General features: G+C 28.9%; 1 protein-coding gene across 1 annotated transcript; it reads left to right on the forward strand.

Annotated features, from left to right (window-relative positions):
- Nucleotides 1–20,795: 20,795 nt before the first annotated feature.
- Nucleotides 20,796–81,375, forward strand: LOC129984784 (brain-specific homeobox protein homolog). The gene is made up of 3 exons (XM_056094741.1): nt 20,796–21,877; nt 57,694–57,878; nt 80,846–81,375. Exons 1-3 carry the CDS (start codon nt 21,574–21,576, stop codon nt 81,038–81,040), a joined length of 684 nt encoding a protein of 227 aa, XP_055950716.1. The 5' UTR covers nt 20,796–21,573; the 3' UTR covers nt 81,041–81,375.
- The last annotated feature ends 62,804 nt before the right edge of the window (nt 81,376–144,179 follow it).

Consider the following 144,179-nt stretch of genomic DNA (forward strand, 5'->3'; position numbering starts at 1 on the left):
TATGTAGACTTTTTTTACATATTTTTTTTAATAAAAAAGTATTTTCTTCGGGTTATAAAAATTTAAAACTGTTGTTAACTAAATGCAGTATTTATTATTATTATTATTATTTATAAAGTTGTACAATAAATATTTCCGAATTTTTAAAATAAATAATTTTTTATTTTACTTTCTCTTTCCAGCTCTAAAATACATCATCCTGTTGCACTTTGGGACACTTGCAAGGATGCGAAAAAAGATTATTATGCCATTTTTATGTAAGATGTAATTAATTTAAAATTTTTAATATATTTCTTAAATGGTTGGTATGAATAGAATTGATTTGTTCAGCTTTAAATATTAATTTCTAGTTTTAAAAAATAAATTCTTCCAAAGGGCATCATTTTTCCCTATTTTATTAACAAAAATATGCAATTACACAAAATTAAAAAAAAAATTACTTAACCTGTTAACAGAAAACTCGAAAGACAAGTTAAGTGCACACGACCACTTTTTACACTGTGCAAATTTTTGAAAACAGTTATCTGAGAAAAAATATTTCTTATTGTAAAATGAACTAAACGTATGTTAAATCTGCGATTTCGTTGGAAAAAAAATGAAGAAGCAATTAAAAAACTCACATTTTAAAAAATTGTTTATGCAGTGCTTTTTTTAAAAAAAATTAACTATAATGTAAATACAATAAAAATATCGAGCATGTATTTAGAATAAATACGACATTAGCATCTACAATGCATATTCGACACAAAGGTTTAAATTTGTTCCGTTGTTTAGTTAATTAGAGCATCAATTTAGAAACTAGTTATGCAATGCTGAAAATTCAACAACTACCCACATATTATTTCCAGAGACACATACTAAAGATAAATTATCACTCTGGCGGGCTAACTGCAAATGACTTCCCCCAGGTATCTAATAATTCGCCAGGTATCCCTTAGGCGAAGAAAATACTACTGAAAACCAGCGATTGGAGAACGCGCGACTACGGTAAATTTTTCTGCGACATTACTTTTTGTTTTTGATTTCTGAAATTTAATGATTATTCTTAAGTAGCAAAGTTCTTAGTAAACAATTGTTACACAAATAGCATTAAATTAATCCATAACGATTCCCAAGATACTTTAATTTTAATTATTTTGCAGTGATACACAATTCCAACTTCACTCAAGAAGACATTAAAAGTGGAGATCATCGAAATACCGAGACCATATCTTTTGATGGCTTCATTATTTACTTTACATATATGAAACGGCAATAACTGCATATTCAAAATTACATATCATAAAAGACTACATTACTGAAAAATATGTTTCTTTCAAAATTATTTTTTATCAACAAAAAAGTGTGCTTCACTCTTTTTTCGATTATTTAAAAATCACTATTAAGGCTTGGAAACCTAATTTTAACTTCTTTTACATATTTTATTGAAAAATTTAAAACTGAGAATTCTCAAGCTCATATAGGGAAAACACAAAAATCTTTTTAAAAAAATTCATTTTTAGGAAATCTGTGGATGAAATTGGAATAAGAAGTTGTATTTTTCATTAATTATATAAATAAGATTATTATTCTTAAATAAAATATTTATAATATTTCACTTTTATTATCTTAGAATAATTAAAGTTAATATTTATTTTTGTTGGATATTTTTATAAAATTTAAGACGGTACTTAATTTCGGACCCAAAGTACTTAGTGTCCTTGTGGGTTCCCCTCCCCCCTCCCAATTTCCCTGCCATGGTATTAGGGGATTCTACATACATTTCATCATCTGCGATTGGCAACGATTCAAACGAAAGGAAATCCCGTTTTTTTTTGGGGGGGGGGGGGCAGTTGCGGGAAGAGGTGAAACGCATATGAGATAGGGGTTGTTTTTGCATTAGCGAAATATGTTGGAGAAGTACGTTTTTAACTTATTGCTTTTCTTTAATTTTCTTTCAAAGAGTAGTTCGGACTATGTTTTATTTTATGATTAGTAAATTGTTTTAAAGAAAAATCTGATCTCATAGCTTAGCCCCCTTTACCCCAATTCATTCCACATTTACCACTAACTTTGCTAAAAGTTGTCGTAGATAACAATTTTACCATTTAAAAAAAAATATTTTTAAATAACAGCAAATTATGCTTACTCATTTTTAAAATCAATTTAGCTAATTTTGGAGTTTTTCTGAATCTATACAAAAGCTTTATTAAGACAAATGAAAATTTGTCTACGCGTTAGCTTAGTAAACAAAGCCGAATATGCCAACAAAGAGATGAAACACGAATACTAATGCCTGAAAATTTCAAAAAATTATTTTAAAAGCATCGATTCGTGTCATATGTCCCCATATACACACATCCCATTTCCGATGGCTCATTATTGGGTAACGTCATTTGAAAAGAGGACAGATTTACGAAATTAAGCAGTGTTGATCAAAAAGAAAAAAAAAGTGAAGTATTCGGTTTCAAAAGAGGAACACGTGTCTCATTTGTCCTCGAACAAGGCTCATTTCCCCGGGAACCCCAACGCGGGTCGGGAAGACCACTTTGCGTTAATGGGAGTGTGCCCTCCGGTAGCCCTTTAATGACGAGTGCTTTCCTTTCTGTCAGTTATCATAACTAATAAATTTCTGTTGGCGTTCTTTGGCGCAGTTAAGTGATGTTTTAGAAAGCATATGTAATAAATATTGCTTATATGAAACTAAAAGTTGCCGAATCGAAATTGAAGAGTTGTTGCAAAAAAAATTATGTGTTTCAATATATTTTGTATTTTGATGAAATTTTGATATATGATTTTTTTTTTCATTGCAGAGATGATATTTTAAAACAACAAGAGTACATTAACCCTTTAACACACATTTAGTTCGTTGAAATACTGATTCGGCCGGTAGAAGACGACTCCCGCTGAACGGCCAAAGTAATGAGTGGGAATAGTTCCAATACCAGCTGTTTTGGGTGTCAAAACTAATTTAATCCTTATATTATATTATATTTGTATACAACATACAGGTAATATATATATATATATATATATATATATATATATATATATATATATCAAAAAGCCCATAAATAAATAATGAAATAACAATCTAAGACTCATCAATTGAGACGTCGTCAGAAGGAATATAGTAATACGACATCTAATAATAATTACCATATTGTAAACAAGCAGTTTACTAGAATATATTATAACTGATAATGTGTTCTTTCTTTAGATTGCTTATTGCTTCTTTATGTCAACATTTACAAATACAATTAACTCTTTGCCCTCGAATGGTGCCTGAGAGGCACCATTCAAGACGGTACATCATTTTGAAGCTTTATTTATTTATTTTTCAATTTTGATCGTTAAAAATACCAACAGAATGGTAAAAAGATGCAAATTAATGTTTCATAAAAAGTTAAAATTTATATTATATATTGGAGCCATAAACAAGACCTTGTATGAATGAATAATTATGCATCGAATTACTTTTCTGAGGTGTTTTTAGATTTCTGTTTCTTACAATCTCATAAAGCAAAGTAGGACTTTATGATTTTGCAAATAAAGTTGAATTACTATTAAAAATGTTTCTTAAGCTATTTTTTTTATTTTTGTAGTTTTTAGTCTTAATAATCGCTTTTGCTGATCTGCTGACTCGCGGGGATTAAAGGTCGCTAAAATATACAATAAAATATTTTATGTAAATTAATAGTCATTATAGATTCTTCAACAAACTACTTTTAACCTACAAATTTCAATAGATATGTAGTCCAAACTATTTTAGAAGTTATTCCTTCCCCTTCCTTAAAATTCGTAAGAAAGAAAAAAAGGCGACGCTTTACTATTTCTAGCCTTTTAATAAAATAACCTATTTTATAATCTAAAACAATGCAAAAATTTTGCATTGTTCATCGTTTATTTTTAATATTTTAAGTAAAAATTTAAATCTCTTATAGATTTTTTACAAAATTAAATTAAATACATAGCTTATTTTCCCAAAACCTGTTTTGTAAATAATGATTAGTGTTAAAATCGCCGGCGTCCTGGCATAGGGGTAGCGCCTCTTCCCCTTCATCTGGGCGTTCTGGGTTCGAGTCCCGGTTCAGGCATGGTTGTTCTTCATCTGTTCTATCTTTGAATGTGCCCCCCCCCCTTGTAAAAAGGGGTGTGCAAGCGAATGAGTGATGCATGAGTAGCAAAATAGTACTTTGGACCTTAGTTGGTGCTACTAAAAAAAAAAAAAAACAAGAGAGGCTCCCTATCGGCTTAAATCGCTGACTTCGAAACAGCGGGCTTGTCCATGGCAAGTGCCATCAAAAACAACAACAGTGTTAAAATCAGAAATTTATTTCATTATTTTGAAAATTTCGTTAATTTTTGTATTAATACCAAGTGTAAAAGAAAAAATATCTGCAGCTTTAACAGTAATTTTTATCATTAATTTTAGTATTCTTCCAGAATTCTTAGGCTTTTGTATTATCGTTCATGATAGGTTAACTATTTGTTCAGAATTCTTAAGCATCTTTGAATTCTTGTAGCAAAATATTTTTTTAAAAAATTAATAACTTTTAAAATTAATGCCTAAAGTACTTTATGAATATTAATTAAATATAGAAAATTTTACATAGAGAAAATATAATTTATATAAAATATAGAAAAAAATTATACAAAAAGTGATATCATTGGAAAGATAATTTTTGAATTTTAAGATGATATAAAAATTATTTTTTATTGTAATAATTCTAGAAGTTACAGAGAAAAAATTCAAAAATTTTACCTAATTTTTAATTAAAATTCAAGTTAATATGTTAAAAGAAAAAAAAACGCTTTGAAGTGCAGATCTTCACCCTTACAAGCATATATGTTCCAAGTTTAGTACTATCTTATAACAAATCTAGACTGTAGAGCGCCAACGTACATCCAACTTTGTTTTAAATAAAGATAAAGATGATATTGTGGCTGAAAAAAAGACATAAAACACCTAAGCTTTAAACGAAAAATGAATACGATCACGGTAGAGTTATACTGCCATTTTCTATTTATACTACTACCAAAAATCAATTCAGGCATTCTTTAAGTTAAAAGCATATTCTATCAAAATTCAATATGAAGAAAAATACCTTCTACTTTTATCCTAGACTTCTTAGATTAAGTATTCTAATTTGTACATAATCTATTTATTTAATATTCTTATAGAATGGTAAATAAATTAGTTTGCATTAGCAATATTCCTATTCAAACGTGGGTGGAAGATACAAAAATAATCTTTATATTATCTTAAAATTCAAAAATTATATTTCCAATGATATCATTTAATTCTCATATTTTTATAATATTCACATTTCTTATTTTACTTTTTTTTATTAAAAATATGTAGGCAAAATGAAACGATAGAAGCGTAAAATTCTAATAATAACAATCTGAATTAAATTGAAATTTTAATCCCATTTACAGCTTTTAACTTGCTATGTTATCCAGCAATTCATTTCTTACGATTATTTTTTATCTTTAGAATAATGCTGGATCTTCCAAAAAATTATTTTCTGCTTTTTACTGCTTTAATAAAAATTATTTTTAAAAGCTTTTTATTTTTTTATTGATTTCTAATATTGTTTCTTCAAAAATAACTATATCTAATTTGGAAAATAAGATTTTAGAAATTAATAATTTAATTTTTTTCAAATAATTAAGAACTCTTTGCTAGGCAAATGAAGTTTTCAAAGAAAATCAGATCATGTATCTTTTTATAGTTTTGATCATAATTTGAGAATGGTTTTAAAAATATGCATTTCACTAAACATTTTTTTTTTTTTTCAATTTTAATGAAAAAACTCGCTTTTCATAATTCTTTTTTTACAAATATTGCGGAATGTAAAAATTATTATTTCTCGAATTTCTGAATGATGTCACTTCTGTGAAAACAACTTTGATTGAAATAAAATAATAGTTGATAATTAAGAATTATAAAATTAATATTATATTTTGTAGTCACCTAGATCTAATTACAAGATCAAAATTTTAGATCTCTAGTATATTAGCGTGAGTGAAAAAACGAATACAAATATCTATCATGAAAATGAAAAAAATTTTAAAATTTTAATGGAACAAACTAAACTAGCATATTGCGCAACAGATACGATTTCTAAAAAGAAATCAAACCTATTGCGATCGATCTCATCTTCTGTACAATGACTTTATTGATAGACAAATAGCTCGCATTCTCCTCGAAAGACATTAAATAGGCCAAATAAACACATATATATTATTTATAATAGTATAAACCAGCGAGATCGGTAAAATTGTGAGGAGAGGTAGAATTAAAAACATATTCTTAGGTCTGTATCAATATCGGAGTCAGGCAACTCAACGTTTTTTTTTTTTTTTTAAATGTTTATGTCGACTAATTTATATTTGCGCGAATAAACCTAAGCATGAATAAAAATTAATTATGGGATCATGAACTTCACATTTTATTTACATTTTTTATTCTAGATTGTATCAATACTCAATGAGCTGAAATCTGCAATTTTTGTAATTTTTTGTTTATAGTCATTCGCTAGAGGTTATTGCTAATATCTTCTTTTTGAACATTATTTTTATATTATATTTGACATATTTTTTTGTTAGTAAATCATTATTTGTTTCAATCCAATTTTAGACTACAGACACTTAATAGTTTTGATTTAAGTGTCTGTAAATATTATAAATATAGAAGATCCCTCAGTAAGGAAATAAAACTTTTAATGTTACTATATATTTACTTCTAAAATGTATTACAGATAGGACTTTCTTTTTAAAAAAATTTTAACATTCTGCAATGAGCGTGAGATTTTTTACTTCAATTTCCGTTAGTTAATCTCTGACAATCATATCTGAGATATTTTAAAAAGAAAACAGTCCATACATTATTTAAGAATAATAAATATCTACAAAATGATAACAAATCGCTTCGAAATGAATGTGCACATAAATTTTATTGCAACTTTCAAGGTGCTTTTGATTAAATGGGGAAACTCTGAGGTAATCCGCGGAAAGGTAATTTAAGTAAAACAGTATAAGCAACGAGCGATGTAGTTAGAATAATTGGTAATGCAATAGATGTGTCGTGTGCAAAAAGCTGTATATTAGAATGATACTAACTTTGTTCCTTCGGTTCTTGTCACTCGACTTTAATCACTTGTGTGAATATTGCGCTCTTTTTATTTTAATATTATTTTTTGTCTCCGCTACTATGTATTTTGATGAAGATTTTAAAACCATATTACATTTGTACAAATTGATTTAAGATACATATGCATTTAATATCTTATCGAGATCATGAAAAATTAATTAGCGTTCTGCAGTTAGAGATTACCTGAGCTAGACGACTGCAATTTGCTTTTACCTCAAAAATATTATGGATCCGTATCATATTTTGAATCCACTGATTAGGGGAAATTGCACTATTTTATAATTATTTTTAATATATGACGACCCATTTCACTCTACAATTTTTTTCTGTGACAAATTCATATTAAAAATGTGCAGAATTATAGAAGTAAACAATCAAGTTAAATAGAATATCCCTTTTATGCAAGTTCCTCGAATTCCTTTTTCCTCTTCCCATCTTCCCATAATTTAAAAACCCTAAAAATAGTGTAATCAATCTATTACATACAATTTAGTGCGGGTAATACAAGCTCAATTTTTTTTTTTTTTTTTTTTTTTTTTCTTCCTATCGTCACACAGTCGGAGGAAAAAAGTCCTTCTAAAGAAAATATTCCCTTATCTCTTTTTAACATTTTTCTCTTTTCAACTAAATTCTTTACAGAACCAGATTTTTTTTGCATTGAAACACTGCACATTCGAAAATCTATTTTGTCACCTTTCGTTCGAAACTTTTTATCTCGAATCTTTTTTTTTTTCTCAAGTGAATAGCTCTCACTAAATTCTTAAAAGGTGAAAAATGTACATGAAATGTATATGCAATGTCTATTCCTAATTAAATTTGTGCTCTTACATTCAAGAAAATTACTTTAATGGGCTGTTTCATATAAATTTTGAAATTAAATAAGGGTAGTAGTCTTTGGCGATCAGCTGTTCACTCACCGTATAAACACCATTAATTTAGTAACGTCAACCAACTTGGATGAACTACGTATTATCACATTACAACAAATTATTATATGAAATTATACTTGTATTACAAACTTATATAACTTTTATTAGTCTACAGTGCGCAAGAAGAGATAGATTTAATCGGTCGTTAATGCTGAGTGTAGTATCAAGGCTTTATTTATTTATTTTTGATATTTATCGAAATTGAAGAAAGGATGAAGGGCAAGTGACCACTGATAATACATTTAAATGGCATGATCTTTTAAACGAAACGAGTAGTGAGAAATCGATACCATGATTAGGGCTGGGAGGTTCTGTCATGGGTTTTCCTTAATATAGCATGTACAGTGAAATAATGTTATTAGGAATTCTATCGAAAATGGGGATAAGGTAGATTAAAATTGATTATTGATGATCTATCAAGAGTTCATGAACATTCAAATGATAATTGGCGAAATAGCATCAAAGGTTAGGGCTGGGAGACTACTTCTTTAATTTTCCTAATTATTTTAAAAACACAGAATTTAATATATTATTGTAGTATTTGTATAGAACTGAATGGTTCGATTCGGAACCAACGAGCTTTCGGCTCCAATTTAATCTATTTGTTATACTTTTCAGTCAGATTGACAATTACATATATCTATTGAGAATCCAGATTGCTTCTTTAAAATAATTGATATTGTAATTCAAATATCTTTGTGTCGTAATTTAGTTTAAAAAACGTTATATCATGACAGCCATTTCAATAAATGAACCAGAAATCAGTGCCCAATACCAGCCCAACACCAACTGCACCGATGGATTCGTTTCAAGGAAAAACATACATTCCTCTATATTTCTGGTATAATGCAAACTTTGTCCAGGTACTTAAGAAAAATGGGAGAATTTCTTGGCAGACAGTTGTCAAGCATTAATAGCAAGATAGGGCTCTAGCAATAAACGATGAATTTCGTCACTCAGACAAGTAGTAGGCCGCTTCATATTGCAAGTTCCACCGAAATTGAAATCGGACTTCATTCCTAACGTTAGGGTTAGTTTACCCTTTTGGTTTTTGATTAGGATCAAATTTAAGTGCTTTTATTAAAGTTCATTACATCTTATGCATTTAATTTATAATCAAGAATACAATTATAAACTAGATTTCGATTATAACAAAATTTATTATTTATTCATTTGAGATATATTGCATTGACCGAATATAAAAATTTATTTTTTTTTTTTATTATCATAGACAAAATGCATCACGATATTTCTAATAAAAAAATTCAAAATAATAAGACAAAAAATTAATTTCTTGGCCATTAATTTTGTAAATTCGTGCTATTTTAAAATATGAAAGAAAAGAATATAAACCATTTTTCAGACAATTTTTCAATTTGAATAAGGAAACAAACCTTACTTCATCAACTCAAAAAGACTGACATTTCAGATCGTTGGAGGAATATAAACTTCCCAATAAACCCTCATAAACTTTAAATTCCGAAGCACAATACAAAAAGATGTATTCCTTCCATTTTCTACCTCCAAAAAATATCGAAAATGAGATTCCGGAAGAAGAGTTGTCATACAAAATTTGCTGCGCCTGACATTTCAATGAAAAGCAAACCCACCCCAAATCGCATTCGATCGACAAGAAATATTTTCACGCCGGTAATTGAAGAACCTTACTGCGCATGCTCCGAACGATATCGAATATTACCAGTCGTATAATGAGTCGATGACAAGGTAGACCGGAAATTCCGACCCGCTAAACCGATCGAATCGGGCGCGTTCGTCTGCTAACAAGCCCTCTTTACCGAGGCCTACCCTCGTCACATTTCGCCATGACCTCGGGCCATTCCGAATATTTCCGAACGTTATTTGCCTACGTGCGACACGCACATCGATTTCAACTTAAAGAAAGACGGGCCCCGACAAAGAAAAAAAAAAAAAAAGAAATGGATGGCAAAACAGCCAATAAGAAAAGGCCTAGTTATCGACGTCACATCATTACACATCCAATTACGGCTGGGTTTTTTGGCGGCACTCGAGCAAAAACAAAGCTCTTTTACATAATCTACATCCTTTGAGCGGAAAAGATCAAAACGCTGTGTGCATCCACACTGATTGATGCAAGCCGCTCGCAACGGAAACGTTAGGGGACCGACTAAATATTAAAATATTAATAGAATATTTCATGGCCCCTTATAAATTGCTTATATACGAATCTGAAACATCTATTGCGGTTTTGGTACATCTTTGATGCATCTAAAAAATTGTCCCCCAAAATTATCATGCGAATACGAATATTAATTTCAAAAAGATGACAAATCAAGTTGGAATGTCAGGTATTTCTCTTATGAATTATTGGACATCTCACCCCTTAATTTCATTCGTATATATATAATATTATTTAACATGGAAATAAATAGTTATCATTGTATGGGCATTTCATTTTTGATTTAATAAATGATGTTTAAAAATCCGAATAATATAAAATATTTTTCTTTTCTTTTTAAGAATAAAGTAGTCACATTTTAATATTCTTATAGCATAATAAAGTTTTTACCGATTTGCTTATTATTTATAAATTGTGATTTGTTTGAAGGGAAAAAAATTGCTCAAAGAGCTCTACAGAGTTGGCCATTAGAACTAGAGCTATTACATTTGCCATGCTATTATTTCTTGAATCATAAGTGCTAGTGAAAAAAAGAGGACTTTGCAACCCAATTTCGTTTCAACTTTCTGATTCTTAATCAAAAAATTGGAACAATTTAAACATTTAAAAAATAATTTATTGCATCTCAATACCTTTTAAAAAGTCTTTTTCATAATGCTAATTTTATTTTCGTAAAAATATTTAATAAAATTTGAAAATAATATTTTGCTTAAATTCATTGATGGAATTTTCAACAACCCAAGCTGTGCAACATTACATTTGAGTACAAAATTTAATGTTTTAAGAGAATTAGTTGCTACAGAAGTTCCTATTATTATTAAAATTTTCCCCTTTTTTTTTCAAAAAATTTATTATTATAATAGGTTCTAAAATCATAAAACAATACAACAATACTTAGAGAAAAATGTGGGTTTTTCTATTGTCTACAATTGGAAAAAAAGTTCTGTCTACAGTTGAAAAAAAAATTTTTTTTTCTGTCTACAATTGCAAAAAAAAAAAAATCCCCCCAATTAAAAGTAAACGAATAAAAAAACTTATGCGTTTTAAGACTAACATTTTAAAGGAAGGGAAGTCTTTCCCCTTCTTTTTTCTGAATTGTCTACAACCAGATAATTGAAAAGTATATGTTTAAAAAATAATATATATATCAATTTGAAATTTTTTTTCAATACGAAACATTTTGAAAAAATAATTTTAAAAAATCGATAAAATATATATGAAATTTACCTTGAAATATTTATTTTAAACTAATAAAAAATCTCCCTAAAATATCAGAATCTTATTATTAATGTATTGCCCTCTGCATTTAATTTTTAGAGGATTTTTTTTTTTTTTCAAATTGAAAAAAAAGTGCATTAAAAAGAATTTGTTATCACCGAAGAGGTAGAATTTTGGATTTTACGATGGCATTTAAATATTTCTTGTCAAATAATTTATTCCAAACGTATCGCAGAAAATTGTCAGAATTTCGGTTAAATTCTAATTAATTAATCATTTAGTTAATTTTTGCACATTTGAAAAATTGACGGTATGCTTTGTACTTTCCAAATGAATAAGTGTGCAATGTTTCGTTGAAATTGATCCAGACGTTTAAGAGCAGATGTGAAACATTCATACATATTATATATATATATATTTATATCACAGTCACAATAACTTTTATTTACATTAGAAAAATCAAAGAACTCACTCCTCAACCCAAACCATTAATGCATCATCATCAATGGTCGCCTGTTTCTTATCTCTCTGCATTCTCGATAGAAATCTCAAACACGATTAAAATATTAAGATATTTTATGTGGGGAAAAAATAAAACATTACAACACCATCAACTACACCGATTTCGCCATTTTTTGTTTCACTTGAAATCAATTTACGTTTAGATACGTCATCGGTGGTCGCTTTCACTCTCCCCTCCGCCTTCTATTTTCTAAAGATATTGGAAAATAAAGCCTTGGCACAGCCTCCAGGTTTAACAACTGAGTTGATTTCTTTACTTTCATTCTCCAGTGAATTCCGTCACGTTATGTTTCATAGCTAATCTATCAAAATGTTCCATATTTATTGTTTAAGTGCATTTTAAAATAATTCTAACATTTGGTACATTAAGTTGTCATCCTTACTAGAGAAATATTATTAACATGGTAGACGCAACTGGTCATGGAATGTGTCTAATTTTGGGCAAAATCAGTTAAGAAAAATATATTCGAATACGTGATTTCGTTAAAATTTGCTAATCCATTTTGGTTACATCTTTTGTTCGCTATTTATTTTTTGATTTATTTATTATCATGTGAGAATATGATGATGTTTCGGTTTGAGATTTTTCAAGCCGCAAAATGTAAGGCAGAAAATAAAGAATATGGTGCGTCCCAGACTTCCGCTCGAAGAAGAACAAAGAAGAAAACGGGAATCAACGCGAAACAGAGAGGAAAGGTATCAAAAAAGTATATAATACTGAAATTTTCATTTTGAATATTGAAATTTATGAATATGAAACATTGAAATTTTGAATAAGAAATAATAAAATTTTGAATAAAAAATAATAAAATTTTCATTTTCAAATTTTTTAGCTGGCAAAAAAAGTTTGGACCCCGAACGATTTTGCGATGAAGAAAACAAGCGCTTTTCTAAAAGTTGACGATTGCACAATACAATAGTCACGTGATCATTCGAAACCAGTTTAAACCATATTTTCGCAAAAAAATCTGGTTTTGAGAACAAGTTTTGGAGCTCGACCGATTTTGACATGAAAAAAAACATCGTTTTTCTAAATATCGACGCATGCGTAATCCGATAGTCACTTGATTGTTTCACACCGGTTTAAAATGGTTAATGACTTAAAAATAATAATGTTCTTACATAACTTGAAATTTGCGATCGTAGATTTCAGTTTTATTTATTTTTTCATTTTCAGTTAAGTGATGATAAACATTGTCCGGTTGAAATGGCATCATAAAAATAATTTCAGCATTTCGGGTGATCAGTATAAAAGGTTTATGCTATAGAATTGTTTTATCGATATAAGATTCTTCTATCCAACTGCTCGCTAGTATAAAAAGGGATAAGAAAATAATCGACCGATGCAAAAAGAATAAAGAGATTAAATAAAAACAAACTATTGTTATTAGCTGCCAGAAGCAGGTTACGACATCCTAATACTCCCCCGTATCAGTCCAGATAACAAGAGCGAGGCATCTCACGAGGGAAATGCCATTTTTCCGTTCGTCGTTATGATTATTTTTGTCCGATCTCTTTCTTTAACGGCTGCAGGCGAGAAAATGGCCCCGGGGAGGCCCGATTAAGTTTATAATCGCCTTTCTTGCTGTTCGAAAAAGAGCTTATTAAACGCTCATTTCACGTCTTAAGGACGCTAAGCTCCCCCGTTTTCAAATCAGACTGCTGAATATAGGAATAAATTTGGAATTTAGTCTCTGCATGAAATGGAGAAAGATAAGGGTTTAAAGAATAGGATTCTTGTGTGTATTTCTTTAAAAGGATGATAATACAACGTTATTTGGTTTTCGTTGAAGCTTTTGAAGGTATTGTTCGAGTAAATCTGGTTTATTCACTAGGGTTATCAGAGTAGAGATTTCGAGAAGCATTTGTAGATTAAACGAATTATATGTTGGATTTCACAGTAACTCTTTTATTTCCCCCCGTCGTTGTTTGAGTTTTTTATTAGTTTTCATCTGATATTTACGAAGAGTTATAAAAAATAACTGCGTTTAATTTCTTCACAATGCTGAATATAACAGTTTCAATTATATGTACTTTGGGGAATAGGTGTGCATATTTTTTGAAAGATAAAGAAGAGAGATGTTATTTTGTTTCCTTGGATAATGAGTGTTGGGGGCAAGTATAATGTAATTCTAAAGGATCTTCTTCAATTTAAAGTAGTGTCATTTAGTTCTTTACTCTGCAGTGGTGTTTTTTCTTATTTACATTCTCCCCTTTATTAAAAATTAATTTTTAATACTTAAGTTTTTGTTATAATAATAAATGTTGCCTTTCCTTTTCGAAATAGTATATTTATTTTAATGAATATAAACTGGAAATTAATTTTTCAAACCCTTTCCAGAGCAATCTGATGGATTAACTATTCACACGAGGGGGGTTAGAAATTAACTGACGAAATCAGTTTACTTGTTGCTACTGGGGACTCCATCAATATTTCATTTTGCACAGCCTCTTCAAAACGGAATCCTTGAGATATGAAAACTGACGAGATACCTAAACATCTTAATCTTCCATATGAAATAAGAATTCTCACTATAAAATCAGTACAGTGGTTAGAATTTGGGGACCCTGTCATAGTTTTTCCCCTTTAGAGAATGTAAAATGGAATATTATTTTGGAGATGAGATTCTTCTCGAAAATGGGGAAAAGATAATAAGCGATTATTAATGACATAGAGGGAGCTCAAACTTTTATGCGAAATAAAAATAGGCGAAATCAGATTAATATTTTATGTTAAGAGCAGGAAAAATCAATATTTGAATAGGAAAAAAATGCATTTTCCTAAAAAGTAGTTTCCTACAATGAAATGTGAACATACTTTTTTGGAATAAAGGTGAAAAAAAAACGTGTGTGTGTGTGTGTGTGTCGTGCATTATGTTTTTATTGAATTCCAGAACCGATATGGTTTAGTTCAATTCCTCCCCCCACCCCCACCCTCTGTTTGACTTACTTCGGTTTTTAGAAAATCTGTATACGCTGAAGTAGTTTAAGAAGTGGGTATAAGGAAAATGTTTCTCCAATTAAAAATGATACTGCATGTTGGTTTGGGGGTAAATAGCATATGCTATAAAGGATATATGAGACGTTGAGCAACATAATGGATTAATCCAAAATTTTCACTACTATTTTTTTTTTTATATATATATATATTTCTTATTCTCCCAGAAAGTCACAAGGAATGATTTTCTAAGATCTTATCCATGTAGATTTTTTTATCTGAATTTCGTAAAAAAGAAAAAAAAGAAAGAAAGAAAGAAACTAGGTTTTGCATTGGTGTATTCGGAAAGGAGAACAATGAACTCTGCTACAACTTTCAACAATTATTTAAAAAGCAATAAGTATGAAAGAATTTAATATAAGAAATTATTCGATGCTATTATGCAAAATAAAAAGATAAATTTTAAAAGAAGAGCTTGATTATTAAAAATGTATTAATATTTATAAAACGTAATTACTAATAAACTAAATTTTTTATACTGCTTATACTAAGTTTCTATCATAAGCTTATACTGAAGCAATTATGCTAAGTTTAGTAAAAAATAAATGATTAAGCCTGTTTTAAAATATCAAGTAAATTAACCCTTTGTACTCGGATGGCTCCTCTCAGGTACCATTAAAGACGGTGCATCATTTTGATGTTTTATTTATTTATTTACTTTTAATTATTTATTGTTAAAAATACGATATGAAAAAGTAAATTAATTTTCCGGGGAAATCAGCTTAAAACGTTTATATATATTTATTTTTTGGAGCAACAATTCCGTATTAGGAGAATTGTGCATCGAATTACTTTTACAACTGCAAAGGTTTAATATGCCTTTGTAATAATAAGTTGTATAATAAGTTAATTAAATAATTAACTCACGATATTTTTTCAAAAAATATTGGAATAATTCTAAAAAAAAAAATTCCAGTTAAAAAAAAAAAGAAAAAGAAAGAAACAACTATTAGGAAAAAAGTTTATAATATAGGGGTGAATGAAAGCTGTATATTTCATTGAAGTCAAATCAGTGAACATGGTGGGGATATTACGGGAATACTGGTACCCCCTCGTTTAAGAAAGCATTCTGAAGAGAAAATATAGTTTGTTTCATTTTATTTTACAGTACACTCCCGATTATCCGCGGAATTGGGTGGCGCGGCCGCCGCGGATAACTAAAATCGCGGATAATCCAAAAAAAGCTAAAAACGGGTAAAGAAAAAGAGAAAACAGTCATTCCAACTTTGAAAAATCGTTTTATGTACAATAAAACGTAAAATAAATAGCAGGAAATGTTTAACTAACGCTTAATATTTTAGTATATCACTAACTAACCTAAAATGCATTTTGTTAATGAAAACAGAAAAGTGCTTTGTACTTACGAGAGGCGTCAAGGATACACAGAAAAATTAATACATATGTTCTGTTTTAATACTGTAATGTATTATTACAAAAGCATAACTGTAAAACTACACCTTTTTGAAGAAATCAGTCATTTGTGTTTGCTTCTTGCTTTGGAAGCATTTTCTCTTGATCCGAGATTGCATTTCTCGTAGCATAAGTTTCTCGGCCAACTCCGCACTGCAAGGGTGAATAAGAAATCATTTTCTCATCAGAAGGGAAGGTTCCGAGAAGGCCTGGGATATTTTTGCCATAAATAAGCACGATGTTAGCAAATTTAACGTTTCGCTCTGTTTTGTGAACATTTTTATTTTCTTTGCTTTACGCTTGTACAAAAAAAAAAAAAAAAAAAAAAAAACCCCACTTTGTGCGGCAGGCGCGGATAAACCACCCGCGGATAATCGGGAGTCTACTGTATAGTATACTTTCTTATTTACTTATATTTTTCAAATCTGAAAACTGAAATACCTTATTTACCTTTCATTTGGTAATATTTTAGCTCAATAACTGCAAAATTTCCTGTTGTAATGCTTTAATTCCAAGAAATACTTTAAAAATTCGAATTCTTGTCGATTCCTTCTCTTCTTTTACCAGTGGTATATAAATAAACAAAATATATATTTTAAGTATTAGAGTAAAAAATCTTAAAATTTTTCCCACTCTATTCAAATATATAGTATATCTCCCATATAAATTATTACCCCTGACTGTTTTAAAATATGCCATAAAATGCAAGTGTGAGCTATATAATTTTTGGGAACAAAATATTTAGAATTCTCAATAAAATAGCAAAACGATCATAATTCTTGTGAATGGATTGGATAAGTTAGCGCAGTTATTAGATACTTTAACAAAAGACATGAATATACGAGGAGCAAATTTAACTTTGCTTCAAAACATGCTGAATAATTTTATAACCATTATTTTTATGGCACAAAAATTTAAGTATATTTGATCAAGAAAGATTACAAGATCCTAAAATAGATTTTCGAGGTACTTTTTCTGATTTAAATTCACAAGCAATCAACTTTTCTGTACTTCGAAATGATAAAGGATAAAATGAAAGTAAAAAAGCAAAGCTGTAAACGAAAAGTAGGGATATTCAACTCGATATTTATCCTCTTCGATACGGGTTTAAAATATTATTCTAATCCATTTAAAAAAATGGCGAAAAAAGACAGAACTTTCTCACAATGCTGGCCTTTTAACAGAGAAAGATTTTGGCCATATAATGAAAAGTAATCCTCTTATTTTCAGTAGAAAATCAGAGCGCTTTTCATTAATTTGAAAATTTTTAATTTAGATTTAGATTAGATTAATTTGATTTAGAATTTTTGCAGGATTCAGAAATGAATGAACCGAATTTATACTGTTATAAAAAGATATGCAAGCAAATTGAAAAAATTTAGGCAAATTTTGTGATGCTGACTCAGATGGATTAAAACTTCATAAAATACTATAAGAATGTAAAATGTCATAAAAAATATTTGAATAAAACTTTTAATGTATATTCTTAAACTTACCGTTTCATCAATCTAAGTTGTTTTTAATAGTAGAATTAATAGTTTAATAGTAGAATTTCAAACATTTTTTTAGCAATTTTGGAGTCTTTTCCTACGCATAAATTCTCTTTCGGCAAATTGAAATTCATTTCCCCAGTTTTGAGAGCATCAGTCAGTCTAGATCACATAATTAATTTTATTTCCTTAATCACTGAAAAAGAAACAATTTGTGAGGACTGTTGTATCACTACTCACTATGTAATCCGTCCGACAAGAATTTCACATTTCTTTCTCAACTCGAAAGAGCTACTTCTATTTGGTCTGTTAACTTTTCTTGTTTTTACTTTTTTTGTATAAAATAAATCTGTGTTGTTCTTGTTAAAATGCCGTAGCGTTTCTTGAAGATATGAACATTTAATTGGAGGAATCAATTCATACCCTCACAGATTCTGTTGACTAATTTTATATTGAGTAATGTTCTTCTTTAAAGGTAATTAAAATGCATAATTAATAAAAAAAATATGCCAAACATAATTTTGAATTGGTCTTTGTGGATTTTAGCCCTGAAGAGGGGAGTAATGCCTATTTGTTCACTTTCAATTCTGTCCGTTAAAAATTAATTTTAAATAATTAGATGCTAAAAATAACTTGCGTACTGACTTTAAATATGAAGTTTTAACAAAGAAATTTACATTAAATTATTAAAGACAATTCAGTAACCTTAATCTACATAAAACTTAAAAGAAATTTTTTAAATTGATTCTTCCTGCATGTCTTTTACTCCTTTATTTTATTATATTATATTCCTAGCACAAATAATGTTGATAACTTAAAGTTATTCACACATTTGAGATTTAACCCTCTCAATACTAACTCGGCAGTGGAAATTCTTTTACTGATGGCTGGTTTCTAACCAGGAGTATAAGATGAAAGTAAGATATCCTTAGTAATAACTCACTTTGCATCTTGCAAAGAAAGCGGTTTGAAACCGGCCAACCAGTACAAAATTTGCAGGCGGGTTTCGTATTGAGAGGGTTAAAATATTATTACCTTTAGGTAAATCTAAATAAATAAAAAATTATTCAAAAATAAATAAACACCAAAGATAATTATATAAAAACTTTTGTTGCTGTTTCAATTTAACGTAAATTCTTCTATAGATAAATATGATAAAAGCAGAGTTTTCATTGTTCCATCGAATATTGGAAACGAAGACTGACTCTGTTTAATATCAATGTAGTTTACAAGACGAATTAAAAAAATGAAATTAAAATGCTGCGAAAGATAGATTAGAAGATAGTTGATAGATTAAAAGATAGTTGAAGAAAGATTAGAAGAGAGTTGAATCGTACATATACGTTTATGATAGCGCTGTAATTTCAGGGGACAGGTCTTCATTAAAAAGAATTCATATACAGAGTGAACAGATCATATGCAAGACCATTAAAATAACGCAACTTTAATATCTGACAAGATATCACAAAAAGGAAGTTAAACAATTTAACTGAAATAAAATAAACCATTATTTCCGGCGAACCAGATAGCCACCAAAAGCGACTAGTTGTTAATATATGTAAAACCTGTTTAAAGTGCAGAACATAGAATTAAAAACTTTTACCGATTTTAAAAATTCAAATACTCCAAACAACAAACTTCAAATAATACAAAAATGGTTCAAAATTCAAGAGGTTATTTTTTTTCGATATAAAAGATTTTTTTTTAAAAAAAAATTAGACGATGAAAATTTAGAAGAATGGATGGTATACAATATTTTTTCTATTTTAAGAATATTGTGTACATATTCTTTCAGCTTTAAGTTCATGAAATACTAGAAATGTTTATATATTCCCCTATATGTGTATTTGTATAGTTTGACCAATTAAAATTAAATCATTTATTTACCTTAATAATTTTAAATTGCTACAATTCGATACTTTTATAAAAATCTGGAATGATGGTTTAACGGGTTAATCCTCCAGTCATATTTTTTTCAGTAAAAAAAAAATAAAAAAAAATATGAAGAGTTCAAATATTTTTACAACGAAGGCAATTTTGCACAATAGTGCGACAGTACTAAACAGTTCGAAATAAATGAAACTTTTTATTTTGTCTAAAACATGAATCAGAGACAACGGAATGAAGAACATACATATTTTATACATACTCATGTAATGGAATAAATAACATACTTACTCAATATTTTTATAATATTCTTTGAAAAAAATTAAAAGATAATTGTAAAAAATTTTTTTTACCATGATTCGTTATTTGTTTTTTTGCATATCTCTCGCTTTTATTTTAAAGCTCAAATTATAAAACTGTAATAAATAGCGTTTTAAATCAAAATCATCATTTCTCCTCTCTTTCGCACAGCCTTTCTTTTACCACGTTTGCTAAAATTAATTAAGATTTTATCCAACCGTAATTAAAATGCAACGATTACTCCCAAGCTCTGAAACGTTCGAAGATTCGTTTAACAAAAGACCGCGCGAAAAGAACAATTAGAACGAATTCCTAAATGACTTGGGAAATGAAACCAATTTATCCCATCCTATGGAAGACCCGAAAATTCAATAAATTATCCGCCAGAAGGCAAATAAAAAAATGGAATGAGAGAAATCTAGCTTTACTGAGAAAAATCCGAGCATCATTTTCGCTCCTAATCGTTAAGTACAATCCTACTATTAGCCCGAACTCCTCTCCTTAAGCGAAATCCCCACGCTCCTATGAATGGCTGAGGAGAGCACAGAAGCCCCGCCTTATTGCGCTCTCCATTGGCCCATTAATCCACTGACGTAACCGAAAGGAGGAGTTAGTGCTAAACGTCCGGCAAAGCGCTCGTTTGCTTTCATTGAAAGGCACTGACTGCCGTGACGAGCTTTCTAATTGACAGAAAGGCCGGCGAATTCGTTTTGTCATTCGACAACAAATACTGAGACTGCTAAGTTATTAGAACTTCACGTCGTAGCTATTAGAATGAAGTCCTCAAGTTACGTCCTGTTGAGAAAACGATGCTAAATTCAGTTTTTAAACTTTGATTTGGCACAATAGTTATTTATATATGGGATTTCATAGTTTTTAGTATTTACCTTAATTATCGGGGAAAAAAAAAGGTTTTTTTCTTCGCATATTCATTTAACTGAAAAACAAAAGAAGACGAAATTTTCAATTTTCGAAATATCTCTGGACTGAAATTAGAAATCGAATTTTTGTTTCAAATTGCATACAATAATATGGAAAAGATTTAAAAATACGACAAGCGTTCGTAAAACGACAACATCTGAAATATTTTGAAATGAAGAGAAGAAAAATTCATTGAAGAAACTCAGAAGTTTTGTGTGAAGTAAAATTCAAATTTGAGCTTAAAAATCTGAAAAATCTTGAATCTATTGACCAAAGATCCATCTCAAGTGACAAGTATTTCCACTATACCCAAAGTGACTAATAATTGTTCATCTTCCTTTAACTAGATATTGAAAAACATTCACTAATTTACATTATTGGCAGACGATTATTTTTCTCTTTGCTTGTTCATCATTATCAACAAAGTTTGTTAACTCTTAATTCACTTGAATTCAAGTTCATCAAACATCTGTGACAAGGCACGATTTTTTTCCCTTCAATAATCATGGTGAGAACTTTTCATCTATCCTGAACAAGATTTGTTTCCAATCAAAAGTGACGATCTCATAAGTGACGATTTTCTTATTCAACCTCATGCGAAGATGACCGAAAAGCAACACGGCTATCATTCGGAAAGGGGCATCCACCCTTTTGGTATGGACCCTTACTCTGTGGAAAAACTGGGTCGACGATCTTCCTTTATGATTGAAGATATCCTGACTCCCAAATCCAGATTGGAAGGGCTTTGCCTGCCCGCGGGTTCCGCCCCATCTTCAAGGGCTGCCGCACTGGCCGCCACCCCATACTATCAACTATATGGACTCGGGCCTTCATACCTCTGTCAACAGCCTCAGCAACACTTCTTGGGGAAGCCACTGGACGCCAATCCCTTGCTACTATCGGCAGGTAAGATTTCTTCGTTGTTTCTTCAGAAATCAAAACAGGGCTAATATTCTACTATTGAACATAAAATTGCCATCCTAGATTACGCATCAAATAAACTTGATGAACAGAGAAATCTTACTCTTGAAATCATACTAATTTAAAAATTAAATAATTAATTTACCTGTTAACTATACTAGTATTTATTGATTTAACAATTTATCTGTTGGTCATGGCGCAGATTAAGCAATAAAATAAATAATTAAATTACCTGTTAACTAAATTTGTACTTTTCTTATTTAACTATTTAGTCGTTGGACATGGCGCGGATTAAGCAATAATTAATACTGAATTACAATATTGTCATGGCGTAGTAATTAACCAATAAGATGTGAATGTTGTAATTACAGCTAAATCTAAATTAATTAAGAAATTCAATAAACTCTTGTTTGTAGGATGTGCATGTTTTACTAACTGAGAAAATAAAATCAATGCAAGATGACGCTGATAGTACTATATTCGAAAAGGAATTCAACATTACTCAGTAGAAGTAGATAATCAGAGATATTGATTTATTAAAAACACAAACAAATAGAAAGATTGAACCAATAACTCATTTAATGGCGCGTTAATTATTTGCTGATAAAAATCAAATCCAATATATTGCATGCAAGTTGTCAAACGACTTTTCAATGCGAATCAAGATTATCAGTTTCAATTCATTTGTAATTAATAATTTTTTTCATTTCAGTTAATTAATAAATTTAAATTTTTCGATTCATTACTTACTAAAATAGAATTAAAATTGCAAAGAAAAATTGTTTTTAAAAAATGAAACAAATTTTTAAAGTTTGAGGAAGTGTATCGTGAACTAGATTCGATAAAAGCGATATTGATTAACTTTTAATTAAATGACGATTTAAAAATTGTAATTGTAAGCTGTAAGCTTATTAGTTACAACTATAATGTCACTGCAAATCTGTATTTATCAAATTAATTTTAAAGTGTTTTTAAGTAAATTGAAACCTCTATTAAAGAGATGCACTGGATTTGAAACAAAGAAATTACATCCGCTCTGAAAAACAATTTTCAAATGAAAAATTCAGTAATATATTTTACATTGTGTAACTATCATATGAGTATTCATTTATAAACTAGTAAGAATTAAATGCATTTGATCCAAGTATAAAAAATACTGAGAATTATCATAGAAATGTTTCTGAAATGTTTTTGATTCAAACAAACAAAGTATTGTACGTTGTGAGCAATCAATAAAACGCTAAAATGCGCAAGTGAAATAATTATTTTATATTAATTGCAATCAAAGAATTTTATAGGTTATTCATAGTTATAGGCTATAGGTTATTCATTCAAAAGTGCTTTTATTTTAAAAATTTATGGATGAAATTCACGAAATGGAACCAAACATGACCGATTGAGAAAGCATATAGCGAGGAAAAGTATAATAGATAAATTCAAAATAGCATTCATATTTTCAGTATTATATTATTAATGAAATGCTAGTGGATATTTTAAATTTTTCAATCGTCATCTTAATATAAGCTGAAATGAGGATTGGGAATTCAGAATGCTCGCATTCGGTCTTTCTAAAAGCTTGAAACTCTAACCTTAATGTACAATGTAAAAATCATTAATATAAAGTGATAATGTTTGTACTTGCACAAACAAACGCTTTGTTTAAAATAATAACGGTGAAATAAATACACGAAAATGATAAAGAATTCATAATTAATTTTGATTTCAATAGTTTCTTTTAATCATTAATCAAATAATACCCTGAAACAAATTTATTAATTTACACAAAAGGAAGTAATAAATTAATTATCTAACCAGACTATAAAATTAGGAAAAGAAATTTCAAGTTATTATTATCGTAGTGAATAAAAAGAAAAGGTAAAATTTCATGGACGTGTTAAAGTTTGTTTCTTACAGTTCTCAAACTATTCAATTTTAAATAAATTCATTTGACATGCAATTGCAGTATTAAACGAAAATTTTATATTGATAGCAATATTTTATAATTTAAAAAAATTGATATTTGATAATCTATAAATTTAGTTTTTTGGTAACAAGTAATATAAAAACAGTCCGAAAACTTTTTCTTGCACGATCGTTCGGCCCTTTTGTAAAACTTTTGGAGGCACATTTTGTCATCGCTATATCTTCACCACAGCAAAAAAAAAAACATACGATGCACTGAATAGATTATTAAAACTATTTAAACATTTTATATTCGCATGATGAATGATGGGTAAATGTAATTATTCTTTTTAAAAATCTCATTATTTCAAATTATTTCAATCTAAATTTCATTAAGATAAACGAATTTCTACAGAAAAAAAATCACAATAAAATTTGAAAAATGTATGTTAATAACACCTTCTAAAACAGTATTTTATCACTATATAAAGCGAGAAAATTGCTTATATATAAAAAAAATTGACATTCTCGGCACTATGGATCTATCATGGCTAAACACCGTATTTTAGATTTTTATACTGATATAAGTGAAACGGAAAATCTTTTTAAAGAAAAAGATATATGCAGTGGTGATTTCTAAATTAAATTAAGTCTAGAATTTTAGATTTTTTAAAAAATCCCTCTACTTTTTAAATTTTTTTTATTAAGAATTTGATATATTTCTATAAAATTATGTTAAACTGTATTTAAAATTTGACCAATGACCATTATAAGGACAGTTAAAAATACGCGACTGATTTGCCATAACAAAATAAAGGAACCCTATTCACGGACTTTTAAAGGGGAGAAGGGATGCGAAGAAGTATATTATTGGGTCCAATTTACTGATTCGGCATTTTAAGGAGATCCGTGGTAATTTACAAATCAAAATCACTCCCTCAAAATGATTAAAGTAATAATCGCTCATAATTTAAATACTGAAAAGTTTCGTCGAAAAAATGTCCAGTTATATATTTATATTTAATCAGGTAAAATTATGGAACTAGATATGAATTTGCTACAAAACTACTTCATCCAAATTTGGCGACTTCTGTTTTTAACCATAAAATAAAGTGGGGTGGGGTGGGGGGTTAAAAAAACAGGGAATTCGGATTTTATTTAAAGTTATGGAATCTGAGACTCGCCTTTGAAATCTTAATTTTTATCCTTGAAGTGCATTAACCAATACCAGTGAACATTTATTATTGTAGAATTAATTTTTTTTTTCTTATTTCACTTGCTCAGAGACTGAATTAAGCTTTTAACTGAAAACTATGAATCCTCCGATTAAATTTATTGTTATATTTTACTGTATATTAATGATTATAACTTTGTTTCCATTGAAAAATTCGATAAAATATCAGCAAATTTTGAATGAATAATATTCAAAAGAATTTTTAGAGAATGAAAAAGAATTAAAAAAAAACATTATGATTACAATATATTCCGTAAAAGAATAAAAGAACATTACAATCTTGTTCCCGGTATAGCCATATTTTATTTTAAAATTACAGGTAGAGAAAATCTCAAAACATCCTTTTAAAATAGACATTTTGACAAAGAAATATTTAGGGGGGAAAAAAAGGAGTTTTTTTTCTCCCTATATAGAAATCAAAGTGTCCTTTTACTTAGAAACAGTAGTTTGCCCGAAAAATCTAAAAATAAATGGTGTAACCCCCCTTCCTAAAATCTGACAAAAACTATGTCAATGATGTAGAATTAAGTGAAAATTCTTACATGCTAGAATAATTAGCTTTTCATTCAATAATTATTTAAGCAAAGAATCAAAGGAAAGAAATTTGTTTTGTTCAATGGAAAAAAATTAGAAAAATGACTCATATCACTTTCTATAAAAACTGCGCCATCCTTTTTCTTTAAAATAATATCTTTTCATATAAAAAGTTGCTTTTTTTATGCAATGTCTTCCTTTTATTTGAATTCAATGGAAAGTTATTTTTGCTGCGGTTAATCATGTTTCATATAAATGAGAATTGTCTGCATAGGCGGCCTATTATCATTATAATTATCTAATTCAATATTTGTTTATTGAAAACGGTTTTCAAAAAATTATAAAAATGTTTAAATACAAATTTTTGAGGTTGTACGTTTATCAATTTCAGAAGAAAAAAAAATTCTGATAAATTACTTTTGACACTTATACTAAAACTATTAACTAGAATAAAATTTAATTAATCTCTTAATTATCCAACATCAAGCTAATACTTTATCATTTTATCTTACATTACAATATTCTTGATGACTGAATTTCTTTTATTTAAAATTCTTTACATATAAGTGGGTATTAAAATTTTTTTTAAATCTTGGAAAAGAAATTCTCGTATTTTAGAAAAATAATGTCAGTTTCAGATGGATATTGCTCAAATAAAATAAAATATCAATCCTCAAAAACTTGATTCTTATAAATAATAATTGACATTTAAACACTATCTAATTTATCATTATCTTGATATATTCATTATGAACTTTGAAGAGCAATATAAACAATAATGATAGGAGGAAGAACTGAGAACCAATTTAAGCCAATCAAAGTAATTACATTTTTACATGCATAAAATTATGAAAAATCGCTATTTTTGCAGTATTTCTTCCAATTTCTTTTCTTCCTTAAGTACAGAATATAGTTCAGCATTCATTGTTGAAATGAAAGTTATTTAGATGATTTTGGAGAAAACTTTAGAACTTGATGTAATGTCTTCGGATTAAATCATACTGAATCTTCAAAAAAATTTAATTATTTAAATATATTTCTAGGACCAATAAATATGAAGTTCGATTTCAACTATTATATTTTTTTATTCATGTTTCTAAAGAATTCATCAATTTATTTTCAGCAATTGAATTTTTTTTTTATTTTTAGACTTAAATTTAAACTTTTATTTGTAATTTCGAGTTTAATAGTGAATAATGGATTCATTTCTTTCCTAAGTGTAAAGAAATAATTAGAAATGGGAAAATGATAACAAATTTTCGTCGCTTATAACAAAAAGTGGAAGTGAGAGAATTTTTTAAAGAGCATCCCTTATTTTCTTTCCCATATTATTATTCTTAACTTTCTTTAGATATATTATTAATTATTATTAGAAAAAATTTTAAAAAATTACTGTAGCAATTACTTAAATAATAATTAATAATAATTTTTAATAATTTAGTCAATTAAAAGTACGAAAAACTAATAAATTAATTAATATGTGAGCTTATGATACATAGAATTTTCGCTCTAATTCTTGGCTCAATAGCTAATTTCTAAACCTTTAGCGATAGGCATATTTTTTCAATTGAACAAATGCCTTGAAATAATCTGATGTAACGTAAAATTATATTTTATGTTATTTAAATTAATAAATATACTATTTCCCCTCTCACACTGTTCCAAGAAAATGTGATTAAAATTAATCGAGTTTTAAAGCTTTAAATATCACGATTTTGGTCCATTATAACTGCCACTTTGAGGAAGGTGGGCCAAATAATAGGTTTTTCTTAATTGGAGCATCCGAATTGCGTTCACAGCAATATATTCATTGACTCAAAGAATATAAAATATCATCATATATTAAAACATGTTTCCCACTGAAGGATATGCTTATCTATTAAAGGTTTAGAAAATGCTTACTGGGCCACAATTAGAATGGAAACCCTACATGTTATACATCATTCATATGTATTTAGACAATTATTTGTTGTTTTAGATAACTATTAATGAACATGAAAGAGCAATATAAGTGTAAGTGAAACAATATTATTTGTTGAGCATTATAAGTAGATACTCAAAAAGAATAATTTTACTCTTCGTACAATAAAAGCAAAGAATGAATTCGTTTTACTGCATCTCATATTATTGTCTTTGCTGCTTTACAGCATTCTTTTATCTCCTTTTCCTCTATAAAAGAATGTCCTGTTCCTCGAAACTTCATTTTAGATCTATATATTTGATTGAACAACTGATATAAAATGACACAGAAATAGAAAAATATAAAGATAAATTTTCTAATGTAAAAGAGACTACTATTTCAACTCAGGTGTTTCTGATATATTTCCAAAAATGTTACTAATTAGATTTACTTTTAAAACAAGCATCGAAAATGAGAAAATTTTCTATTTTGAAATATTAAGGATGCTGGATGAGTTTCCCCTTGACAGCAAAATTTGGTACTCTAGATTTTCTCTTTATTATTTTATTTTTTTTTGTATTCTTTTCTCTATACAATTTGTTTTCTATTTAGCGCCATGAGAGAGAAGAGAATGTATTTTCCAGATTTTCTCATTGACTAAAAATTCGCCGCGGAATTGTCAATTTAGCGCCAAAAACCATATGTTAAATTTCATTTATTTAGGTTGATCCGCTTTTTAATTATTGCATTTGCACAGATTTGAATAGATAGTGTGACACTCACAGTTCGTTTAAAGATTTTGTCTAAAAGTGCAAGCCCACTGTTCTGACAATCAAGCCAAATACTTTTCTTAATCTATTTACTTGGATATATATAGTTATATCTTTGAGTTATAGCTCTCCCAAGTAAAGGCAGATCTAGCCGTTTTGAGGTCCTATTTAGTGTTACTTATAAAACCCTTCTTTTAATAAACTGGTCAATGGGATTTAATATCTCATTAAAATATTTATTAAGTTAAAATGAGTCTAAGATTATCCTTCGTATTTTCTTAACTTTGTAAAAATGTATATTTTTTCATTGATTTTTCTATGAATACACAAAATTTTTTTTTAATAGACTTCCTATTTGTATAAATATTATAAGTAGCACAATGTAACACGTAAGAGCCTGACTTATTATGATAAAATGTTAGTCTTATCCTAATACAGTAGACGCCGTTTAATGTGATCGTTTCAGTTCATAAGAATTTTGATAAAGTTAACGGACTGATAAAATCCAAATTCGAAAAAATCAATTATATGCTCTTATTGCATCAAAGGAAAAGATAAAAGCTCTTAACTTCACTGTATCCATAAATATTTTTAAAAAAAATCAAAATTTTACAATAATTACACACAATAAGCAAAATTTTACAATTTTTGCTTATTGATAATCATTCTTTAACGTTTCACTAATCTAGCGTTCGTATTTCAGCTATTATCATTATTTTCATAATTTTGTTGAACGATACCAAATGCCAGCTTTCAAAATATAAAATACTTGATTTATTCAGATGTTCGTTGGTAAATTTTCATCATTACTTTCTTCTCCGTCGGAGATTTTAACATTATTACTTAGTCTTCCACACAAGTTCAAGATTTTTCAAAATTTTATTTGGAAAACATTTAGAACATTCAACAACGCCGCAGTGTTGCGTTATCTCATTTTAGGTAAACTTTTATCGCTGTTAAGAACTTCAGTTTTGCCTTTAGAATTTAAATCCAATCTTTTCTTTTCATCCAGTTTGCTACAGTAATTTAATCGTAGGCAATATGGGTTCAAGTACGTTCAACATATTTCAACTGAGAGCTTTAAACCAATCTATAGCACTCTAGTCCAGATAAAAAAATATGAATCCCATCGCATGGGGAAAATAACTTCTATATACAAAGGGGGAAAGATTCCAGAAACTCTGGTTGAAGATGAAAGATAGATTTATTATTTGCTTCAAAAATAATAACATTAAACATGTAGTGATCTTAATAAGCGAATATTTTTTAATGCACTTATATAAGATAAATAAATTAATAACAATAAGAATTGTAATGGATCAACTTACTTATAATTTCAGTTTACATATCTTTATTCCATAGCGTGGTTCTAAAATACCAGGTTGTCACCAATATCAACTGAAAGAAGAAAAAAAAAGTCAATTTTGCTTTATTTTAAGACATCGTAATAAAACCGTTACTGTACACTGTTTCAGAATTTCTTCTGCAATTTTTTCGATGAAAAGATATTCTCTTCTTGGAATTGATTGCTTCAAAATGCTTTTTTTTTCCTTCGGCAATATTAAAAATCTTTATATGGCAGGGAATAAAGTGAGACATGTCAGAATTACATGTTTCGAAACCATTAAGCCTACTCGAAGATTGATACTTTTGACTAATACTTGTATGAAAATTAACATTACCCAAACTGTATATTTTAATTTAAATACTTATAATCAATGACCATTTAGATGTTAATGCCATTGATATGATTCAATTACTTAAATGTAATATTGATGATGAAAATTGGTATTAATATATATTATTGAGATATATTAGCAATTGCTTATAAATCCACTATAATTGATTGACCGAAGATAAAAGAAATATCTTTTTTTTGCAAAGGTTTACACTTTTTCCTTTTTTATATACGAAGATTAAAAAAAGAAAATGCTGCAATAAAGGGGGGGGGGAACCAGACTGGAAATTATGTTGATTTCCCACGTTTCAAGCTGCCCCAAATCCAAAGAGAGAATTTTTAGAAATATGTCTGTCTGCGAATATAATGAATCATAAACAGAATAAACGAGTTAATGAAATTTTGTATGCAACATTTACACCCAGATCATTGCATCAAATTAGCCTTGGGTGACACACACTGCATCAATAGGTATGCACAAATAGAAATTCTACAGAACTGATACAGTATTCGGTGTCGGTATGTCATTCTCGACCTGACTTATTTCCAGTATGGAGATATTATATCAATCTGGTGCAAAGTATTAGGATGATACACCTAGCTCATTATTCAATTTTGGCGCCGCTATGAGCATGTGTGATTTTTTTGTCTATTTCAACTTCAGCCATTACTAAAGTTTATTCCATCTAATGTAACACATAACACTGAAGAAATCCTGTATTTGTCTATACTATCAGCAAAACCTTTCCTTTCCTCCTCTTACCCACCCATCAATCACTATTAAAGTCAAGGCCACATCGTCATCAATAGGCCATGCATAAGAAGCGAACTCCCAACTTGGAATCATATTCGTATCAGAATCAGCAACTAGGTTCGGTGCAAATATAAGACCTATACCCACCGAGTATTCAGTTACGTTCATATATGAAAAGAAGTGGTTACCGGTTGCATCAAGTACAAAAGTATCAGGTAAAAGTATTAAATATAACAGAATGTTAGTATTGATCTGTACTTGATATCAAACCCGAGTATCAAACAACGTGTATGTTCCCATGTAGATATGAACTCGGTAACTCAGAAATGAAAAATACTGGTAAAATCCAGTACTTAGTCTTGAAATTAAGCTTATTGATTTATATTAGAACAAATTTCAGGTTTTATCAATCTAGAGAAAGATATCCAAAATTCATGATTTTTTTATATTCGTAGAATTTTTTTTTTTTTAAATTGAGTGTTCTCTAGATGTATGAAAAAATACCCTCTTACTGCTTACAAAAAGAATATCTGTGAAACAAGAAATTTTTCTCAATGACTAGATTTACCCCCCCCCCCCCCCACACACACACACATACACACACTTGTAGTAACAACATTCATTTCAAAATGATTTTGTTTGTACTTTTGAAAGTAAAAATTCAAAATTATCAATTTAAATATAAAAAAAACTTATTGAAATTTTTAAAGTGTAGATAGCAATTAAGTCACATTTTTCTATTTCTCAAATATTCAAGAAAATTAAAATTCTGTATTCAGATTTATGTTAGATTTTTATGCATGTATATCTCAAGAAGATTACAATTAATATAATTTTATTCTATTGATTCTGCAATAATAATAACTTTTTTAATTATAACAAAATAAATTTATTTTTCAAGGAATGCACCTTTTAAGCTTTATAAGAAAACAATATAATTTACATAGCTGAGGAACACTAAGCAAAAACTCCTGATCAACAACTCAAATCATGCCAGCTTCAAAATCTTTTTAAATATAAGTATATTTTATTTTGTATTTCTTTTTTAATTTTTGATGTTTTGAAAATATTTATTAGCATTCATTTCGCATTGCGGTTGCCCCGAATCATCTCCAAATGCGTTATTATGGCAATGCAGCAGATCAAAGCAGTTAGCATTACGCATATATTCTTTTAAATTTTCTGAACAAAAAAATAAATAAATAATAATTGATGAATTTTAAGTGCCTTCAATTTTATTATTGACAGAAAAGAACTAATTCACTTATCAGAAAAATATTATATCAATAAAAAAATAGCAAATAATTCTACCCTTTAAAATTTTTTATCAGTATTTTGGCAGGCAAAGTTTCAAGAAAAAAAAATTCATTGACTCCCTCCTCGAATTTCTTAGCCATTAGAACAGTTGCCGAGAAAGCAAATTAAAAGAACATTTTAGTGAGGTATCGCATGTGTAATTTAAAAAAAAAATGTCTAAGTTAGAAATTGAAAATAATTTTTCGAGAACATATCTTATAATCAACAGCAATGATCAAAATATTTTCAGTGCAGAAGTAACTTATTGAAATAAAAAAAAAATTCAGCTAAATGAAATCATTGTCTTTCCGTATTTAATTGTAAAAGAGTTATGAGGAAATAAAAATTCCAACCACCCATCCCTTCCCTTCCATTTCCCACCTTCTTTTGGATAAATAGCTCATTTCTGAACTCGTTGGCTATTTTTAATCTTTCTACAGCATATCCCACATTTTTTAAAAATCCTATTAAAATTATTTTAATCATCTAATTCAAAAGACAGCTTGAACAAAATATTAAAACCCTTCCGGATCATGATTTAGCAACAAAAATTTTCCAGTAATTGTATCATGAAAACCATTTCTAATAGGTAATATTAATAAATGTTACCCTTAATTTTGCTTCATTTCAAGCTGTGATCGGAAAGAGAAAAATTATGCTCTATCATATGATTAATAAATGCCTTATAAATTACTGTCATCATTTCTTTTAAACATTTCTGGGAAGTGACATAGTTTCGCGACTTCTGAAGAAATTCATTTTTTCTTTAACGTGTCCATATCAGCGCTGGTAATATAGCATTTTGTAGGAATTAAGATTTTATGATACGGCTATAACGATATTATAATTAAAATTATAAATAAAATGTAACTTTTAAATTCGTTTTACTAAAATTGTTATCCAGAGTAATAAGAAAATGTTTCCAACAATGCCGTACAATTAATAACTAAATGCTACTGATTAAAATTAATAAAATAAAAAGTTGGAAATTAGGATCTATCAAATGATAAGAATGATATATATCTAATGATTAAAGATAAGAAATAAAAAAAGGAGGCTATAAATGTTTTAGGTCAAATGATTTTAAGTATGGACTTTTAAAACAGAATTGGGACGAATTTACATCGAAAGAATTTATTAAGTCAGCTAATCGATTAAAAAATTAACGCAAAACGTGGTGAAAATGCATGTTTTCGTTATTATTGAAATCGAAAACATATGTTAATAATGCTATCCTTTTTCATAAGGATTATCTTAAATTATTTTTAAAAAAATACTGATCTTAAACAAACCTAATGAATCATGAATTGGAAGTTGGATAAAATAAAGTTATTACGATGCTGTTGAGGCTTAACTATGTCTAAATTTCAGAATTCTGAAAATATCTTCAGAAAGCAAAATGGTATTTTATCATTAAGCTGTTGAATTAAATTATCGTTATCCTCTATTCTTATTATCATAAAAATATACAGATTGCCAGAATGCTGACTATACATATGACGCATACATATAAAAATATACATGTCATGGCACATACATATGAAATTAATTTATTAATTAACATGTTTCATTAACTGTTTTTGAGAGTAAATTTTGGAGTCTTATGATATTACTCGGAATTCTCCTGGAAGTGTAAGAAATGATGTTCAAGTACATAAAGGAGTATAAAAACCGTTTAATGTCAGTGTTAATAATATAAAACAAAATAGCATTTTCAAAAAAAAGTATAGTGCTTTTTTTATCAAGTTTCTATGCTAAAGAATATTTTAATTAAAAAAAAACTTTGCTGGATTAAAAATTTCAATTTTTATAAATAAAAAAATTTGTAGAAAAAAAACGAAAACTAAATATGAGACATATATACAAATATTAATAGTGTATTTTAGAAATTGAAATATTCTCAGCCTTTTATCCTTTAGAAAGAAATATCGAATATTGGCTGTCACTCTGAGTAATTTTTTTTATCGTAACCTAAATTATATTAAAAACTTAAACATTCAAACGTGCAACTTATGTAGAAAAAATGTAGTTTGTGGAACCCCATTTTAGAACAAGTACAGCATGGCTGAAGTTAGAGAACATGTGCTTATATTTAAATAGTATCAATTAAATTTTGTAACAATATACTATATCTCTTAAAGAGTTTAGCAAAGTGTTCTATTATATTCGAAGAGAAAAAAACTGGTTAGGAAAAAATTTGTAATATTAATCATATTAAAATAATTTTAAGATATGGTTAGGCGGCATTTTTTTTTCTGGAAGAAATTGTTATATAAAGTTGCTCAGATTGGACCATCAATAATTGGCAAACTTGGATTATTCATATCTTCAGGGGCTTTAATTTGGAATTAGAGGATTAGCCAAGATAGCTATTATGATGACTAGTAGTCCTCATAAATTGGCAGAGGAACAAACCAAAGAAACAAAAAGCAATAAAGAGCTATTGAAGACGTCAGATGTTGTTTAAAGAAAAGAAAATTCAAGTCTATGTGGTGATGCATCATATGAGGGAACAAGGTCAGAAATAGAAACAGCTTAGTCCATGAAATGACATACACGAGATCATAATTAAAAGTGCTGATGTGAAAGTGAGAATCAAAAATATTTTTGCGTTAATTATGATTAAACAAATTGATGATTCAACCTGGAAAGCCAATTTCATAGTTTGTTTTCCAGGATATTTTTCTGGATTGATAACACAGTTTTACTTTACAGCGTTTTCTTTGTGTGTATGTGTGTGTGTGTGTGTGTGTATGTGTTAAAATGCTTTTTTTAAGATAAAAAAGGAATTACAAAAAAATTCCAAGCATTTAATAACTAAAATCACTTTTCTACGATCATGTAACTGAAAAAAAAATTATTTAGATAGATCAAAGTTGGAAGCCTCCCCCCCCTCTATACTATATTATATATATATATATTAAAGGAATATAAGATAATTTCACAAAGAAGAACAGAAATTATTACAAATTATTAAATTTTACTTAAATGGTAAAATTTGTAAGCATATTTTCTAAGGTAAAAATAAAAAAAGTAATACGCTATGTAAAAATTTTAGACAACTTCATACAGTCCAAATATTTGAATGAATCAGTATTATTGCTTTTTAAAAGTTCAAAAAGCAAATATATCTGAAGTATTATGCAAACTGTCCAAGTATTCAAACTTATAAGTTCATTCAATGATTATAAGAATGAATTATTTGCAATGAATAAAAGGTATAATTTATGATTTTCTAACTGTAGAATTATTTTTTCTCAAAACATTTCCGATTGATTTTGATAATTGATAATTGATTTTCTGTTAAAAAATATTGTATTAAGTAAAAACTTTAAAAAGAGTTGATGAAGGGAAGTAAGTTAAAGTGACTGCAAATAAAAAAAATCAATTTATTTTGATAGATGTCTATCCTAATTTTATATGTGAATACATATTTCTCGTTAAGGAATCAAAACTATATAAAATATAATTAAAAATAAATTTACTCTCAAAACTGACTATTTATTTATACTATTTTACCTATTACTTTTACAATAAATTGACACGTTTACAAAAGCATTATAGAACATATAGTTGAAATAGTTCTTTAAAAAATATCATAAAAAGCAACAAACACTTTTTCACAAACTAATATTCTATGCAAAACAGACTTAACTCCAAAAGCCTTAAGAATTTTGCGAATTCCATAGAGCTTTTTTTTATCGTTGGTTATAAAGATATTTTAACTCAACATGCGAATTCTTTTCGTAAATTCTATGTTGTTTAGTGTATGCGTATTCTTTTTCCTTTTTTAATACCATGCATATACTCAAAAATATATATTTGTGCATTCTATCATGTCTGAAAACAGAGAAGCAATACAAACAAAATATTTTCTACCAATCTTTCCGAAGTACCAAGAAAGTGATACAACGAGCATGAATGTAAACACAACAATAATACTCTTTCAACGTCGACTTTATCCTAGAAAAGGATTACCACTCGAACGTTTTCCCGTTCAAGAAAAAAAAAAGAAAGAAAAACAATACCTTTTTTATATTCAAAATTACGTCCACTTCATACCTTCAAACTCATCGTGATTTTCAACAAGTCGAAAAACATTCCCTTTTGTCAACTGGTCTTCGGGCATTTTTTAGCTTTTTTTCCTGCAGAGCAAAGGCGTTATCGCACTGGTCTTAAGCCTGTTAGGGCGCCTTGGTATATCCGGACTTGTTAGAAGACGCGTGCGGGCAAATATCCGTCCAAATCCGGCCGCTGTCGAAGTAATGCAGAAAAGACCGAATAACAGCTCCAAAATGTTTGACTCTATCTTTTCTATCGTTTTGTCGTTTTTATTCGCACCCTTTTACGGTATTATAACTCCTTCTATCACTCCTTCCCCCTGTATATGTGTTTTTTGCACAGTTTTTTTTGCGTTTTTGTTGTTTTCGCATTCGGAATTCATCTTTTCCTGTAAAGTCGGCTTATCCGCCTTTCATCGGAATAAAATTGAAAGGGGTTTAAAGACCTCTCGCGACAGGTGGTGGGGGAGTGTTGGGGGACGGTGCCTCCCAGCTCGTAATTCGACAAATGGAGCAGTTACATCGTCCAAAAGACGTCCCCGTCTTGCTCCGAGGGCACGATTTGATTCTTAGCTCTTGTTAAAAGAAAGAATGTCGGAGCAACCCTCTTTACCAGACTAGAGCCATTTTATGGAAGAAAGTGGATGTAATATATCTTTGAAATTTACGAGGAGGATAGCGTATGAATGTTGGTTTGACATTTTCCTAGTTTTAGTGGAATATTTTCTAAAATTAGAATTCTATAGCATCGATTATTTGAGTTCGGATTTTTCAAAGATTCTGGATCGAGAAAGAAATAAACTTTAGAATTTGTGGAAAAAATAGCTCATGACTGATGGTAATTTTTTTTTTCATTTATTAGAATAATATTTTTAAATTAAAATACATTAAAATCATTCCATTTTCAGTTTTCTGATGTTCTATGTCAATCATTTTTCTTTTATTGAAAAGTAAATTAAAACCCTGTTACCAAGAGCTTAATACTTTTCCCCTTTACAAATAATCAGCGTTTTGAAAAAAACATCACCTCTGAATCACTAAAAGGTAAATAATTGCTTTATTTAAAATCTTTTTGAAAAGAATTTATCATTAGCTAGATCCAGAGAACCTTACATTTGTATTTATTATATTTTGAAAATAATCAATTTTTATCAACATCATGAATGATGGTATCCAGCAAGTGATGACAAGTATTAGGGAAGAAATTTTAATTATACCATACCATTGCACCTTTTCAGCTCTAATTTAAAAATATTTTTCAGTTACATTAGAATTATTATACTATGTTAATCAAATTTTTTTCGTAAAATTCAAACGTCCAGACATATTTTACTTTCCCCGCAATTAAACGTCAATTTTGATATACTTGCTTTAAGAGTAGCTGAAGTTGCTATTTTTTTCCCCTCAAACGATTTTGTTGGATTTCATGATGGATAATTATTCTTTTTCGGTCGTTTGTCAAAATGGCTTTGTATAACTCTATGAATAACTCATTATTATCAGTGTTGTTATCAGTGTTATTATATTCCAATGAGCTCGTAAACGCTGCAAAATAGTATATATTTGGAACTTCATTCAATGAATTACTTACTTTTTGAAACCAAAACAGAATGCTGAGTTAACCAACTATACTTCTATTATAAAAAGAAATATTCGAAATGCTTCATTTAATCTATAGTTCATATGGTCTTCTTTAATACATATACATCTATAATACTTATGGTCATCAAATTTTTTTGACATTTTTACGACATCTATAAACATCTACAACGGGCAAGAATTAGGAATCATCTGAAAATGAATTTATTTTTAATAAGATACGAGTTTTAACTTAGACTTAACTTCAGAATAGGGATTTTAATTTTCCAAAATGGCGAATGTAATTGAAGTAAGAATATGGATTAAAATTTGCACGCGCAAAGTAGTTCTGACAGAAAACACAATTGAAATGGTGCGAAAAGCCTTTGAAGCCAACTGTTTATCAAGACAAGAGTTCAGAGAAATAAAATGTTTAATGACAGAGAATCTGTCATAGATGAATCACGCACTGGGAACTAATTGACTTCATCTTATCATCAACATAGCGATCACTTCAGAGAATGGCATTTAGTGATCGTCATTTAAAGTTTAGAGACATTACTGTATGGAAAACTTCGGAAACAACAAAAACTGGGTAGGAATAAATAATGGACTTTGCAAAACAATAATGAGTCTTTTTACAATACCATTATTATTCGAAAATTTTCGACAAAAAAAAATCAATCATACGGTTTCACATACTCCGTATCCATTCTATTCGGCATGTAGTGATTTTTTTTAACCTTATTCAAAGCTTGAAATCGCCTTTTCTCAACCACTGTTTTTATTTCAATTACTAAATAAAAGAGAATTCTCTAAGAGCTCGGAAAGAATTTTACATAAACGAAGTTAACGCATATTATGATGATTGCAAAAATTTTGGCAAGAGGGCTTTGCAATCGAAGGAGATTTCTTTGAAGAATATGTAATAAATTGAGATCCTTTGTTTTATGCTATCTTTCCAGATATCTTTTGATACAATAGCACTTCAGTTTTAAATTATTCTTTTATTCAGTTTTCCTGTCATATTGAGATTAGTTCTTGCATCAAAAAGTAGAATACTGTAACTAATATTTTAATGTCAACTAATTTAAAAGACAAAAAATCTGAAAACTGCAATGATATCAAATGTCCTTCAAAATCATAAAAATAATAATAAAATCCTTGAATAAAAATTGAAATCCCAAGTAAAAGGAACCTTCTTATTATAGTTGAAAGAAATCAAATCGTCAAGGAGTTAGGTCAAGTACCAATATAATAAGTTAGTATATAATCATGTAGAATGATTTCCTAAAACTTACAGAATCGAAGAAGATGGAGAGTCGAATTCAAATTTCATTGTTCATTCAAAAATTACTAGACGCATAAAAATTAAACGCATTCAGTTCATTGCAACCCACATGTTCATAAATTTAAGAAGTGAAGCATCGATTGAGGATTGGCATCATCATCTTAAGGTACTTAAAATTATCAGCCACATAATACGTGGGAAATTACGTCCTTAAAACTAACAAATAAAAGCGTTTTCCAAATCAAGGAGATTTCATTATATAAAATATTAAAAATTCGGTTAGGTCCTATGTTTTACGGACGTCCGATAATAAGTTGATTATTATGCACCTTGAGATGCAATATAAATATTATTTTAAATTAAAGAGAATTCAAATCAATCATATTTTGTAAACTTATAAAATAGACTTAAATTAATTTCACCCGGTTGCTCACAACTTTAACTTATTAAAAAAATCCCCCCCCCCTCAAATATCCTTAAATAGAACATTTCTTACTTTTTTTTAAAGTTAAAGCTCATCAAATGAAATATTTAATACAAATAGGAACGATCATTAAAACACACAGATAAAAGCAATTCCATTGATTTTGTGATTCTTTTATCAGTATTTCCTTTATCAAACCTGACATAAAAGGCCAGTAGAAAAAAAAAAAAGAAGTGAAATCAGTGCACACCCACACACAAAAGAAAAAAAAAAGTAAGGTGCTCTGTCCTGGCCACTAATTTTCCCCATGGCAGAAGAATTCGGTAGTCATTAGCGGCCATGACCAAAAGCACGTCGACTTTATCTGGTTCCTTGGGACTCGTTTCGTGCCTAATCGCTTCAATCGGCTACAGAATAGAGCGAGTCCCCGTTGCCTATTCTTTGGCGACTCTTTTCTGGAGTGCGTCCGAAATCTGTCGCTGGGTAAGGAGGTGGGGAATGGGTGAAAAACGAGTCCATTTAAAGCTTAAATCCCCTCCATGAAGGGCAGAGGTGTCATTTAGTGTGGTAAAAAGAGATTTTGTTAGGTTTTGTTTGAAATGTTTACGAACAATTGATGAAGGGATTAGTGTTTTGTGGCAACAAAGGGAGTGCAAGCAATCAATGTTAATAACCAGGAAAGAATCAACGAGATTTCCAGAAAGTTTCTGACAAGCATTTATCGATTTTAAAAAGAAACATAATCTAATTCAAAAAAAAAAAAAATTCTTTTTTCTTTATAGCCAATATTTTCTCAGTTTATATAATTCAGCAAACCTTTTTTGCATACAGATAATATTTTAAATGCAATAAAGAAATTGATATATATCGAGAAGAAACGTGATTAAAAAATTTAAAGGAAAGTAATTATGGTATGATATTTTCAATTATTAAACACTTTCATCTAATATGACTTTTTTTCATGTTTGAAAATTAAAATTTCGTAAATAATTTTTTACTCGTTTCTTGATATTTTGGAATTTTGAAATTCTGTGCATTTTGTTTATTCTTATCCCAGAACTTAGTACTCAATCAATTATCAATTGAATTTGCATTCTTTACCAATGGCGCTACTTGATAATAAGACCAAGAATCAATTAATCTTAAGGTAAAAAGAAAAAAAAATAACTATTTAATATGATAAAAATGGTTCCCCCAAAACTGCTTTTAATTAAATTTATTATTATATGATATTCCAAAAACGAAAAGAATCTATACAAACCCATCTTTTTCCTTAAATATAAAAAGATGCTCGTTTATACAAAATATTATTATTAAATATGATTAACAATGAAGATATATAAAATAAATACATAGGAATGTAGTATTTTCGTGATATTTGAAGAGAGTGTGTATCTTTCCATTTCTATGACTATTATATTATTTATGCAATCATTCATATAGTCGTCAAGCATAAGTCAAAAAAATAAAAAAAGGAGAAATTACAAATCTAGAACCCAATACATCAAAATTATTTAATTATATAACAATAATTTCTCAAGAATTTCGTTGGTGATTGAAATAAATGTGGGGTCAAGATACCGCTACCCAATGACAGGACGCACCTTCTAATGGAGCTTCTGTATTGTGAACGGTGAAGGCTCTTATGTTTCTATCTTCATTCGTGCTGTCGAGATAAGCGGTGATTCAGATCAACCCAAATACTTAGGAAGGGCAGGAGTAATTGTGATAAAATTATATCTTCCATTTTTACATCAGGAGCAGTGACTACCCTCATTCAGTAAGTGGTATATTTGCTCTGAAAGATGAATGTGAAAAATCAGATATCGGTGGAAGATCAGCATCAACATGAAACTATTTCAAAAATGGAGTATTATATAGTAGAAAGTAAGTTATAAAAGTAAAACTATATATGAAAGTTATTATATAATTAATTAGCAATTATAAATCATAGATTGATATTTACTGATTAGTTTTTCAATGCCTTCGATATTCAGAACTCGGCAACCGATATTTAATGGCTTCTTAAAATATATATCTCGATTCAAAAGAAAATCAAACATGTGAATTTCACAGATCATTCATATAAAATGCTTTTGCAAACTTTTCTAGCTTTAATATGGAAATAGAGTTGTATTTTATGGATGATTAAACGTTGCACTATTTGACCCCCACCCCCTTCATACAAACTGGTACATCTTAAAAGTATTGGAAATTCATTCTCTATTTCTATCTCCTAGTAATTTATCAAAATATACTCTAATAACGCTGTAGGTAATTTTTCTTCTTGCCCTACTATATCGTCCTTCTGAGTGGACAAGCATACTGCATTCCACTGGGGGTTGTAAGGAACCGCAGATCCTATGCCAAATAACTTGAAAGACACTTTCTCGGCCCATCCCTATTGTCCCCAATTTTAGGAAAATGTTACTAGAATTCATTTATGCCCCCTATGTAGATTATTGAAATTTTGATTGTGTTTTACTAACTACCTCTTTATTTACCAGTTTTGACACATTTCAACTTGTTTTATGTCTGTACAAAGAGAATATTATATTTTCGATTTTCCACTATCATTCTAATGGCCTGGACTTTTCAAACATAAGTCCTTCTCGATGATAATACTCTTTTTTTCAATATTCCATAATTTAATTATTAGTTCGTAATTTAATTCTATAAAAGAGGGGCCAGCTAGCAATGGATTTCGGGAACTTTTGATTACAAAATAAAAATTACAATTATGAATTAAAAATTAAAGGTAAAAATTAATTTAAATAAGGAAAATATTCCCATGATACGTTAATGGATGCGCTTTTAAAAAACTGTATCTATTGAATTTTTCTTTTTTGTTCTTAAAAGTTTTGAATTCTATTGTAAATTTATTCTAATCTGTTTATTAAATATTTATTATGCTAAGGGACTTAGAATAATGAAATATATAAATTCTAGTCAAAAAGTCGTGTGGTGAAAGTTTTTATTTCTTAAAGGAAATATAAGAAAAAGCAGAAATTATCGCCTATACCCTTCCATTATGACAATTTATTAACAAATTGTCATAACCTTAGATTAAAAAGTAGAAGAATTTCGGACTTGAAAATCATTGTTCCAGCTCTAACTTCTAAGCAATTTCAACCATAAAAAAACTTCGAAACCAAATTTTTCTTATAAGAAGGCAATAATTCACCTAATTTGAATAATCTTTCTTTCAATCTTTTCTTTAGAAAGTTTTAAATGAAAATTTCATCATTAATTTCTTTCAAATTTAATGGCCCATCCACGAATTCGATCGAGTTTTCAATCTTCTACAACATATCGCTCGTTCGAATATAGTTAAAATTATACTAGTAATTGTGTATTATGCTCTAGGGATCACGACAAAATCGTCTGTATAGAAATTTTCTCTAAGCTGTGTATTGGGAACTGTTGTAATTGGTAATTCCATTGTAAAGAATTTATATAAAAAGGTTTACATTGATGTTGGAATGAACTTCCCAGTCTTGAGCTCAAGCTTTCATTCTTTTAGGAATTTTCTCAACAATAATTGGCCATAATTAATTAACTTAATAATTAATTATTATTATTTAAAATTAACTTTATACTTAATTGCAAATGATTTTTTTATCTATTGTTGAATTTAAGCGAAGTACAAATAAATTAATATTGTCCGATAATATATCAAAAAAAAAATTTTACTTTAAAGAAATTATTTTTTTAAATAATATAACATTTTCATTAATCAGACAGGCATAAAAGAAAAATATAAATGAGTGAATGAATGAATGAATGATGAAAAAATAAATGAAGTACATAAATGAACAGGGATGAAAATTATAAATCGTGATGGATAAAAAATAATTTTCCCCAATTTACGAGATTGAATCCTGCAATAATAACAGTGAATTTTAATAATTTCTTAGACTGTTTTAATATAATTAACTTTTTTTATTTCGAAGTTTCTGTAAATATGTCATATTAATTACCAGCTTAAAATTATACTTACTTCATTCAGCAAAAAAAAATTATTATATAAATTATTTAAATTAATCTAAAGCAATACATAATAATTAATTTTGCAAATATAGTATATATAAAAATTAATCCCGTCCTGTAAACTAATTTTGTTTTTAGTAAATTTTAATCACGAAGTAAAATAAAAAAATATATAAAATTAAATTGATATCATCTTAATAAATCTAATACATCTTTAAATTTTCCCGCCGTCAAATAAAGGAATCAACTTATGTGACGTCAAAGTCGCCTGACAAACGAATGAAAAGAAACTTGTTCGTAAATAATCGTTTGGTATATTGAGAAAAAACGTTTGACGTTTACGGTATTAATATTACTACGATTTTAGTCAGTGAATTATTTAATCAAAGACATGGAGATTCAAGATTCAACGTTTACAGAATACTTGTTTGGAGGGAATATTTTGTTCTTAAAAATAATTTATTATTTATATAAGTTCTTCTATTTCCCTCGCAATGTTTATAATTATTATTTTCTTATTTTTTCTAAAAAATTCTTTGGATGTAGTCTATTTGGTTTTGAGTTCATATCAAAATTAGGTTAGAATTCCATTTGTACAAAATCGCATGGAGATATAATTTTTAAAAAGCAACTTTACAAGTTATTCTAATTTTTATTTAATTGTATATCTTATGAGAATATACTGACATTTTGTGAGTAGAAGAATTTTTAAAAAAAAATATTTTTCATGTAATTTATATATGAGATTTAAAAAAGGGTTTGGGGAACCGTTTTATCACAATATCAATTTGTTCCTAAAGATTAAAGTTTCTCCCCTGAAATCATACATTAGGTACCATTTTATTGGAATATTAACTTGTAACTAAAATTTAAAAGAAAATGCTCTTATGAAATCACAAATTGTATAATACTTTATTGGCATATCAGTTTATTACTAAAAGTAAAAGAAAATTCTCAAATGAAATTTTTAAAAAAACCGTGCTTATAAAATTACAGATTTTGTTTCACTTTTCTAGGCTATTACTTTTAGTTTAAATGTAAATACTTGAAATAAAATAACTCTAATGAAATCACACATTCACTGTCGTTTTTGTCGATTTATATTGGTAATAATTTCTTAGAATAGGTAGGTACATTGGTTTTATATCTTTGTTATAATTGAGATAGTCATTTCATATTGCAAGTATTATATTGGAATTGTTTCCAGATAAAAAGGCTCTTCGTGTATTTTTAATATAAAATCGATATTTCGGTGAACTCTTTCTCTTTTTGTTTCATAATTTGATTTTAAATCCCTTTATTAATTATACTTTTTTGTTCCGAACTGAATATAATACTTGTGTGTTTACTTGAAATCAATTGTCAAAAATCGGAAAGAACCGCTGCTTTAGTTCTGAATTTTTTTCTCATAAATTAGGTAAAACAAGCTGACAAAAAACTATCTTCATGCCTTTTTACTTTCTTTCTTTTTCTTATTTTTTAATAATGTAATTAGATTATACCTTAAGCAGTCAGAACTTCATTTTAGAATATAATTTCAGAATATAATTGCGGTAGGGAAAATTGCATGGATCACAGAGTTAGTTTATTATATCATAAATACTAGGGTTTGACGGTTTTCAAACCCGGTTTTAAAAAACCGGTTTTTTGAAATAAATTTGTCACATTCGAAAACCGGTTTTTAAATTAAGAAAACCGGGATTAAAAATTAATATTAATATGTAGAAATTAATTTTGAACTTATTTGATTTCCTATTCATTCTATGCAACGGGCAGCAAACATATTTTTTCAATGTTGCAAGTTGCGTTGGCCAGTGCTTGTGCACTGCACAGTTGCGCCTCGAATTCGTCAATTCATGTTTTTCATGAACATGCCTTTTCACTTTTTTTTTCTAGGGGAAACAAAAGTTTGATAAAGTTCATCTTTTGCTTCTCGTCGGATGTTTTGTCTATCGGTATGAAGTCGGTGCTAATAGAAACGTCAGCAATTTGACTGGCTCGTTTCGAAGAACATGTGAAAGGAATAAATAATTCCCCGTTTTCTGCTTCTTGATCACAGTATTTAATGATATCATATAAAATTTCTTCGTACCACTCTTGAAAGCTTTTTTACACCACTTGAACTAGCCATATCAATACGAAATATTCAGTTAAAATAAAATGCTGTCAGAAATGACATAACACTCACATACAAGTGAAAAAAAAAATAGGACTAAAAAAGTATATAATGCGAGAAATCCAAGATCAAATGTGCTCATCGTTCTGCGTCTCACCCCTTAATGAAATGGAATTGTCGATATGTGTTCTCAGAATCCGATCCGTCTCGAGTCACGACAATTTTGCTTAATATTGTGAACGTGAAAACTGGGAACAAAAATATAAAGTCGTTATATTTGGTAAAAATAACGTAAATATTAAGTATGCTTAATTTTTATGTTTATATTTTCTATTTTCCATTTTAAAATTTAAATTTTATTATATAAATTTATTCTATCAAAAATTAGTGTAAAATAAGAAGTTCTGGCTTCTGTTTAATGGAATTTTAAATAAAACACAGGGTGTTAAAATATTCCATATTTTCTTTCGAATTGTTTTAACATAAATTATGTCTTTAGCAAGCATCGTAATTAGATTAAGAAGTGTTTTTTTTAATTCCTAGAAAATGTGTAGATTAGATTATTTTAAATTGCATTAATATTAATAGTTGAAATAATAAAATCGTAAAGTAAACGTCAAAAATATTTATTCAATAACTTTAATTTCATTTTTAGATAAAAATGTGTAAGTTGGAAGTTTGGGATAGTTTCAAAAAGTTTGGGATAGAGAAGGCAATCTGAAATCATTGTAATAAAATGTTGAGCTGCAAAGGATCAACTACGAGCAATCTACATAAACATTTGAAATCAGTTCATAAAATAATTGTCTGAAATAATATAATTGTTTAGTTTCTTGAAGACCCTGAAGAAAAACTTACAAATCCAAAGACACTGAAAGCTGAATTTTCATTATTTGAACAAACGAATAAAAGAACAAAAAAACTTAGATTTGTAATTTGATGCCAAACTCAGTAACTAGTGAACGAGTATTTTCAATTTCAGGCAATCTTGTGTCCAAAATAAGAGCGAGACTTAGCCACCGTTCAATGGATATTTCATGTTTTTAAAAATCCTATTTTCTTCGAAGAAATTAAAATTAGTGAAAATAATATAAATATTATTTGAAATTTTTGTTTGAGTTTTCGTTATTTATGTTAATAATATGTATATGTAATCTTTAATTTTGTTTTTTATATTTTGGCTTTGATATTGATTTCGTTTTTGTTATTTTATATAAATTAAAATAAAATAAAATAAATAGAATAGGAAAAAATATTTTATTTTTCCCTATTCATTTTTTTTTTTTGACAAAAATTCGAAAACCGGCTAAAACCGGTTTTTTTGGAAATGTCGAATTCGAAAACCGGTTTTTCAAAAAGTCGGTTTTTGTATAAACCCTAATAAATACCCCCCCCCCCCCCAATTACATTAATAAATCATGTTTTGAAATTATATATAGATACAGAGGCAACATCCCAGAGTTCTTTGAAGATAGCAATATTTGAAAATTTGTATTGGACTAAAAATCTTCTTTTTCATTTAATTAGCAACTTCCTGCATGTACCCATTTATCGTAGAGCTTGCACAACCTTCACATCAGTGATATATGTTTTCTCTGATATAGTAGCATTTGCTTATCTACTATGCCTGAGAAATATATTTTGCAGATCTGTCTAGTTTGCAGCGATGACATCTGCAATATTTAACTTAGCTCTCTCTCTCTCTTTTACTAAATTCTAAGTAATTTTTATTAAAAATGCTTACTTTTTTCCTCGGGCCTCTTTGTACATTTCTTAATGAAATATTTAAAACTGAAAATGTTAACAATCTACTACTTTCACAAACTAATAAAGAAACAAATGAATTGGATTGCAGTAGTTTGTTTCATTAAGATAAGTTCTTATACTAATTGAGACATATGACATAAAATTGCTAGAGACTATTGTATAACATGATTTTTCACTGCTATTTAAAAAAATAATAAGAGTTGATATTTTAATTTCATTCCAAGTGCCATCAATCAGAGTTATTTTTCTTATCAGACAATAAAATGAACAATTTAAATTAAGACTATTTGGTTACAATATTTGGAATTTTAGAGTCTCAAAATATAAATATCATGATTTAATCAATTTTAAGAAAAGTTTTTGCACTGAAATTTTCACATTTCTATTTCTGATTAGCAAAATCTTATCCTTATTAGAACGCAATAAACTCTCTAAATTTTTTTTATAATATCATATTTAGATAATAATTTTTAGAAGCAATTTATAATGAATGGTTTTTAATGAATCGTTTTTAAGTTCCACTTTGGAAAGTTAAGTGAATTCTATCCTGACATATTTAATATTTAAAATTTAATCTCTTTTTTTCTTGTACGTATACATCCCACTAAGTCATTTAATTGTATTAATTAATTTTTACTTAAGGGGTAAGGGATTATTAATTTACACTTAATGGATTATTTTTAATCAAACGTTCTTTTAAGTTCCTCTTTGGAAAATTAAGTGAATTCTGTCTTGATATATTTAATACTGCAAATTTACTCCTTTTCTCTTGCGCATCCACATTCTACCTAATCATTTAGTTGTATTATTAATTAATTTTTAATTTATGAATTATCCTGCTTTTATGAAAATTTATTAATTTAAACTGGTAATTAAAATTACTACAGAAAATTAGTCTCTCTAATTTACTTTCGATTAACACTGATTATCAAAAGGAAAATATATGATTGGCTATAAAAATTTACTTTAATTTGTAGATTGAAATTGAAATGAATAATTTACTTAATTACAAGAAAATCAATTCCCAAATTCATTTTGATGATTATCTGCTATATAAAATAATATCATCTACTTTAAAAGAGATTTAATGATTTTATCTCAAATAATTCCTTTAATTTGTAGTTAATTAACCTCTTCTATTTCAAATAAAGGCGAAATTCAGACATATTCACTAGATCGTTTAAAAGGTCTGCGTTAAGAACTGGAAGAAAATTCATGAATTAGATAAAATAGGAAGCTTTCTTATCTTTTAAAAATAAATTGTCCTTTAGATATAGATAATATTGTTTTTTTAAAGTTTTTTTCCCCTCAATTTAAAAAAACTGAACAAATTAAAAAAAATTCAGATTCAAATTAAAATTTATAAATATGCATTTCAACACTAGATTTAAGGAGTGAGTCAATTTAACGCACTTAAGATTTTATGGCTGTAGATATTGAAAACTTAAAAATTACTTTTAACAAACATTATGTTGAGTTTTATCGCATAATGAAATATATACAAACATAAATTAATATCTCTGCCAACTTTTCATTTTTGTACTTTCGAATGTGTTATATTTATTATTACTATTATGAATCCAGTTACTTATTAATTAATTTTGTAGTTAGTTGTTTTAAATCGAATGTTTCCAGAATATTTCTACAAAATAAAGGAAAATTTGTGTTAATACAAAGAAATGTTTAAAGAATATTTACTTCAAAAATAATATTTACATTTAAAAATGTTTCAAATAATTTATTATAGAAAAAATTGTTATCTAAATTTTTTTTAAAAATTTATGAGTCAAATTAACTCTTTTCAATAAAAGTAGATAGAAACAGTAGACAGTCTAGAGTTAACTAGGTTCTTATTGCACAGAAACTAAACATTTGGCTTAGTCAGTACAACTAAACTCGGGAGTCTCAAATGCTTCAATGCTTTGATTCGCTAAAGAATCGAATAATAATGTTCCACAACTGAAAAAAAATGATTATTAATATAAAAGAGGAAAACAAGAAGTGAGTAGAAAATAGATCCTACGGCTTTTTTAAAACTTAATTATGTATTCAAATTTATCTGCATTCTTTTGCTTTAAATACTGCAGCTATGATATTCAATTCACTTGTAAATATTTCAAATGAAAAAATATACATTAAAAGCCATTCGAAGTTTGAAATTCCTATCTTAGACATAAAAATAGAAATCCGCAGTTCATTCTAATAGTAATAGGAAATACTTACTATAAAAAAATATTTATCTCGGAAAACACTAAATACCATAATTTGGCTGTAATTAATTATTAATTGAGTTCTTACTGTTCTGACAGTTTTAAATAATAAGTTCAATTATATTAATATTTATTCAAAAAAAATAGGGCCTTCTTTTACTCAGTATCAATTGCTTATGCAGTAAAATACGACTCATTAAAATTTTAATCCACGAGGATTTTGAACAAAATAATATTGAAGAAAGGAAATAAGAAGAATGATGGCAAATAACGTAGAAATTAATTCTTGGGTTTAATCCCCAGTTTCTTGATTCTCATTAAATATAATTATCTACTGAATATTAATAATTTACTGAGTTATCTTGTATATAAAAGAAATGATCGCTCGCCAATATAATTAAACACATACCAAATGAGATGCTCACGGAGCTGATGATGCATAGATTATCTTTTTTTTTTCTAGGTTTCTTATCAAATATAAAAAATATTGTAGGACTATTTTACCTGACGGAGTGATACATTTTGTAGCTTTTCAGTACTGTTAAGTTAATCTATCTTGATATATACTAATAATACGAATACGGATTTATTCTATTTGAAAAAATAAAATGGGCAATTAAAAATATTAATGAAATATAAATCGAAAAATCTTTAATAAATATAAATTAGGTTAACTTTAACCATTCTAAAGAACAAGAATGTAAATGAACGTTTTGTATGATTATTATAAAATAATTATAATAACTATATTAAACAAACTATTTAAAGTATAAAATTTATAAAAACTCAAAATTAATTAATATTAGAATGTTTAATCAAAAACTCGCGACTTGCCCTGAGACGTTCTGATGGGAGACGACTGCAAGTCAGGAAAAAACCTCTAGGCATAAAGACATAATATATACATAAAACTAATATACATTGAGCATAAGCCAACAAGAAATAGCATATATAATTATAAATAGAGTAAGAAATGGATGGAAACCAAGAAATAAATACAGTAAATATATAACTAATATTGATATAATATAGTAAAATAAACAATACAGTATAATAACAGAATATGTTAATATAATACAATAATTACATACAACTAATAAATATTTATATAAACTAAGTAAAAAGCATAAATGCACATGCAGTATAAGATAATAAGTACATTTGAAGAAATAATAAAGCTATTGGAAGAAAATAGAATTAAATAATGAAAAAAATTATTATTATTAATAATTAAAAAAATAATAATTCTTAATAATTATTTTTAATATAAAAATTAAGAATAGACAAAGAAAATTTTTTAAAGTGAAAGAAAATGAGGAGATACAAGAAAAATAAGAGTAGATACAAAATAAGCTCTTATATGTTATATCTTAGTTCAAAATGATATGTAACCAATTGATGAAAAAACTAAAAATAATATTATCAAAAATACATAAAGCAAAACATATATCAAACAACAGAAGAATGGGTCTTAACATTACACACAAGAAAGAAAAAATGCACTACGAATTTCGAATTCAAACTGGCGATGTACACCTAAACTTCAAGTGAGAATGCATTGATCTCATTGCTTCTATGTTCCTAAATCATTCAACTCAAAATTATCAACATTAATTATATCAAATAATACACACATTGAATCGACATAAAATCCCGTGCGTGAAATCAAAATATAAAGGTATAAATTGTCTTCAATGATCCAACCTTCCCAAATCAATCAGCTCAGATCTCAAATTCATCAACATCATTTATATCAACTAACGCACACTCCAAAAAAAAATCCTTTACTCTGTGCAGCCCGTACATAAAAAGCAAAATTGCTCTCGGTTTTTAATTCCCGGAGACGCAAAAGAGCCGAAGCGACAGAAAAAGAAATGGAATTGCAAGGAAGCAAAGAAAAGCAGATCATTCTTGCGGCGGATCCTTAGTCCCCTAATTTGGCGACATTATTTGTACTTAGGGAGATGTTTAACGTCCTTCCCCGCAGGACAGCCCATCATTAAAAGGGTAATGTGCCGCACTGGGGCTCGCCAAATCTGCAACTAATGGTCGAGAAGGCCTTACCAAAATAATGGCCTGCCCTTTTCCTCAAGAACGGGAGGTGTAATCCGCGAAATGTAAATTCATTAGGAAGACCCTTTTCCCCCGTCACTGCTCTTCTTGTTAGGGGCTGTTATTCTACAAGTATTATTCTTCCCGCCCACCTGCCCCCTCCCTCTTTTTTTCTGTCTTTCTTGATGTCCTTATTTTATCCACTGTCGTTTGGACCCTCGAGCGCTTTTGCCTGCTATTCTGCAGGAATTAAAATCGTTCGTTTTGGATGGGAAAAAGACTGGAATATGTTTTGGAAATTCGAATGGCTTTGTTCCATTAGAAGTGGAATGTGTTAATGAGTTAGGAAAGATGTGTCAGGCGTTGGATTGAAATGGAAAGACTTGGATGAAGAATTTAGTTTTAAATGTTTCTGATTTTTATCACAGAGCATAGTTGCTTTTGATTCTTCTAGAGAATTTACTTATGACGTCCCCCTTTCTCCTCATCCCCAAAAAAATAGAATGCTTTTTAGAGTGAAAATCCTTGATTATGAAAGTAGAATAGAATTAGCTGTAAAGTATGCTTCAAATAGATATTGATGCTATTGAAGGAGGAAATTAGGGTATTTGAAGAAGTTGGTATAGAACACTGTTTGAAGTTTTAAAGCTATTTTGTTAAAGTTTTCTTGTTTACGTTTCTAAATGAAATTTAATTTTTCTTCTAATATTTGTTGAGAAAAAAATTGGAATTATGTTTGAAACACAATTAGAATGTAAAATTTTAAATAAATCACGTTGTAAAATTGTAGATTTGGATAAAATAGCGAAAAAAAGTTTTATTTAGATATTTTAGATTGATATATTCTGTCAACTTTTTTGAAAGAAAAAAAGGAAAAAAGAAAGAAGGTTTCAGATGCATTTTTAAAATATGATAATCATTATATTATTATTATGGGTCAACTTATTTTGAAATAACTTCGATTATTGAACTCTGTACCATTTTCATCCTCGAAAAAATGTTCTAAAAAACTATTGTTTACCTTTTCCCATGGCTGTTATACTTTCCAGTTCCTACCAAATAAAGCTAAACTGAATTAATATTTTTCACGTAACTCCGACGTCGCAAAAAAAAAAAAAAAAAAAAAAAAAAAAAAAAAAAAAAAAAATGACATTTTTTTAAATCCCAAATTTACACTGCATTTATGGGGAGGGGGGAGTTTAAACAATTGAAATTTGTTTACTAAATGTTATGTAAAATTTCAATATTTCGTACATAAGTGGCATTTAATATTTTTTGAATAAAATTATTTTTTATTTAGTAGAAATTTATATTTTGTCAAATATTTATTATTTAAAACGGTAAATTTCTGTGTACAAAGAAAAGGCCTATAAAAAATGACTAAACATAATGTTGAGTCTCTTTTATGTTCTGTAAGCTGATAGAAATATTATATAAATATTTAGCCCTCAGCCCCTCCCCCCAATAAATTTTTGAATTTTATATTATTTCAGTCGTTTTGAAATCGAAGGAAGCATAATCATGGCTATTTATCTTAGTTTTATAGTTTATATTTTTCTTTATAGTAAAAATGTAACTTTTCTATTCATAGATACGTCTTGGAAACGTAAAACTGTTGCTGAATATTCAGAAAGAAAAACTACTCTGAAACAAAAACACAGTATTTTTTTTGACAGTAAACTTTGAATAAGTATTTCGGAAAAAAGCCTGAATAAATTTAGCACAATTTTTTCACAAACTGAAAACCTTTGGGACGAATCTTTTTGAGTTTCTAGGTGTAGATAGAAAGGGAGGGGGGAAAAAACATTTCTTTTCGCAATAGTATCTTTGATTTAAAAAAAAATCACTTTATTTCTTTCAAAGCAAGCTAAAGAAAGGAAAGAAAAAAAATTACAAAATTTAATTTAATCTGCAAAAAAAAAAAATCATAATGGAATTTTTTATTTTGTATAATTTTCAGGATTTAGTTATTATTCGTTTCATTTTTTACTATACATGATATAATCTGCAATCCTTTCTTTTACTAACAGTGCAAAAGCTTCCTTGTGTCTCTTTTCCTTCAGTCTGCTTTGATATTTAAGAAATTTATGTTAATTTTTTAATCTATAAATGAAAACTTTAAAAATTATGTCTTGTTTACTCACACATTTTTACTTGTAATTTATACCTGACGGTTGAAGGCGCTTCTAAGAAAATAATTTAGAATGTTTATTTTTAAACAACATTGCATGATAATGTTTGAGGTTTGATTGCATCATACATTGCATCATGTGAGTTATGATTTGTACAAGCAGAAAGAATGCCTCGTTGTTCATTATTCTGGTTCCAATTTTTATAGAAGCAAGAGGCAATTCGTTATAATTCCAATTTCTGTCCTTTTTTACGAACAATAATCATATCATATAATTTATAAATAGTATGCAAGCGTAAAATCATGTTATTAATAAGCAATCATCAGGATATTAAATTTCATTTAAAGAATTTTTATAAAAAAGGAAATGGATGATCCAGTATTAAACCAGAGAGTTCTCCGAAATATTCCTATGTACTCCATAACATTCCAATAAAACCATACCCTTCCCCCAACCATATAAAATTGTGTATCTTGGGTAAAGAAGTGAATACTTTGCATGGTATAACGAACAATAGTTGCGAAATACCTATCTTTAGCATGGATCTCTTTTTCTTTTGGGGTGGACGTTTTACTTTTTAATCTGTCATGAGAATATGTATTTTGGACAGCCTTTTTTTTCCAACTGACGAAAAATATGGCACGGAATTACATTTGCAGTCACGAGGTCACATACAAGAATTTCATTGATTTAGCACTGAGATTATGTTATGACAAATCTCAGACAAAATTGCAAAATGACAGACAATCAATGCTTTGGCAGACTTCGTTCAAAATTGTAAAATCTATTATTTATTTAATATCAAAATGAACCAATCTATAGTTTAGATGAGATACTTATAACTGGGTCTTATCAATTAATTGATTTCGTTTGGTAGTTATCGAACTCCCTTGTTTTTACAGTTATACAGATAATAAACATACTATGCTTGTTATATACAGATAATAACATTAACATATAATAACATTACATGTTTGTTATATACAGACAACAAACAGATTTCTTCTGAATGAATTTATTCATGATTTGGCAGAAATCTATGAATTTTTGTCTAAAATCCATATACTAAATTTTATCCGAATAGCTCAAAGCGTTTTTTCTTTTCTTTTCTTTCTTTCTTTTTGTTTTTTAGTTATCGTGTTTGCAGACCACAGACAGACAGACCAAATGTCAAAACTCAGGGAGATATAAAATGCGAATATTCATCAAAACAGCGAGGTCAAATTTTTTAACGATTGCAATTTTTCTCCATACTTCGTAAATAAGGAATTAAAAGTAGAAATTGATATTCAAGCATTCCCTTACATAAGCATAATGCAATCACTGCCCCATAATAAACATTCAATCATTGGTTTTACGCATGATTAACATGTAGTACGTGGTCCAGAAGGGCATTATTTAAAAACAATAGCCATTAGCATCCAAATATCAGTTTGATTATTGCATGCAAGGAAAAGAAAACTCAAAACTTTAGAGTAAAAAAGATGCTAAAAATTTAGGTTTTCTTAATTTTTTGTTGTTTCCAAAAAGGAGAGAAGAGTGCAAAGCTCTTTTAAAAAAATTGTATACCACTGCGATTATATCAGTTTAAGATGATGACTTTTGTTTTTCTTTTACAGTGTTGTGAACGAACTATTTCAATTTTTATGTTCCTATATTTAAAATATTTAATAAATGCGAGATTTTGGTTATCAGCGTTGATTCAAACTTTAAATAAAAATCTAATTTCAGCTCATGAAACTACATAATGTCCGATTTTTCAAACAAAGTGGAAATGAAATTTTAAGATTTAATAGTAAAGTATGAGGAATAATTCTAATAAGAATTAAAATAATAAGAAAATTCATTAGGAATTTATTTTGACTAACTTTACAATGATCTTGAAATATATGTATTTATATATAAAGGTTTTACTTATTTTGCTAACTCACTAACAAAACAAATATCATAAGTGAACAATGTTGATAATCTATGTCCTTTTCTTATTTTATAAGTTTATAAAAGCGTTTTTTTTGTTGTTGTTGACAAAAAAAAACTGAAATTTTTGTCGTTTGATATTACAAACTCAAATTTAGTAGTGAATATTGTAATCTTTTATAAACAATAAATAAACAAATGGAATCATGCCACATATGTGTGTTTATAATTCATAAACTATATTATTCATTATATTTGATTCCGATATGATTTTTGTACATTAACTTAACTATTTATTAAATATGAGAAATTGCTTTGTAATAACTGAAAAACGACTCTTTTTTTAATAGTCTATTAATCAAACTGCCAACTTATGTCTTTTGACACCTTTTATTACAGAAATTGTTTTGAGTAAGTATGGATTAATAAATAAAAGGATATTTTTTAAAATTAAAAAAAAAATTCAACTAATGGAGATTTAAGTACAAAAAAAAAAATTCTCATAGTGTTTCATAATGTTTTAAATTATTATTTCTGCCTTACACTCTGCAGTAATTTTTGTCATTTACACTTTGTATTTTTAGATTTTTTCAGGATGATAGATATTTTTCATATTTAGTTCACAAAATTCTTTTCTTAGTATATTTCTGAACTTTAAATTTCTTCCTTCCAAATATATATTCTTTAAACAAACAGTTCTAATTTATCTAATTAAAATAATTAAAATATTTTTTCAGATTTTAAATTCATTTATGAAGTTTCATCCTAAAAATAAATAAAAAATTCATCTAAAAAAAATTCACCTAAAAAATAAAAAAATATAAAAATTCATCCTAAAAATAAAAATTTAGCAGAATTAATTTTAAAAAGATTTTTATAAACGAAGTATGGGATTCTAAAAATTATTTTAGCCTTTATTTTAGTCTATAATAGAATGAAGTATATAAAATTGCAGTGTCTTTTCAGGGCTTAAGGAAATACAGATTATTCTTTTATTAGAAGTTTACAGAAATGCAGATTTATTCTTTTATTTATTTAGAAGCAATTCAAGTAAATAAACTTATTCGCCCCATAATGAATATTCGATTTTCGAATTAATTCTTTGCTACTGCTGATTCGCAAAAAAAAAAAAAAAAAAATACACCAAATTTGTTACTAATTATTTTGTATTCTACATTACTAATAACTATAAACAAAATGAATTATTTGTGATAGTTAATTATTTCACAAAATCGTATCAATGATGCCGATGCAAAAACCAAATTGAAGAAAAGTCATAAATTCATTATTTAAAATTTATTTCAAAACAGTGGATATACCTGTCGTTACTCAAGGTTGAAATTCTTTCATGCATAATATTTTTAACAGAAATGCCATCTACTATATCACTATCTTGTCAAAACAAATAAATTGAAATAAAGTTTTTAAAAAATAATTGTAGAATAAATCTTTACGCTACACAGCAAAGGAGTATCGATAAATTTCCTTATTTCAAAATTAGTTGCGTTAAATTTTCTAAAGAATTAACAAAATTGAATGGAAAATTGCACAGAAATGAAACTGGTATCGTTGGTAAATTTTTTAAGATGGCATAAATTTTTTTTAAATAATTTTCGTCGAAGTCTTTGAATAAAAAAGGCAAAATGTTAACTATTTCTCATTGTCTGAAGGTGTTGCTGTTGTCAAACAGCTGTTTTATTAGCATACAAAAGCTTTATTTTTTTTTCCTTCGATTGAGCGATTGACTTATGTTTGCTTTTCGGCATTGTTGAAATACTACTACCACAAAGGAAAACCTATTAAAAGCATATGTATTACAGTAAAACAAATTTTGGAAAGTTGCGGCAGAGTAATACAAAGTTAACTTGAATTTCAATATTTTTAAATTTATTATAATTGAAAGAACTGTTTTGAATTTTACGATGGTTTAAAATATTTCTTATGAAATTCATCGGAAATTACTGTGGAAAACAGGCAAAATTTTAATTAATTTCTAATCAATTGAATATTTAATTAATTTATGAACTTCGAAAAGTCGATAGTATTTTCTTTATTTAAAGAATACGTATGCAAAAATTTGAAATCAACTCAATATTTTAGGAAGAAATATGGAACATATGCACATGCATATATGCATACGTAAGCACAATGCCTTATTTATAATAAGATTAATAATCTCTTAAATTTTATTTTAGGTCTGCCTTTTCCCGGGGCTCTGTTTCCGTCGGAGGGGGGCAAGCCTTGCCGTCGACGCAAGGCTCGAACCGTCTTCAGCGACCAACAGTTGCATGGCCTGGAAAAAAGGTTCGAGGCTCAGAGGTACCTGTCCACACCGGAAAGACTGGAACTGGCCACAGCTCTCAGCCTCTCAGAAACACAAGTGAGTTCCCGTTCATTTTTTACGATGCTTTTTGTACCCTTGAATATTATTTATCTTTATTATATTATTTATTAGATTATTTGTTTACTGTTATTTAAAATAAGTGTAGAATTTTGTGCCCTATTTATTTTTTTTTCTGTACAATAGAATTTAAGACAGAATAATTACAAATAAATTCCGAAGCTTAAATTCACTATGTTTAATAAGTATTAAATAAACATTATCGACTTAAAAATTGCAAGCATTTTAATTGTTTTCCAATATTTGAAAACTGCATTGATCTATTTAGTTTTTGAGATTCATATCTAAATGTTGCTTCATTTTGTCTGCAAAAAACATTAGGACATATAATTGTCACACAATCATTTGTTATAACAATTTTATTCGGTATGGTTTCAAAGGCAATTTGAATGTTTGGTTGTGAAATATCCAGCTTACAACTTGAGAGACAAATTCATTACTGCGACCTATGCTCAAAATAATCTCCGATACTATTCACTATTTCCTGTTAAACATTTCAGGATGCAGACTCTTTATTTTTCATGAACAAGCAATAAACTATTAAAAATAATACAAAATGGTCTAATAGCCAGATTTGTCTGTTCCATGTTCTTTTCAGAATGCTTGTTGCACTGAAACAAACAATGGAAATTTGCAATTTCTAAAACACAAAAAGTTGTTTATTACTTAGACGCCATTTTAAATATACAACATAGAAAATAGAACTTTATTTATTATAACTCTTTTATTACTTAAAATGAGAAGAGTTTGCATGCATGTCATATTTTGGAGATTCCCTTAAAGATTAAAAATATGGAAATGAAAATTAAGCATCTACTTTTTCATCTCCCTTATAATATTGAAGAGTGTAATTTTCAAATTCTTAAAATTATGATTTCAAAATCTAATATTTATTTGATAATAATCTTTATAAATTTTTTTATATTTACCTTCCACTAAATTTAATTTTAAATTTTTGTTCCCACCAGTTTTTGAACCTTCAGAATAAACTAGATTGGAGTGGAAAATAAAATAATAGACGATTCTTTACTGACGTGATCAGCATCAAAATAATCTGTAAAAAAATTCTCTGAGCCATATAAGATCAAGCAAAAGGCTGCAGGTTTCATGGAATGGGTCGTGGATCTTTTGATTGTTATCTCAAGTTAATATTAACCGATCTAAAATAATCTGTAAAAAAGTTTTCTGAGCCATATAAGATCAAGCAAAATAATAATATTTATAAATTTTTTTATGTTTACCTTCCACTAAATTTAATTTTTTTAAATTTTTGTTCCCACCAGTTTTTGAACCTTCAGAATAAACTAGATTGGAGTGGAAAATAAAATAATAGACGATTCTTTACTGACGTGATCAGCATCAAAATAATCTGTAAAAAAATTCTCTGAGCCATATAAGATCAAGCAAAACGCAGCAGGTCTCATGGAATGGGTCGTGGATCTTTTGATTGTTATCTCAAGTTAATATTAACCGATCTAAAATAATCTGTAAAAAAGTTTTCTGAGCCATATAAGATCAAGCAAAATAATAATATTTATAAATTTTTTTATGTTTACCTTCCACTAAATTTAATTTTTTTAAATTTTTGTTCCCACCAGTTTTTGAACCTTCAGAATAAACTAGATTGGAGTGGAAAATAAAATAATAGACGATTCTTTACTGACGTGATCAGCATCAAAATAATCTGTAAAAAAATTCTCTGAGCCATATAAGATCAAGCAAAACGCAGCAGGTCTCATGGAATGGGTCGTGGATCTTTTGATTGTTATCTCAAGTTAATATTAACCGATCTAAAATAATCTGTAAAAAAGTTTTCTGAGCCATATAAGATCAAGCAAAATAATAATATTTATAAATTTTTTTATGTTTACCTTCCACTAAATTTAATTTTTTTAAATTTTTGTTCCCACCAGTTTTTGAACCTTCAGAATAAACTAGATTGGAGTGGAAAATAAAATAATAGACGATTCTTTACTGACGTGATCAGCATCAAAATAATCTGTAAAAAAATTCTCTGAGCCATATAAGATCAAGCAAAAGGCTGCAGGTTTCATGGAATGGGTCGTGGATCTTTTGATTGTTATCTCAAGTTAATATTAACCGATCTAAAATAATCTGTAAAAAAGTTTTCTGAGCCATATAAGATCAAGCAAAATAATAATATTTATAAATTTTTTTATGTTTACCTTCCACTAAATTTAATTTTTTTAAATTTTTGTTCCCACCAGTTTTTGAACCTTCAGAATAAACTAGATTGGAGTGGAAAATAAAATAATAGACGATTCTTTACTGACGTGATCAGCATCAAAATAATCTGTAAAAAAATTCTCTGAGCCATATAAGATCAAGCAAAACGCAGCAGGTCTCATGGAATGGATCGCGGATCTTTTGATTGTTATGTCAAGTTAATATTAACCGATCTTTATTCTATTTAAAAATAAACCAATTCATTACAGAGCATGGGCCCTTTTTAGAAATGTCCTGTGTCATTGCATCTACGAAAGTTAGTTTTCTGCTCATTTGATCGTTACATCTCCACTGACAAAAGTGATCCAAGCACAGACAGTTTCCACAGAGAAAAATCCAGTTTTCACAGAGCATTCAGCTACGGATTGCTCTGAAGAGACTTTACATTTGACCGAGTCCAATTTTAGAAATCTATCAAATTAGTGGGTAAAAATTAGCTAAAACAGAAGATTTTTAACGCTAATTATGAACATTATTAGATTCTACGTAAGCGATGGCATATCATCAATTAGTGAGGCAGCCTCTAGTCGGATGCACTAGTTATTAAGACATTCATTGTACACTACTTCGAAGTCATTTCTTAGAGTAATTCTTTTTTTTTTTTAATTTTTTCACCTTAACTGTGATTCTTATTATTGCTCAAAATGTTTTATTTAGCCATTAATCTTATCATGAGGATTTCTTGCTGGGCTTAGGATAATGATTACCATTAATAGCTAGTCTCATTTGGCGAGTATCCAATTCGCTAAGGATATTGGCTATATCTAATCTTATTTAAATCGTATAGGTATAACTCCATGTCCATAATTCCGTCAAATTATCTGACATTAAAACCATATTTATTTCATTATGCACATGAGCCATTCTAATGGAGCTTAATTTCATGACATCATAGCGTTTTTAAAAACGTAAATGTCAAGTTAATTTATCATTAATTTTTTTGATATATTTTAACATTTTTATTTGTCTTTTGAAGTACGCAGATATTAAACAGAATCTTCCTTTTTCCTTTCAACAAATCAGTATTTGGTGAAAGAATGAAAACGATTTGAATTTCAAGTCAACAATGCTAATTCTGTCTGATTTTCAATTATAATTTACTGCTGAAAATCAGGCAAAAAAAGGTATATTTTTGAAATTACCATTATTTAAGAAAAGTCTGAGCGACTATTAGTTTGTTATCATTAAAGATAATTATTTAAATTTCGAAAGGGTATGAAATTTATTTTTGCGCAGTATTATTTTGGGAGTTATCACGGAAAATCTCAGCTGAATTATTAATTAATTAGAGTTCTAATTTAAATTTAAAAAATCCTTAAAAGTACACATTTTTATGCTCCACTATATGTGTTATTTCCAATTACTATCCGTGATAAATTTGGTAGCTATAAGTCAAATAACCTGGTCCGTAGAGCTCCAATACATGCGCGCGCACACACACACACACACACACACACACACACACACACACACACACACACACACTTAGCTTTATTATTTGTCCTCTTTGGCGACTAGATGGTTGGGAATGTTAATTTCTAATAAATCATTTAAAAATATAATTTAACGCACATGAATCCTTTCAAATTTTCAGACATTAAAGCTGTGTTCTTTTAGTAGCCTTACTTAAGTTACGTTTCTTGTGCTTGTACCTTTCTAATGAAAACAAGTCCTATAACATCATAGCGTTATTAAAAATGTAAATGTTCAGTTCCTCTACCTTCTAAAATTCAAGATATTGAAACTTTCTATTTATTTTGTAAACTACACGATCAAAACATAATCCTTTTTCTTAAGCTTTCAATAGTGGACGCTATTGCTAAAACAATAAAATCAGTTTGAGTTTCAGGGTGATAATGTAATCAATTGTTGGAAATTATAGATAGATATATTTTTAGAAAACTACCATATTTGAGAAAAAAATTACACGACTATTAAATGGTATCCTTAAAGGAACAACATTTTTTAAAATTTTAAAATGGTGTAAAATCAATTTGTGTGCATTAATATTTTTCTAATAAGATTACTGCAACAAAAATGACTCAAAGGCACTTTGCATATTCCCATCCTCCGAGGTATATAAGTGCCAAATTCGGTAACCTTAAATCAAAAGATATGATAAATAGAAAGTCAAAAGTACAGCACGCACGCACACATTGAGCTTTATTATTAGTAAAGATTAGTATAGTCAAGAAATCTCAAAATAAACTTATTACACAGAAAAACTTTAGTAAAATGACAAAATGTAATCCATATTAGGTAGTCTACGAAACATTATGTAAATAATAAGGAAAAAAACCCTATTTAGATAAAATATAATAGGAATGTCTACTTACATTCATAAATCTAAAAAAAAACAAGGTGTCTCTAATTTCTCTATATTTTACGTACGAAAAAATAAATAAAGTATTGTGATCATAAAAAATTCGGACTCAAGATTGTAATGAATATTACTTTTTCACACCTCTCTGAGTTCAAAAAATAAATTCTTGTTATTGTGTCTGTCTTTGATTACAATAATTCAAAAAGTTAGACAGGCTGGTTTTTTGAGTGAGGCAGATGAAATTTAGTATCTGAAAAAAAAAGGACCAAATTTGTATATTCCCGTCAAATTTTGAACCATATTGATTTACTTGATGTTTTTCTGTCTAGCTATTCAATTTATATGAACTCGATAACTCCAAAGCTCAAAGAGCAAGCTAGAAAAAATTTGGTACACAGATTTAGCATTTAAAATATAGTTTCTTATCAAATTTCGAATCAAGTCTGTTAAGGCGTTGACTGTTTGTCGTTTTGTACTTCCCCATACATATAAACGCAATGACTTAAATCAATGAAATTCAGTATGTGATCTTGTGACTACAACTGTATTACAGTTTTGCGTTAAATTTTGATTTCAATCAATCATAAAAAAGATTTCCAAAATACATATTTGTACGATATATTTGGCCAAAAAATACTAGATTCACGCAAAAATTTATATTTCATAACTTTTGTTCTCTAGTGTTATTTATGCCAATTATTTGCGGCCTTATTCACGGCTCACAGTTTTATGTGGGAGAGGAGATAGATTGTTGAAGACCATGCCAGGAAAGTTTCGATGGGACTACTCATGCTCTGGTTTTTCTTTATTAGATTAAATTCACCTTATTTGAATTTGGAGTAATATAATTTTTAGTTTAGAATTAGAGAAAAAAATATTTCAAAGGCATTCATATATTATAAAAATAAAACAACATTTCGACAATAAAGATGAAAATGCAGCTATGATGAATTATGCTTTCTCCAATTACTTATTATTTAATACTTGAATTGCATTCCGAATTTAAATATGGAATCTCGTGTTCCTAAATGCAGCAGATAATTAATATATTATATCGATTATAATAATCCTATTAAAAATTGTTACCACTTTTCAAGCTTAACCTTAATAAATTTAAAAGTTTTTTTTATTAAATAAAGGTTTATTTAATAATTAATTATCAATTAATTATATTATTAATTAAATAAATGTTTATTTATATGTTGTAAAGTTATCATTTGCCATATAAACTTTTTGTAAACAAATTATTACATTTAGAACAAGAAAAGAAAAACGATTGAAGTAGAATATTTGCCATACATTTGTTAAAGTAAATCGATTTAACACATTTATCGATTATTATTAATAAATAGTCACTTTGGTGACAAACTGGTTCGCCGGAAATATTGGTTAGATTCAATAGCATTAAATCGCTAAGATATAACTCCATGTCCATGATTCCGTCAAACATTAAAGTCTTGTTATTTTAATTGCCTTAGATATATTCTGTGGATTGTGTATGTTGATTCATAACGCTGTTTAAAAGGTAAATGGTACGTTTCACCTATATTCTAAATTTCGAGATGGTGCAACTTCACTTTTTCATTCGACTTGTAAACTACACAGGCATTAAACAGAATCTTTCTTAATTAACTTTTAATAATGGGGAAAAATAACTAAATGACATATTTGAAGAAACAACAAAAACTATTTTAATTTCAGGGCAACAATTTAATTCATTGTTGGAAATATAGCAAAAAATATTTTTAAAAATTGCCGACATTCAGGAAAGGTTTGCAAGATAAAAAAAAAATTATTATCATTAAAAAGATTTTTTAAATTTTGAAATGGTGTAAAATTCAGTTTTATGCAATAATTTTTACGTGAAAAAAAGGCGAAATTCAACTTAATTCAATCCCTACTATTAGTTCACACTCTCCCTATATATCTTGTTGAAATTTTCAATCGTTAATAAAATACTTTTTATTTATCCACTCAAGTTCAAATACATTTTTTTAAACTTGTAGTGGATGACAAGAATCGAGCCAATATCAGTGCAATTTCCCGCCAAACGCAGCTACGCTACTGCTGAACGAAGAATGCTACCATCAATACTATCATAGGCCTCAACAGTACATAAGATGCAAGTAGCACTGTAGATTATGAAGTGATATATCTAGGACGAAAACTTTTCGCTCAAGCATATGTTGTCTTGAGTCGTGTGAAATCATTAGATGGGCTATTAATTGAAGAGCTGGACTGCTCGAAATTCATTGCAAAGGTTCCTTGCAATAATGAAGCATTACTAGAGATGGATAGAATGAGAAATTATAGACCACTATCAGCTTCATGAATTAGAAGTGAAATCAAATAGAAAGCGTATAAATAGTAACAAACAAAAATAATAGTCCAACACCACAAGTAGAAAGGAAAATGGTCAATTGCAAGGAAATTCACTTTCGCTTTTGTCACTTAATATTGTGATTCTGTCATATGTATATATATATTTATATTAATTGTAATTATTTAATAAAAAGTAACTAAAATAAAAACTTTCTTTGTTGACCTAAGTAGGAATTGACTTAAAAATTCTTTTTATGTTACTTGTTTTTAAATAAATTTGTAATAATTCTACGGCTTCTAATCTCTTCACTGAAAATGTTGTTACTAATGGCACTTGTACAAGCCCGCTGACAAATTGTCAGCGATTTAAGGGCAGAAATCTGACAGAAATCTGAGGGCAGAAATCTGACTTCTAGCTCATATGAAGATGACACTCACACACTCGCTTGCACAACCCCTTTTTACAGGAGGGGGGGGGGGCTCTTCACACACCTCACAGATAGAACACAGGGTAAAGAACAATCACGCCCGAACCAGGACTCGAACCCGGGACGCCCAGATCACGGGAAAGACGCGCTACCCCTAGGCCAGGACGTCGGCACTGAAAATGTCCCATTGGTAAATCAGTTTTTGAAGGAAGTTTATGAAAGCACTGACAACATTTCGAATTTTTCAATGCGAAAATATATATCTATTACGAAACACAGAAAAAAAAATCATGATGTATAACTCACACATTAGTCAAATATATGGATTTAAAATGCCTATAATTAACAAAATATGGCTTGCCCTTGCCCTGTTTAAAGGATCCGGCTTAAAATGAAGGTTCGACATCGAGACAGTTAAAAGGAAAAGGATAATGAGCCAAATATCAGTACATCATGGACTAAAGAGAAATGTCTTATGACGGGAGTAGAGATAATTCAACCTGCAACCATTATCATCAACAGAAGAGAACTGGCTTGACTGCTAATTTCGCCCACATTTCTCTCTAAAATAAATAACATCTAAGGATATTTATCTGCCCACTGTATTGGTACATTGAGGTATTTCAAAAATTATTCAGTTATAGCAATAATTCAATTAGGCAGATAGGTCCATTATAATTGATTTTCTCAAATAATTCAGTTACACATTTATAACAATTCATTCATCATCATCATAATAATAATAATTTAAAGTAGTCATACATATCGTAGTTTATAGTCATGAAAAAAAATTATGAAAAATGTCCAACTAATATTCCTTTTCTTTTTATAATTAAGTTTTACTACCTTTAATCGGTCGATGAAATTTTTTAAATAAGAAAAAGTTGCTTTTTATTTTGATTAAAAAATTATGACAGTGAATGTGATGGATTTGACATTCGAAACTGGGGATTTAAAAAATATCTTGCATCGAATAAAAACAAAAGTTCGAAAAGGTGTTGAAGCTTGGCAGAAAGAGTTCCTTTGCTATAAAAAGATGCTGTTAGGTGCATTAAAAACTCCCTTTTTTTTTCTCTCATTTTAAAGACCATGCGGCGCTAAAAATAATCCGATACAAATTAATTTTCCTTCACACCATTTTCTGAGAAATATCCAATAAGCTAATTTCCTTTTAATTTAAAAATGAGGAACTTAAGTACGAACCGTTATTCTCCAGCAAATGCCTTATGAAAAACGTAATTTATTGGCTAAGTTCTTTGAGCGTGTAATTATTCTTTAAAATTTTCTTTGAACCAGCATAATTTGTTTTTCCCCACTACGCTGTTATTATTAGAGATTGCTTCGGCAGGGGTATTAATTTTTAGAATGTGCTTTTATTCTGCGTTTGTGTAAAAGCCAGCTCCAAATCTAGGAAGTACAGCTTTCGAAATAGTAGTATTGACTTTATTTTGCAATCTTTCTTGCAGAGCACTCAATGATTCCATCGAATGTTGGAACGTGAAGTTTTTCATTAAAAACTGCAGGGTTTTTTGATGTTACGTTATGAAGAAGAATCTAGTTACTTAATTAAATACAATTCTATGCAAGAAAGAGAAGAAAAAAAACCCACTGTTTTTAATTTCGTGTCTTCTTTTCTATGCGAAGCAGGCGTTGAAATTTCTTACAAATTACTGTCTTCTTTTATGGATGCGCGATCAGAAATATTCGGCAGGTAATGAAAACTACTTTTTTACGTTTTTTTTTACGTACTTAAATGCACTCAATTACCGTATTTTGTGTGCTGTGGCAACAGCCAGGTTCTAATTACTAGCACCGATGGTGGTTTTTTTTTTTTTTTTTTTTTTTTTTTGAAAAATCAACTTGATTGAAGTTAATCGTTGCTTTTTCGCCCAGTGTGTTGTTTTAACAATTTTTTTTTTATAATTATAATATGGCAGTAGAAGATTATTTTCATTTTGTTATTATTCTAGGTATTCTTAATGAAGCGATTAAAAATTTACATAAGGTAGTTTTTTTAATAATAATAATAATAATGAATGTATTAGCATTTTATTTTATATATTTGAGTAAAAAAATCTTTTATCAAGTTTAGGATAATGAAGTCAAGTGTTAATTTCGATTTAATAGGAAATGAGAAAATGTGTAATTAGAATAATTTGTTTTTCGTATTGAAAAAAGTCAGGATTAAAATGAATATTTAACAGTTATCTTGAATCTGACAGTTTCTAATAATAACTTTTATAGCGTCATATTTTACTTCAATTTACTGACTTATAATCTATTTGATAACAATTTTTTCTTTTGAATAAAATTTAAATCTCATAAGAGGTAATTCAAAGATTTTTCTATAGATAATGGTTGACTTTTGCTTTCCTAAAATTTAATATTCAAATAGTTTTGTTTCAAAAATACTAAGGCTTTTTTTAAAGTTTTATGTTAAGCTCAATCAATCGTTTTTACGTCAAAGTATAATACGTCAAATGTATATATAACTAATACGTCAAATTTATTTATAAATAATAATATGGAACAGGAATTAATAGTAACCACAGATACAAAATGCTCCCAAAAATATTTAAAAAAATGATTTAAGCAATAAATAGAAGTTTCGTAATTGATAAGAACAGTAAAATATCTAGCTTTTTGTGAGGGGGAAGGGAATAGGATCCGCATAGAAGAAAAAGCATAAATTGATATTCTGAAAACCTAGAAAATATACTGTTTGCAGCACATTGAAATTTATTTTATATTGTAAATAAAATCGTATAGAAAAAAAGTCCTACGTAGAAAATAGCTCATAAATTTATGATATATCTAGAAATTAGTTTTCCAAACAAAACAAAGATAAACTTTTTTATTTATTTGCTTTACATTAAATATTACATATAGAAAATTACAAAATGTATAGATAAAATTATGCTTTATATATATGTAATAAAACTGTTAATGCCATTTTAATATATTTTTATAACGTTATGATGCGATATTTTTTCAGAAATCTAGTGCTTTCTTTTTAAACTGCTTTCTTTTTTTTTATTCACATTATGCGCTTTGATGGACTTTTTTTTTTAATATGTCATATGAAAATGTCACTGTATGATATTTTAGGCAGCTTTCTTTGAAGAAAAATATGTCCTCATTATGCGACTTCCGAAAAAATATACATACCTTGGAGATAGTTTATACAAATTAAATGGATAATTAATTGCCTCATTATAACAAAAATAACTTTGATGCTTAAAGCCTTTTCATAGCTGCCAACCTTTAAAAGCTGAAAACTGAGAAATTCTCTTTGTAGATAACACCGCCATATAAGTTTAAATCTTGTTTTTAATTTGCAGGTTTTATGGTAACCCCGTAATATTATCATAACCTCAAAAGTAGAATTGTGGATTTGAGATTCTATTCCATACAAGATATCTCAGAATACGATACGACTCCTGAAATATATATTTGTGTCAAGGGTCAAAAGTATTTCAGTTTATGCGAGACGAAGGTTCAGAGAAACAGATGTCGATTCAGGTGACGTTTTCATCACTGGTCGACGGTTCAAAATTGCGAGGTCTGCCTCAAATAAGCCTTGAGATATTTCAAAAATTGGATGTTATATTAATTAAAGTAAAATGAAATCCTCGTCCAAAATACTTCATTACTTAATTAGTTTTGTAAAATAATTAAATGTAATTTTTTAACCTTAATATAGTTTTGCTCTATGAATTGCCGGGAGGAATATTTTCACTTCATAAACAAATAGAATACTTCATAATAAACTAAATGCCATGTTAATTATCAAATTTCTAGTTAATGGATATCTAATAATCCTTGTTTGATAATATAAATCATTGAATTTATCAGGTGTTAACTACGCTGTGTAGTATATGAGCTTGTGGATAAATTGAGTCTTTCTTATTTAATATACAAAATGGATGGTTCAGTTAACCTAGATCATCACAAAAATTGCGTTTATCATATGTCAAGGAATAAGGAATATATTATAACAATTATAAATATATCGAAAAATAAGGAATGCTGTTTTAAAAGGAAGAAGCCCCCTATATATTACTATCAAGACACGTGGGGCTACCGTAATGAAATTCTTGGAAATACATAATTAGAAAAACTAAATAAAATTGGATGCCTAATATTTACGCATAACGGATCACCTCAAATTATTATTTTTTTATTTTATAAGCATTAGAATGAATTATAACTTTATATTATATTTTTATAATAGTATGCATTAAAATTTAATTTATAATTTTTATGCATTATTTATAATTTTTTCAAAATTGAGGATTTGACAAAATGTATTTAAAAATATAAAATATTATTAATACATACATATATTTTGTAAATATATAATAAATGTAGCTTTCAAAGGAATAAAAAAGGAAAGAAAATTCAAACAGTTTTATAAAGAGAACTGTTCAGAAATTTAGAATATTGATTTAAAAAATATTCTGTATTTTCGTCAAAAATTGAATTTGCAAAATAGTTACTTACCTCAAATTTCGTTCTGAAAGTTAGTAAGCTTTTCGTATTGCGTAAACATTTATTATTTAACAATAGTTTTTTGCAAATTTCTAAACATCTTTCAGTTTCAGATATCAAGCTGTTGCATTTTGTCACATACAAAATATATTCAATGCCATATCATCAAAATATTCTAATTACTAAATTACGTTTACATAAATTTCGTTATTTTAATTCTGCCCTAGTCCAGAAAAATGCTTTTTGAAATTATATCCATCTATTCGGCTGTCTATATGGGAATTCGATAATTCATCCACTCAATCAGATTAATAAAATTTGCCGCGTGATCTTTGCATCGAATTTTCGAATCTATACTGAGTTTTGAGACATATTCCTGTGATTTATGGCACTTTACAAGCCCTCTGACAGGTCTGTCAGAGATTTAAGCCAAGTGAACGTCTCTTGTTTTTTCAGTAGCGCCAACTAGGGCCAAGAGTGCGTCACATTCACTTGCACAACCCCACTTTTTAAGGGGAGGGGCATATTCACACACCACACAGATAGAACACGGAAGAAGAATAACCATGCCCAAACCGGGACTCGAACCCGAATGCCCAGATCACAGGGAAGACGCGATACCCCTATGCCAGAACGCTGGCGGCATATTCCTCAAAGGGATATAAAACTTTTACAACAATTTTCCAAATTTGCTTAGGTTTACAAAAAAAAAAAAAAAAAAAAAAAAATGCCGTATTTGCAAAGACTTTTTTAACATCATGTTACTAATTACATTCTTAGAAAATGTGTATTTTTAATGATTTCGCTATTTCACGTGAATTTTTCAATTGCATTTTTTGCTCGTGTGTAAATAATCGTGGCGTGGTTTTATTGGATTTTAAATCCAAAATGAGCCAGCCCGCAATTTTTTCAGAACGGGTTGAACATTATTTTAAAATTAAAGTCTGTTTGTTGTTGTTGTTTCGTAATTTCAAAATGAAGAAAAAATCAATCTCCAAATGTTAGATAGCAGAATTTATCAAATGACTCTTTTGCAATGCTCATAAAATGTCCATCTGTCCATCGAAAATTGTAGAATTGGGCTTCTCTGATTATCATTGTCACAATTAAAAGTGAATTGAACCAGAGAAAGTGTTGTTCTCTTGTCAGCTTACTTGGGGTTTTACAAAATCTAGTGTTTTGTTAATGTTCTTTTATTATCCCTATGCTGCATCCTCTGATTTTAAAAAGAAATGGGGTGGTGTTAGGAAAGAAGCGCCTAACTCTCGAAGATCATGACGGTAAACTTGAACGCTCCATCCTTATGCTGTATGACACTTTCTGTGCTTCGGAACGTTACAAAGAAAAATGAGTATACATTTTAAACATCCTTTTTCTTCTGGTTGGATTCAAAATTTACACATATCTGGAATTTCGGTTACAAGATCATAAACTAAATGTTGCTTATCTCAGTCTGCGTTTTTCAGTTATCTTTCTAACACGCCAGTAAATATATAGACCAGTAAATTGTCCTCCTTTCATTGATGGGATTAAAAATTTCATACACATCCCCAATTTTAATAATTTATATGCAAATCTTTGCCCATATAACTTTTGCATTTTTTGAGTTATCGAGTACATATGCATACGGAGACAAACTTTCTCTCACCATATTTTGTCCTGACTTGGATGAAAAGTACATATTAATTATTACGGCATATTCTTAATACATATTCATAATAATATCGAAAGTACATATTCATAATACATATCGAAAGTACATATTCATAATACATATCGAATTGTGTCGCTCTAGCTCAATGCGTTCTTGAATTAGATATAAATTTTAAAAAAAAGATGTTTTTTTTGGGGGGAGGGGGAGTTTGGAACGTGCAGATTTATCGAAATCTCGATCTCGTTTTCTTTTTTTTTTCTGGTAATTATAAACCATTTATTGAAATTAAAAATAATTTGATAATCGAATTTGTTTTATTAGCTTGAAAAATAGTTGAATTCGAAGATGATATTAAAATGCTTTTTATCGGATTTGTAGGAAGTTCCTATCCTAGAATCCAGTATACCTTACTTTAAGGCTGAACATATAAAATGTACGAATAGTTACCCACAACATTGGATCAAATATAATTTAATTCTTAAAAAAATTAAGTCCAAAATTATTTTGAGAAACATGAATACATAATATCCTAATAAGATATGTATCGGATAAACTTTTATTTTTCGAAATACATGAATATTTTTAAAAAATCAAGAATAATTCTCGAATCAGCATGAAATATTAAAAAAATTACAACTTGGCCAAAAATATCAAATAATACCCTCTCCAACAGTTCATGAATTCCTATTTGCTTCTTGTAAGCCCACACACAAAGTTTTTTTTTCTGTAACTAAATAACTTGCATAAGAAACAATAAAATGTATTACATATCGACAGAAAAACAATATTTTTTCGCACATTTTTTAAAAATTTTCTTAATTTTTAAAATAATCGATAGCAGCTTTATCAGTTTAGAATAATAAAAGAAATAAATCATAAATTACCCCCAAAAAGTCTTTTTACTTTTTCCAAATTCACACCCCTTTCTCTTAATCATTTTCCAAATTACACTTAAGTTTCAAAATTATTAGAATTAAGTTTTTTGATCTTAAGGCGCTTGAAAAAATTAATTAATTAAGGAAAGGGGCGTAAGAAGAATTTTAAGTCTCTTTAAGATATTTTGACGTTATAAGCTCTTTAGTAATTAATGAGTTAATCGTGAAAACATGATTTTTTTTGTGTTCATCGTCTGTTATAGAAAACAAAGAGATTGTGGTTTGTCTTCGTAGTAAAACTTCATATGAATGCTTACCATAAAAACTTCTAATCGGGATTTTGCTAAAAATATATGCATAAAAAGAATTAATTAGATTAATGTTAACCTTTTTACAAAGCCTCTAGTTTTTGTTTCATTCCTAGTAAGGAATAAAAATTTAATTCGTCTGATTTTTGTTTAATAATGATTAAGTAAATTTTTCTTCATTAGATATGATTGTTTTTACTTTATTATTTATTTATTTATTAATCATAACTTGTAGTTATTAATATTTCAAACTTACAGATGAATTTTCTTGAGAAAATCTGCTCTTTTTAGATTGCCATAGATTTAATTTTCTGTATGAATCTATTAGATAAATTTTCCATATTATTTTGCGATATATTTTTTCTAACAAGTATTAAAATAAATTTACTGCCTTCAAAGAATATTTACTTAAAACTTAGATGAATTTTCTTGAGAAAAATCTGCACTCATATAGAAATCTGCACTCATCTGCAGAAAAATCTGCACTCAAAAACGCCACAGATATAATTTTCTGTAAGCATATATATTAGGCAAATTTTCCATATTATTTTGTGATATATTTTTTTTCTAACCGGCATTAAAAGGAATTTCTTGGAACTTTTTACCATGAAAGAACGTTTTCTCATAGATTGTTTGAGATCAGCAGTTATTCCTATCACGTACTATAAACTTGTTCAGTTGATTGCATTGTAATTGCAAATAGAAAATTTAATTTGTCTGCATTTTCATATGCATATAGGGAGAATTTTTCATTTTATATTTTACGGAAATATTTTTTTAATAGAAATAACGATGAACTTGCCTACAACTGTTTTCGATCAGTAATTATCCGTGTCATTCTGAGAAATGTAGACTTTTTAAGTAAAATTATTATCAAGAACTGAAAGGTCTCTATAGCATCATCGTAAATTTAAAAAAAGTACTCATAGGAAAAGTTTTGTTTTGAAAATTGATTGTAGTAATTTATTAAAGGATTCCATATGTTTAAATAATCAAAAACTGACCTGTTTGAAAAACATTTAATCCCATTATTACATTTAGTTACATTTGCAATATGGTTGTATAATGACTCACTGTTTGTTGATAGAAACAAAAACGAAAGAAAAAAAACGTAAGCAATAAGTCTAAATTTTTTAATGATAATTTGAGATCTTAATAAGTAAAATTGCCTTCTATTAATTTCCACAAATAATAAATAAGTATGCGAGTATGTCTATGTTGGCGCTCTAAATATTAGACTGTTTGGCTTATCTAATATTTAGAGTGTCATTTATTTATCAAATTACATAGATATATTTATTTTAGACCTAATTTGATCCGGTATATATATCCATGTATTTTAATCTATCAAATATATTTTGGATGTTAGATATATGGAACTCCAATATATATATATATATATATATATTTTTAAATCTTTATTAGAATTTGAATTACTTAAAAATAAAGCAACACTTTAGAATTCAACAATGTTTGGTGGCATTTTCCAGAAAAGTTAATTCCCACAGAGAATTTTTCTATCATTTTAAAATGAAATGTTTTTTACTGATATTAAAGTCAAAGAAAAAATTATAATTATATATTTTTTTAAATTCTTTGCTTAGTTTATTCAAACCATTTTTATTGTTTAATCAAATAGTTAATCACTTGATTTTCTTCCTTTGTTGAAAGCTAAAGAAAAAAGAATTTGCTTATTATTTCCTGACACGAAAGTTTACATAAGGGAGCAGAAAATAATACGTTAAAAGAAATTAAACAATTATTTAGACGCTAAGGTATTTTTTCTTTTTGGCCTTTATAACGAACTACTATGAACTCATGGGACTTAAATCCATTAGGAAGATTCATATGCATATTAAATAGAATCGGTGAAAAGCTATTAAAGTAGCATTTTTTTACTATCTCTCACAATTTAATAAAAAATATTCTGTTGAGGAAATCATAAACATCAAGTTAAGCAAAAGTAAACTGAAATTAAACATAATCAATATGCTCGGTTAATCAGTTTATTAACTCAGTGATCAGTTAATCAACTGATTAACCGAGCAGATAGTATTATAATAAAACGTCAATACGGAAAAATATTTTTAAAAATAAGTATGCACATAAAATTAAATACAAAAGATTTTGGGGAAATTAATATAAAATCACTGGGCAAAGCAAAATAGACTTCTGTGACATCATGCCATGCCATCTATCATTTTAACACATGATGTCTCGAATTATGTTATTTTATGTCTTGTTTTCTTTTGATGGATGATGTCCAAATTCGAGAATTAAATTAACTCAAAACATGTAATTTATATTGTTTGAATATGATTTGATTTTTAGTTTTAAATATATTAACGTTGCATTTCGATCTAAATTTTATTTTGGAGATATTCAGATTGCAAATTAATGGAATAAATTGTTTTAAGTATTAAAAATAGTTAATAAATACTAACTTTTATTTGTATACTAAAAAAGAAGAATTTTTTATTTTAATTCTTTTTCTTTTTTTATTTATAACTTAATAATATTAAGAAATTTTTAAATAACTTTGCTTTTCTCAATGCAGTCTCAGATGGCGCCACTCATATTGAATCAAAATTTAATTAATTCAATAAAACTTAAAGACAGAGTAATTATTTGTCTTCAACAAGTCGCTAGAAATCAATATTTTTAAAAATCCTTGCATCTCGAGAAATGAGTATTTAAACAATTCAGATTCCAACGTTACAAAGAGGATACATGCCAAATTGTACAGGCACCAGTAACATAACAAATACTGCAATTTTCTAAAACTAATTTTGAAATTACATGCAAAGAATTGGTCTACGTCAATTTTGCATCACACCACAGATATTTAGGAACAGTTTAATGTGGAAGTTACGAAATCCATAAATTGTTGGTTTTCCGAATGCGAGACTGCATTCAATCCAGTGAGCAGGTATTACTCATTGCATAATTTTCACAATCGATAGATTTGAATTAATTAACTACGGACCATTTAAATATTTCTAATGATGAAAACGTACCCTAATAAGCTGTAAGTAAGTTTACGGTATTTATTATACCCTCTACTTTATATATTTAATACTACTATAATCATTTCTATTGTATGAGATATCTGACTTGTATAATATTTTCAGAACAAATGCTGCATTATAATGGGGCACATGCAACAATACTATGCCATATAAAGGAACTATGAGAAAATATCAATAAATAGCACACGCAATTTTGACATCCATAATAAAATGCAATGAATGATAGAATTGAAATGGAATCATTATAAGTTTCTAACTTCTGAACGTAACTGCCTTTCATAATGAGCCATTTGTCCAATCGTTGAATCAGTTTGAAAATTCAGGTCTCATAGAACACCGACCAACATGAGGAGTCAAATCTCTAACAGCCGAAGAACATCTTCATGGGTCCTAACAGATGAAAATTTGAGGCACCAAGTCCGAGCTATATAGTGGGTGGGTGGTGGGACAGATGCTTACGTGTCATAAAAGGACAATAAATCATACGTAGCCCTTTGAAAAAAAAGGAGGAAGGGAGTGATTAGTCTAGGCAAGATCTCAATTAAATCTTTGCAGCCCCTCCCCCTTCGCGTAAAATGAAGAAACCTTGCAGTTTTTTCCCCCTCAGTGAGATCAGAAGTTGGACCCTGGCGTCGACCTCAAACGGACCAATAGCGTTCTATCATACCGGAGTTTTCAAATTGATCTAGTGCAGAGGCAATATCAAAATATGAATGGTAGTTATAACGAAAAGTAATAAATTGGTAATATGAACTTAGTTTACTATTATAATTCATTTCATTTCTTAATAGGGTTAAAATTATATCCATGGCATATTGAAAACCCCCTCATTATATTACTAATCAATATTCAATAATTGAAGGGTTTGCTGCCAAAAGGATGTAGCTCCTATTAGGGGAATTTGGAGTTACATGTACTACCATGTTGTAAAATAAAAACTTGTTTGTTTGGTGCCAGAAAGATATAGCTCCAATCGTTAGTTCTAGCGTTAACTCAAGCGATGGATCTGTTTGTCTCATTAGTTTGTTACAATATAGAGGTAGCTCCTGGTGCTACCGGTTTTCTACAAACTTGAATAATTGGAACCATCTCCTTTTTGCAGCAAACCCTTCAATTTCTTTAAAAAGTCATCATTTTAATTGAAACAAAAATTATTATTACAAGACATCAAAATCTTGCAAATAATCTGGCGATGTAGCTAAATAATTAATTTACTAGGAATCATAATTCACTTAATAAAGAATTTTATTTTGAATATTCGAGACTCCTTTTTTTTTTTTCGTTGCCATTTTTTTTCATTCTTCTCATACTATTTATTCTATTACTTCATGAAATCGGATAAACTCAATTTTTTAAATTATTAAATGAATGATATAATTTTGTGAGCCATTTTAAATATATGAATAATAATTTTCCCCCTTGAATATTCTGCTCAAAATCATAACAAATGGAATAAATTTTTAACTCTTGCTTATTTTTTACTTTATTATATTCTCATTTAAATTCCAAATTAAAGCACAATTAGCTACGCATTTATAAATAATTTCAAGATAATACAGCTAATGACTAAAGAAAAGGCAATTTTGAACATTTCAATTTAAACGATTGTAATGAATTTCGATTTTAATTGAAGATGTCATTTCCCTAAAATATTCTTAATTTATCTTCATAAAATCATTGTATTTTTTAAAGCTTTAATCATCATGATATAAATTGCACTAAAAAGTCACTTTTACTGCCATTAAATTCCAAGAATAAAAATATTTCAGAACAAATGATAATTTAATTGGAAAAAAAGAGAAAATCGATTGGAATAAAATTAATGAATAATTTGAAAGCCATTTTGTTTGAATTATATTCCATTTATCGGGAGTGATTTTTCGAAACTCTCTTTTAATCCATTTAATCTTTCAGGGAATTCAAATTTCATTTGGATAATTTAATATTTTTGATAATCGGAGCTATAATTTCTTTCCTTTTAATCACTTTAAATCAATCCATTTCCTTGGTGAAATTTATCTTTTGTTAATAATACAATGGAATTACATTCTACAGATACTTATATATGTATATATTTGCCAGAAAAAATCTGCGTACAAGCGCACAGTAAACATTCTATAGAGAATAAAAGTATGTTATAGTGACAATATTAATTTAATTTTTATTTAAAGTATTTCTTGGAAAAATTCATTAAATATCAATAACAATTTCAGAAATATAACACACATTGTTTTAAAATAATAATAATTTATAATTACATAAAAAGTTAACAGAAAAAGTGTGCGTAGAAATTAAATGGTCAGAGATTTACAGAGTCAAAAATCAGTTGCATACCCCTCCCCAATCGCCAGACTTATGCCCCATATAACATTTATGGAACTTATTGGAACACAAGATTTGGCAGCTTAACATCGAAAAGTTTGCTGAAAGGAGTGATCATGAGAAAATGTAATAACATTTCATCTGTGGAAACCGCCTGGCTAGTTCAATCTATGCCTAAATGATTCACAGGGATTCTTAGACACAAAGGTTATCCAACCAGATATTAAAGTTTAATTGACAGTCCATGGAAGTTATTTGTTGAAGACTTTTTTCATCTTTAAGCAAACTTTTTCTGGTAACTTTTTGTGTAATTTTAAATTATAATTACTACTACTTTAAAATAATGTGTGTTATATTTTTGAAATTGTTATTGATATTTAGTGAATTGTTCAAGAAATACTTTAAATAAAAATTAAATTAATATTGTCACTATAATATGCTTTTATTCTCTCTAGAATGTTTACTGTGTGTTTGTACGCGGACTTTTTCTGACAAGTGTAGGTTCTTATATAATTTCTGAAACTCTAAGAAGCATAAAATGCGATTTTCATATCTTTTTATTTAATTTGATCTGTCACATGTTTCTAAAGACAGAATTTGCACTCACTTCTTTTTATATTTGTATATTTTTATATTCCTGACTGAAACACATTCTTTTATTATTTTCACAATTTAATTATAATGATTAATTTAACTTAATTTTAATTGTAATAACTGGTAGGGAGTTTAAAAAAGTGATTCCATAATATTTACAATAATAAAATACAAGTAAAGAACTTAAAATTAAAAATAATTAAAATAAATTCTTTTTACTCAAATTTTTCCTTCTGCTTTTAAGACTGTGTTATTAAATTTATTTGGTACTAGCCGCGTTCGGAGAACAGTTCTTCATCCAAAATGTTAATAATATTGAATTAGGCAACAAATTTTGTTTAGGTACATAACGCAACAAAGTTCTGATTTTTAATTATATTTACACAATAAACACAGAGCATTCTGAGTGGTTAGAAGTGCTTCGAAATAAAGTGGAGAATGAATAAAAATGGAAAAATCCAACTGTTCAGACTAAAATCTTTGTTGAACTGACTACTCAATTTTGAGATACTATTTTGAAAATAAAAATCTGGGAAAGGCTACCATCAATGATACACCTATATGTCATGAAATTTCAAACGAAAAATTTTCAAAATCGGCATAATACTTGGGGAAGGAGTATAATGTCATGAGTTTTTTCCCCATAGAGAAATATCTTGAGTCGAATGGCAACAATGCCATTTTTTTCTTGAGATTTTGAGAATATTTTTGAGATTTCTTTCAAATAATGGGATAACAGTAATTGATAATATATATAAGGGATTATGAGTTTAATGTAAAATGGATAACATGCAAAAACTGGCTAGAGGGTGGTTGCAGGTAGGGGACCGGTCCTTTGGTTTCAATAATTCCTAATTATTCGAAATTATATAATTTAGAAATATATACTACTAATAGTAGCTATATATTTAAGAAACATGTACATAGAAGTAGATTAGTAAATAAACTGAATAAATATACATAAAAAATAACAGATCAGACTAATATGTAAAGGAAGTTATAATTCACACACTAAATTTAGGAAATTTGAATTTTCAAACATTTTTGCAGTTTTTAGAAAATATGAAAAATTAGAATTGCCTCATTTTTGTAGCTAACAATTCAATTTTAAAATATATATGTAACAGAATTCCTAAGCTGCCCCTATTAAAGATTTTGTTACTATTGACTGGCAAAAATCTGCATTCTCAGGAAAATGTCAGCATTGGCATTGTTGCCATTCGACATTTAGTGGAAAATGTTCATATTCTCTGATTTTGATCTTTCACGATTACATAAAACACAATTTTCAACATCTTGTACATCAAGCATATAAATCAAATATTTCCTGCTGCCTTTTGAAATTTCTGTAAAAATTTATTTAAATAATGGGCATTCAATAATTTCTCGTATTATTTGTAGGACTTTCAGGAGAATGGTGGCAATTTTCACATACTAACATCTTGCTTCAAGGGCTTAAAACACTTTCTCTTGACTATTAAACTTTATGTATGATTGTATTTATTTTTAATCTTAAAGATTTCAATTGAATAGTTGAATTTCAATACAAACTATTGTATATAATTTTAAAGAAAAACAGGGGAATACTTTTTTGTGAAATTACAATCAATATGTTCAATAAAATAATTCATATTGTATATTTTATACATAAGCAAGAAATTAGTGTCCTTAAAATAATAAAAAGGATATTTTTAAAATAAAAGAGAATGAGAGAAAATAAAACCATCTAATTATTTGCCCCCCCCCCCTCCACCTCCACTTCAAGTTTTATATATTATATAAAATCAGTGTCGACAGGTTATCTATATAATGCGAAACGTAATAGTTTAGCTAACCAAATACCTATTATAATTATAGCATTTCTAATTATAAATAAACTTCTCAAATTTCAGCAAATTACCAATCAATTTTTTTGAAAGAGAAACTAATCGATTTTTAATAGAAACGATATTCCTCAATTATTTAACATTTTGCATTATTTGTTCAACGAAATCCACAAAATTTTGAACAAAAGGAGTAAAGTTTTTTTTTATTTATTTTTTAACACTTGATATTTTGTTATCTGAAGCTAAAATCCCCTGTCTCTTGTGAATACAGCTATTATCGTCTACCCCAATTTTGTCACAAACTTATTTTTGTAAATCCTAGGACACAATAGGGCAGAAAATTATTATTCCATAAGTTGATTAAATACAATAAAGAAAGTGATTCATTAGTATAGCTTCTGCAATGCCCTAGAGGAAAAGACTAACATCAAAATATTAATCGTAAATTGCCCTATAATCCAATAATTTGATTTTGTATTTGAACATTGTTGAATAAGATTTCTCATATTGTTTTTCTCTCACTTTAGGTAAAAACGTGGTTCCAAAACAGGAGAATGAAACACAAAAAGCAGCTGAGGAAAATAAACGAAGATGCCAAACTTGGCGATTCCCAATCGTCGGGCAGCACGCGACTACTTGATGACATGCGCGGATTGGTGTCCAGCAGGGAAGACAGCCTACAGGAGCCCGATGTCGACGTGGTAGGGGAAGAGGACCAATGAAAACGCTCCTTTCGATAGTCGTTGGGAAACGAACATTACAGGCAAAAAAATGCTGAAACTATGAAAGCGAATCATGTTGATGGTTTATCATTGAGGTGAATCTGAAAATAACTCATTTAGTAATTGTACATAAGAACAATGAAACAAGAGCTGATGGATAAATAATAGAACATTTAAAGCTCTTTGTTTCGAAGACTGAATTATTAATCTGCACTTTAAAAATAGTCCTTCGATGATGAATTGGAAATGAATCCAATTGAAGGAACTGAAAAATAATCTTTTCATTGGAAAATTTTAAGTAAAATAAATGCGAATCTTAAAATAGAAAACATAATTAAAGCCGATAAAAAAAAAACCTACAAAAATTGGATACGTTGTCTTTATAATTGTTTTTCATTACAACAAATCATATTTTAAGTACTTGTTTAAAGATGCAGCAAAATTAATTTATTAATGTAATATTAATCCTTTATTTTTGAATTATTTTTTTTCGCTATATGAAAATACAAAAGTAAAAATTAAAAAAAAAATTATTGATGTCTGCTAAGTAACTCTACTTTAGTTCTTTACGCTTTAATTATTAGTTGCCAGTAATAAATGTATTAAGAAATGAAAACTTCATATTAAAACAATTTAAAAATTCTTTTTAAAAATGAATAAAAGTTATAATTCTTCATCCAAAACATCAAAACTAAATTCGCAGTATTATTTATAATTTATTCATCTGTTTGTATTTTCGCATCTTTTTAGGCACTTAAAAATTTTATTGATATATACTGAACTTTATATTTGTTATTTATTTATTGTTTGTTATTTTATGCATATGAAATTTTATTTACAACTATATTTTATTTGTTGTTTTTAAATTTAATGATTCTTCCATTTGGTTCTGTTAGTTATTAATTTATAAAACCGAAGTTTGTATGGGCTTTGTATAAAAAATTAAAGCACATCCGCAGAAAACGAGTAAAGTCTTCTTTATTTGTATTCCAGCTGGAGACGCATTCAAAAATTTCATAATACAAGATTCATATCTACAAATATTTTGTGGAACAACTATATATTTTACAGTTTTACCTGAACACTCATCAATTATTCGTAAAAAATTAAATATTGAAAAAAATAATTTGAAATACTTCATGTTTAAAATTATTCCTTTCATCCAGGTTAGTAGTTATATTCATTTAGATTAATTAAAATTATTCTTTATCTCCAGATTGTAATAATGTGGATTAAAATAATTGTTAATCAATCCTTCATATCGTATTGCCATTCTAGGAATATATAATTGCAAGCGATGATATCTGATTATTGTCAAAAACTCGGTTGATGTTATATATTACTTCTGTTATATATTACTTCTTTCCTTATAGTACCTAGAATTATATTAAAAACTTGCATTGTTTTTTCAAAATTCTAATATATTTTAATGTTTTATTAATCAAGCCTTAACTATACAGCTTATAAATCTGTAGATTATATAATTATAATTGATATAGCTTTTCATTCCGATTTCGCAGAATTTATTTTCCATTTTTATATAAAATGACAATGAAGCTTAACATACAAATTTCAGAGATAAACTAACGAATGCTGTAGAAATGTGTTCATAAGACTTCCAATATTGAAAATTTCAGCATGAAATTCTATTAGACATTTAAGAAAATAATCGAATATTATTTCCATTTTATAAATAGAATTATAGTAACAAAATATAATTGAATCATAGACATTACGGATGAAAATTTCCACAGTAAAAGTTAACTGAAAAACTCGTCAAATGCAAATGAAAGCTTTTTTTTTGGGGGGGGGGGGTGGAGTGATTTATAGTGATTCTTATTTTTTAAAAAATTCTTTAAAATGTATAATAATAAAAAATCAAATTTAAATTAATTTAAATCAAAAGTCAATCAAAATATCTTACTTATTATACTTAAATTATACGTACTTATGGTTTGCTGATTACATTTCAGTATATATTACGAAGTTTTGTAAACATAAAGTAATTTTTAAATTGGCAGATTATATAATTACAATTGATATCAGACCGATTTTGCAAAATTCCTTTTCCACTTTTATATAAAATTCCGACAAAATTTAACATATACATTTCACAGACACACTAACGAATGTTGAATAAATTTGTTCATATGATTTGTAATAATAAAAGTCTCAGCACGAAGTCTTATTAGGCATTTAAGAAAATTATTATATGTTTCTCGAAGATTATTTCTATTTCATCTATAAAATTGCAACAATAAAATATAACCAAATCATATATATTACAGATTAAAATTTCTACATCAAAATATTAGAAAAAGATTCATCGAATGCAAATGAAATGTTTTGGCAATAAAATGAGCTCTTTATAATGAAAAATTTATAGTGGTTCTTAAAAAGAATGTGCAATAATAAAGAATCAAATATCATTGAATTTAAATCAATTGTCAATGAATTAACTAACTTACCCTATAGTATGCATTTAAACATATTAAGAAGTTTTGTAAAAAAATAAAGTAAAAGACAAGCAAAACGAATACATATAAACACATTCCTGAAGAATCGATGAATATAAATTCAATCACCTACTGCGAATCGTCCCCTCAAAAGAGCAATTTAAAAGCTCCTTTAAAAGCAGAAATCCAAAGAAAACTATTCAATCAATTTCTTCCAGATCTATTTGACAGAAAAGGCTTTAACGAAGGCATCTACCATAAAACGATTTTCATCGAAAACCTCTCAACTCATTTAACTTCCAAGAATTAAAAATGTTATCCAAACGGTGAAGTAGTGGAGGCGGTATCATTAAGGAGGCACCCCAGGCGATCGGAGGGAGGCAGCGACGCTTGCGAAGTTAAGCCGCTGCCTCCACGGAGGCTTTTAATCATCGATGAATTTTCTGAATCTTCGTCAGCTTTTAATTTATTTTCTTCCATGTCCTATCACTGTCAGGAGATGGGAAAATTCGTAATTCAAAATGGAAGAGTAGTGAAATATTCAAGGTTTAGACCATAACTGAGAGGTTTATAAAAAAAATTAATTTTTTGTGAAGAATGAAATTTAATGTTATATTATTCAGAAGTTTTCCCTCTATATTCAGTTTTTAATTATTTGTTTCTGTGTCTGGTGATGAGAAAATTTGTAATAAAAAAATATAAAAGTTTAAATCGTCACTGAGAGGTTTAAAAAATGAATTTTTAGACAAAAAAGGAAATTAGATTTTATATTATTCACATTTTTTTTTCTATATTCAGCTTTTATTTCTTCTTTTTTTTTCATCTCCTTCCAACAATCCTTGTAACAATCAGGATCTGAATTTTTTTTTTTTTTTTTCCTTTCCACTTTGAATTACGAATTTTCTCATCTTCTCGATAGTTGTCGGTCAATGATGTCTTAAAATGGGAATTAAGAGAAGAAACAAAGTTACAATGGTTTTACAGATGGTATAAAAAAAGGAAAAGTAACTAATGACTTTTTTTCTAACCTATAAATAAAGATAAGAAGATACCATTCACTGATAAACCAAATTATATCAGAACATGGGAGATTCCCCGCATACTTCCAAAAATTTTGAAGAGTGCCGGGAAATAAATGCATCTGTGGAGGAATTGGAACGGTTAATCATTATTTAAATGAATGCCTACTAATCTCGGAATTAAAAAAGAATATAAAAATAGAAAATGATGACTTAAGTATAATAATGATGGCGCCAGATAATCTTAAAACACTAATGGACACGATGTTAAAGATTTTACCAACTGTTTGAAAGTTTGGATTTTTTTGCTGTGGAACGGGAATTCGGTGGGGATATTGAGAATTTTGAGAAGATTTTCTTAAAGTTGTGGCCTGCTCCTCTTTAAACAGAATGATAGTTGTATAGGAAGATGAGGATGAAGGTCAGAGATTGACCACTTTGAGACTGGGGACCAACCATCACGTTGAGACTGGGGACCAACCACCACTTTGAGACTGGGGACCAACCACCACGAAGAGAATGTCAGTTCGTTGAATTGGTTGGTGTTATGCAAGGGTTATTTTCAAGACAGCATTCGGCCACAACAAATCTGATACTGTTTCGTATAGTGGCGATAGGGTTGTCGGCTATAAACAAGAAGTGATAGGTCATTGAAAAAATTTATTTCACTGATAATTACGTCTGAAGAATAAATAATTCAATGTCTTCTTTTTCAAGATTTAATTTTTGGTTAAGTTTTGCAGTTGTGATATAAACCATAGTTGTAATACAAAAATGGATAAATAATGAGATGCTCAAGGTTTAAATCGAAACTGAAATATTTAAACAAAGACTGAAATTAAATATTATATTCACATATTTTTCTGTATATGCAGTAATAACTTTTTTTAACTAATTGCAGTGATTCATTCGTTTAGTTTTGGTTTATTCATTTTCGGTGCTTTTAAGCATTTCTTTTCAAAAATAGATACACCTTGTTTCTTCTAAATTAGCATTATAAGTCACATCGTAAAAGTTACTCTACTTTCGACACTTTTCAGACAACTATTGCTTTGAACACAAAAGTAGACTCGTATTTGCCCATCAATGACTCAACAGATAGGTATGCAATTAATAAAATTATTTTAATCTTATTCATCCAACTTAAACTTTGATTTCCCAAACCGGTCTATAGGTTCCAATGAACTATTTCATTGTATATAAATAGATTTCAAGGGATATTTAAACATTTATTCGAGTGACTATATCCTAAATGGAATCGATCCAAAAATACTTGTCAACATGTCATCTAAGCTTCCAGGTTTCGGATGCAATTTTGAGTAGACTATATACCGAAACAACATCCCTATAGCGTAATTTCAGTCAAGATACATTGGCATTTTTCGTTTCGGGAATACGTTCTCTAATTCATTCATTAAAGAATTAATAGAATGTTTGAATTATTTTTAGATTATGTGCAAGTCTTGCATCGAATTATAGTGCCTTTGAATCATTCAATTACAGACTGAAAAAATAAACTATAATTCGATGTCTCTTGTGATGAATTTGCCCGACAATTAATTAAGGTGTTAGGGAAACAAGTCAGGGTTCCATCATGTTTTATTTTTATCTTAGTACAAGAGAGCTGTTAAGCAAATATCTACATCTTGCACAAACATATTTATGTTCTGAATTCTGCACCCGCCTCCAAAGTTTTGGAAGGCGTTCTCACACGCATTAGAATGTGCCATATCCAATCATGTTTTGTTCTTATATTTATTTATTTAATTTAAATTATTTGTGAAAAAGTCTCAGTGGAAGCCGTTTAAGTGGAAGCCGAAAGCGGGATCTTATTTGAATCATTATCAATTACCCGCATATAAACTTTGGACTTTGCGAGCTTCTTCCTCGTGTATCTATTGATTGCGATGCCCCCAATCAAACTAGATATTTGAAGTGTTACCTCTTCAAATTTATACATACTATTTTATAGATATTTGATGTGTTACCTCTTCAAATTTATGTTATTTTTACTCTAAATTCCTCCTGATGTTGAAAAGAAGAGATTAAAATAATTACATTAACTAAAAATTTTACCTTTAAAATTTTTTGTAAGGAATAGGAAAATTCTCCAGTCTATTGACTCTCATGAATCAAAATGTAATATGAACATAAGACAACTTCTACTAGTTGGAGATATCTGATTTTAAAACTAATGAAAAGAATGAAACTGAATTTCATATACGGCTTGTAAAAGCCTTGAGGAAATAGACACCACAAAATAAAAAAATAAGTTCCAAAATATCGTCTTGCACAAGGAAAATCAGTACATTGAAAATGATCCGGATGGGCCGGGACCCTAATGATAATCAATGAAAAATTTCCAACAAGTTCAATGCTGTTTATCATTTATTTTTGTATTACATTATGAATTCATCACTAGAACCCCTATAAAATTTGACAAAATCTATTTTTCCATTCATTAATTGTAATTAATGACCCGTGTTTGTTAGGAAAGCGCCAACATTTCACCTATCACTAACATTTTATTTTTGTCAGTTTTTGCTGAATTCGTCCTCCGAAACCATCCACATTTTGTGTCTGAGATTTGTTTTCATTCCGTTCATTAGTTTTATATTCAAATGTCTCCAAAATAGAGAACATTATTTTATAGTCACGCTGTATAGTCACGCAAATGCTCATTCTGTATCAAAGAATCACGTACATGGTGGTTTGTAGCAATAAGTCAGTTTTTCTAAAAGCCATTTATTTTTTAAAAGCGTTTATTTACCATTTAAATTTCATCTTATGATAATGATTCTTTTACGTATTTTACTTTTTACGATAAGATTTTTTTCAGTTGAAGGTTAAATGTTAAATGATTATAGAGCATTCTTAGTATAAGGAAAAGTTATAGGAAATTCATCTTTTAAAACATTGTTTCTAATTTAATATTTATAAGAGGATTATAAATTATTTATTTAATATTTATAACATTATGCCGATACTGTTCCATCATAACAAACTGTTATACATTTATTGAATTAACAAAATTTTCGAAAACAATAGCAATTATAAACTGCTTCAAAATTCATATTCCGTAGTTGTCAATTGGATGTTCTGGAACAGCCCTTTTTCGAAATGTTTAAGTAAAAGTGTACAAAGTTCAAAATCATATAGTCTACAAGCATTTAAGTTATTCATATAATATAAGGAAGGCCTTTCATTGTAGATTAATTTTATTTATTAAAATATGTACTCAAAAAAATCACAAAGCCATTTTTTTTTTCATCTAATCCTCGTAAGAGTAATATTTCAATGGTTGCATATTATTCTGACAGAAGCGGAGATCTTTTAAAACTATTCTGCTTTCATTAAGCATTTACAGTCAAAAGACATTTTTTATTCCGAAATTAGCTAATAAATTTAATCTCCGAGAAGTATGTATCTACTCTTTATAATAATAAACCATAACAAATCTCTACGGATAATTTAAACTGATACGATAAACGTTAATTAAACAGCAATGGTTTGAATTTTGAATCTACCGAGCATCATGAAGCTATTTCTAAATAAATAAAAATGATTGTTGTTCTTTTGAAATACTTATTTTTTAATATTTATATTTTTGGTAACGTCACACTTGTTATTAATTATCCATTTGCTGCTTTTGATGATTTTTATTTTTTCTGAAAAACTGCTTAAATTATTTAATATTCTTTGCATTTTATATTAAAATCATCAACTTTCTCATTCGCGTTCATTCCTATTAAGCGTTATATAAATTGTATTTACCTTCTTAAATTCATTACATATTTAGTCATCTTTACATATCTTATCTGATGGATTAATTTTTATGAGTTACATCTTGGATTCTAAATGTATAACATATGTACCACTGTTGGTACAATATATTAATTTCAGTGGTACGATTTTTATTCAAGCATTCAAATAAATGTTCAAAATGTATTGAATGGTGGGTTTTTTTAATTTTGCTTTTAATGTTTATTAATCAGATTCATGCATAAATTTCCTTTTCTTTCATACCGCCGTTTTATAAATCGGTGGCTAAACTAGCGATCATCTGAGTTAGTTCTGAATTAATATTAACAGCAATTTATTGTGCGGAAATAAAGTTGTACCTTCAAGAAAACAATCTGTCACTGATGGAGCAACTAATTCAATGCATAAAAAAATACTACTTAGGTATTGCTAAGAAATTTCATTTCTACATTACTCAAACTTAGAAAATGAAATTTTCACCAGAGATTAGTTTCCCTTTTTTAATATTAAGTAATGTAATATTTCAGCTCAAAAAGGAAATCAGCTTTTAAGTATTTCAAGTCCAAAATTTTATGAATGATTTCATGTTTGAGAACATTTTTTTTTTTTTAATTTCATGAATGAATTAAAAAACTGCATAAATTGAAAAAGAAATATTTAAGATTAACAATTTTTGGTTAAAAAGGAGAAATAATTATGTTTCTAATAAAGTCCTCCAATACATTATATTTTTGCGACTCTACATTTCTAACCATGCCATTAATTGAAAATAGAATAGAGTTGCAACTTGAAATAGACTTGACTTTGAACATAATGGAGATGAAGCCTGACTTACTGAAATAACTTGCGATTAAACAGCTTTCATCATTGCCTTAATCCTTAATATTTGCTTCTAGACATTACTATCATGTACACTACAGTGTACAAATAATATATTTTTTTTTATGATGCAAAATTTAAATATTAAAAATAACTTAATTTTTTTTCTTTTGGTTATAAACACTCCATTTAAGATGCATTAATTTTTTTAAATCAAAGCATAATTTTAAGATGGTACATTTAGTTTTGATTCTTCGTTCTACAGTATAAAATTTAAAAAGATTGACTAACCCTGAAACAGATAATGAAACCGTACAGCTGTATAATGGAATAATCCTTAGTACCAAAAGAATACAGTGTACGTGTTACTTTTTTTTAATCCGAACTTTAAAAATTGTGAATGCTGACAATTTTTGCTTTCTAAAATTTGAAACTCATAATGACACCTACTTCTTGTTTGGAATCACAGCAGTCAAAATTTGAAAAATTGAAAACAAATTGTATAGAATACATAAACGACAAGGGCAAAACTTCTCTCCATGTTGAACTATCAAAATGTTTAAATAACTTTCAAATTGCTTGTAAAAATTGTGACGAAACACAATTTTTCATTTATATACTTTTATTGAAAAGATTAATGAAAATAATTTATTGGAATTTGATTAAAACTTTACATTTCTCATAAATTTATCAAAATATATTAATTTATAATATATACATCTGAAGCAGGAAAGCATATAATATATGTTGTGTAAGACCTGGAAGAAAACTGCCTACTATCTTAAAATTTTGCAAAATGCGTCGTCATTAAACAAACCCATTAAAGCTTCAAAACTACAAAGAAATACACAAATGAGCGATACCTGCCATTAAATTTTACCATTAAGAAAACAGATCCAACATTGCACAAACATTGTAACTAATTGCCTGGCTTAATTGTCGCAAACAAGGGAAATCCCTTAGGATTTTACTTTTCGCCTTAATAGCCGAAGCATCTAGAAATTTATTCTCCTTTTAAGTAGCAATGCCGTCAATTCCGCCAATTAAATTGGCATCATCTCGAACAATAACAACGTTCCCGAAGGAATAAAACCCACTTAAAACCGTTCCATCTCGCCAAACGATAAAGAACAACGAGAAATGACAGTCGGAAGCGAGACGCTTAAGTGTTCTTTATTGATTTACGACGCAGAAGTGAAGTGATTGTGCAAACGATTCTTTTCGAATTCGGAATCAAGAATTTTTCTCGCAGAATAATAAGAGTTTTACGAAAAGAATCACTTCGTTTGATTTTAAATCTTTCTCGGTGAAAAATTTTTCTAAATGTTAAACAACATAATATGCAGTTCCCGCGCCGCTGTTAACTGTAACCGTAGGAATTTGCATAAGCCGCTCACTGTTTTTAAAAGAGGCTTCCGGGCGTATGCAGCAGCCGGTCAGATCTCAATCAGGGCGAAATGGCAGGGGCTGCTATAATCGGATCAAAGAAGACGCCGCCCCTGTGCAGTTCGTATTTAGAACCAGTAATCTCTATAAAATACTAATTTCTTTCCCTTTTCTTATAACTTGAGTTGGGAGATGTCGTTGTATCAATTGAGCTTTTTTTTTTTTTTTTTTTTTTTTTTTTTGCGTGTTTATTAAGAATAATGAACAGCAATGAAGTCTTAAGCAGACGCAAAGGGATATAAATTTGTTAATAGTTTCTAAATTAAATTTTCTTCTTTATTAATTTAAGAACTAGATATTATTAATTAGAATTCAGATCTTTTAAAGTATGAGTGACATTATAGTGAAATGTAAATGAAGGATTTTTCCTGAAAAAAAAAACACTCAATGCTTAGAAACTGGAAATGATACACATTGGAAATAACAAGATGTGATATTGGTAGATATGTTAATAACCGTAACATATCGGTTACGTCCAATGTGAATAATCGGTCATTATTAATGGTAACCAAACCGGTTAATATTAATAATAACCAATTATTCAGATTGATCGTAACCGATAGACTATAAAGTAAGTATTTTTGATCAAACCTACAAAAATGTTTCTTTAGATTAAATTTTAGCTTATAAAAAATTTGAAATAGACCATTGGAACTAGTTTGAAATTAACATTCGAATAAAAGTGCATGAATAAAATTCAATATTTATTAATTTTTTATATTTGTCGGGTTCGATGCATAACGGTAGCCGGGTATTCTGTAAAGAAATTAAAACTTGTCAGAAAGCAATTTGCTTGGTTGAAATATCTTAGTTATATAGTTAATATCTTAGTTTGCTTGGTTAATTTTAAAATGATTTTTTTCTTCTTAAGAAAGCAAGATTAATAAAAATAATTCAGTCGCCCGAATAAAAAATAGTTCTGAAAAAGGACCAAAGGTGATTTATTAGTCAGTTTATTCTTTACTAATTTTAACCCTTTAACCCCTTAACTGTTTTTTTTTTATTTTCTTTAATATCTAATAAGATGACACCTTCTATTTTGGGAATATTTTCTTATTTTGATTCTAATGAAAATCCACTAATACTCGGCTTATCTATGTATTCGAAGTAATTTTAATATTGAATTATAATCGTTATGAATGGTTTATTTTTGTGCTTACAGTTATCAAAATTAGATAAATCGATGCACGTATGACACTCGGACAAAACAGTTAAGCGATAAATAGTCAGCCTTAGGAACCAACTAGCCATCATACTAATAGTATTCATTTAGCAATTTGAATCAACTTTTATGAATTGCATATTTTCACACAAAACAAAAATTTTAAATTATACAAGCGCAAGAATATTCTGACTTGTTAGCTTGTTAGCTACTTGTTAGCTGACTTGTTAGCATAGTGGGGAAATCAGTCCAGTTCTTTCAGGCTATGGATTATGTAAAGATATTGTTTTGTGATACGGAGAAAGAAAAATAAAAGATGGATAACTAAAGATGGACATTTCATCTTTCCATGAACAAGTGGCTTCCAAATGCCATGAACCTTCAAATTAAAAAAAATGTTGAAATCAATTTTTCCTGATGATATTACTTTAAGCATAAAATCTTGCTCTTGTTTTTTTCAACGTATCGGGTGATTACTTTCTGATTTTTCATAAAGCCATTTTCTGCTTTTCTATACTTTAAAGTAAGTTTTAAAAATAAGAAAGTTGTTCAGAGTTTTTAGTTTATCATCTATGATATATTCGGTGATTTAGTATTACAATTATCAATAAAAAATATTAAAATTCGCGCTCATATGAATATTAAATAATCCAATTAACGCTAATGATATTCGATATATAAGTACAAATGATTAAATTCGCATTTTCTAATTATTAAGCATTCGTATTTTCTAATTATTTCCTAAAAATTAAGAATAAATATTTTAGTTATTTTTTCTAATTTCCAAATTAATCTCTTAATCTAATCGAAAAAATTAATTTCAACTTCAATTTTTTTCTGTCTAATTGTTTATTGCTGTCTATTGGTGAAACACCATTTGAGCAATTCATTTTTTAAAAATTAATATCCTAACTTTATTAAAGAATCTAAATGATAATTATGTTTCAAAGATAATAAGTTATAATTTTGCCACCAAAAATGCATAACTGAATAAAGTATAAGAATTTTAAATGCAAGCTCTAGAAACTAAAGTGCATTTCATTTTACTAAGTAAATTTATTCATCAAAAAACTAGCGAAAAACAGTTTAGAAAATCCCATCTTTATAAGCATGAAACTCGCTAAGTCAAAACTGTTTAACAATAGAAAATGGAAGAAAAATTAGTGACTTTCGTAAATAATTGAAGAATTTCCAGAAAAATTCCGTATTTTTATTAATTTCTAAAAACATGCCTAAGCCATTATTATATCATCTCCTTTCGATTTTAAATAAATCATAACGGATTTGCTATCGAAACATTTCATTCATTTCCATTATAATTATCGAAATTCCAGCAGATAGAAAAACATCATCATAATAGTGATCGCTTTCTAATATATTTTCAGAAAAAATTTTCGGTAAAATTATAGTCTGCTAAGTTTAATTTGACATTTATCTTGTAGCAATATTCAAAATATATTTGATTTTTACATTTGTTTTGCTTATTTGGCATAAAGGTAATTAAAAATTATTATAAAAGATATATTATTATATTTAAAATTATTCAATTTGACGATTTACAGTGCGATAAGCATTTTAAACACGGAAATATATTCAAAAACAGATGGGAAAAGATTCTCCTACAAAGTTTACTCCTTATTATAGGATTCAATATTTGATAAATTTAAGAAAAATTCCTGATTGATAACTAGAAAGATTTGTATGCAATTCAGTGAATAATATGGAATTTCCTCAAACCCGCATGTAACAAATGAATGAATGTTGAAATCGTTTCGACTTTCCTTCTGCCAGAATAGAAAGTTTCTATGAAAGCAAAAAAACAAAGAACAGAAATATCAGATTTTTCTTTACGGAATAAATAATAATTAAACTCATATCTTATTAGAATTAAATTCTTTTCTGCAAATTAAAACAAATTTTAAATTTTAGAGTCCGAAGACAATTTGATAAAAATAATTATGAGCTTAATACAAAGAATTTGAGCAAAGAAGAAAGTCAATGGAAGCCTTTTTCGCAGGTATAAATATCAACATCAAAACTAGGTATTTTGTTGTTTTTTTCAAAGTATAATGGGGAAATACCTTTATTTAAATATTTTTAAATAGAATTCAAAATAATTATTTTCAAATTTTGGTCTTTAAATAACTACATCTTTTAATATAATATATCCTTTATTATGTTTGGTTTAATTTATCCTGTTTCTTTCTAAAGATGAAATAATGCAATTGATGATAGTTTTTTAAGAAAATTAAATTCCAGAAAATTTATAAATTAAAAAGTTGAAAATAATTAAAATAAAAAAATACTCTACTTTTTAATACGCTAGTAAAATCATGTCTTTTTTTTTTCTTTTTTTTGATATTTTAATTTTTATTACGATAATTGTTTAACCCTTTCTAGGGCCGTGGGAAGTATGCTTCCCACCAAATTTATCAATCTTTGTATGAAATTATGTAGGTTGGCATAAGTTCTGGCAATTTTTTTTAGAAAGACAGAAACTTGGATGCTTCAGTTCTTTATCTCACACAAAATGATGCGTCTTGATTTGTTACTTAATTATTAATTAACCAAATTAATTAATGAAATTAAATTTATCTAATAAGCTAAAGGAATTCCTTTTCTTATTCTAATTTCAAGCCTAAAAATATTTTAACATAATATGATTAGAAAAAAATGGCCCTTTAAATTGTTAAATTATGAAACTTTCAATGATTGTCAGTAGTAACTATTTAAACTTCTAAAAATTCTGAAAGCCTCTCTTTGATCACTGAATTTAAATCCTGTTAAATATCCAATGCTGTTCAAATACGATTAACTATTAAAACACGACAGGAAAAAGCACCAATAGCTGTGATGACCAAAGCATGCAGTAACCTTGAGACAAATATTAAAAGAAAACCAGTAAATTCTAAAAAACAGAAGTTTGAAAGCTATTTTAGAATTTCAAATATTCAATGAAGTACTTATCTAATATTTACAATATTTTCTAATTTTTAGTGTGTCTTTTTAAAGTGTTTGATTGATTTTGTAGGGTAACGCTTTTGGATAGTTTCTGATGGCTGAATTTCTTCAATATTCCTTTCCACGTACTCAAAATAATTTTATAGTTTTGTTAAAAATGTAGAATATTGGGGCTATTTAAAAAAACTGGCACAATAAAATTATATTTTTCTAATACATATAAGCACCATTTTAATAAAATTCTCGTGAAGTATCCAAATACTACTTTGAGAATTGTACACCAAATATCTTTTTTAATATGTTTCTTTACTTTCATAATTATTAGATGGAATTTTCAAAATTTTTTCAGCTGGCTGATTTCAGTACAGAAATGTTTGAAAAATGATTTTCTCTTAGATGTTATTGGAAATCCCAAATTTATTTTATCAAAATGCCCGTAAACTAAACATTTAATACCTTTTACGTACAGTCTTTTGTCATATCGTCAATATATAAGCATCGAATTATTGCTTATCCGATTTAAAGCTAAAATTAAAGACACTACAATTCGTTAAAAAAATTAAAAATGATCCACAAACACTTCAAGTGTTCCAAGGATTCTTAATTGAATCAGCAACACTACACATTCCCAAAACGGACAGTATCGTCTAATTGGGTAATTAAAAAATAGAAACAGTTAAGAGTTAAAACTTAATCACGATTTCTTTCATGGAATGAGGCGAATTAAATGGTTGCTCTGATCATAAAGGACTTTTTTGTGGCAACGATTATTTAAATTAAAAGACACTAATGATTTAGATTACACTGAATAAGGAAAAAAAAAATATCTAGGAGGAAAAAAATCATAAATATTTTGAAACAATACTTACTCCAGCACATACTTCTCAAATAAAAACAAATCCTTTCACCTCAAAATCATTACATACTTTTTTTTTCAGCTTCCTTTCCATCAATCAAAAACTATTTAATGATGGCCCGACTCAAAACAACACCTTTACAGCCACAAGTAAAGCAAAACAAACAACAACAAAAAAAACCTCTTTCTCTAAAATGACAAGAATAAGGATTTCTTCATTATCCCCCTCACTGATTTTCTATTACCCTCCCTACCCCTCCAATCATTCTCCAATCAAGAAACGACTTAAAGCGCAACAACGTCTCATGGCCCAAAGAATGTCAAGTCCCTTAATTCCCTGTTCACCCCCCTCCCAGCATTTAATTCAACTTCCCTCCCAACAATCTTAACCCCGTCACTCCTACGATGTGTTTTTTCTGCCACGCCATTGGTCGACAGGGAGGGTGGGGGGCTCAAAGACAGGAGGGCTGCCTTTGATGTGACAGGGGCTCTGTAGGCAATCCTTTAAAGTGGCGCAGCGCCTTTAATGAAAGAGCAGGGAGATCCGGCGATAATTAATTAAGTCCTCCCCTTTAAGAGGCCCGGATTATTGCGCGTAACACATTAATTAATAAACGTCGGACCGACTGGCACGAATGTCCGTTAATTAGATAAAGTCCCTTTTGGGCCGCTTTGCCAGAGCGATCGAAGGTGCTTGCTGGATAGAATAAATCTTTGCCTTTCTGTTAGTTAGTTAGGTGGAAAGTAAATGTGGACAAAGACACGTTTACCAAAAGAGACAAAAAGAACTTAGAAATAAATGGCTGCAGTGTTGCCTTTTTGAATGGAAAGGTTTCAACCTCTTAATTGACTTGTCCATGCTTCGGATTTGTGTTTTCCACCATGATATATGTTACTGAGATTTGTTCAATTGGACTAAAATTTACATGCAATTCATAAACATCGCATCTCGTAGAAGCTTAGATGAATCAAAACAAAATATAATTTAAAAAGGAATTTTGCCATTTTATTAGTCTTTTTTATTGGTGGTGGTGGTACTTAATATTTAAGCTCCATTTGAACATAAACGCAGATAACACCTAAACTAGAATCCCACTTTCTAACGGTATTCTGTCAAAAAACTGAAAAAATTTGACAGAAGATTAAATTCTTCATTGTTCTGAATGTATGCTTTACCTGCATTGAACTGACATCTTTGTGAACTTATATTAGCCGCTTATGGCTATTTGATGTTCATAATTGTCTCATTAAAAGAAGAGTCAGTCTAACGAAATCGAGATCCATGACGTAATAATTTCATTAAAAACTTAATATATTTGGAATTTTAAGCTGTCTTTATGCGGTTCATTCTTTTTCCAAACATTTAATCAAGCGAATTTCGAACATTGTTGTAAACCAAGAAACAAAGATTCTGGTATTTACTCGCGCCATTTGAATGAAGTTTACTGAAATCCACTCAAAATTATATTTATAAAAAGGTCAAAATTCAGGAAAAATTGCAAGGAAATAAAATTGTTATTATTATAAAAATATTTTTTTTTCAGATTTTAAAATGGTGTAAAATCAGTTTTATGTTTCAATATTTCCATAAATTATAAAGGAAAAGTCAATTTGGTTTAATTTTTAATCAATTAAAAATCTAATCGGAATATCAAAAGAAAAATCACTTTCAGGTACAAATTTCCATCCTCCAAAGTATATAAGTTCGAAATTTGATAAGCATCAAACATTACGAGTTTTGTGGCTGTATGTCCTGTAGAGTGTTTAAACACTCACATACGTTCTTCTTTTTATACAAGTAGACATTAACCGAATGAGTTTTTTCTTAGCGAGACTCCACCATTCTTGGCATTTTCAAATTTTGTAACTGTAGATTTAATAGTCTGTGAAAAAAGAAAGAAAATGCTGCACGCACGCGCACGCACATATACACACACATATTACTCTCTTGTAGAGCATAAAGATCTTTTGTAAATATCGAAGCTAAATTAAAGACATTATTATTTGGTATAAGAAATAACATGAATATCTCAAGTTGTTTACGGAATCTTAATTGAATCAATATGATAAAAAATTTTCCAAGCATATGTTGGAGGTAGAAGATGACAAGATAAATACCAGCAAGAAAATAAATAGATGATACTTTTAGTTAAAGAATCTTATTATATCCTCACATAAAATCAGGTAACTAGAAGATTTATTAAATTAAAGATGTGTGGGGCTATGAAATGATTCCTCCACTAAAAATGTCCACAGCTTCAAGAAACGACGCAACGGCATATTTAACAAGGAACAAGAATATATTTATTCATACAACAAAAATAATAAATAAAAAGATTAACAGAAGAAGTTGAAGTTATCTCACTCTCGAGTTAAGAAAGAGATATTAAGTTCTTGCCGGCCAGATTGCATAGTGGGTAGTGATACATTGATACCCACAGATGAGATAAAATTTGAAAGCAAGTATTTATACTAATGAATTGGTTTCTTCTAGTGTGTTTTTACTTGACCCCCAAATAATTTGTATTCCACTTTTTCATGTACAAAATATGCATAACGTTTTGTTTTAAACATAAAATTTGATCGCGAACTTTTCATAGATTTTAAAATTTTGAATCTTCATAAGGACGAAAAATCATATCCATTTGTTTGTTACAAATAAAAGGGCAAAAATGCAACAGTTAAAAGAATAAAGTTTGACATGTAATCCAAAAATTAAAATTGAAACAGTTTATCCATGTATTTTTTGATCAAATTCGTCAGTCGGAAATGGTACTTCAGATGGAATTTTCTTTAGTTCGACATAAGGTATTTTTATATTCAGCAACGGAAATTAGCAAATTTTAGACAATATTGTTTTTTTATATATATTTTCCAAATAGCTTGAAATTAATATTCCTTTAGAATTTGGAACTTATTTAATACTAAATTTATGGTTGTTCATGGTAAGTCTATGTATATAAATTTTTTTCTATCTATTGTTATTGAACTATCTGTCTATTTTTATTGAAATTATCTGAGTCAATCTGACTCCATATAAAGTTTTAACTTAATAAAGTTAGAAAATATACTAGAAATTTTATTCAGTGTCATATTCTCCCACTTATCGAGGTTATCATTGTGAAAAAGAACAATTCTTAATGTTTATTATAATGGTTTAAAACTTTACCTAATACAAATGGTTGTATCTTACAAAATTATTTTGGAAATTGCTTCAGGAAATGTAACAAAAATAATCTGCAAAACATACTTTTATAAGTAGTAGAAAAACGCGTACTAAAATGCAGAAAATGAGTTTTCCCCATCAAAATCCAGCAGATGAAATTAAAAATTGTAAAAATGTGATATATTGAAATAAATAAATTCAGAAACTTGGAATTTTAAACTTATACATAAATTTTCTATTTTCCCGCCTTGATATTCATTGCGGTTTATTTTCATTGTCTTACTTCAGCCCAGTTTTGATTCTTGCATTAACCCTCAAATTTTTCAATTTAAAAAATTAATTTCTTAAAAAAAGCATTTTTAACGTTTATTTTTATTATGTTCTAATTTTTAGTCTTCCATTGTTTTAGGATTTTCTTAGTTAGAGTTGTTATGGAATCTTTGAATAATCATTCTTAAAATCATTTACCAAATGATGCATCTCCTATGAAAGTAAAAAAAAAATTAGACATCAAGCGGTTGATTAAAATTTAAGTTCTAAAGATACTAAATTACTGCATTTTCAACTAAAAAATATCTTTGCATAAAATTTTAGAACTATCATATGAGAAAGAGAGTAAAATATATATATAAACATTCCATGTTAACAAACATGAAATAAGTCATGTTAAATAAAACATGTTAATGTGAGCTTTGCTACACCAAATACAAACAAAAAAATTAAAGCCGCTCATTACACTATACAACTTAATTATATATTATCTTGTACTGTATAGTGATGTCATGATCTTTTACCTTGAATAAGTACAATAATGGATTCCAAAATAGGCTCTGAGCGCTTGTTCCTTTTTTTTTTCATGTAACGAGATGAATATATCTCCCGCATTTACCCTATATTTATTAATAATTTTGACCTCCCAATTACCAATTTCGTCAGTACTAATTTTTACTAATATTTTACCTTAACATTTAATCATTTTAATCTCAGTTACACAAACATGCCTTAAAAAACGTCAATTACATTTTCTTTCCAATATTTTACCTTAACATGTAATCATTTCAATCTCAATTATACAAATATTCCTCATAAAAAATGTAATTCCAAAGGAGGAACATACATTGCTTCACGTCTTAAAACATTTTTGCAAATGTTGCCGTTCTTTTTGTTTCTTTTATCTTGCTGGATAGTTTAAATATTTTACAGGATTCTCTGATATTTAGATAATTTCTATAAAAAGAGAAAATTCCTTTTTTGTTAACGATTTGTTTTCGATCATTTCCTGTTAACTCTCACTGTATTGATTGGAATTCAAAAAGAAAAATTTTGTTTAAAAGCATTCAGAAAGATTATGTAAAGTCTCGTATAAAATTTCTCATTTTTTGAAATTAGGAAATACGTAAGTTCATTACTTAATTCTTCGCATTACGTTTTCTTTTCCATCAAGAACCTTTTAACTTTTTTTCAAAATCAAATAAAATATTCCGATAAATAAATAAATAAGTAATACAATAATACGCGCATCTTAGTGAAAACAAAATGGAAGAGCTGCATGAATTTAAAAAAAGTTCCGTTTAATGACGAGTAAATAATCCGATAGCTCGACAACTTCTTTAAAAGCAAAACTGTCTTGGTACGGAAATCACAAAATGGCTTTTCATCCGAAATCTTTTCTCTGAAAATAAAGCTCATTTGTTGTAACTGAGTAAAAGCATTTTAAGTTTTCGTTCGCTGACGAATTTAAAAAATGCTTCCGTAACAAACAAACAAAAAAACTACAACTTCAACTTCCAGAAAGAATATTTATCGTCTGAAATTATCTTACGAATAAATTCTGTCCACGCTAATGAACAAACCATGTTGTTTTAAATGAATTTTGACTGGATTTTATGCGACTAATTACAATTAAACAGAAACGCATCGCTTTTATTAACTTGGAGACTAGTTTTTTTTTCTTTTTATCTTCGACTGTAAAGCAGGAATCCGAAATGCGGGAACAAAAGATAAAAAGCTTCGATTACAGACGATGTTCTCCGCCTTCAGTAACAAAACAAAACAAAAGAACAAGAAACGGATTAATTTTCGCAGAGAAAAAGGTTCTAAATTCTCGTTCGGAAAAGAGTACAGCGTTCTTCTCTTCTCACTCAAAGAACAAAGAAAAATTTTTCCCCAAGTACAAAAGTCTTAATGCCAATTTAAAAAGGGGGGAAGAGAAAAGGGAGGGTATATTTCTTTGTCAATCCTAAGGTTGTTATTAAACTGGGATGCGCGATTACTGACAGGATAACAAGTAATATCGTCTGCATTTCAGGATGAGATTCTTTTAATAGAACACATTCCAAGTGTTTGATTCATTGATCCTCTTAGAAATAATGAATTGTTTTTCACTATTTTGCGAATTAAATTCACGAGATCTGTTGGCTGGGAGCAGTAATTTGAAACTTTGCTGCTCAAGTCCTATCCTTTAAAAGAGAGAAACATTTGAAATGAAAAGTAATTGGAAATCCGGTAATTTTTTTTAATATTTCAGAGAAATGCCGTTTCATTCGTTAATATTTGCTGTACGTGTCAGCAATATTCAACTTATTCGAAATATTGTTCCAATTTACGCCCCCTTTTTTTTATCGCGTTTCTCCTGCATTGCAGATTACAATCGCAACAACAGAATTACTGAATTGCCTATCGTTAGTTTTAAGATATGGTGTTTTGAATATCAAATGTCACAATAAAGAATTTCTCGAGAAGCTTAAATACATTTAGATTTAAACAGAGAATTAATGCGGATCTCAAATTAGAATAAATTTTGTTTGATCATTATAAATCTGGGCAGGTGTTATGCCGATGTTACGGAAAAGCATTTTTAAAAATAAAACTATTATTATAATCAGTTAGAAAATCATTAATTTTAGAAAGTAACATAAATCATTTACTTTCAATTATTTATTTATTTACTGCCTTTTACCTTCTTATATTCGAAATATTTAACCGTCAAAATATTTGTCATCGAAACTTTGATGAATCCGTTCATCTGACATCTCCAAGTCCAAAAAACGCTTTTTTTACGATTATATGAAACCCAAGAATTCAAAACGTTTTCAGATACATGAATGAAGTTTTATATGTGGTCTTTAATCCATTAAATAGATTTTTTAATCACATTTTGAGTGAAATCATTTTTAAGAAATTTATATGTCTGAGCTCAAGTGAGCTCGACAATTACAAAACACCCAAAGCCAGTTTAATAAAATTTAGTGCACGATTTTAGCATTTAAAATGTAGATGGGTGCTACAAATTTCTAACCAAATCTAACAACAGGTTGACCGCCTGTCGGTCTGCACATACCCACGCATATAAAGCGTTAACTCAAAGATGCAATAATTCAGTAGACTATCTTGTTACAAATTTGTAATTGTGACAAATTTCAATCAGTTAAAAAAAGTTATTCAAAAGGAATGTTCATTTTTCTTTATAATAGGAAAAAATAAAACCCTCGGAAAATTGGAACACTCGTGGCGTTTCCCGATGAAGGGCTTATGTAGGATGGAGGTTATATAAGCCATTTATTAAGGAATATGAAGAAAGTATAGGAAAACACTCCCGCTGTTTTTTTCTCGGAAATTTCAAATTTAATGAACATTTATATTAATATGCTCCCATTTCCTTACTTAATATATTCCTTTATTATTATGAAGTGCAGTGAAAATGTACTATTATGCATTAGAAAATAATGTTGCAGAAAATATTTATCGAATAATTGGAATTTTTTAAAAATCTCTTTACTGGATAAGTAGCCCAAAAATTTTAATTTCAAATCTACATGTGAAATGCGTTTTCATTTCAAATATGTTAAATAACAGCTATATAGCATAAATTGCCTGTAATTTTGTTAGTACAAAATTAATTGAATGTTAAAGTGATAATTCAACCGATAAAAATATCAGAACGTTTCTCCCGACATAAATTCCTGTCTTCGCATAGACAACTTGATAGTATTTGCCCAAAAATGCAAATCATGCAAGATGGATGTGCAAAAAATTATCCGAAACTTTCACCGTTTTTTACATGTAATAATTAAAATAATGGGTCCTTCATAGTAATTTTCATTTAAATAACGTTGGCCATTACTTACCCGTTGAGCTTTTTTAATGAGTAATTTTTAACAAATAAACATGAATATTCAATAAAGCAGATTTGTTTTTATCAATGCAGGCAGAATCGAAACCAAAGTCCATGAATACCCGATGAGAGATAATCAAGAGAAAGAAAAACGAACTTTGGATGAAAGTAAAATAAATAAATAAACAACGCTTCAAGCCGAATAGTTCTGATAATTGTTCCAGTGCTTCTAAATTCAAAGGGGAAAAATAAATATTTAAATCTAAAAAATTCTCTTTAATTACACCAATTTAATTTCTTTGCAGTTTTCCTTGTATTTTAATATATATATTTTTTAATTTTGCATAATTTTCAACAACAGGTTTTTACAATAGAATTAAAACAAATTTCATTTGTCATCAAATATTTAATTGTCTGTTTTTCTTCCATTGTTGAAAAGTAAATGAACGATTGTACTAATTTTCTGAGCAAGTTGTATTAGAATAAAGAAAGCGAAGTTATACTACCACAAAAGACAATGTGCAACTTAAAATATATTACCCACACACTTAAGTTTTTAATATCACGATGCTGTCCGTAATACTCGATTTCATTGGGCGATTTTCTCTATTTTTCAGAGGAATATGAACATCAAATTATGCAGAAGAAATTTAATTTAAACTAAACAAAACCAATATTCTTGGCGAAGCATTTGCAACAAACATAGCTATTAAGTTTTTATAGTTGAAAAAAAGGGTTCAAAAGCAAATAAAGGATTTAATTCTGTGTCTTCAGAAAAACTCCATATGATGGTTATATGAGGTTAAGTCAAAATATTCATACTCTTGTGACATCTTTTCTGACATTGTGCCCTTTAACTTCTGTCCTTGCTTATTTTACAAAGTTGTGATAATGCTATGAAAATTGATCATGATTCCGTTATTTTCATTTACAAACAAATCGTGGTTACTTCGTTAGAAGTTTGCAATAAATAGAAACAATGAGAGACGTTCCGATTCTCTAATGAATAGAAAACAGATTCAAAAATTCAGCTGCGTTTCTGGAAATAGAAAATTTTTTAAGTGAACGAAAAATTGTAACAGAAGAGTATGCAGAACGCCCATCAACCTCCCCTATAGATAACAACATTCAGGAAGTTGAGATGATTCGAGCGAATAAGCTTGACATACGAATACGACCAGCTTACGACGAATTTCTGACGTCTCTTCCAATTAGAGAAATCGGATCCCTATTCGTTTTTCTTCCTTGATGCAACAAAATGAAGAAAAATTGAAGAATTAAGACCAAACTTTTATGGTATTATCGCTGTAACATAGCAAAATAAGCGAAAACAGAAATCAGTACGCACAATGTTTTTGTGGATAGAGAATTTTTTAAATAAAAAATTGTAACACTTGGAGAAAGTACAGAACTCTACAAGTATCAACATTCAGCAGGTTCGAGAGGTTATTCGAATGAATAGGCATGGTACACGAGTGCGACAAGTCCAGAATGAAATTCTGAATTTCTAACGTCCACCGATTAGAGAATCACTATTCATTGCTCGTCTTTGGTACAGTAAAAAAGAAGAAAGATTGCTGAATTAAGACCAAACTTTTATAGTATTATCGCTGCAACATAGAATAATAAACGAAGACAGGAACAGTGAGCACAATACAAGAAAAACTAGGCAATTTTTGACACCCACGTAGCTATATTAAATAAGCCTAAAAACAGCAGCAGTGCAACATTTCAGATCCAAAGTCCAAATCCTGATGCATAAGTTCACGCAGTTTTAACAGCGCATTATATCAAAAGTCATGTTACAGTAAAAACTCGAAATCAGTCAAAACGTGACTTAACTAGGTAAAACACGTTTAAACTAAAAGCGCTATGGAGAACCAGAATTAACTAACGGAAACGCGTTCTAACTTGACAGCAAGAACCCGAATTTACTAGGGAGAACCGGTTTTCTCTAACTATTTCTGGTTTTGTCCAGTTAAAATCGTATGAATCTAAATTTGTTAAATTTCGCTGAGAACAGCACCAAGAAAATGAACTGTAGGAACTGGACAATGGTTGATCCACTGCTCTTGTAAAAAAAAAAGACTGTTCTTCAAGGAAATGCTTCTATAAGAAAAATGGTTCTCTTTGTAATAAGTAATCTCTCCTAGTAATTCAGTAGTTTGCTTTGTCGAAATAAGTAATTTGTAATAACGGTACTGTGTTAGACAATATCCAAATAAAGTATTTTTTTTTTCTTTAATGATAGTAAAACAGTGTTTGAGGACACAACCTAATTATAGTTTAATAATACAATAATCTTGGATAGTTGTAAATAATATTGTTTAACCACTTAACTGTTATTTTCTTTACTATCTAATTAGATGACACCTTCTATTTTCGGAATACTTTCTTATTTTGATTCAAATGGAAATCCATTGAATACTTGACTTATCTATGTATATGAAACAATTTTAATATTGAATTTAAATCGCTATGAATGGTTTATTTGTTGCTTACAACTATTAAAATTCGATAAATCGATGCACATATGGCACACGTGCAAAACAGTTAAGCGGTTAAAAAATCAGTCAAAACATTAAAAAAACGGGTTCTCCCTAGCGCTGTTAGTTAAAACGCTTTTTACCTTGTTAATTCGGGTTTTGATTGATTTCGGATTTTCATTGTAACATATATAATTAGGTTAATTTTGAAAACTATTCTTCTAGGAACCCATCGAAACAAAATCAAACCGAAAAGTTTCACATTCCATTTTGCGTCTAATGAATCCTCGTTTTCTAATCCTCAGGATTCATGCTCGATGGGTGAGGGCTTAACTTTTGCCGAGCCGGCATTTCATTAAACATCATTAGGACCCGCGTTTTAACGGGATTCTTCCGCTTCGAGCTCGTTATACTTTCCTCTCCTTGTTGGACGATTACACTATTTATGTCGGTACAGAACGCTATGATAATTAATCCTGCTTTCGTGCACGGACGACAGTTTAATTACTCAAATCATCTCTCAAATACCAGAAAGAGAAACTAAGCTGGGCTCTCGCCGAATCTGCATTGGGAAATATTTCCATAAGCGTAGTAATTCACTTCTGTAATGATATGAATATCTCTTTTCTGAGAATCCCTGTTACACTGTTAATTAGGTCTCCGAGACGACTTCATTTAGATAGATTTCATAAGCAGGAAGCGAAATATCCGAGTGCATTTTCAGAAGAAGACAATGGTTTAATTTATTGCAGAGGAGCATCGTTTCGTCATGTTTCCCGACTGTTGCAATAGGGTCGCTTATTGGGAAGATTAATGTCAAGATTATTAATTTTTCATATCTGGTAGTTGTTTAAATTTGAAAAGTAGAAGAATTATATGATTATAAGCTGCAAAATTGCTGAATGGAGCTTAAAATTCATGGAAATCGCATTCTTTAATTGTGTTTTCATTAAGATACATTGTAAATCATTATGATCATAGTTGTTTGTTTTAGTTTAGTTGTATTAACAACGTCCCGTTCTAAAGCGACACTAGGGCTATTTTGGGGACGGACCTCGTCATTTTAAACCGCGGTCAGATGACGAGGACGACACCTGAGATGGCACCCCCCCCCCCTCACCACGCCACACGACACCAGTGAGAGGACGTTTGGCATGATGGATTTAACGTGCAATAGGCTCCCTTACACGACGTTTCTTCGGTGGAATCGGGTCTCGAACCTGAAACCCTACGGCTCACAAGCCGAAACCTTACCACCAGGCCACCGCGGCTCTCATTATGATCATAGAAGATGGCATATAAGACTAAGTCATTAAACATTTATTATTTTTATATACAATCTCATTACATTTAAAATATCAATATAATGCTTATTTGCTGAGATATTCTTTTTCTAATTTGAGAAAATAATTTTCATTAGAAGTCATTTTTAATACAGTACACTCCCAAGTATCCAGTTCATGACTATCCGTCTTCCATACTATCCGGCCTAGTTTTCTTACATCATAATTAAATAAGGCGTTGTATTAGCAACATTGTTTATGTTTCCTGTATTTAACCCTTTCTAGGGCCGTGGGAAGTATGCTTCCCACCAAATTTATCAATCTTTGTATGAAATTATGTAGGTTGGCATAAGTTCTGACAATTTTTTTTTGGTAAATCAAAAACTTAGATGCTTCAATTCTTTATCTCACACAAAATGACGTGTCTTGGTTTGTTACTTAATTATTAATCACCCAAATTAATTAATCAAAATAAATTTATCTAATAAATTAAATGAATCCCTTTTCTTATTCTAAATTCAAGCCTAAAAATATGTTAACATAATATGACTAGAAAAAAATGGCTCTTTAAAGAGTTAAGTTAGGCATTATAAAATTTCTTTTAAAATGTGAGCAATTTATACCCTTTAACTTACTTTTTCTCTAATAAATTCGCGAAGCGTGCAGTGCAGTATATAAACATATATAAATTACCAGTACGGAGCCTTCTATTTTAACTGGACACGTTACCGGCAACTGCTTTTATAATTTACCGGGTTGCGGCAGCTTTCACATTATACATGACTTGAGATAAATGGAGGATTTAGTACTCAATAAGAAGTGAGAAAATATTATAACCATTACCTTTGGTATAAAAACTTTGACTTCTGGTATTGGTGGGCAAAGAAACGAGTTCATAGAACTCCGGCCTATCCAACTTTGTTATCCGGCATGCCCTTCTGCCATATTAAGCGGAATATTCAGGTGTCTACTGTATATAAGATGGTATATATTAATAAAAAATGAATTAAAATTGGGCTTTTTGAGACTGTTACTATTGATAGAAAATTATCAACTTATCTTTCCCAAAAATGATTTCATGAATCATGAGGATAATTATTAAACTATATTTAAATATTCAATTTAATTGTTCAGAATAATTTTCATTAATGCGACCGAACATTTGAATTAATGCGAATAAACAAATGATATTGGTAAATAGTAATATTCTTTTTTAAACCTTGTATCCATTTATGTCGGCAGTGGGATTGAAGAGAAAAAAATTAAAACAGCGACTATAGAGGGCGCTGCTAATTATTTTTCGCATCCCCACTGCTGGGGACTTTTTCCGTTCTCCGCCAATATATTTCTCCCATACGACTCGAACTGTATGGTATTATACTTTTTTTCTGGTAAAAAATAATAACCGCTTTAAAAAAAAATTAAAAATCATTATTTATTAAATTTAAAATATATGAAGAGATGATAGCTAATTTCACTTTGCATATTATGCTTACAAATTAAGTATTTTGATAGTATGTTTTTGAATTTTGTCAATTGAAAGATGACAGTCTCTTTCCAAACTGCCTTTCGCCACATGGGATGCATTTTCTATGTCGGTGCGAGTTAAATTTCACATATTTTTAGTTCATCAGAATTTAGTTTCTTAGTTTCACATATTTCTTAATTCACCAACTGTCATGCCAGATTATTCTTTACCAGAGAATACAGATGACGGTTGAAAGTCCAAGATGATTGCTGCCATTTATTTTCAAATTATCTTTTGCCTAATGGGTGTTTTTATGTCATTGTGTGTTAAACCTCCCGTATTTCATTTTGATTCATCAGAACATTCTTTAATTGGCCAATTGATATAGCTGAATGCTGAAGAGAGTCGACTGTTTCTTCCCAAACTGTCTTTTGCCATACGGGATATATTTCCTATGTCAATACGACTTCACATAGTTCTTAGTTCACCAAAATACCTTTTAATTTACAAGATAATACAGATGATTGCAGAAAGGCCAGCTGATTACCGCCCTTTATTTACAAGCTATCTTTTCCCTAACGGGTGTACATTTTATGTCAATGTGAGTTAAACTTCCCATATTACCATCTTAATTAATCAGAACATTTTGAATTGGCCAATTAATACAGCTTTTTGCTGAAAAGAGTCGACTGTTTCTCTCCAAAGTGCCTTTTTGCATATAGGTTATATTTTTTATGCCATTTGAATAAAAATTCACGTATTCCCTTCATCAGAATGCTCTTTATCTACTGAGAAATTAATATTTAAAAGTTATACAAGTAACATTACAAAATGTATCTATAAATAAACTTGTTCAAACCAGTGGCTATAGTCTCTCCAAAACTTTCTCGCATATTCTCTACTAAACTTGTCATGTCAAAGAATGCCTTGTATGACATTAGCTTACAATAGTTACGTAATATTATCTTTTGGCGTGAATTTAGCATTTTTACTGAACTTATTGTGTCATCCTTGGCGAGTGCTTTGGCGATATATCTCTGGTATGTTGTTAATAATATCCAAAATTCGAATTTGTGCTTTGGTTGCGTTTTTTTTTTTTTTTTTTTCAATCGATTGAAACAAAAATTTGACACAAAACGGCACTTGTGGTCATAAAATCCTATACCTAATTTGATATTTTTAAATCAGTTCCTGTTGGAACTATCATGTTTACTTATTTCTGAAAGTACAACCCCACAGATAATCAACCCTTTGTTGGTTTTGTCTCAAACTTTGGCAGGTGTCTACACAATAGATTTTAAATCTGTGTGTCGAATCAAATTTAATTAGCTCACTTCATTTTGAAATTATCGTATTACCTTACATTCAGAGAGTACGACAATGGACTTTCACTGCACAGATTTTACTCAGAATTTGATAGAAATTTGAAAAATCATATACCAAATTTCAACCATCTAGTTCAAAGCCTTTTTGAGTTATTTTTGTCACAGACAGGTGGACATTTTTCCAAAAATGTGTTTATCAAATTCAGGGAGGCCTAAAACGTGGAGATTCATTTAAATCTCGAGTTCGAATTTTTGGATGATTACAATACTTTATACTGCGTATACAAGAAAGTATAAAAGGTGAAAACAAAATCAAATATGGCGTCATTATTTGTCATTTTTTTATTATAAATCCAAGTTGCCTAGATATACGCTAAAAGGTTTATAACCAACAATCTAAACCGAGAATTTTCCAAATTTGGTAAAATTTGACTACTTAAAATTTGAGAGAGATTAATTATTAACGGTAATTACTAATTCTAATAAAAAATTAGATAGAAGTTACTCATTACCTGTTGATTACCAAACATTCTGTCAGAAAAATTTTGGCATGATATACCCTACTTTATTTAATATTAAATTTCTGTCAGTCTTTTTTTAAATCCAGTGATTAAAATTTATTGCAAAAGAATTCAATTTCTTCATATCAATTTTACTGTGAGAAAAATTTCTCTATTTTAATAAATTTTGTTAATGTGTCCAAATTTTGTTCAGAAACTGATTAATTGTCTTGTTATTCGAAACGTGTTTATTATGCCATTTGAATAAAACTTCACATATTCCCGGATGCTCTTAAACTAATCAGAAATTAATGCTCAAAAATTATACAAATAACATTAAAAACTGTCTTACATGTAAATAAACTTGTTCAAAAAAGGAGAAAACAAAATCAAATATGACGACACTATTTAACATTTTTAAAAATCTGATTTGTCCAGATTGAGCTAAAAGGTTTATAACTAGCATTCTAAACCGAGAATTTTCCAAATTTAATAATGTCCTTTTTTTAATGTGGATGAAAAGATCAAATCAGGTTATTTAAGATTTGAGAGAAACTAATTGCTAACACTAATTTTCTTTTAGCAGAGTAATTCCTAAAAAAAATGATTTTAGATAAAAATTACTAATTACCTGCTAATGAGCGTTGATTGCTGAACACTTCGTCAGAAAGATTTTAACATGATATTTTCAACTTTATTATTTAATTTTCAATTTCTTTCAGCTTTTTTTTAACCCTTATAGGCATGATTTTTTTTCTTTTTCTTTTTTTTTTTTTTTTGTGAAAAAAATCAGGGTGATATAATTTATGCTCTAGAATAAAGAAAAAATATTTTAAAAAAATTCCTAGTATAAATATATAAAGTAATTAAAAAACAGTATGATAAAAATATCCATCACGCAAATTTACGTGTTAAGTTCAGTACAAAATCTACAATGTCCCTCTCTCCTGACGTTCTCCTCTCATTATCTTTTTCATTAGTACAAAAAAATCTCAAATTAGTTATAAAAAAAATATTCAAGAAATCACACGTTTCTTCGAACCCCAGCAAACAGCGGAATGATAAATTCAAACCCATTAAAATGATTGTGATATTTCATTTTTTTTATAGCTACGTACCTTATTACGCAATAGTCGTGAAAAAAGTTGCTAGCAACAACCAATTAAGTGCACCTGTTTTGAACACAATCTTTTGTTCACTAAATGTTATGATGTAAATTTCCATCATCATGTAAATAAGGGTTAACTCAGTGATTAATATATATAACAAAATAATCAATTCCATCATATTAATTTTACTGCGAGAAAAAGTTATCTATATTAACAAATGTTAAAATGTTTTCAAATTTTGTTCAAAAACTGATTAATTGTTCTTGTCATCCGAAACTTGTTCATTGTCTATGTATACTGATCGTCAGAAGAGAACAAAAAAAAATTTAAAATATATAATGTGAGCTGGTTAATTAACCTAAATACAGTAAGAAAAAACGGAGCAAAAAATAATTTCCAAGCACTTCAGTGATTGAAAAATAAATAAAAATAATTATACACCCTCCTTTCTTGCTCATTTTTTTTATCTAATATGACGCATACGAGAGCATGTTTATCTAATTAGAACAAATCTCACTACTAATTGAAAAAGAGACTGGACAATTGAACGAAACGGTAATTAAGTTTAAAAAAGGCTTACATTAAAAAAAAAATTAATGAAAGCTTAGTTTTTGCCTAGGAAATTGCCGGGGATTTTTGCCTCTCCCTCCCAGGGCTTGTTTCTTGCTCTATTTTTTATGTTATTAAGTTAATAGGATTATTTAGAAGGTAGCTAAAAGAATGAACTCTTTTTTTTATCTCGTTAAATTACTAATTAATTAATTATTTGAAGAGCCTTCATATAATTTGTATTCCAAAGGGCGAAATTGCAATCTCTAAGTGGGCAATAAATATAAAATGCGAGTGCAATTCCTGTGTCGTTTTCGCTGCTATTTTTTTATACGTGTGTGTTGTTATTTCTTCTTAAATATCGTCTTTATTAATAATGACTTGAAATCAGAGCATTTATCAATTAAGTTCTTTTTTTTTAATTACGAAATAATTTTCTTCATCAAAACGCTTCCATCTATTTTATTTATACATGCAATTTTTTTTTCTTTCATATTTCTACATCGACGAGAGATTGTAAAATATAAATAAGAAACTGGAATTTTTTTATAGCACATTGATTTCAAGAGTAGAAAAGAATTTTTTACAAGTTATGTAACTGAATTTTAACTTATAATAAATAATAACATTGTCTATTTATAAGAAATTATGTAATTTTCATAGAGTTTTGCTTCCTAAACTGAATACAGATACCAGCTTAACTTTCATTATTTTTTATACTCTAGTGGGTAAATGAAATTGCAACACAAAAAAAAAGAGTTCGTAATAATAAAGTGTAGGCAAAACGTTTATGTAGGTGGCATATTTATTTTATTAGCATATTAATAGGTAGCATATTTATTTTATTTAAGTTCCAAGGTCAGAGATTAAAGAAGTTTTGAAAGTCGTTTCATATGTGAAATGATGATGCATTAATTAACGAATTTAATTCTGTTAGAAATTGCTACCTGGAATAGTGAGAGCAAAATAGTCGGTCTCATATCATGGAAGAAAGATCTGGTGATCTAGCAGGCCAAAGAAATATATAGACATTCTTCAGCTCTCACTGAGTGAACTCACTATTGGAAAATGATACCTGGAATAGTGATAACAATATGGCAGAAGAACTGATTTAATCACTAGTCAGCCATGCAAATTTTATCTCAAAGAGCGTAGAATTATTAGAAAAATGTTCCCTATGTCATAGGTAATTGCTCTCCAGGTCAAAACTCTTGGTGTGCCGGCGTCCTGGCATAGGGGTAGCGCGTCTTCCCCGTGATCTGGACGTCCTGGGTTCGAGTCCCGGTTTGGGCAGGGTTGTTCTATCTGTGAGATGTGTGAATGTGCCCTCCTGTAAAAAGGGGTTGTGCAAGCGAATGAGTGATGCGTGAGTAGTTAAGTCGTACTCTTGGCCCTAGCTGGCGCTACTAGAAAAACAAGACATGCTTCCCCTCTGGCTTAAAATCGCTGTCTTCGTAACAGCGGGCTTGCCCGTGGCAAGTGCCATAAGAAACAACAACAACTCTTGATGTTGATGCAATATGTCTACGCCGCAGATTATTTTATTCCAGACACTCAATGTTCTATTTCTAACCAATACAGGGATACTTTGATACTGAGAGAGAAATTGGTCTCATTCAACAATACAATACAATAAATACAACACAATAGATATCCATATTTACCTGTCAGTGAGCATCTGATGATGATGTCATCTTTCAGATGATAAAAAAAAAAACTGCCAAATTTCGTTCAGTCATCATAACTCCTTCTTTTAAGATTTTACATTCCACAAAGGCAGAAATCATCTTTGTCATTACTTTTTAAAGCTTATATAATACTTGATATGCTTTTTTCTTTTTCTTTTCTACAATACGAGCTTTTGGAAGTTATGGGCATAGTTCTTAATAGCAATTAAATAATCTAATTTTGGAGAGCTCAATACAACTTAGAAGTCTTTAAAAATTCAGAAATAATTGATATCTATTTTTTTAGACTTTTATTTAACTTCATTTGCTTCATCCTTTTATGATAGAATTTTGTAATCAGCGCTTTCCTAATGTACTAGAGGTTGAAATTTTGTATATTTGTGCATTGTCCGTGAACGTACTCAATTTTTATACATTCTGACCTCAGTTATTTATTATCTGATTATTATCTTTAATTAAATTTGGTTTCCATATCCTTTACACACTTTGTTAGGATTTTGTGAAAACATTTTGAAATTCCTTTGTAAGTTTTATTTTTTTTAATAATGAATAATAAATAATAGACTAAAAAGTAGAAAATAAAAAGATTCAGATTAGCTCTGCTGAATTAAATAAATGCTCTTGATTATTCAAAAAAATCGCATCAATTACAAAATATTTTAACTTCCTTGTGAACACAGACAGGAAGAAAAATTTTGAAAGCACTAAAAAACTTTTTTACGGGCATAATACTGATGTGATTTCTTGTGGTCATAAAAGTTAATTCAAGCGGTGATCCATTTTTAGTTAGACCCTGTATGATTATGCAATTTACTACTAAGCCAATACATTTCCTGCATGTCAGTAATCAATTATAATAGGGAATCTCATTACTGAAATGTTGCAAGTAGTATTATGAACGCATATTTATTTTAAGTGCGTCCGTTTGCAAATCAATGCATTTATCGTTATATTGTCTCATCGAATCCAATTTTTGGACAGTTGTTTCTATACGAAGTGTATCCCAAAATTAACGCAAGATTTGAATTTGCCACCATTCGTACAGTAAAAAGTTGGTAACACTATTAAAAAACCCATCTGACAGCTGATAATTTAAGTTTGGTAGAAATTGTACAATAGAACAACATGTTTTCATAGTTGAACAATATTTCAAACATAATGAAAGTCTGGCGGCCAAAGTTGAAAAATTTGAGACTTGGCCCGCTAGATCGCATGATTTAATACCATTGGGTGATTGGTTAATATTTTCAAAATCATTTAGGGACTAATCAACATATTTTCAAAATGAAAGATGTCTTCTAGTTAGATAATAGAGAAAATAAACTAGTTAAAGAAAAATTTGATTATCATAAGTATAATACAGGGTGTTCATTAATTATTGTCGGGGTTACCGTACCTCATAACTTTCGAATAAAAAATATTACGCATAAACCAATTACGTATTCGTAAATTACAACTCAAAGAATTTTATTAATGATATTAAAGTGTAAAGCTTGCACAATTTGCACTTTGTCAACATTCGGCTGAAGGCGATTACGTATTCGTAAATTACAACTCAAAGAATTTTATTAATGATATTAAAAAGATTAATGAATTTGCACATGGCTGCCCTTCGTGGCTCGTAACACATCTAGACGAAATTCGATTTCCCTCCAAGTGTCCGAATTTTCCGAAGGAGGATCTTTCTTGTACGTGGTCCTGAAGCGACGTTGAGTAGTTATGACTGATTTAGTTTCGAAAAACCACAATACACACATTGCTTTTGCTTTCACGGTCACCAATTTTATTTCTGACGTCATAATTACCCAGACTGAAATGCGCTAAGATCGTATTGTTGCCACGTAAAATTCTTCGAGTTGTAATTTACGAATACATAATCGCCTTCAGCTGAATGCCTACAAAGTGCAAATTGTGCAAGTTTTACACTTTAATATCATTAATAAAATTCTTTGAGTTGTAATTTACGAATATGTAATCGGTTTTTGCGTAATATTTTTTATTCGAAAGTTATGAGGTACGGAAACCCCGACAATAATTAATGAACACCCTGTATATAAAGCAGTTTGTGCACTGGAATTCGTAATGCATACTATGTCATTTTATACCTAAGTATGAACATTAAAACATCAAAACTATAACCAAAGGAAAACTAAATTGAAAAGTTTCTTATAGCAATCTTATAATACAAGGATTCTTATTAAATAAGACATCAATCATACTTCATGTGCATGCTATGTATGGAATAATCTATTTATATCAAAACTCATTTATCCAAATTGTGATTGGACAGTAGTTATGGATATTGAAATTATTCCTTTTATATGTTTAGTTTATTCTTATTTTAATATTGTTAAGCAAAAAGAAAAATCTCAGAAGCAGAATTTCATGTTCAGTTGTCAATTTTATAGCCAATTTCTGAATAAATTTTATATACAATTACCCAAATCAAAATAAATGCATTGTTTCGAAATGTATGCTTCTTGGATTCAAAGATTCACCCTCTTTAAAAATATCCACTTTAGAATAGGAAAAAATATATTTTACAAAAGGATTTGAGGAACTACAAGGAAAGAAAGAGCATTATTTTTTCTTTTAAGAGTTTAAGTGATTCTGATTTACCAAAAGCATCTCCAGTGCATTCAACAAGTATTAAATGCATTCAATAAAATCCGGAAGAAAGTATCTAAAATATTCCTTTTGCTTTTCTGTATTTCGTTAAAGAAATTCACTTTGTTACAAAGCAAATGCATATCAACTTAATGTTAATATCCAAGATACGATTGTTTACAAATCCTTCCCTTCTTTTTATGCATATATCTTGAAACTAGAAGAATACGATCTTCAGAAGATGTCTGTTTATTGATTGTCTAATCAGTTTGTTTTATTGGAAAATTGTTTTCCGCTATAATGACGTTCTCCATTGCTCAGAATGGGATGCAGAATTTTAGTAAACAATATCTTATTGTTCGATTGAATATATTACAGGCAATAAAGGTTTCTTGTTCCACATAAATTGCTTTCCCTGTCTGAAAACCTTTATTGGGTCTGATTTGTTGTTTTCTCGTAATACTGAATTTAAAGGAGAAGGGTCTAATAATCTTAAGGATGTTTTTGTAGGAAGAAGTTGTTCTCAAAGATAAATATTCCGTATAAAAATGATAAAGAATTGATTCAGATCAAATTAGATCCTTATGTACATTAAATCCTTTGAAATCAAACGTCTTCTTGCTAATACATTATGGAAATTAGAAGAAGGGATATTATACCCCGACACAAAGGTTTAGACACTGTTCTTTTTGTTGTTATTTTAAAGAAATATTGGACGAATTACAACAAGCTTGTACTCATTAATTTTGTTACACTTTATTCATAAAGCATCTAACTGAAAAATTGAATTAAGCAGTTAATATTTTATGGTAACATAAAAAAATTGCAGTGTCTCAAAAGTATACATAATATGACAAAATTTTGAAAAATCCATGCAAAAGTATGCAAATTTTAAATTTGCGACGCCATATGTTCGAGGAATCAAAGTTTCGATAGCAATAGTTAGAGGAGATGCTTATTCCTCAATCGGAGGAAGTGAGTAAAGTATGGATGCTGAAATCAAAAGGTAACTAGCATTTTGAATAGCTCTAAAAATATCAATTTTTATCCACAAGTGAAGAATATAAGGCAAAAATGAGGTATGCCATGGCGTTTGTTTGTGACTCGTGGTCTTCCAGAAGAATTCAGAACTTTGCATCCTCACAGGTAATGAGTTTAAGTGCGATTCAAAGTGATTCTGGTATTAAAATATCGAAAGAAATGATTCGCAAACATATTCAAGAGACGAATACGGTAATTTATCGTAATATGAAACGAAAACCATAGCTCAAAGCACAACATAAAATCTAAAGGATTCAATGCGCTCGAAAATATTTCTCATTTGGCGTGCAGTAATATTCAGAGCTGAAAGAAGTGGAATTTGGCTCGGCATCCAATTGAACCAGGAACTTTCTACAGTCAGGAGCAAGATGGGAGCTCATTGATGGTTTGGACTACATTTTGTTTCAATGGCCGAGAAGCTTTGGGTGTTCTTGCTGGTTGCCAATCATCGAAAAACAACGTAAAGACATTGGAGAACAATCTACTACCATTTAGGAGGCTTTTAAGAAGTCTGCAGTGGGAATTTCAACAAGATAATGCGAGTATACATACAGCTGGTACCACAAATAATTGGTTAGAATTGAAAAATATTAAGGTTATAGAGTGACCATCGCTACGCCCGGGCATAAATCCAACGTTTGGTGCATTATGCATCATGAAATTTATAAAAACAGTAGGTGATCTCCTCTTCTGAAGGGCTTCAGAACTTTGATTGAAAATGTCTAAGTGAAATTTGTACTAATTTCTCGAATATTTCTTTAGAAAATCTATAAAAACAACAATGTCTAAACTTTTATGAAGGGATATATTTCAAGCGCCGTCTACATCATCGATACAAGATCAGAATGTAAAATATTTTTCTGTAGAAACTCTAAAAAATTCAAGGGTTATTTTGAATTTGATGCACGCCAAATCTATCGGAATCACATATATTTTAGCTGAAAAATTTTAAAGAGGGAATATTATCTTAGGTGTCGTCCAAAATTCGTCTGTACATAAGCATATTATTCTGTACGGAATATAAAAAAAATCAGTGCCACATATTGTGTCTGCTTATCTGAGAATATGATCATCTAAGACTACCAAAACACACTGACAGCAATGAGGCATGTTCAAAATAAGATTGAAAGATCATTTGCTGTTCTTTCTCCTAAACAATTCCAGTTCAAGAAATATGATAAGAATCATTGGACGATTTGCCAATAATATTCCCATTACATAATCTTTCATTTGTCACTTGCTTTAATTCTTATTTAACACTAAAATGCAGGATATATATATATATATATTTGGGGGGTGGGGGATTGTGCTTTGAATAACTACATATAATTTGGAAAAAAATTTTAGTTATTTTTTTGAAAAACTAAAATGACTACATCAAGAATTAACCTTTTTCCCTCGAGGCTGTTTTCGCGCCTACGAACAGCAACTCGAGACGTTTTGTAGCGGTTTTAGTGAATTTCTTGCCTCTAACTCTCTCTTAAACACATAATTTAACTTATAAAACTTCTATATTCGCATACTTTATTAATCTTTAAACGTATACGCGATATTTCAAACGTATGCTTCGTCTTTTAAAATAAACAATAGTTACCACCGCGCATCGAATTTCCGCCACCAAAGTGGAGAGCGGTAGTCACCTTTCAAAGGCAAAGGGTCCAGTGACACAAATCACATTACAATAATTCTGAATGAAAAATAAAAATCCCTTTTTACAAATATATTTTGTACAATGCAAAACTCATATATCTTGATAGCATTTTTAATGGTGAAACAATTCATACAACAACCATCTTTGTGTTTTTCCAAGTTTCCAGTTTAAATCTAATTCTAGTACCACTAATGTTCTATATTAGTCTTTTCTATAAATATTCATCAAAAGGCATCTAAAAAATGATTTTCAAATGCTCATTATTGCCCTTTGGAACAGCAATATTAAGCTTATAAATGGAAATAAAAATGTGTAGCCAAATGGCTACAAGATGCAGTGTTGGGTTAAACATAAAAAAGCAAACGCTTTTTTATCGCTTCATATTCATTTAAAAATATTCTATATGGTGACATAGGTTCCATTGACATAGGGTGAAGGAGTGATAAGTGAAATGTGAGCGTTATAATGCTACGTTTCAGCGTTCAACGTTTTCGATGTTAAGTGTCATGAAAGCCGAACTTGAATCAGTCGAATTCGATTGACGTATACAGCCCCCTTCACCAGAAGATTTCCGCTCTAAACGGGTAGTTTGAACAGAAATTTGCTTATCTCTTCTCATCATGTAATGCCTGGCGACGCAATGCCGGGGCGGCTCGAAAGAGTTCTACGCTCATCAGAGCGGTATTTATTCATTTCCTTGGACAACACGCGCATTTGTAACACCGCGCGTAGGCGAGGTGGGGCTTAGGGCGAGATTTTTCGCCCCGGGTATTAAGGGAAGTGGACGTTGCGCCCTAACAAGAGGGCAACTTTTGATCTGTCCGGGGGCTTATTAAGCTGACGGGGCGCCGCTTGTAATCCGATGACACTTTGTCCCACTGATCCTTAACATTCATTAGAGCGATCCTTTTGCAGTGTACGCCTCTCTCTCTTTTTCGGAAGTGTCCGCAATTCGCAGTGTTGGCTCCATGTTCTGATTGGTCGGTGGACGGACCTGGAGAGATTAATCGCTAAGTCGCTATGATCTGATTAAGAGAGAGGAAATATTTCTGCCCGGGCCAGTTGAAACGCGACTCAAGCGATTTCACTTGAGAAAGGTAAAAGTCAGGTTTCGTTTGTTAAAACTAGTGAAACAGTTCGAGTAGATCATAGCTGATTAAAATGGAAGGCAAATACGCGCCCAACAGCTAAAACTGAAGTTAAAGAGGAGTAATACTTTATCAAGACATCTTTCGGGAATAATTTATTACGAATGATTTAAGAAATTCGTTCTACTTTACGCATTTTATAAATAATAAGCGTTGCTTTCGACGTTTTATTAAATAGAAATTATTAAAATATTTCGACATAGATTAGAATTATTCTGTTGCATTAGATACAGGCGTTATTGAAATATATCGATATAACTTGAAGTTAGTCTTTAATAATACATTTCATCGAGTAAAGAATCTCGTTTAAGTAGCTATATTTGTAAATTTTAAAACTATAGAATCTTTTCATGCGATTATGTTTCATTTGAATTACTTTCTTCTGTATTTCAGACTCATAAATTAGTGCTATTTCGTTACAATAAAATAAATGTTAATATTTTATCATCACTTTAAGAATAATAATTGTTATCATTGTTAATGTAGAATGAAGGAATTGCTGTGAATAGTTAAAAGTTTAATATTAATAATTAAAAATGCCTTTAATAATATTATTAAGAATGCCAGTGAATTCTTTTTCATCGAACATAAAAGGAATCAGCAGAAGGGAAACATCAAATCGAAACGCACTTAGTGCAAAAAGCATTCTTCATCTTAGCAGTTAAAAAAGAATAAAAACCCTTAATTTAATTACTGCTGTACAGAATTTCATGGTTAAAAACATAAGAAAATATAAAATTATTAATATTTCACCGAGAAAGTTTTGGATTTGGTCCCTTCTTCAAATCTTTCATTCCAATATTATTTTTAACGAAGGATTAAAGACTTTAAACAATGTCAGCAGTCACTCAAACTTTGCACCAGCTAAACATTTGATTTGTATCAGGGAACTAATTTTTAATTTAAAATTGAAATGATAATATAAAACTAGCATGGTAAATTTTTAATGGCGAAAACTTAACATGCTTAATGAGTAACTTTATTTAGTTGTTAAGACGTAAAAATAAATATAAAATAGAAATATCCAATGATTCAAAAAATGGAACAAACGATTATCATAAAAATCAATCTTTAAAAAATATTTAAATATTTCTTGTGCAAAAGATAGAACAACAAAATAAGAGTGAAGTAGTTTTCTATCAAGAACCCAAGAAAGCAATGAATCATCCTTATATAAAGTCAAAAACCTCGATTCTCTTCCTTTGTAATCCTTTGCAGAATATAGTCTTAATGTAAGTAATGTAATGAATATAGTCTTAATGTAATAGTAAGGCTTAATGGTAATTGTGGAAAACGCACCAGGCGCCAAGCTTGTTGGCTTGTATCAGATTTTGGACTCAAATGGTCAAAAGATAAAGTTTGAAATAGTTTCTCTATATTTCTCTTTAAGCTAAACAGAAAATACTCATATTATGTAAATATAAAAGATAATACAGAAGAGAACTCTTCTTCACGTTTCTGTGTAAATGTAATGCAACACCAGTTTTAATAGCGAGACAAAAACATCTCACTTGGAAATTCTTATGCATACCACTGATTGCTACCGGTGAAGTTTTTTATTTATGCAACTAGTTTACAACGCATGTCTCGTTGATTTAAGTTGTTATTTAGGAGCTTAACCTTTTATATCCCATATTAATTAACTAAGAGTATTTTTATTGCGATTTTGTATCATTAAGTAAGATGATGTTGTTGTTTCTAATGGCACTTGTCATAGACAAGCCCACTGACCTTAGAAGGCGGCGATTTTAAGCCAAGGGTGCGTCGCTTGTTTTTTGCATTAGCGCCATCTAGGGCCAAGAGTGCGACTTAGCTACACACACACGTCACAATCATTTAACGGGGCGGACTTCAATCATGCATTTCATTCATTCATCCACATATCGTAATTTAGACCTGAATCAGAGAACGATCACCCCTGATCCAGTACCCCCAGTGGTATTACTCTCGACATGGAGGACTTTGTGACCACGACAGATTTATACGTGCGGCAGTAATTTTTAATAGCTCTAAAAAAGAGGAAAATGCTTATTAGTATTTTGATAATTAATTAAGCAGTTGGTACTTAGAAGTACCTATAGGAATATGGGTAATATTCGATACAGAAATATTCGAACACAAAATTTTATTTTTATATTCGAAATAATACTTCTAAAAACAATTTTTTAAAATTTAAATTCGACAAAATGAACATTTTAAATATTTTAAGCTATATTTTTATCGCTTTAATTAAAGCACAAAATTATATGCTTGGGCATTTTTTTCACATGCGTATTACACATATTCTTGTCTACGCGTTCTAGTACTAACTGCATAATTTATCTCTGAAACACAGTTTCCTCTTTCGTTGAAATTATTCAGCACAACGTTTCATTTAAGGATACAAAAACACAATAACAACTTTGCTTGTAAATTAATTCAGTATATAAAAAGTTGTATTCTTAAATACTAGTTTAAATTAGCAAGGCATGTCGTAAAAGGTAGTTTCGCAAAATAAAAATTTTCAGTGTATTCCAGTAGCATTCTGAATTATATTGTAAGATTCCCCAGTACAAGATAATATTCGTATTCTTGAATTTTGTAATTCGTATTCTTGTTTTTAAAACTCCATCAAGAATACTTTTACAGAGCACCAAGGAGACTTTCCTCCTCTGAGATATCTCGCATACTTACATAACATATGCACTTTGTATTTAGCTCTGCAATATAGTTAAAAGAATCAAACAAGAATACTGCATCTTTTTTCTATTTATGATTTCTTTTAGTTTTATTTTAGTATAGCAATAAAATGAATATTTAATAAAGGAACAGAATAGAATTTTAATTTCTTGTTCTTGTAAGGAGCCATGTTAAAAAGCGCATCCATTTGACACTGCTTGATTTCCTCAGTCATAAAATACACAGTTATGAAAAGTTCCCTATTATATATTTTGAGGAAAAACTCAACCTTTATAATATTAAATTTAGGTCACAAAACTCTAAAATTTCAGTCCTCATATTTCTGTGAATAATTATGCATTTAATCCCAAGTCTTAATTCTTCTCCGAGTGTAATAAAGTGAGAGATTTATGAATTGCATTTTTCGAATAAAGAATGTCTCGTACTTCTCTCTCTTTTCCCTAAGTCACTGGATTTTGTTCTTAGATATTTAAATCGTATAACAATTGTTCTTTTGGGGCATTTATAATGTACCACTAACCCAGAGCAGCTTCTGTTTTTTACAGGTTTATGTCTTTGTGCTATTGGTTTCTTTATAAAGCTCTTTCAAAAATTCAATTCCGAAGTTTTTCCATATATTTTTACAAAGATACCGATACTGGCAATGCCATTTAAGAGTTGCAAAGGAAAAAAATAAATATGAAAAAATTAGTCTATGGTAGCATGGCATTGCTTTCCAGTACTAGCTTATAATCCTGTCCTAATGATAAAAAATAAAGCAGTTCACTTCAGATAAAACGTTGGCTACTTGCATTGTATAGAGTAAAATATAAAAATAATTGGCAAATTAATATATTAAAGATAATTGGAATTTATAGTTCAAAATCATTGAATGATTCCATTTTGGGCAAGATTCGTTCGTCTTAGCCTTATTTTTATAATTTATTCTCAGTCGTATACCAAAGATAACGTAATACAAAAAATGAATTTAATGACATAGCAACGCGAGTGGCTGATTATAAAAATTACTAAAAATATGAAAAATTTCGATAAATAAAATATTTTTTTTAATTTATTTAAGTTAGAAAAAAATTACACTAAAATAAAATTGATATCACCAGAAACCTTTAATTTTTTTAAATTTTAAGATGATGTAAATGTAACTTTTGTGCTATATTAATTTTTAAAGTTATTGAGTAAGAAGCATTAAAATTTTACTTAATTTTTGATTAAATATACTGATTAAAACTTTCAGATTAAAAATTTGGGGGAAATTTTTCTAATAAATACTTACTACTGGAAAAGAACTACATGTCAAAACTGCTCGCTCTAAGTCGAATGGTCTGTTCTATAGGAGCTTATGAAAGACTTTTTCTTATCCAGAATGCATATCGCCTACTCATACTACATAACGCAATTTATACATATTATGCAAGCATATAAGCATTATCATCTTACATTTATGCTAATTACATTATGCTTGGTAATAACTTCTAATATCAGTATAAAAGTTTGACTTAATGATAAGAAATAAAATGGCAACTCTAGAATTAAATAGAAGGAATATTTAATTACACAATTTAGAGAATAACAAAAAAAAAATAATAATAAAAGTTCAAACAAAATGATAATAAGCTCCCAAATACACTTAAATAAACATGAAATGTTTTAGATCTATTATATATTCTACATGTCAAGCATAAAATTTTTGCATCAATAAAAAAAGGAGTGACGTCTGCAATTAACTCGAATCAATTACCAGTTTTTGAAAGTACATTTTTCCTACCCTTGCGAATACAGCTAGAATAAAATGGGCATATTGCGCGGATGCAAAGTTTGATTAAGGAGATACATTACAGTACCGCAAAAATATTACAAAATCGAAAGCCAACGAAACTAAACGGGAAACGAAGGATCGCTATGATACAACTTATCTGATAGGAAATCACTTAAGAAAATCGAAAGCTACCGAAACCCATGATTGGCTTCAAACTTATTTACACCAAGATAACTTTAAAATGACAGGCAATAGAATCAAAACAACGGGAATGATTTTCCAAAAACCATTTTACTTCCTAATAGAGGAGTTATCTTTCATCTACACAAAATTGTGGACCTTGGATAAGGTTGCAAATATGTATCATGACATTGGAAACAATAGCTACGAAACATTGTCCTTTGGTGTGAATTTAGCATTCTTACTGAATCTATTGCGTGACCCCAGGCAGTTCTGATGGGCAATTAACTTCTAAAAGTACCCCAAAATTGAATTTATATCTTAGACGCGTTTTCTCCAACGATTGGTCAAAATTTGGTATAGAACCGAAACTGTAGGCACAAGATTGCATTACAAACTGCATTTATTTAAGTCATTTTATGTTTAAGTCATCACGTTTATTTGTTTGTGAAAGTATGGATAAACAACTCCTTGACGAATTTCGTTCTAAATTTCGTAAAAATCTACACTTAAGATGAAAAGCATACATAAATATGATTTTTTTGAATGGCTTGTCCTTCGACAATTATTTAAGTTCTATCTTTTTAAATATTAAATATGAGTTCTTTTCTGGAGTAACGCCACTTTTGGTACACACCTAACCATCATTAAAACACACTTTAGATGTTAAATCTGAGAACCGAATTTTATCTTAGCAGTTCTCTTAATTCTGTAGTTATAAGGTTAACTTATATTCGAACAACCAAACAGAGTTCCTCGAAATGGCTTTCGTTTAAAATTTGATAGAAATTTATAAATTTGATATAAAAACATACACAAAATTTCATCCGCCGAGGTCAAAGAGTTTGTGAGTCATCGTGTTCTTAGATAGACAGGCTAATGAACATTCAGACAGATATAATGCCAAAAGTGTGTGTTTTGAACTTGGACGTTTGAAACGTCATGATATTGAGGAATTACAGTACTTTCTCTTCGTTTTCTTTGTACACAAGAAAGTAAAAATCTATGTTTTTTAGTTTAGTTTTAGTTATAATAACGTCCCTATTGTAAAGCAACACTAGAGCTATTTTGGGACGGACCTCATAATTTTGAAACGCGGTCAGATGACGAGGATTACTCCTGAGCTGGCACCCCCCTCTCCACACCACACCACACCAGATAGAGGACGTTTGGCATGACGGATTTAACGTGCAACAGACTCCCTTAAACGACGGTTCTTCGGTGGATTCGGGTCTCGAACCTGAAACCCTACGGCTCACAAGCCGAGACATTACCACCAGGCCACCACGGCCTCGTAAAAATCTATGAGAAAAAAGATAAATTTAAAAAAGTAGTAAAAAAAAATAGAGTTATAGAGAAAAATATAAGAATTCCAAAGTTATTATTGACTAAATGTCGTCCATTTCTCTAGTAAATAGTTTCTCAAAATTCAGGAGGACTTAAAAATTTAAGGATAATATTCTTATAGATAGACTGAAATCATTTTCTTCAAAAGGACGCGCTATATTTAGGGGAGTTTTAAATTGCTACAATCAATGGACTCAAAAAACTAAAATATAAAAAAATGTACAGCATGATTATCACCAGTTTAGCTTTTAGCAGATCAAAAACAATTTTTTAAATTTTGCACAATACTTATATTGTTGCACACGCATTCTATAACTTCAGAGTGTGTTTATTAAACAGACATTTTTCAATGTCTGAAGATAAACGGAAGATTAACACATCAAATCTTATTAAAATTGAGACCATTACAAAGCATTCATCTGAGCTTATAATAAGAATTTTCAGTCGCATCCATAAACATTTTGCTAACGTACTGGCAATTTACTCTTATAGCTCAGAAACATAAGAGATTATCTTATCTGCCATTTTCTAGAAAAGAGGGATGAACCCATCAGAAATTTTATCGTTAAGCTTAGTTCGTCGAATCTTCAAACTTGCGAACGGCTTAGAAGCTTACGACTTAAGTTTGTCATCACAAAAATGATATACTGCTGACAAAATTCGGATTTTTTTTTGCGATCGGACCCTTTTCAGCTTATTAACAAAGAACGTTTCTCTAGAGACATATAGATACTCTTATATCTGTTTGATTAGGCCTAGTTCAGTATTCTTGTTCTTTTTCTTCTTTCTGAAACGCGATGAGAACATTTTCGCAATTATTTTTCCGAAGCTGCGTGAAGAAGAACGTGGGAAAAAAAAGATGACATCTTTTCTTCTCATTAAGATAATCCGTAATGTCGTTTGCCGTCGGTGAGAGATTTATTAGATAGGATATTTCGTTCGATTGAACGGAACAAGGCTTAGCAGAAAAGGAAAAATTCGATTCCTTCTCTTGCGATCAGGAGTTTTTGAAAAAAAAATTAATTTAAGGTTTTGGAAAGATAACTTGCATACAAAAACAACGAAAAGGATGTAGATACATAAGTAGCCTTTATATGCTTATCCGTCTTTAAATGATTCGTAATGAATTTTTTTAAAAAAATTCTTTATATTATATATGAATATTTAAAATGATAGCACTACCTTCTCAAAACGAAAGTTGTAAAAATTATTTCAGCAAGGTAATTAATATATCATAAACAAAAAAAATGATATATTTATGATGTAATGATATATACAAAAAGGTAGAAAATATACTAATATAAATTTAAAAATATTACAATTTTAAAATTAGAACGCCTAAAAAATATGCTTTTTATTTCGTGCCCCCAATATTAAATTATAAACAGGTATTGAATAATTATTAATGACAATACACTTTTAAATTAGTTTTTTCGTCTTTGCCTTTTAATATCTGCAAGAAAAATGGAAGAAAATAAGGATTTAAAACTTGTGGCGAGGACACATCGCTCTCTCCCTCTCCCCCTCCCTCCCTCCTCTCTCTCTCTCTCTCTCTCTCTATCTCTCTCTCTCTCTCTCTTCTAGCAATTTTTTTCTATGTATAAATCAAATATTTGGCAAAAATCGTTGTTTTTCTAAAAGAAAAATAAATATATAGGATTAGAGTTGCAGTGTTAACTACAAATTAAAAATATTTAATAGATATTAATATACCGATAGTTGACTACAAAATGGCCTCTCCCCCCCCCCCCTCCTTCAAAAATAAATTTGAGATAATGTGTGTTAAATTTTTTATTTGAAGTTCGTTATTTCAACATCAAAACTGGGGAAATCATTTAAAAACTCGCTATCAAAACTAATTTTATTATGCCCTTATGACAAAATTTGTAATGCTCTTTAATTAAGTTATTCAAGTTTTCAAAAAGTTACTTTTCGACACTCAGATTGAAAAAATAAAGTTCTTTGGCATTCACACTCTAAAGAATATCTAAATCAAGTTAAGCATAAGAACAGATTCATTTTATATTATCATCAGTAGAAAACTTAGCAAATGCCGATGAATGTAAGAATTAAAGTTTCATAAAAATCAAAAGATATCTTAATTTTTCTTTGCACTGCTTGTCTCTTGATAAATTAGAGCATCTTATTACCGACTACAAATACAAAAAATGCTGGCGAGTAAATTTATTATGTCAATGTGCTTAGCTCTTTTAATATATTTGGGCATATCTACTTTAAACAGGAAATATTTTAAGTTATTGAGACTCATTCAACGAAAAAAAGAAAAAAGTCAGAATTGTATTTTACTTTGGGAGTCCAGTAGTTAAATTATTATGTTAAGATCTCATAATTATAGTCAATGAAAGTTAAACTGAGACCACTTTAATCCTTTTTAAAGCCATGGGAAGTATGCTTCCTACCAAATTCATCAATCTTTGGGGGAAATTATGTAGATTGGCTTAAGTTCTGACAAATTTTTCAATAAGACAAAAACTTAGATTCTTCAGTTCCTTATCTCGTGCAAAATGGTGCGTCTTGGTTTGTTACTTAATTATTAATTAACATGATAAATTAATTAATCAAATTAAATTTATCTGATAAGTTAAATGAATCCCTTTCCCTAAGCCAGTCTCATTCCTAAAAAGTTTTTACTATACTATGACTAGAAAAAAAGAGCCTCTTAAAAGGTTAAGATACTTATACGTCAAAGTAAAATATTTTTTATTCAAAATAAGAACACTTGCAATTCTTAGAAAATAAAAGAACGAGCATTTTATTGCTTATTACGAATATTTACATTATTGTTTGAAGCAATATAAGGACTATTTTCGTATATTCTTGCAATTTTGAGAAATGGTCAGATGATGAAGATGATATCTGAGCAGTTTATGTCCAACCTTCCTTCAATATGAGCTGGTAAAGACTGAGTGATGAATGAATCAAACGTTGTTTGAAACTGCTTGTAAATTATCTATCCGAAGTACCATCTATCTGTTGCTTCCTAAATAAGTTTTTTTTTTTTTTTTTACAAATGTAATAATTCCAAGAATTTCAAAATCACGTCACAAACAAATACACATGTCATCTAAACATTATTATCTTGTCTGGCATAATGCGCACTATCCATTATTACCATCTTGCTTAATATGCATATTTTTATAACATTTTTAAAGCTATTTTATAGCTCCGTTTCTGGCAGCTACAATGCAAAAAAACAAGATTATGAGATGTAAACATTTTTTACTTTCTCGCATAAGAAGTATAGAGAAAGTATAATCGTCAAAAAAAAAATTCGAACTCCAGATTTTAAAGAATCTACACAGACCTCCTTGGGGGTTGAAAAACACATTTTCGGGATATTGTCTTTCTGTCTCTGAACACGATAACCCAAAAAGATTTTGAGCTAGATGGTGGAAAGTGATTTTCAATTTTCGGCAAACTTTCAATGTACAATTTTTTCGTAAATGATGGTTTGATATTTTTGCTTATTTGTATTTCTTTACAGTAAGATGCCCATCTAACAACTCGGTTGAAATTGTTGACCTCCCTACAACATACCCCTCACCGGATTATCAAATATGTAAAGTGCCTAAAGACCTTCAAATTCCCGTATATTCATTGCAACACTTTCAAAATAATAAATTCTATGCTTTTATTTAATTTAGAAGAGTCTTGAATTTATTCTAATTATAATCAAATATCATTTAAATATTATAACATTTTTCTAATAATCTTAATTCCTTATCTTCTGAAAGTTTTATATTGTGGTGTTTAACCCTTTAAAAGGCCATTTTTTTTCTATTCATATTATGTTAAAATATTTTTAGGCTTGAAATTAGAATAAGGAAAGGGATTCATTTAGCTTATTAGATTAATTTATTAATTTGGTTAATTAATAAATAACAAATCAAGACACATCATTTTGTGTGAAATAAAGAACTAAAGCATCTAAGTTTGTCTTTCTAAAAAAATTTATCAGAGCTTATGCCAACCTACATAAATTCATACAAAGATTAATAAATTTGGTGGGAACCATACTTCCCACGGCCCTATAAAGGGTTAATATCTCCAAATAATATCTTGCTTTATAATTAAAAAAAATTATTATTATTACTTTTTATGTATAAAACTATTTTTTACTATTTGTTTTAAAATTGAATCTTGATTATTTTTTTTACATAGAATTTCGGGAAACCATCTTTCCGAAAAGGATCCATAATTATCAGTTTATCAGGATCAGTTTTATCAATTTATCAGGATAAAAGCACGAATGGAGGATTAAAATCAATAAGAATATCTTGTGTAAGAATTAAAGTAGGAATAAAAGAAGCTTGGATTGTCTAAGGGCCTCTAGAGAACTTAATATGGCATTAGTTTATTCAAACCCCATAAAAAACCTCTAGTTATCTTGCCAAACTGTCATAACAATTGTTGTAATAGGTAATATTCCTAAAAGAAACTTATCTAAAAGTTAATCTTGACAATATCAGCAGCAATTACTAAACTTGTAGTAGTTCTCAAATTTGAATTAACGTTGGGTATTTCATGTTTATGTTAAGTTTTAGGTTACGTAAACATAAATTGCTTATTTAAACCCTTTTCTTTTCTTGAAGAGATTGCACAACTATTGGACTACTACTTAATAACTGTACTATTTACCTGACTTCAATTATTTAAGAGACTTGCTTTATGGTGCAAATATTTGCTTATTATTGAAATACAAAATTCCGTGCTTTTATTAACATCCTGCTTTTGTTCCTATAGCACACTAATTGCTCATTTACGTCATCCCTCGTTTGAACCAAACATTTCTTGAGACAAACATCCACCGAAGCGCTCTCAATCGTAAACCACAACAAGAGGGTTCTTTTTAATCCATCTAAAGGAGGAAGGGGGAGAGAATAGAGTGGAGTTGAGTTGTTTGTGAACGACCCTCAGAGGGACGGGGCTTTAATCCTAAGGGCTAACATTTTAGCCTTTTTCCTAAAAAACAATCTCTAATGAGAGTTAAAAAATACCCTGCAGCCCTCCCTTAAAACAGAAAAACTCTGACCGCATCCTAACGAAGAGTCTGGACAAATGATCATCTGGCCCAAAACTTAATGCCCATCTCTCTCTGGCTCGTAGTTATGGGGACAGACTTAAGGATCAACTTTTAGGAAGAATTTTCCTTAATTTTTCAAGCGCTTGTTTGTCTCCATGGCAGCGGATTGATGAAGGAAGGGATCGGGCTTCACTTTTAAGAGTAATGATCTACCAGAGTTGTTTTTAAAAGACAGAAGGGAGATTTTAGTTTAGATAGACGTTTTTCCTTTTTTTTTTTTTTTCACTTTAAACTTTAGGGTTATAATTTTTTTAGTCACAAGGAGTCTGGAAGTCATTTTATAGACGCTATAAAATCAGAGAATTAATGAGACTGTAGAGTTCTAAACGGTATCAATGATATCATGGTATCAGTGTAAGTTATATGCCAAAAGAAATATTTAGGAAATTTTTGCTGAAAATATCTTTAAATATATATATGTAAACATATTTTAGCAGTTGTGTGACCGAATAGAAGTAACTTTTGAAATTTTAAAACTTCCACTTATTTTACCACGGGTGGCATAATTTATGTAGAAAGAGTAAGTGGTAAGAAATATGTTAGTCTACGTCGCGACACAAGAGCAGAAGAGACCAAAATTTTTCCCTTCAGAGATTTTACAATGAGATTTTAATAGGGATTTCTTTTACTTATGTAGACTAAGGAAAGGGAAATATAGGTATCTTTAAAAGAATGTTGTAAGCATAAAGGATTTTTATCCTTTCGCTCAGAGCTTGACCACCTGCTGAATTCAGGAGTTTTACAGAACGAGTGCAAAACTAGTTAAATAAAAAGCGGGAATTGGATCAGGAAATAAAAGAACCTTTTATAATGAAATTAATATGGGTTAAATTAAAATAAAAATTAGGAAATTCATTAAAATTCAAATTAGATTTTCAAATATCATTACATATATATGTATATTATAAAAATCATGAAAACAAGGAGTTATCGAACTTTAATTCGTTCCCAACATTGTGACACATCTATGGATTAAAGCGAATTTTCTTGTAATAAACATAGATATTGTGAGTCACCTATTTAACAACTAACCATACTACACCTCCGTCTCTAACACCCTTGTGGCTTCTATCAAATTTGATATAGATGTAAATAAGTTTATTAAAAACAGAAAAGAATTCATGCAACATATAATTGGACAAAAACGTATAAATGACAAAGAATTTTTTATGCATAAAATTAAAAATAATAAAAGGAGAGGAATGTCTTGAGTATAAGAATATTAAAAGAATGAAAATAGGAATGCACAATAGGGGCAAAAAGCATTATTTTTCTTACAGAGCAAAAGCAAAAGCATAATTTTTCTTACAGAGTTAACATTTTTTTAAAAATTAAGAAGCATTGTATCATGTGTCGAATTCAAAGGATGGGCAAAAGATAATTATACAAAAATCGTTTTATCAATTAATTCATATCAACTTATTCCATTATATAATATTTCCTTTCATTAAATATAACCACCTGAAAAAAATGATTTCTTAATTAAAATGTTTTATATAAAAACCCAATGGCAAGTTAGGCGATTGTTAAAAAAAAATGAAGCCATTCCATCATTATGGCACAGAAAGAAAATTATAACGTCATTGAAAAAAATTCGTTTTAAATCAATAAGCAATAATATTTATGTTTTTAAAAAATCAAAAAAAAATGATAAGTTTAAGTTAAAAAATAAAGTTTCTTCGTGATTGACCAAGTGAAATCCTTCATTTATACAAAATATTAAACTATTTGAATTATAAAAAAAGCAAGGTAGAATTTGTATCAAAGAAAAATATTCAATGGTATGAAATGCTGGAATATTCTAAATATAATGAAGATGCAGATAATTAAAATCCAATTATCTGCATCTTCATTATATAATTTAATCCAAGAAAGTTTACTCAAATTGAGTGTTATCTAAAAGTACGTTTCTTCAAACAATTCCCTCCCACATTTAAGCATATGATAGTTTTGCATACATATAGTTATAATTGGCATTTCCGTTAACCATAGAAACCATTGTTATCAACCAATTTCTCAAAAAACTTTTTTTTTTTCCTCCCCTTACTAGGAATTATTAACATTAAAACCAAAAAGATCAAGAGACAAAAATTGCAGGAATGGTTGCCTTTCTAGTATACTTTCTAATAAACGTTTTTTTTTTTTTTTTTTTTTTTTTTTTTTTTTTTTCATGTTAAAGAACTCCTTACATGGATGGCATTGATATGCAATAGTTACGAAATATTAATTTTATGTGTGAACTTAGCATTGTTACTGCATCTATCGTGTCATCTTGGCGAGTTTCTTGGCGTTTAATCACTCGCATGTGTCAATAGTATCCAAAAATCAAACTTGTGTTTTAGACAAGCTTTTTTTTTCTCAGCCGATTGAAACGAACATTTCACACAAAACTGCACAAACTCCCAAACCAAATTTGATATGTTTAAGCCACCGCGTTTTTGAATTATTGAGTATACATGTTTATGAAAGTACAGACTCAGAGGCAGTTAATTCATAGTTGGATTTGGCTCAAAATTTGATAGGTGTTCACAATAAATAAATATTAAATTTTTGTACCAAATTTTATCTACCTAGCGCTCTTCATTTTGTAGTTATAACTTATATTCAAACAGCTGAATAGATGGACTTTCTCTGAACAGATTTTACTCAAAATTTGATAAAATCTCCACATTTGGTATAAAGTACGTATACCAATTTTCAGCTGTCTAGCTCAAAGCGTTTTTGAGTCATCTTTGTCACAGAGAGGCAGACATTTTCCAAAAATGTATTTTCCAACTCAGGGGGATCTAAAACGTGGCAATCGTCCAAATCTCGAGTTCGAATTTTTTGGCAACTATTATACTTTTTCTATGCTAAGTACACGAAAAAATAAAAAAGGGTGACGAGAAGATAATTGATTTCGATGCAATAAAAAAATACAATAATATAAAAAAGTTTTACTGAATACAAAAACGTTATTTTTAAAATAAAATTAAGACGGGAAATATTATAATGAGTATTGTTTGAATGATATTTATTCAATTGCATAACGAATATTGTCTTAATGATATTTATCCTATATTATAATGAATACAGTTTGAATGATATTTATCCTATATTATAATGAATACAGTTTGAATGATATTTATCCTATATTATAATGAATACAGTCTGAATGATATTTGTCTAATATTATAATGAATACGGTCTGAATGATATTTTCTAATATTATAATGAATACAGTCTGAATGATATTTATCTAATATTATAATGAATACAGTCTGAATGATATTTATCTAATATTATAATGAATACGGTCTGAATGATATTTATCCAATATTATAATGAATACAGTTTGAATGATATTTATCCTATATTATAATGAATACAGTCTGAATGATATTTGTCTAATATTATAATGAATACGGTCTGAATGATATTTATCCAATATTGTAATGAATATTCTCTAAATGATATTTGTTCAATATTATAATGAATACTGTCTGAATGATATTTATCCAATATTATAATGAATATTCTCTGAATGATATTTGTTCAATTTGTCTGATCGTCTGCATTCATTTAGGAGAGTAATTATATTTATTCAATTGTCCTCTATATTTATAAGCTGTCGTGAAACAATTCACGATTATAACTCTGAATTATATTTTGATTGCTTTGCAAAGTACTAAACTATCATTTTTGTCAACATCCTTTAAATTTCTCTTATGTCAAGCTCTCTAAACAGCTTGATTAATTGAATTTGATGGAGTATACAAACTAAATTCAAAGAATTCATGAATTGGCGCAATAACATATATCTATCTTTTCCCACATTACGAATCCGATTTGCCTCTGAGAATAACCTTTGAGCAACGAAGCTTCTTCAGCAAATCCGATTGAATCGCAGCGAGATCTCTAAATAACCTCGTAGTCACATTCGCTCAATTTGGCCAGATTGATTTCCGAATCATTTACTGCCTTTTTCCCCCGGGGCATAAAAAACCCTCCCTCCCCGTTTTTCTGGTCCGTTGTCACGTCGTCCGGACTTAAAGTCTCATTTGCCGACCGTACCTCTGCTTAATTATCTCGGAGATTCCGGGGTAAATGGAGTAATCCGTTTTTCCGTTCCGGAGAGCACGTGTTTGCAGCTTGATTAGGGAGAATGGATACAGTGTATGGGCGGGGGATTAGACAAGAGAGGCATTATACCAACGTTTTTTGATATTATTATTTCCTTCGGTGATGTCCCTCTTTTCATTTATTTATTTACTTTAATTTTATTTATTTATCTTTTTATTTAATTTTATTTTGTATTTTTTTAATTTTAATTTCATTCTATTTTTTAAATTTTTATTTAATCTTTTTACTTAATTTTATTGATTTTTATTTTTATTAATTTTTATTTGTATCTATTTATTTTTATTTTATTCTTTTTCTTTTTATTTTTTTGTGTCTATTTATTTATTTTTATTTCTTATGTCTATTTTTATTTTATTATTATTATTATTATTTAATTTTTTATGTTATTTGATTTTTATTTATGGCTATTTATTTAGTTAGTTAATCAGATACGTAATATTGTCAGAAATATAATATTGTAATCGCCAAGAAATCAATATTTTGACGAATTTTAGCATTTTAGACGAGCTAAATCCAAAAAAACACAGGTTCGGTATTGTGTCTATTTATCTGTCTTTAACACAATAACGTAAAAACACTTTGAGCAAGGAGAACAAAATTTGGTATATGGTCTCCAGACCAGTTTTGTAGATTTTTATCAGGTTTTAAATGAAATTTTATATGTAGATCCGAAAACCCAAAAACCTTTTGAACAAGACGAATAAAATTTGGTATGCAATCTTTATACCAAATTTGAAGATTTTGAATGAAATCCATTCACAGGAAATGAGACTAAATGAACAAGACAATTTCGAAACGTTAAGAACTTGGTAGGATAAACTTGGTATACATTATTAGGTACCTAAAATGTAGGTGAATATCAAATGTTTAACCTAAATTCCTCAATGTAAACCCTGTATCAGTCTATATATTCGCAAGCACGTAAAAGCGACCGCTCAAAAAATCTACAATCTAGATAAATGAAAATTAAGCATCATTTTGTTATTGAAATCACAATTCTATGTTAAATTTTTGTTGTAATCATTGGTAAAACCAGCAGAAATGGTCTCCTTAAAACTTTCTGAGATATCCTCTAATACACTTCTAATGCCAGAGAATGCCTTGCATGTCATTTGAGTACAAAAGTTACGAGATAATAACCTTTGTCGTGAACTCTTTTTTTACTGAATTTATCGTGTCATTTTTTTGGCGAATTATTTGGCGATTAATCCCGGGCATAAGTTAATAATACCCAGAACTCGAATTTGTGTTTTATACGCGTTTTTCTCAACCGAATGAAATAAAAATTTGACACAAAACTGCACTTGTAGTTAGAAATTCCCATACTAAGTTTGATATATTTAAGTCATTTCGTCTTTGAATTATCGTGTTTATATATTTATGAAAGTACAGACAGACCAACAGTTAACCCGTAGTTGGATTCGGCTCAAAATTTGACAAATATATACATACTATAAATCTAACTCTGTATACCGAATTTTACTTATCTAGCCCTCTTCATTTTATACTTATCGTTCTAAATTATATTCGGACTGACGGACTTTCTCTGGACAGATTTTACTCAGAATTTAATAAAATCTGCAAATTTAGTGTAAAGGCCGCATACCAAGTTTCAACCAACAAGCCCAAAGCGTTTTTGATCTATCTTTATCAGATAGACAGATGGACATTTTTTCCAAAAATGTGTTTTTCGAACTCGTGGTGGTTTAAAACTTAGAAATCCGACAAAATATCGAATTCGAATTTTTTGTCGAATATTAAAATTTCTCTATACTACGTATACGAAAAAGTAAAAAGCTGTTCAAAATGTCAATATACTATAAAGCACAAAATGTTCATGTGCGGGAGGTAAAAAATTGAGCACTGGCGACATTCATGGTCTACCTGCAATTTTTATGCAGGTGGAGGTATTTTTTCTTATTAAGAAGTATGCGAGACAGTTTCTGGCAAACAACTTCCGCCATTTATTTATATTCACAACGTCTTTTTTCTATCTGCTATTATAATAATTTTATTTATACTTGAATTTTCGGGAGAGCTAAGTATTTGTACGGGAAGTTAAGGAAGTTTTTCAATTGTTCCGGATTCGGGTGACAAGACAAAAAAAAGGGGGGGGGGGAAGGAGCCAGTTTGGGGAAAAATCCAAAGATAGAGATAGTAATTGGTTCAGAAATTAATCAAGGAAAATTGAATAAATATAACAGTTGAAAGATCTCATTGGTATTCCAAATAATTTTCTGAAATGTTCTGCTTTTTGATCTAAATTTTGTTTTTGTTTATTTTTCAAACTGAATTATTATAGAAATATGTTGGAATATCATTAAAAAATTATTTCTGATGACAAAAAAAAAGAAAGATTCTATTTAAAAAAATAGTAATACTTCAAAGTGCAATGAATGTATTTTACCACCAAGATAAATTGTTTATGACGATTGTTGATTTTTAACTTATTTAAAGCAAGAACTGTTTAAAAATTGGCTTTGTGTACTTTTTATACCAATTGAAAATAGGGAAAAATCCAATCCTTATCGATACTTATTACCTAATCTTTAGCAATTAATTTTATTAAAGACTTTATGCCAAAATTTTCAAAAGGGGGATCTTTTTAATTTGTTGCATGTGCAATAAACTTAAGATTGTTGTTGTTGAAAAATAATTTACCAAATAAAAAGTTCATTGAGAATATGTTTTAAAAGATGGCAAGGGAAAAAATATGGGGAAAATGAAATCGCTGATTAATTTACATAAGTTGATTTATTCATGTAACCACACTAGAATAGAGAAGGAATCAACAGATTTCTTTACGAACAGTTTTCAAAACCGGCCGGTAAAAAGAAAGAGGAAGTTTTGTAGCCTTCAAATTAATCTGCCTTTTGTAATGTTATTTCCAACTGACAATTACTTACAATATATTTTCTAAAATACCTGAAGTGTTAAACGTCTGCCGCTTAAAGAAAACAGATTCGGCAGAAGGTGGGTCTTTAGAGAAAACATGCGAGTAATTCTAACTAATTCTCATTATTCGGCGATTTAATAATTAATTTTATTTCTAAATAAGGATATCTATAATAATTCATTAAAAACAATCATTTAAAAAAAAACTTTTATATAAATTTGGAAATTTAAAAGATTTCAAAATAACTCCAATTTTTAATCATAATTATTAAAATCTCACGCAAAAAATATTAAATTTTTAAATTTACGAAAATATTAACATTTCTAATGATAATATTTTAGCAAACGTGTCTTCAGAAAAAGATTTAAATTTTTAAAAAAATTCTTCAAAACACGAACTAGTTTTAAATTTTGAAAGATATTTTGCGAAATTGTATATTCATTTATAACTTAACCCTTTCTAGGGCCGTGGGAAGTATGCTTCCCACCAAATTTATCAATCTTTGTATGAATTTATGTAGGTTGGCATAAGTTCTGACAATTTTTTTTTAGAAAGACAGAAACTTAGATGCTTTAGTTCTTTATTTCACATAAAATGATGTGTCTTTATTTGTTACTTAATTATTAATTAACCAAATGAATTAATTAATCAAATTTAATTTATCTAATAAGCTAAATGAATACCTTTTCTTATTCTAATTTCAAGCCTAAAAATATTTTATGACCAGAAAAAAATGGCCCTTTAAAGGGTTAAAACAAATCTTAAAATTGTTTGTTGTAGTTCATGCTTCTTTTAGCATTCTGTAAATGATTCTTACTCGATTTTTTTTTTTTAAAGCGTTCTTAGAACATTCTCAGAAACATGTAATTAGGATGTTCTAAGAACGCTTGAAAAATATTCTTAACGTTCTTAGAAAGCTTTCTTGCATCAATAATGGAAATTTCTATACTTTAAATTCTATAGTTATAAAACCATTGGTGTAACAATAGTTTTTCAATATAACATGAGTTTCAAGCTTTTAAGACGTTTCATGAAACATCTTATCAATTAAAAACAAATCTTAAAGTCAGAACTCTCGAAATGATTCAACTTTCTTTGTACAGTCCAAAGGTCATTCTTGTTAACCAAGAATCTCCATCTTGCATTAGAAGTGCAAACTATCTTAGTTCGCCATTGGTAATTAAAGTATTCCAAACAACTGTTGACTAAGGCTAAAATTTTCGAAGTCCGAGAAATTCTAAAGAACTCTTCTGTTACAATGTCTCGTCTAACGAAGAGGAGGCATGCGTGTCCACTCTGGACCCATCACCCTCATTAGCGCCAACTGCCATCGATCCCTGCAGTGGCCTCGGGCATTCCATCATGGCAAATGTCCTAACGAGGAAGACCTACCCGATAATGCACCCCCATTAGGAAGCGCTGTCCTGCTCGTCGCTGGAGTCTCACACTACGTGCTTGTTCGGAAAAGTCAATAATTTGAGAACTGCCAGTCGGCATAAGTACCGTAGAGTCAATGCGGAATCACTTGGATGTAAATGCCAGCAAAAGCTTGGATTAGTTACGATATGCATTGATTCCGTATAGAAAAAGACTAGCGGTCTGGCGATTTGCTGTGAAATTATGAATTTTCATATAAATAGACGATATATAGTATTATATTTCCATATATATACTTTGAATATATGTGTTAGAATATATGTGCAAATCATATAGAGTTTGAGTTTGCTTGTGTTTATGGCACAAAACTCATCTTTGGCTAAGCTGCGCCACACTCATGGAATTAAAATATTTGTGTCAGTTTATAATAAAATCGAGACACGTAATGTCTACGAAATTCAAATGTCTAAAAGTATAAAAATAAGAGTCATGAAAAACCTCAACAATGATGTAAGGAATAGAACAGTACGTGAAGAAAAAAGCGTGGCCAATATTTATATACGATTATAAAAATCATTACGTAAAAAAAAAATAAAAAAAAATTTAATGGTTAACATGAGGAGTTGTGGAAAGCCCATATCAGGGTGACAGTTCTAAAAATTGTAAGACGCTATGAAGAAAATCATGGATATTCTACAAGAAAGTGTAAAACAGACATAGGACTGTTACAAATTGAGAAAAACGGTGTTGGTTCCCCTTCAACAAATGAATGGGTGAATCGAGTGTGACAATCCTCAATGAGTTAAAATGGGTCCAGTTTTCTGCTCGTATGGAGAGAGATGTAGTCATAGTATCTGATTGTTTGATGCTCACGATTCCTTTTCATGCATGTTATGTTGTTTTTCAAAAGGGTCAAATATCCTCCTTAGTGGCATTTTAGCCTCGATACTTTATGTCGTTTATTAGATATTCTGCTTATATTTTTCGGAAGAATATCTTTAAACGCTTGTTCTGACTTCATGTGAAATAAACGCGAGTGGATACCAACCACTCGCATTTGTTCTAGAACTATCGGGTTAGTATGTTGCAATGCCTCATCGTGAATTCGAGGTCTTATCCAATGAAAATATCGACATGATAAAAAAAAAAAATAAGAAAATAATTAATGCCTTAGAATTCTGAAAATCGTCCCATTTTCAAAATTTTAAATCAGCTTAAAGCACTCCTAACCATATCCATCATTAATTTTAACAATTGCATTAAAAATATAAAAAATATTCGCGTATTGGCACATATTTTTGAACTTACATAAATGTTTATGCAACATGTCAAAATCAATGGCTACCTCGATGGAAGTCCTATTCATGATTTGCAATTTTAACTCATTTAAAATTACAATTAAATAAATGGTTCAAAATTAAAATAAAATCAGAATATTAAGTTTTTAAATGTCCCCAGATCAATAGTTCTCCTGGGCTATTGCACATTTATTCCGTTTGCTTACAAAAGGACAAACCAAACCAATAGTGTATATATCAGTAGAAATTTTCAAATATATCAGCTGAATGATCAGCTTCAAATGATATCAAATATATCATTTGAATGTATGTACATGATTAAATCTGTTATAGATAGATATTAATTAAAGGGTTTTGATATTCATGGTCGTTCTTCATGCATATAGTTTTCCTGGCGAGCTAAAGTGCTTAAGCATTTGCCTTTTAATAGAATTTTTTCACATCGAATGATGCTTACTTTACTCGACAAATCTTGAAGTTTCTCAATTTCGGGAGAACAAAATAAATCTAAAAATTTTATATCATTCGCTCATAGATAAAGAACCTCAGTAATCTCGTGGCAAGATCTCGGCTTTATAGACCGAAGAATTTCAGTTTCGAAACTCGATTCTATCAAAAAAGTGCCATGTAAACAAGCCTGGTGACGGCAAATGTGTATCTCCAGTAAGGGATGGAAGTTTAAAAAAAAAAGAGCTGGCTTGAATATCTCCTCTCTCTTATGTTCAAAATTTCGAGATTGGCCTTAGTGTTGTGTCAAAACATGACATTATTACAATAATTATAGTACTTAAAATAGATACATTTCAGATACTCGATTCTACCAAAAATGCGCCATGTAAACAAGCCTGGTGACGGCAAATGTGTATCTCCAGTAAGGGATGGAAGTTTAAAAAAAAAAAAGAGCTGGCTTGAATATCTCCTCTCTCTTATGTTCAAAATTTCGAGATTGGCCTTAGTGTTGTGTCAAAACAGGACGTTATTACAATAATTATAGTACTTAAAATAGATACATTTCATGAAGAATCATCAAACGACAGCTAGATATCTTCAAATGCATATACAATTTAAAAGAAGTTTAATTGAATTTGATTAACTTCCCAATGTGAAGCAACACGAGGACCATTTTGAGACCTTTTTCAATCAAGATTTGATGAGAGAATGGCATGAACCCCTCTCTTTGTTTTTTAAGCATCCATGTAGTACTAATGTTTGGATGGTTTAAAACTTTTGATCCATGACAGAGTTTAACATGCATCATGTCTATGATGAATTTTCAAGAGAATTGGGTCGAGTGCATGTTAACATCCGATATGAAAGGCGGAATTTATCGAGGAGACCATCGAGGTCATAACATTTAATTTAATCTCTAAAATGTTTATTTTCTTAAAATGTAATCACTATTTTAGGTTTACGGGAGAGACATTATATAATGAAGCACATATTACATCCTGTCTTGAAAAAAAATCACCTTCAAAAATCACCAATTCTAAGCAGATATACTGTAAGATCTTAATAAAATAAATGAGTCCAAATACTTTTTGAAGCGACAAATTTTTTGTCTCATGCGTATAATAAGTATATACTGGACTGAAACAAAAACTAAAACGAATCATTTTCCCCTTAACTTGCTCTTATTCTTCCCCGTTGTTATTTATAGTCCAGGGTCAAACATATTCGCAGCTGTGTTTCCAAAATCTGATATTGATTACCAGTTTTGAAATCAAGACTATATACGAAATTTAAATAACCACCTTTGCTGAATTTTAAAATTATATTATTATTATATACATAGAGAAGCGTCAATCTATCCATTGTCGTATGTTGTCCTAAAATAAATATAGATATAAATTTTAGCATAAAGATTGTGTACTATAATTTATCCCTGTCGTTTGCTGCTGTTTTCCCTTACTGCGCATGCGTTTGTAGAAAGTTTTTTTTTTTTTTTTTTTTTTTTTTTACTTAAAAAAATTGATCACTTGTCATAGATTAATACCGACGTTTTTTGCTCTTTGCTCTTTCTGATTCTGATGTGTTCTCATTTTATGTGCCATTTTTCTATAGTTTTCCAAATTTAGGTACGTTAACCTTTTTTTTATTTTATTTTACACGGTTTCTTTGTGTAAATATCCCTCATTTTAATGCGATACGCAGTGAAAAAGAAAAATTTAGGGACGCCAAAATGGCAATTTATAGCCAGGCATGGAATTCCCGAATCTATTGCATGAAATTGTGGCAAACATAAATCAGTACCTTGCTGCGCATGCGTTGTCTTACTGGCCGAATGTAAATCCACGGTAATGATAGATAAGCTGTCAAGTGAATGCAGTAATATAGCAGATTATTTCGAATAATGCGTTAAACTTAGCATATTCATGATTTTTTTTTTTTTTTTTTATTTAAATGACCAGTTCATATGTTGGTAAGATTGAAAAGTATTCATATGTAATCAGTATGCGATTCGTGTCAAAATATTTTCTCCGAAAAAAGGCAATTTCACAAAAACTTCTGAGCTAAACTTAATTTCGCAGGTATTTTCATTAATTAGAAAAATAAAATTGAAAAATAACTTATCATTCAGAAGATAATTTCAGTCATAAATTTCACATTTTGTTACGAAAACGAAAGCAATTGAGTCAAACAACTAATAATAAATTCGTAATCCATTACTTAAAGAACTGAATTTGATCCTAATTTCATACAAAAGACTCTTAGCAGAAAATTGTTAATGTAAGCTGAGAAGCAGCAATTGCTTCGACGATATAAGCTCATTAATTGCTTTCAAAATGATGAACAAGTTACAAAATAGATCTTCAAATTAAAAGCATTTAATTCCATCCATGAGTTCCGAGGACATTAATTTCATTCAAAGGAATAATTATCTCTGAGATCTACGATAACGTAAACCGATTATTAATCTTTCTTTGTTTCCCATTTTTCATTAAGTTTAAGATACGATTAAATTTATTCTTCTTCTTTCTGCAAGTGAAATTATTAAGTTTAAAGCAATTGTGAAATGTTCTGACAATTAAGCTATTGACTTAATTACTGACATGCAGAACATTAATCGTCTTTAAACTGATGATTTTAAGTAAACGAGAAACATTTAATATTTTATCATCAAATTAGATATTAAATAAGCAAACTAAAATATTTTCCGTATTGATATCAACTATTCAGAGTAATAAGGCAAAATAAATTGATGTCATTTATTATCTCATTTTATTCTGTTTATAGTATTTTAAGTGCTTTTGAAAAGATTGAAATTCGAAGATATGTGTATAAATGAAAATCATTATCTTCATTTAGTATAATTATCGTTTAATATCTTACTCTACTATTTCGAATATCAGTTTAAAATGCAGACAATACTTAAAATCGTTATTTTAGAAGATTCTGATTATTTATTTTATCTTCTTTTGTACTAAGATAAAAAAAATTATTATAATGATTATTTGAGAAAATATTATAATCTTTATTTCATGAATTTTTCTGGTTTTAAATCTTTCGGAATTAGAAGATTTTTTTATTATTATGTCCACGTATGTATAAACAAAATAAAGTTAGTAGTACCCGATGCTATGAATACTTTTCAAATTTAGACATTTGATAAATTGTAGTACCTACTGAAAGATGGTTTTACAAAGGCAAGCGTCGAACATTCGAAGCAAAAGATACATTTATGTAGGCATGTGGCAATATAGCACAAGTTATTTTGCAGGAATTATTCGGATAGATAATCCTTTTTTAAATATCAGTTTCAAATT

Source organism: Argiope bruennichi, chromosome 9 (genome assembly GCF_947563725.1).
Source record: "Argiope bruennichi chromosome 9, qqArgBrue1.1, whole genome shotgun sequence".
Lineage (NCBI taxonomy): Eukaryota > Metazoa > Arthropoda > Arachnida > Araneae > Araneidae > Argiope > Argiope bruennichi.

Bases quoted from the DNA above. Each gene is read 5' to 3' on its own strand.
- LOC129984784 (XM_056094741.1), top strand. From the start codon at position 21,574: ATGACCGAAAAGCAACACGGCTATCATTCGGAAAGGGGCATCCACCCT. The intron at 21,878-57,693 runs GTAAGATTTCTT...ATTTTATTTTAG, and splicing joins TCCCTTGCTACTATCGGCAG to GTCTGCCTTTTCCCGGGGCT. The intron at 57,879-80,845 runs GTGAGTTCCCGT...CTCTCACTTTAG, and splicing joins TCAGCCTCTCAGAAACACAA to GTAAAAACGTGGTTCCAAAA.